This window comes from Hemitrygon akajei, chromosome 15, assembly GCF_048418815.1.
Source record: "Hemitrygon akajei chromosome 15, sHemAka1.3, whole genome shotgun sequence".
In the NCBI taxonomy this organism is placed as follows: domain Eukaryota; kingdom Metazoa; phylum Chordata; class Chondrichthyes; order Myliobatiformes; family Dasyatidae; genus Hemitrygon; species Hemitrygon akajei.
The window spans coordinates 60,916,122-61,060,300 of record NC_133138.1 but is presented as its reverse complement, the minus strand read 5'-3'; the positions used below and the strand labels follow the sequence as shown (position 1 = coordinate 61,060,300).

Genomic DNA, 144,179 nt, shown 5'->3' with positions numbered 1-144,179 from the left:
CCAACAATTGAAATCACCACCCAGTATAAGAGAGTATGAGTTGAAGTCTGGTAGTGATGAGAAAAAACGTTCAAAAAAGTTAACATCATCAAAATTGGGGGCATATAAGTTTGCTAGTACAACTTTAGTATTATATAGTTTACCAGAAACAATAATAAAACGGCCATTTGTATCAGATATCTTATTATGGAGTTCAAAAGGAATATTTGAGTTAATAAGGATGGAGACCCCCCTAGCTTTGGCAGCAAAGGATGAATGAAAATGCTGACCCGCCCACTTTGACAAAAGTCGGAAGTTATCAGAACAACGGATATGAGTTTCTTGAAGGAAAGCAATGTCCGCTTTGAGTTGTTTAATATGTGAGAAGACCTTCCTTCTTTTAACAGGGTGATTCAATCCCTTAACATTCCAGCTCACAAATTTAAGTGTATTAACCATTATCAATTGTTAGTGCGTAGAAGGCAGCAGGCATATAAAAAGTCAAGCATACAATAACAGTCTGGGAGCAAAAATGTAAACATAGATTCGTAGAATCAAAACAGAAACATGTCCTGAGTAACAGAGGAAAGCAAAGGAAACAGTGAGTGGTGTTGGAACTGGAGAACCCACCCCATCCTCACAACCGAAAGCTAGACGGCTAACAAAAAAAGCAGCTAGCTCTACCAAAAAAATTAACCCAAGTATGACTTCCAGTTCTGTGTCGTTAACAACAGTTCCGTATAAATACTATAGCAAATGGTAACTAGTTTATGCACTAGAAAACATAACAAATAGGAACAACTTCAGCAGAAGTGTGAGACTTAATACAAAGTAAATTAAAAAAAAACCAAAACTAACTTACCCGCAAAAAATTATAGAAGATTAAAAGAAAAAAAAGGGGAGGGAGAAAAGAGGGAAATTATAGATTCGAAGAGAGTACTTATCAACCATTTACAGAAAAAAAAAAGCAAAACTTAAACTATGAATCAACCAACAGGGAGGCCTTCAATAGAAACTCCCAACCTCCAAAACAAGTTAAAGTCAATTGTAGATCTCTATAGATAAAGTTATACAAGAATACAATAGATTGCACAAGTACAATCTAAACGTCCGCAGGGAAACATTAAACTCGGATTATCTATTTAGAAAGAATGCACCAAGTCCAGGGAGAGATTGTCTACAGCCCTTAGAGTTTCAATAGATAATGTCTGAATTATTCAAGTACAGTGTGAGTCAGGAAAAAAAATAGCTTTACTACAAGAGGTACTTATCCACCATTTTAGAAGGTCAGACTGGGTTCCTGAGGAGACAGGATAGCCGGAAGACTTCCAACAAATGCCTCAGCATCCTTCACTGATTTAAACCACTTATATTCTCCAGTAGTAAGCGTAATTCGCAGGTCAGCTGGATTTTGAAGGGACGGTCTAAAACCACGATCAAAAAGCACTTTCATTACACCTTTAAACTCAACGCGCATCTTCAGAACCTGGGGGGCAAAATCTTCCACGAAATGAATGACTGTATTTTGAAAAGCAGAAGTACCTCTGCGGCGTGCCTCCATAATCAAACGGTTTTTCACCTGATATTGATGAAAGCACAAAATTACCAGCCGTGGGCGGGAACCCAGAGTTGCACGGGGAACGTAGATCCTGTGTGCCCTTTCAAGCTCAGGTGGAGTCGGAAGAAATTCTTTCCCAAAAATCTCACAGAGAAAATCGGAAAAAAATTTCACGGGAGAGCCCTGTTCGGTGGCCTCTGGCAAACCAAGAATTCGTAGATTACAACGTCTGCTACGGTTTTCGAGATCCACCATTTTGGAAAGAAGTTTAGAATTCTGCTGCTCCAGGCTGGAGCAGAGGGTTTCCAAATATTGGGCACGGCGTTTTAAATCTTCAGAAGTTGAGTCGATGCAAGATAAATGTTCGGCATGTTCGTCCACTCTAGCGATGATCCGATCCAATTTGACATCCAGCTGGTTGAAAGAAGTTCTAAATTCCTTTAAAGTATCTTGTCGATGCTGTTCCAAAGCAGCGAGAATGTCAACTGGCAAAGCCATAGAAATTTCTTTTTTCCCGGTTTTAGTACTTTTGTTAGACATTATAAGATAGATATGTTCGCAGGCAAGTAAGAGAAACCTAATAAAATACCTAACTAAGGTTTAAGAATGGAGACATATAGTGCAAAGGTAGGGAAAAGGACGGAGCAAAAGTTCGGAACAGCTAAACAGTCGCCATCTTACCAGAAGTCCCCTTTTTTCTACCTATGTTGTTGGTACCAATGTGTACCATGACTTCTGGCTGCTCGCCTTCCCTTTTCAGGATATTTGAATGCATTCAGAAACATCACAGACCCTGGCTCTTGGGAGGCAAAGTACCATCTGTTTTCCCTTTTCACATCCACAGAATCAGCTATCTGTCTCCCTGACTATATGGTCCCCTATCACTGCTGCCATCCTCTTCCGTTCCCTACAGGGCCAGATTCAATGCCAGAGGCATGGCCGCTGTTAGGTTATCTACCCCAATAGTACTCAAAAATGGAGTACTTATTGTTGAGAGGAATGATCACGGGGTGCTCTCCACTCTAATGTTCTCCCAGTATCTCTCCTGACAGTCACCCATTTATCTGCGTCCTGTAGCCTTGGGGTGACCACCTCCCTATATCTCCAGTCTATCACTGCTTCACTTCCCCTAACAAGCCAAAGGTCATTGACCTGCAGCTCCAGTTCCCTAACACAGTCACTAAGGAGCTGCATCTCGCTGCACCCAGGTGCAGATGTGGCCGTCAAGGAGACTGGAAGTCTCTTGGAAATCCCACATCTGACACCCAGAGCAGAACACTAGCTCTGTAGATACACCCCCTATTCTCTCATGATTTAAATAAGAAATAAAGAATGAACTTACCTACTTATCTTGCCTCCACCTGTTCTTGCCAAAGCCCTGTTGAGCCAAAGCCTTTCTACTCTGCCTCAGACTACTCTGATGATGACCGCTCCCATGATGACTGCTCCACTAAGCAGTACCTCTCTTTTACGGAGACTGGGTTTTTAAAGGTCTTTACCAGACCTGCATGGGAATTCCTTTGGTGTGCTGAGCAGTACTCCCATCAACTGAATCCCTGCCCTGAAATTCAGCTGAATTTCACCACAGCAGCCATGGTCCTCATCTTCAGTAATAATTCATAAGGTAACTTGCTTTCTTTTTGTTTAAACAAATCACTATATCTTAGTTTATGAAATAAAATACTAGTATTGTGGCGACCCACTTCCCAGCGCACTCGAACCGGCTCACAATGCGGCGTGCGCCAGCATGGAGGCCGGTCCCAAAAAGGGCGCCAAGCCTGCTTCACCATCAAGGGGAAAAGCCCGCGCGCGGGACGGGACTGTGAATACGCGCCCTCTACAGCATTCCCGCCTGGGGAGGGTGGGATGAGGAAGGCTTTAAAGCAAGGCCGCAAAGTTTGAATAAATGTCTTTTGTAACTGCAGCTCACCGGCTCCGTGTCGTTATTGCAGCGCTGCGTGTAGCACACTGATACAGTATCCTAATATTTTCTGTGAGTCTAGTATAATTTCATTGGAATGAAGACACTTACTGTGGGTAACATCATCTGGAAAATATGGAGAATATTTTTCTTGCACAACAGATGCTTAAATGTATAAATCAACCATGAAATGAAAAATTTAAGGCTGCACTTGTGTTAGCATTCTCTCTTCCAGTGTAAAAATTTAAGCTCTGTGTGTGTGTGTGTGTGTGTGGGAAAATATATGGTAAAATTAGGCACTTTCAGGGAAAGTGCTGTCTTGCTGCTGTCCTCAGGGAAGAGATACAACTTCATCAGTAATGTACTGCCACCTGGTGGCTGTAATTTTCTTCCTTAAACACAGGGGTATCCCACAGAGCACCAGTTCATTAATGTTACTGATCTTCCAGTCTGAACTTTCCCTTTTCCTGTCTGTATTTTTAAAAAACACCCACTTAGACTGTCCTATTGCGTTCTGGAACTTGTTGTGAACCATGGGTCTTTTGTGGCAGAGGAACAGTGCAGTACATTAAAAATTCAATAAATTGCAATGTCGTATATTCTCTATATAAAAAAACCTTAAATGAAATAAGCAATGCAATAAGGGAGCAAAACTAATGAGGTAGTGTTCATGGGTTGGCTTAATAATATTGATGATAATAACTCATCAGTTAATAACTCATCGGGGTGATTGATTAGTCGGTGTGGTTGGAAGTCAGAAATAGGAAGGAATCAATCACTGTGCTGGGAGTAGTCTATAGGCCCCCAAATAGCCCTCGGGACACCAAGGAGCAGATAAACAGGCAGATTTTAGAATGGTGCAGGAAATATAGGGTTGTAGTTATGGGTGATTTCAGCTTCCCTCATAATGACTGGCACCTCTTGAGTGCAAGGGAGATAGATGGGGCTGAATTTGTCAGGTGTGTTCAAGAAGGATTCCTGACACAGTATGTGGACTGGCCGACGAGAGGAGAGGCTATACTGGATCTAGTTCTGGGTAATGAACCTGGTCAGGTGACAGACCTCTTGGTGGGGGAGCATTTTGGTGAGAGTGACCACAACTCCCTTAGCTTCAGCATTGCTATGGAAAGGGATAAAAATCAGACGAAATGGTAAAGTGATAACTGGGGAAGGGCTAACTTTGAAGGGATGAGGCAGGAACTAGCGAGAGTAAATTGGAAACAGATGTTTAAAGGGGAAAGCACAGAAGTAATGTGGGAGAAGTTTAGGGACCACTTGAGCTGGGTTCAGGATAGGTTTGTCCCACTGAGGCAAGGAAAAAATGGTAGGAAAAGGGAACCATGGCTGATGAAACATGTGAGGCAACTCATCAAGAGGAAAAAAGAAGCATATGTTAGATATAAGAAGCAGGAAGTAGGAGGGGCTCATGAGAAATATAGGGTATCCAGGAAGGAGCTAAAGAAAGGACTTAGGAGAGCTCAATGGAGGCATGAGAAGGCCTTGGCATGTAGGATTAAGGAGAACCCCAAGGCATTCTATGCGTATGTGAAGAACAGGAGGATGACGAGAACGAAGGTGGAACCGCTAAAGGATAAAGAGGGCAACATGTGCCTGGAGGCGGAGGAGGTTGGGGAGGTCCTAAATGAGTACTTTGCTTCAGTATTCACAAGTGAAAAGGATCTTGATTAGGGTGAGGTTGAAATAGAGCAGGCCTGTGTGCTGGACAATGTGGAGATTAAGGAAGAAGTGCTGGATCTTCGAGATTGATAAATCCTCAGGGCCAGATATGATACACCCCAGGTGATAGTGGGAATTGAGAGAAGAGATCGCTGGAGCATTATCTATGATCTTTGAATCCTCTTTGGCTACAGGGGAAGTGCCAGAGGACTGGAGAATGGCAAATGTAGTTCCCTTGTTTAAAAAAGGTAATAGGGAGAAACCTGGGAACTATAGACCGGTGAGTCTTATGTCGGTGGTCTGCAAACTACTGGAAAGGATTCTTAAGGATGGGATCTACGAGCATTTGGAGAAGTACAGTCTACTCAGGGAGAGTCAACATGGCTTTGTGAAGGGAAGGTCGTGCCTCACGAGCCTGATTGAGATTTTTGAAGAGGTAACAAAAGAAATTGATGAGGGTAGGGCAGTGGATGTAGTCTACATGGACTTTAGCAAGGCATCTGACAAGGTCCCTCACGAGAGACTCATCCAGAAAGTCATGAGGCATGGGAAAAGTGGAACCTTGGCTGTTTGGATAAAAAATTGGTTTAAAGGAAGAAAGCAGAGGGTAGTTGTGGAAGGAAAGTATTCTGCCTGGAGGTCGGTGACTAGTGGAGTGCTGCAGGGATCTGTCCTGGGATCCCTGCTATTTGTGATTTTTATAAATGACCTGGATGTAGAGGTAGAAGGATGGGTGAGTAAGTTTGCAGAAGAATGGAGGAGTTGTGGATGGAGTTGCAAGTTGTCGAAGGTTACAAGAGGATATAGGCAGGCTGCAGAGTTGGACAGAAAAGTGGCAGATGGAGTTCAATCCGGACAAGTGTGAGGTGATGCATTTTGGAAGGACAAACCAGAAGACTGAGTACAGGATTAATGGTCAGTTACTTAAGAGTGTGGATGAACAAAGGGACCTTGGGGTTCAAATCTATACATCCCTCAAGGTTACTGCACAGGTTGATAGAGTAGTTAAGAAGTCCTGTGGGATGCTAGGCTTCATTAACAGGAGGATTGAGTTCAAGAGTAGAGAGGTCATGTTTCAAATCTACAAATCTCTGGTGAGACCACACCTAGAGTATTGTGTTCAATTCTGGTCACCTCATTATAGGAAGGATGTGGAAGCTATGGAGAGGATGCAGAGGAGATTTACCAGGATGTTGCCTGGTTTGGAGAACAAATCATATGAAGCAAGGTTAGCAGAGCTGGGACTTTTCTCTTTGGAGTGTAGAAGAATGAGAGGGGACTTGATAGAGGTCTACAAGATTATGAGAGGCATAGATAGGGTGGATAGTCAGTACCTGTTTCCCAGGGCACCAATAGCAAACACCAGAGGGCATATGTACAAAGTTAAGGGAAGGAAGGAAGTTTAGGGGAGACACCAAGGGTAAGTTGTTTTTTTTTTGTTTGTTTGTTTTTTTTTTTTTACACAAAGGGTTGTGAGTGCCTGGAATGACTTGCCAGGGATGGTGGTGGAGGCTAAAACATTAGGGGTATTTAAAAGCCTCTTGGATAGGCACATGGATGAAAGAAAAATGGAGGGTTATGGTGTAGTGTGGGTTTAGTACTTTTTTTTTTAAGGATTATATAGGTCGGCACAACATGGAGGGCTGAAGGGTCTGTACTGTGTTGTAGTGTTCTATGGTTCATGGCCTAAGGTAGAAGGAGATGAGTTAATAACTTCAAACTTTCTGCATAATCACTCAACGAGTTGAACTACACGTGCATGTAACAAGGGCTGTATAACTCATCTCCTTCTACCTTAGGCCACAAACTTATCAATCACCCATGCAGTGGACACTTTCTGGAGGTCCAAGTTCCGTATGCTCCACGACCACTGGACTAAGTGTGTAAATGTAGGAGGGGACTATGTTGAAAAATAAATGTGCTAGGTTTTCTAAAATTGACTCCTTCTACCTTAGGCCACACACTTATCAATCACCCCTCGTAGTCTACGCCTTTATTCCTTCTACCAAAGTGCATGACCATATACTTTCCTACATTTTATTCCATCTGATACTTCTCTCCACATTATCCTAAGTCCTTCTCCAGACTCCTTGCTTCCTCAACATTAGCTGCCCTCCACTTATCTTTGCATTATCTGCAAACTTGTCCACAAAGCCATCTATTCTATGATGCAATCATTAACATACAACATGGAAAGAAGCAGTCACAATACCAACCCCTACAGGACACCACGAGTCACTGACAGCAAACCAGGAAAGAGCCCCTTTATTCCCACACTTTGCCTCCTTCCAGAGAGCCAATATTCTATCTATGCTAGTATCTTTCCTGTAATACTATAGATTGTTTAGCAGCCTCATGTGTGACACCTTGTCAAAGGCCTCCTGAAAATCCAAGTACACCACATACACTACATCTCCTTTGTCTATCCTGCCTGTTATTTCCTCAGAATTCCAATAGATTTGTCAGGTAAGATTCCTGGAAACGATGCAGACTCTGGCTTATTTTATCATGTGCATCCAGGTCTCATTCAAACTCATCCTTAATAGTGGACTCTTACATCTTCCACTTTTTCATGATTGGCTAGCTTACATTCATATTTCTTCTTTTCTTTTGGCTGAGTAATGTAACAGCAACAACCTCTCACTCAATGTCAATAAGCCCAAGGAACTGATTGTAGACTTCAGGAAAGGGAACCAGATGTCCCTGAGCCAGTTATCATCGGAGGATCAGAGGTGGAGGGGATCAGTAACTTTAAATTCCTGGGTGTCACAATTGCCGAGTGCCTCTACTTCCTCAGGAGTCTGCGGAGGTTTGGCATATCATTGAAAACCTTGGCAAACTTTTATAGGTGTGTGGTGGAAAGTGTGCTGATGTGCTGCATTGCAGCCTGATGTGGGAACACCAATGCCTTTGAGTGGAAAACCCTACAAAAGGTAATGAATTCAGCCCAGTACTTCGTGGGAAAAACCCTCCCAACCATTAAGCACATCTACATGAAACGTTGCCGTGGAAAAGCAGCATCCATCCTCAAAGATCCTCGCCACCCAGGCCACGCTCTTTTCTCGCTGAGGTACAGGTTCCTCAGCACTCGCATCATCAGGTTCAAGAGCAGTTAACATCAGGCTCTTGAAAAAATAGGGATAGCTGCACTCATTTAAGGACCCTGTTATATTGTTATATCATGTTTGTTATTTATTCCTATTTATTTACATCTGCATTTGCAGTTTGTTTACAGTTAACAGTTCCTGATGTTTGCAGTTTCTGGTTACTGTTCTATAGATTTGCTAAGTATGCCTGCAGAAAAAGAATCTCAAGGTTGTATGTGGTGACGTGTATGTACTCTGATAATAAATTTTACTTCGAACATTTTTCCCTCCGTGCTTGCTTAGTTGCCTCTGTTGGTTTTTAAAAGCTTCCCAATCCTCTAACTTCCCACTAATTTTTGCTATATTATATGCCCTCTCTTTTTGTAATGTATGAATCTATTTCTTTTAGTGCAATTATTCCTCTTAGCACTAATTATCAAAGTGAATATACCAGTTAGTCCTGACGAAGGGTCTCGGCCCGAAACGTCGACAGTGCTTCTCCCTATAGATGCTGCCTAGCTTGCTGTGTTCCACCAGCATTTTGTGTGTGTTAAGTGAATATACCAGTTAACTTGGAAGCTCCAAGTGTGTGCCTTTATTTATTTGATATGTAGTTATGCAGTCACAACATTCTTGCTTTTATACTGCATTTGACTTCCCTTCTCAGCCGTAGTTGCCTCATCCTCCCTTTAGAATACTTCTTTGGGATGTATCTATCCTGTGCTTTTGGAAATACTCACAGAAACTCCAGCCTTTGTTGTTTTGCTGTTATCAATGTTGGTGTCCTCTTCTAATCCTGGTAGTGGAGTGGTTTGCACGCTGCTGTTACAGCTTGGATTTCAGAGTTCAATCATGATGTCCTCTGTAAAGACTCTGTAATGTCCTCCCCGTGGAATGCATGGATTTTCTCCAGGTGCTGCGGTTTCCTCCCACAGTCCAAAGCTGTACCAGTTAGTAGGATAATTGGCCATGGTAAACTGCCCCGTGATTATGTTAGGGTTAATTCATGGGCAGTTGAGCGATGCGGCTCAAAGGGCTGAAAGATCCTGTTCTCCGCTGTATCTCTAAATAAATGAAAATAAAATCAACTTTTGCCAGCTCCTCTCTAATGTTTCTGCAATTCCTTTTACTCCACCGCAATCTGATACATCTGATTTTAACGCCCACCGCTCAAACCGCAGGCTGAATGCTATCATATTATGATCACTGTCTCCTAAGTGTTCCTTCACCTTAAGCTTCCTAATCAAATCTGGTTCATTACCCAATCCAGAAATCCCTTTTCCCTCTAAAAAGCCATCTCATTGATATTCTATAAATTCCTTCTTTTGGGAACCAGCACCAACCTGATATTCCCATTCTACACATTGAAAGCTCACATGATTATTGTAACTGTTATGTTTTGTATCTCGGAAACATTCAACTAATTAAAAAATACATGGAGCTGGGATAACTTGCATGAGTTAATTTCATTTCCTGACAAGGAGGGGTGGGGGTCACTCTGCTTGGCAGGTGAGACTTGTGGCTGTGAAATAGGAGGATCTGGGGCCTCCTCCATGGTGGTTGTAGGGGTTGACTCTGGGACTGCAGGAAGTGATTCTGACAGCACTGGACACCTTTCTTCTGGATCCTATCCAGAAGAACTTGCATGCACTGGCATTCTGAACAGTGCATGCAAGCTTCACTGGACAACGTGTGAGTACATTATCTGACATCACCATTTCCTTTATCTTTTGGAAAGCCATCTCACACTGCTTTGTCCATTACTATTTCTTCCCAATCTGTTGTAATCAGTTCAAGGGGTAGAGCACAGTAGCCAAGTTTGGCAGAAACCTTGTATATAACTTGATATTTTAGCTTCTCTTCTGTGTAGTTCACTTATTTTGTCTGCTCAACATGCTCTGTTTATGTGTCCTATTCCATGGTACTTTCTGCAAGTTTCACAGATGGCACTAAATGGCACTTGCAGCCAGAGTTAAGATGGCACTCCTATGCTTGCATCTTCAGACACTGTTCTATTTCCATCTTTAACATCCTTTCAGGGTTCCTTTGAAGAGCCTGACCTGGAGTTACACACAGATTTTGGTTCTTTGCGGGAATGGGACCCATTCTCAGGGTTTCAGGACCGGCCATTGTTGTTGGGCAAGCCAAGCGTTTGGCCTGAGAGTCCAGCTCGAATTCGAAAGCCTACGGTTTTGTGGCTCTGAAGACGAGGGTCAGTGTCATGGCAGGAAACTTGCGTGTCATCGGGGAGGCTAGAAAATCTTTTGCGGTGAGCCTGAAAACCTGAGATCTTTGTGATCTTCAGGCACAGAACTCATAAAGCATCAAAACGGACTTTTTAAACTTCGTAAACCAGAGGGTTGTTGATAGGTCTCCAGCTCGCTATGAAAATGGAGGACACTTCCCTCTCCCTTATTAGGGAGAGAGAACCTGTGGTTTGTCAGATGCCAGATTAAATGTGATAGTCTTTGGGGTAACTGCAAGGTCTGTGTCTTTGCTATCATTTAGCTCACACTTGTGCTTGGTAGCAGTTGCGTTTTCTTTTGCGGGGGGGATTGGTGCTTGCTGCCACTTACATGCAGGAGGGAGGAGAGGGGGTGTCTTCGGGGTTCTCACATTTAACTGTCGTTCATTCTTTGGGGCACCTCTGTTTTCATGGATGTTTATGAAGATGAAGCATTTTTAGGATGTATATTGTATACATCTGACATTAAATTGGACCTTTGAACCTTCGAAACCTCCATTTGTCTGGTGTATATGAGCCCCTACCACAATAGTAAATACAATTTGTTCAGTCAGGCCAGTTTTTATTTAAACATTGTGAAACCCTCTTTTACTGGACATCTCTGGAAATGCAGCTCGTTAGCCTCTCGCTAACAGCCATTGGATTCCAAGTCAAGAAACCCACCTTCCTCAGGCTTCATATGTCCAGACTATAAATGACTTTGGTCCCACCAAATCTGTGAGGTTGGGATGTCTAGCCCACCCAAACCCCGGTTTGTGTGAATACCATGTGATTTACTGCCTCCAGCAATCACCCATTGGCAAGAAATAACAGATTGAACACTGCATACAATTAACAAGTATATTAAAGAATGTTATCCTAAGCAAACAGTTATTAAAGGAAAGAAAGGAAAAAACAAAAAGGGCCCATTATATTTAAACAGTCACATGTGCATGGCAGAGCTCAAATTTTGAACTTGTCTGTAACTCACATGCTGGACCCTCAATCTGCATGAAAGCACACACCGCCTTTCAAATGTCACTCAAAATCCATCTTGAACAATGGGCTATCCCATGGGAATATTGGTCCTTCCTTGTCAAAGCCGTTCATCTGCACAAAGCACCATGTGCAACAGGGACAGCATCCTCCACCATCTTCCTCCTGTCTCTTCCCAGCTCTCCCCAACAAAGACCTTTTCCCCCAGCATTCTCTAGAACCTTCTCCCAATTCTACCAAGCTGATTAGCTGACACCACATTCCTAAACTGATTAACAAAGTCTCTTGTATCAGCTCAAACCCAAACAAGCTGAAAGCAGAACAGACTGCTCTTACAGAATTGCTAAAACAAAATACCTACAGCAGAGCAGTAAAAATCTTCACCCGAATGCAGGGCCGGGACCCTTCCTAGGACACCGGGCCTTGATGCTTACTAGGATGCGGGACCGGGATGTCAGCCGAGGTAAACCACCAAGGAAACTGTTAGGGATTTGGATGGAGAGGGGAAGGGAACAGACCAGCCTCAGGGGAACAGCAAAGACAGCCTGACTTACCCAGCAGAGGTGAGGACAGGAAGGGAGCTCAATCCAGGGTGATCCCGAGTCTTGGAGCAGCCAGCAACCTTGGCTGGCTACAGAAACAGCCAAATCCAAACCCCGATGACTGCTCCAACTAGAGACAACAAGGCTCCATGAAGCAATGCTCCTTCAACCAGGCCTAGAGATCATAAAGGGCTGCTCTAGCCTTCCACCAGCACATTGCTCTACTGACAAGACAAACCCAGCACACACGTGTTCCCAGCAACAAGATGAGAATCAGGTGCTTATGATTGAGCCCAACTGAAACTAGGGGCAGCTGGAAGACCCGTAGTCCGGAGTCCACGGACTGCACCATGAACCGGAATGCAGACATCACGGACCGGACCAGGGCATTACACTTGCAATTTTGTTTATGCTCATTTTCATTCCTGACTGTAACTCAATTGCATCTCTGTCTATTGTTTCCATTGCTACAGCTATTTCAAATGTAAGCTGTTCCTCAGTTAGGAGCCATTTTTGAATGGTTTCTTGTAAGATTCCACAAACTAAAGGAATCTCTTAGTTCCCAACCTTTTTTATGCCATGGATGCTTAGCATTAACTGAAGGGTCCATAGACCCCAGATTGGGAACTTAGTGCAACATTAAACCTATCACTTGTTACGAAAACCCCGTAACCAGGTAACTTACCAGCAAAGATAGATGGATCAGCTGAGTCGGATGCTACTATTTTCAAACGTTTTATTCAACAAGGGCACAAACGTATGGTTAATACAAAACATTCAAATCGTCAAAACTCAATCTAAAACACCGGTGTAACCATAATCAATCAGAAATAAGCTCTACAGTTGTCTAGGGGGGGTAATACTGAGTCCAACGGAAGTCTTAAGAGTCACTCAGAAGTTTGCAGGCTTTTTCCTTTATAATTTAGAAAAGATGCACACTTGCCCGTCGTCTTGGCAGAGCAAATCCTTGGAATCAGGGGAGCAGACTTCCCCGTTGTTATTTTAAAAGCAGTCTTTCGTTGGTTTTAGCCACAGATTCAAAGTCGGAATCTAGCGTACGTGGCTTCCTTCAAAATGGCGTCCCGCTCCCACGGGAATCGATCTCGTATCTGCTGGGTGCATCTGAGGGTCCTCCCCTCAGACCCGCCTTTATACTTCTTCACGGGATCGCAGGTATCAATCAAGTTGCAGGTAATGCGATCTTTCTCTCAACCAGCCCACTTTGCCCGAGGGCTTTTCACGTGGTTTCCATGAGACAATAATCAAAGTCACCGTTATTCTGCTTCTTGAGAGAACGTGGTCTTCCGCACGTCTCTCTCTTTTGGGTCAGTTGACCCCCCTTAACTAGAGTTCTTGCGATTTTCACAAAGGAGGGGGCCAACGGCATAACACACTGAACTGACAATGCTCAGACAATCTCTTCAATTCAGTTCTAAGTATTCCTGTATAACTTTTATGATACAGCAAAACTCATTTCAGCAGGCTTGGTTGGAGCAAACTGTATGCTTTTCCATCCAATGCACTCAGCAAAACTGGCGCTCGTTTCACATAGGCTGTTCCATTTGCTTTAAAATACTGCTTAATACACTCAGCATACATATTCCAATTATCTCTTGTGCAATTGAATGTGTCTGTCTTTCCAATGCAGTCAGCCATTTCTGCTTTTATTAATTTATGACTGTTATCACTCAGTACTCATTGCTTATGAAACCGTGAATTTGTCGATTTTCTGCCTTTCTTTAATTTTACCATCTCACTGTGCTTAATCAGGTAATTAGTCACCTCTGGTTCCTTTAAAATATCATCGTCAGCACTGTAATGTTTTGTAACTCCAAAACATTAAACTAATTAAAAGAAAAACACAGCTCTGGAATAAATCATGTACGTTAATTTGAGACAATCTCATATGATGTGGAGGCATAATGAAGTATGCCATTTATGTACATTTATATATAACCTGCAATGCAACAACAAAGAATACTTAATCAAAACAACCTATTTCTAATATTATTCAACTATTACTGAAATATTAAATAGAAACTTTGCCCTGTGTACATGCCTTTGCTACTTCCCATTGTAATTTGTACCCCACATACTGCTTACTATTCAGAGGCCTGTATATAACTCGCATCAGGATCTTTTTTAGCCTTGCGGTTTCTTAACTCTACCCATAAGGATTCTACAGCTTCTGATGCAATGTCACCTCTATCTAAGGATTTGATTTCATTGTTTACCAACAAAGCCACACCACCCCTTCTGCTTACTTGCAATCAATGTGTATGCTTGGATGTTAAACCCCCAACTACGATCTTCTTTCAGCCAGGACACAGTGATGCCCGCAAAGTCATACCTGCCTATCTCTAACTGTGCTACAAGTTAATCTACGTTATTATGCATACTGCAAGCATTCAAATCTAACACCTTCAGTCCTGCATTCATCACAGTTTTTGATTTTGCCCTGATGTTACACTTCAGCTCATTCCACTGACTGCAACTTTGACCCTTCATCTGCCTGTTCTTCCTCACAATCTCACTACTTACTGTATTCGCTTAAGGAACACACACGAAATGTTGGATGAACTCAGTAGGCCAGGCAGCATCTATGGAAAAGAGAAAACAGTCAATGTTTTGGGCTGAGACTCCCCTCCCCCCACTTCATCAAGACCGGAGAAAAAAGATGAGAAGTCGGAGAAAGAAGGTGGGAGGGGGTGGTGGGAGAAAAAATACAAGGGGTGAAATGTGAAACCGGGAGAGGGGGAGGAATGAAGTAAAGGACTGGGAAGTCTAATTGGTGAAAGTGATAAAAGGCTGGAAAAAGGGGAATCTGACAGGAGAGGACAGAAGGCCATGGAAGAAAGGGAAGAGTGTGGAGCACCAGAGGGAGGTGGAGAGCAGGGAAGGTGTGAGAGAGAAATGGGAATGGGGGCTGGTGAATGGGGGGGGGGGGGTGGTGGATGAGGCCATCTCTAGAAGACCGAGAAATCAATGTTCATGCCGTCAGATTGAAGGCTACCCCGATAGAATATGAGGTGATGGTCCTCCAACCTGAGTGTGGCCTCGGTGTGGCAGTAGAGGAGGCCATGGACTGACATGTCGGAATGGAAAAGGGAAGTGGAATTAGGTGGGTGGTCACTGGAGATCCCACTTTTTCTGACAGGTAGAACATAAGTGCTCGGCGAAGTGGTCTCCCAATCTACGTCAGGTCTCACTGATATACAAGAGGTGATCCCAACAGACTCACAGGTGAAGATTTGTCTCACCTGGAAGGACTGTTTGGGGCCCTGAATGGTAGTGAGGCTGGAGCTGTAGCACTTGTTCCATTTGCAAGGATAAATTCCAGGAAGGAGATCAGAGGGGAGGGATGAATGCACAAGGGAATCATGTAGGGAGCAATCTCTGTGGAAAGCAGAAAGTGGGGGGGGGGGGGGGGGGGAGGGTAAGATGTGGTTGGTGGTGGGATCCTGTTGGAGATGATCCTGTTATGGAGAATTATATGCTGGACGAGCAGGTTGGTGGGGTGGTAGGTAAGGACAAGAGGAACCCTATCCCTGGTAGGGTGGCAGGAGGATGGGGTGAGGGTAGATGTGCACAAAATTGCAGTTGAGGGCAACGTTGGCGGTGAAGGAAAGGAAGCCCCTTTCTTTGAAGAAGGAGGACATCTCCTTCATTCTGGAATGAAAAGCCTCATCCTGAGAGCAGATGTAGTGGAGATAGAGGAACTGAGAGTAGCAGATGTAAGGAGATATAGTCCAGGTAGCTGTGAGAATCAGTGGGTTTATAAAAGATATTAGTGGATAAGCTGTCTCCAGCAATAGAGACAGAGAGATCGAGAAATGGGAGTGAGGTGTCAGAAATGGACCAGGTAAAACTGAGGGCAAGGTGGACATTGGAGGCAAAGTTGTTGAAGTTGACAAGTTCCATATGGGAGCAGGAAGCAGCACCAATGCAGTCATCGGATGTAGAGTAGGAAATGTTAGGGGGTGTAGGCTTGGGACATAGACATTTCCACATAGTCAACAAAAAGGCAGGCATAGCTGGGATCCAGGCGAGGACCCATGTCTACGTCTTTTGTCTGAAGGAAGTGGGAGGAGCCAAAAGAGAAATTATTGGGAGTGAGGACCAGTTTCACCAGACGGAGGAGAGTGGTGGTGGAGGGGATCTGGTTGGGTCTGCTGCCCAGAAAGAAATGGAGAACTTTGAGGACTTCATGATGGTGTATGGAGGTATATAAGGACTGGGCATCCTTAGTGAAAATAAGATGATTGAGGCCAGTGAACTTGAAATCATTGAAAAGATCAAGAGTGTGTGAGGTGTCACTTATGTGGATAGGAAGGGACTGAACGGGGGTGGAGGGGGAGGACAAAGCTGAGTCGAGGTATACATATATAAGTTTGGCGGGGCAGGAACAAACAGAATCTACTTGGACAGGCAGGTTTGTGGATCTTGGGTAGGAAGTAGAAACAGGGTGTGGGGTGAGGGAACAATGAGGGTGGTGGCAGTGAATGGGAGATACCTAAGGTTGGTGATGGTATGAGAGACAATGGTCTGGTGCTCCCAGGTGGGGACCTGTTCGTGGGGTAAGTAAGAGAAGCTGTCTGACAGTTGTAGCCTGGTCTCAGCAAAGTTGCGGTCAGTATGTCAGACTACTACAGCATCCTGCTTACTTGCAGGTTTGTTGTTGAGGTTAGGATTGGTGCAAAGAGAGTGGAGAGCAGTGTGTTCAGAAGGAGTAAGGTTGGAATTGGAGAGGGGAGTGGTGAAGTTGACATGGTTGATGTCTCCGCAGCAGACAGCAATGAAACAAGGTCCTGCTTTTCACCTTTTTACCTTTCTAATTAACTCCCTACTGCATTCCTCTTCTTCCCCAAACCCCATTCCCACAGAGCCTGACTCAGAGCCAGATCATCTCCCTCAAGAGTTTGTTATCCAAGTGGGAATCTATGAAAGAGACAGCAGGAAGCTTCCTGACTATTGTAGTTCATCACAGCTTAACCAGATCTCATTCTTTGCTAGTGTATTTTAAACAGTACCTTTCACTAAATGATCTCTGTGGTTAGATTACTGTTTTCACTTAGCTTGTGGATACTGAGGACAATTGTATAGTCTTTAGTGGAGCCTGAAATATGGCCAAGGCATGTGTCTAGAAAATGGAGTATGCCAGTTTTTGGTGTGCTAAAGTATCATTCATCTAGCACAAATTGAATTTCCCACAAAAAAGCATGAAATTAGCCAAAAATCAATGTGACAGAATGAATGTAGCCTACTCCTGCACCTATTGTCTATTGTCTATAATCCGAACATAGAACAGTACACTGCAGAAGATGTTGTGTCAAATTAAGTAGACTAACAATTAAATGCTAACTAATCTAATTCCTTCTGCCTATACAATGTCCATATCCTTCCATTCTCTGCATATTCATGTGCCAGCATAAGGACTTCGCAAATGCCTCTATCGTACTTACCTCTACTACTACCCATAGCTTTCTGTAAAATAATTTGCCTTGGCCATCTCCTTTGAACTTCCCCTCTAGAATTGTGTGGAATGAGCTTCCAGTAGAGGTAGAGGCAGGTTTGGTATTGTCATTTAAAGTAAAATTGGATAGGTATATGGACAGGAAGGGAATGGAGGGTTATGGGCTAAGTGCGGGCCAGTGGGACTAGGTGAGTGAAAGCATTGGCACGGACTAGAAGGGCTGAGATGGCCTGTTTCCGTGCTGTAATTGTTATATGGTTATATGGTTTATAGTATTAGACACTTGGACCCTGGGAAAAAGATATTGGAACCTTGGCCGTGCCAGTTTACTGGTTCTCTTGATTAAGTAAGGCAAATGTCCTGTGGCAGCCTTGGAGCAGTACACTCTGCCACTGTGGGTAGACTGGCTGTAGGGAAGAAGAAGATGGCTCCCAAGTACCTTAAAACAGATTTGGTCAACAAACATAAAATTGCTGGAGAAGCTCAGCAAGTTAGACAGGATCTATGGAAGGGAATAAACAGTTGACATTTTAGGCAGAGACTCTTCATCAGGATTGGAAAAGAAGGGGGCAAAAGCTAGGATAAGAGGGTGGAGGCAAGGTAATGAGCGCAAGCGGGTAGGTGAAGGGGAACGTGGGTGGGTTGGGGTAGCCAACATGTTTAATGTCATATATATAATCCTATGGGATTAGGGGTTGAAGAGATCCTCTAAGTGAAGAGTTTATCATAAGGAGACTCCCAGAGTCTCCTCATGGAGTGAGAATCCCCATATAACTGACACTTCAACCCAATTGGTCTATGGCAAACAAGATTCCAATTTAAGATAGTTCCACTTGGCCAATGTCCTTCTTAAACCTTTCCTATCCAAGTACCCTTTAAGTGTTATTAATGTACCTTCCTCAACCATTTTTCTTTGCAGCTCATTCTAAATATTGACCACCTTCTGGGTGAAAAATTGTCTTTCAAGTTCCTATTGCATCTCTCCCATCTCACCCTAAACCTTTTTCCTCAAGTTCTTGATACCACACCCCTGGGAAAGAAATAAGATTCTGAGCACACTCACCCTACCTATTGTGGTGAACTACATATACCTGTCTGGACACGCCCCCCCTGCTGACTGCTCCTGTGGCTCCTCCCACAGACCCCGGTATAAAGGCGATTGGAGCCACAGACCCTTCCTCAGTCTCCAGGATGTTGTGTGGTGGTCACTTGCTGCTTGTGCTTTCTTCCAGCCAATAAAAGCCTACCTTAACCCACGTCTCAGAGTTATTGATGGTGCATCACCTATGCCCCTCATGATTTTATACATCTTCATACAAATGCTCCCTATCTTCTTATACTTCAAGGAGAAAGGTCCCAACCTGCTCAGCCTCTCTCTATAACTCTGTGCCTTGAGTCCAAGCAACATCCCTATAAATCTCCTTTGTGCTCTGTCCAGCCTAACGACATCTTTTTATGTGCAATTTATGTCAGAATGGGACTATTAATTTTACGGGTATTAAATGAATAGTCACCATTTGCACTAACAGTTTGCACTGTACTGCCACAAAACAACACATTTTATGTTATGAAAGCCAGTGGTAATAAACCAAATATCTCTGTGTTGGGAAAAGATCAGGAAGTGCACAGAAGTGGCTAGTCTTAACAGTGCACATTGTTAGAGATTGTTTTATCAGGAAGTGATTGCTGTATGATTTTATTCCTGGAAAACAGTGTGAACGGGGAAGGGCTATAGAGCTCCTTGGTCTTCCCATTTGTCCTACAGTATTCCACAATTTTATAGTTGTTGGTCGTTCAAGCATAAAATACAACAAAAAAACTTAAAATATTTCAAATGGACTGCAAAATTCTTTGGCAAAGCATGTGACAGCTTTCATTGTAAATATGACAGCAAATGCGAATTGCATATTTAAAAATTAAGTTCATTACTGTTACCATGTGGAAGAACTTAAGAAAGAAAGATAGTTAATTAATTCGATATATAGCACGGTTAAGGAAAGGAAATGGCTTTTGAGGTCCGATGGATTTGGAATGAAGAATGGACAGATGATGATGTGTGTGTCTTTGATCAGACATGGGTTTGCCAACGGGAAGAAAAAACGAATGACAATCAGTAGGAAAAATCAAAGTGTAGTGTGTGGGCATCGTAGTGTGACAAAACTTCCAGGACAAACATTAAAGGCAACAAAGTGATCATGTGACCTAGCTGTCATGTTATAGCAGCTAAGGTACCATACAGACATACAAATCCGACAGAACAGGAACAGACAGTTCCGATTTCTGCCTCTGATAATATGTTTAATGTTTTGTTGACCAGGAGAGGAAAATTCCAAGAATCAATCTCCTCTCATGGCATAAACTGATGACATATAAAGTTTAATCTGTGATTATTCCTTTTACTGCGGCACCAGAGAAAGTTCAGAAAGACAGGAGAGTACCTAACTGCTGAAGGGACATTACCTGGTATAGTACTTTCATCTAAACACAGTAAATCTGATTATACAGTCACGTTGCTGAGCATTTCTAATACATTTCAAAGGGACAAATTAGATGTATTAGTGGTGCTACTGTGCCATGACGTTGGTGTGTTGTGAACACCTGCCCTCCCTGTTGCTGAAGGTGTTAACATAGAAACATAGAAAACCTACAGCACAATACAGGCCCTTCGGCCCACAAAGTTGTGCCAAACATGTCCCTACCTTGGAAATTACTAGGCTTACCTATAGCCCTCTATTTTTCTAAGCTCCATGTACCCACCGAGGAGTTTCTTAAAAAGATCCTATTGTATCCGCCTCCACCACTGTTGCCGGCAGCCCATTCCACGCACTCACCACTCTTTGCATAAAAACCTTACTCCTGACATCTCCTCTGTGCCTACTCCATAGCACCTAAAACCTGTGTCCTCTTGTGGCAACCATTTCAGTCCTGGGAAAAAGCTTCTGACTGTCCACACGATCAATGCCTCTCATCATCTTGTACACCTCTCATCCTCCGTTGCTTCAAGGAGTAAAGGCCGAGTTCACTCAACCTGTTTTCATAAGGCATGCTCCCCAATCCAGGCAACATCCTTGTAAATCTCCTCTGCACCCTTTCACGTCTGAACTGATGACTTTGCAGGTGATACGAAGATTAGTGAAGGGACAGGTAGTGTTGAGGGAGCAGGGAGGCTGCAAAAACACTTGGACAGATTAAAAGAATGGGCAAAAAAGTGGCAAATGGAATATAGTGTTACGAAGTGTATTGTCATGCACTTTGCTCAAAGGAATAAAAGCATAGAATGTTTTCTAAATAAAGAGAAAATTCAAAAACTCAAAATGCAAAAGGATTTGGGAGTCCTCGTGCAGAATTCTTTAAAGGTTAATTTGCAGATTGACTCAGAGGTGACAAAGGCAAATGCAATGTTAGCACTCATTTTGAGAGGACTAGAATATAAAAGCAAGGATGTAATGCTGAGGCTTTTAAAGCAGTGACATTGTGCTGACATTGGAGGGGGTTCAGAGAATGTATATGAGAATGATTCCAGGAATGAAAGGCTTGCCATATGAAGAGCAACTGGTGACTTTGGGGCTTTACTCGCTGGAATTTAGAAGAATTAAAAACTATCGAATGTTGAAATGCCTAATTAGGGTTGATGTGGAGAGGATGTTTTTTATGTTGGGAGAGTCTAGCAACAGGGGGGACAGCCTCAAAATAGAGGGATGTCCATTTAGAGCAGAGATAAAGAGGAATTTCCTTAGCGAGATGGTGGTAAACCTGAGGAATTTGTTGCTACAGGTGGCTGTAGAGTCCAGGTCATCGGGTGCACCTAAGGCAAAGGTTGATCATGTCTTGATTAATCGGGATGTGAAAGGTTATGGGGAAAAGTCAGAAGAATGGGGTTGAGAGGGAAATGGATCAGCCATGATGAAATGGTGGGGCAGTCTCAATGTACTGAATGACCTAATTCTGCTCTTACATGTTATGATTTTATGGCCTTATAGTATTTTAATTTTCAAGCAATTCAACTTATATTCTAGCTTGTAATAATTTTCTGTATATGAGGAATGTATTGGAGCGATTAACTGGAGACACAGCTGGTATTGAGGAACAAGCCTTAGCCATTACAGGCAAGCTGTTGGCTGAATCCACATTGGTTATTTGCTGCATGTCCAGTGCACTCAGACATTTCTAGATAACATGTCAAACTAATTGAATTTACTGAAGACTGGTTTCTGAGGTGAAGACCTCAAGCAGAGGCCAAGATGAATAATCAAGTCAACAGTGTAACACAAAGATTCAAGATCCAAGATCCAAGATTGTTTAATGCCATTTTCTGCACACAATTATAAGGAGAACTAAATTGTTCCTTCAAATCTGATCCGGCAGAAAAAAACACAAGATAAAGAAGATATAATAACAATAAAACACTCAATAAATATAAACACATAAGAAAACTTATACACATAAAATGATAGTATGTACATATAGTGATGCTAGGCTGTACATCAGGCAAATGATAGGAAATAATGAACTAGTGGTGGAGTTAGTGGGTAGAGCTGTTGATCAGCCTTACTGCTTGGAGAAAAGAACTGTTTTTGAGTCTGGTGGTCCGGGCGTGGATGTTACGTAGCTTCCTCCCTGATAGAGTGGGACAAACAGTCCATGAGCAGGATGTGTGGGATCCTTCATGATTTTACTGGCCCATTTCTGCACCTTTCTATATATAAGTCCTTGATTGCAGGTAGACTGGTGCCAGTGATGCGTCGGGCAGTTCTGACTACCCGTTGCCGAGCCTACTTGCCCTCCGCAGTGCAGTTTCTGCACTAAGCAGTGATGCAACTTGTTAGCATGCTCTCTACAGTGCATCTGTATAACAACGTGAGCGTGGACATTGAAAGTCCAACTCTCTTCAGCCTCCTCAGTAGCAAGAAGCATTGCTTAACTGTGTAGAATGTGTTCTGGGACCACGGGAGGTTGTGTGATGTGCATTCCCAGGAGTTTGAAACTGCTCATACTTTTCACTGCAGCACCACTGATGTAAAAGGTGGGGTGAGTTATGTGAGTTCTCCTCAAGTGGATAACCATCTCCTTAGTCTTGCTGGCATTGAGGAAGAGGTTATTTGCCTAGCACCAGGCCTCAGGCTCTTTCAGCTCCTCTCTATAGCCATCTCATTGTTACTGTTGAGGAGCTTCTCCATTGTTGTGCCATCAGTGAAATTGACAAGGTGATTACTTGGGTGTTTGGCCGTGCAGTCATGTGTGATGCAGAGTGTACAGTGACCATCGATGAGGATGATGGGGAGGGAGGGATGGTTGTGTATCCTGACTATATCTGAGGTCTGTTCGTTAGGAAGTTCAACACCCGTTTGCACAGTGATGTATTTACACCAAGGAGGAGGAATTTATTCACAAAAGCTTCCCCAAGTCAGCTGCTTTTAACAGTAACTCGAACCAGACTGACTAATGTCATACAGTTAATCAATTTCAACAAGACCCAGACAGAAATCACAGATGAGCATTTCAACCTCTGGTATGAAACCGTATCATTAAGAGCTGTTGAAGGTCTTCTTTACCTGCTGCCCACTAGTTAAAACAGAAGAACTGTGCTGCATTGATAGTTATTAAGAGATGTCATTGTTAGGTTGACAGTGTTTTTCGGAAGGTGTATGGTGTGAAGGTCTTCATCAACCATGGGACTGAGTTCAAGAGCCGAGAGGTAATGTTGCAGCTATATAAGACATTTGTCAGACCCCACTTGGAGTACTGTGTTCAGTTCTGTTCATCTCACTACAGGAAGGATGAAGATACTACAGAGAGAGTGCAGAGATTTACAAGGATGTTGCCTGGATTGGGGAGCATGCCTTATGAGACTAGGTTGAGTGAACTTGGTCTTATCTCCTTGGAGTGACGGGGGGATGAGAGGTGACCTGATAGAGGTGTATAAGATGATGAAAGGCATTGATCATGTGGATAGCCAGAGGCTTTTTCCCAGGGCTGAAATAGCTAACATGAGGGGGCATAGTTCTAAGGTGCTTAGAAGTAGGTACAAAGGGGATGTCAGAGGTAAGTTTTTCACACAGAGTGGTGATTGTGTGGAATGCACTGCCAGTGAAGGTGGTAGAGGCGAATACAAATAGGATCTTTTAAGACACTTTTAGATAGGTATATGAAGCTTAGAAAAATAGAGGGCCAAGTGACAGGGAAATTCTAAACAGCTTCTAGATTAGGTTACATGGTCGACACAACATTGGGGGCCAAAGGGCCTGTAATGTGCTGTAGATTTCTATGTTTCTAAATCATGTTATGGTGAAAGAACTTAATAACAGGCAATTTTCCTGAGATATTCAGCGGTCGAGAGTTCTTAGATTTCCATCAATTATGCTCAAAGTGGGGTTAACTTGAAATTGCTTAACTATTTTAATTACCAATGCAGGATCCATTATCTATGTGCACATCACATGTACCCATACAGATCTGTTTCTAGTAGTAAAACTTAATTATTAAAGTTCTGCCATTTAAGTATAAAAATGCAAGATTTAAGTTTTAAAGTAATCCAATATTAATTTTATATTTATAAGTAAAAGTGAGGTTTAATGCATGGAATTAAGGTCATTTTGGTACCTGCCAAACAATTGATCGCAGAAGGTAATGAAATCTCCCGTGTGATCAGGGTTCCAGATGAGTTATGCCTTTTGTATTGTTTGATTTGAATGCAGATTGCTTTACCGGCAGGGGGCGCGGGTGTGCATCAGTGAAGAAGAGTTAAAGTGACAGGGGTAAAATGCACTTAGTCATCTAGAAATCATTGGGAGAACACTGAAACTCTGGGCAGTTGTAGATATCAATAAACATAAGCAGGTCACCATAATAAATACAATCACAAATAACCTGAGCCATTTACAGCTGATTTCAAGTCCCAAGTGATTCACACATAATAAAAATTTACAATTGTGCTGTCATCTCTGTTTCTTTCATTACATGACCGAACATCACATAGAAGTGGGAAATAGTAAAAATAAAGATTTACTTGGCCCTAAGCATTGACTGTTTAGTCCTCTCTGTAGAAACTGCTTGACGCGCTGAGTACCTCCAGCACCTTGAAGGTGTTGCTCAAGATTTCCAGCATCTGCAGAATCTCTTGTGCATATAAAATTACCATTTTTTTTAGTGGTTTTACCTTTATAGATGGAGGTAAAAATCTAGTGTTCTACAATAGGATATGGTATAACTTATATAGAAGACTGTAGAAAGAAATCAGTTTGTAAAATGCCAAAACTCAGTCAGGTAAATGATTATCTGTGCTGTGCAATAGGAATTGTCCTTATGGCTAACAAGCTACAAGCTGGGAGTATTCTGATTTTCAATAAGCAAAAATACTTAAAATGCATATAAAATATTGAAACAAATTAATACCATCTCTTCCTTCCTTTTAAATAATAAATTTATATCAATATTCAATAATAATATTATTTTTATATGAATGGATGTTTGATATCAACTTCTTTTATGAATTTGAGTCCAATTCTCCTTAAGAAGGAAGTAATGGAATCAAATTAGGTTTTTTTCAAAGAACTTGGAAGGGTTGGCATTTTTGGGTTGACCTAAATATGCAATCAGCTGCAAGTGAAATGTTATCACTCATTCTTGGGTTTTCACTGGCAACTTTTCATAACTATGGAGTTGTTCATTATCAAAAAAAGGAGCTTTGATCAGTGGCCAATCCAGACATCAGAAGTTTTGCAAGGAGGAGCACTTCAATCAGGTCCACTGCCCTAATATAGAAGGCAGCAGTGGGTTACCACGGCAATAAAGAGCTTTGACCAGTGGCCAATCCAGATATTGGAAGCTTTGAGAGCAGGGGACTTCAATCAGGTCCACTGCCTGAGTATAAAAGTTTGCAGCCGGTCACAGTGGTTTACGATTGATTAGCAAGAGTAAATCAAAGGAAGGCAGAGGCAGGCCCAGCATCCATCATCTGAGTGGATAGAGTCAGAGTGATGATCTTGAGGCTTTAGCTCTGCAAGGCTTCTGCAAAGAGAGGCTTCAGCCAGAGAAAGCAAAAAAAATAAGAAAACCTCAAGATAAAGTTTTTTTTTCTCCTTTCTTTCTTTACATCTGTCCAGCTAGGAAATTAGAGATGCCAGGCAGGATAGCTGAATGTTCCTCTTGTGGGATGTGGGAGGGCAGAGAGACTTCCAGTTTCCCTGAGGACTACAACTGTGAGAAGTGCATCCAGCTGCAACTTCTAACAAGCCGTGTTAACTCTAGATCAGTAAGGAGGCTGAGAGGTGACAGATAGGACATATGGAGAGGTACAAACGTTTGTAGTTACACCCAAGGTGCAGGACAGAGGAAACTGGGTGACAGTCAGGAAGAAGAAAGGGGTAAAGAAGTCAGTGCAGAGTACCCCTGTGGCCATCCCCTTCAACAACAGGTATATCACTTTGGGTACTATCTGGGGGATGACTTAACAGAGGAAAGTCACAGTGGTTGGGTCTTTGGCACTGTCTGCCTCTGTGAGTCAGATGGGAAGTGGGGGAGAAGAAGCACGCTGTGCAGATAGGGTATTCATTAGTTAGGGGAATGGATAGGAGGTTCTGTGGGCGAGAACAAAATTCCCCGATGGTATGTTGCTTCCCAGGTACAAGGGTCCGGGATACCTCACATCGAGTCCTCAGCACTCTTAAGTGGGAGGGTGAACAGTTAGAAGTTGTGGTCCATGTAGGTATCAATGACATGGGTAGGATGTATGATGAGGTTCTGCCCAAAGAGTTCAGAGAGTTAGGTGATAAGCGAAAGGGCAGGACCTTCAGGGTTCTGATCTCAGAAATGCTACCTGTGCGATGTGCTAGTGAGGCCAGAACTAGGAAGGTTATACAGTTTAATATGTGGCTAAGGAATTGGTGTGGGAAGGAGGGGATAAGATTTTTAGATCATTAGGCTCTCTTCTAGGGAAGGTGGGACCTGTACAAAAGGGATGGCATGCACCTGAACTGGATGGGGACTAATATGCTAGCAGGAAGGTTTGTTAATGCTGCATGGTGGGGTTTAAGCTAGAGTTGCAGGAGCATGTGAACCAGAGTGCCAGAACAGTTAGTGGAGAGATTGTGGAGGCTGATGTTGGTAAGACATCAGACAAAGTTAGGAATCAAAAGCTTGAGCATGGTGCAACTAGTGTTCTGAGCTGCCTGTATTTCAATGCAAAAAGTAACGTAGGCCTTTTCTCCTTGCAGCGATGGAGGATGAGAGGTGACCTGCTAGAGGATAAGATAATGAAAGGTATTGATCATCTGGATAGCCAGAGGCTTTTTCCCAGGGCTAAAATGGTTAACATGAGGGGGCATAGTTTTAAGGTGCTTGGAAGTAGGTACAGAGGGGATGTCGGTTAAGTTTTTCACACAGAGAGTGGGGGGTGTATGGATTGCACTGCCGGTGATGGTGGTGGAGGCAGAAACAATAGGGTCTTTTAAGAGACTCTTAAATAGGGACGCGGAGCTTAAAAAAGTGAGCTATGCAGTAGGGTACAACATTGTGGGCTGAAGGGCCTGTAAGATGCAGTAGATTTATATGTTCTATGCTTTTGAACGGCAGATAATAGTGTTAAAGATGAGGTAGCTGCTTTATAAACAGTGGCAAAGTGATGGAGGCTGTTGATAGGGCAAAAATGTAGACAACAGGATGAGTTGCAATGTAAAGGGTGGACAAAATTAAAAAGGATGAATACAGGACTGAAGATGTTATATTTGAATGCGCGCAGTATACAAAATAAGGTTGATGAACTTGCAGTACAGTTGCAGATTGGTAAGTATGATGTTGTGGGCATCGCTGAATTATGAATGAAAGAAGATGATAGCTGGGAGCTTAATGTCCAAGGATACACATTGTATCAAAAGGATTAGCAGGAAGGCAGAGGTGGTGGCATTGCTCTGTTGGTAAAGTATGGAATTAAATCATTAGTAAGCAGGGACATAGGGTCGAAAGATGTTGAATCATTGCGGATAGAGCTAAGGACTGTAAGGGTAAAGTACCCTGATGGGAGTTCTATATCGACCCCCAAACCGTAGTAAGGATGTGATTCACAATCAGGTTGGTGCTGGATTCCAGGAGGGGGATTTCTAGAGTGCCTATGAGATGGCCAATAGTATGGTGGAATTTCCAGGTGTCAAGGGGCATGAAGTGTGTGAAGGTACCATAGCCAGAGAGAAGGTTCTTAGGAAACTAGAAAGTCTGAAGGTAGATAAATCACCTGGACCAGATGGTGTACACCCCAGGGTTCTCAAAGAGGTGGCTGAAGAGATCATGGAAGCATTAGTAATGATCTTTCAAGGATCATTAGACTCTGGAATGGTTGTGGAAAACTGGAAAATTGCAAATGCCACTCCAAGAAAAGAGAGAGGCAGAAGAAAGGAAACTATAGACTTATCAGTCTGACTTCAGTGGTTGGGAAGATGTTGGAGTTGATTATTAAGGATGATGTCACATGGTACTTGGAGGCACATGATAAAATAGGCTGTGGTCTTATGGTAACTAATAGTTATATGTGCATCATTCTTATAGGGTTCAGAAGCCTGATGGGCTTGTAGAAGCGAGTGATAAGCCTGTTGGAGAATCTGCATGCAGCGCTAAAAGGACTGAGGAATCCACTGCTAATCTTGCACTGAACTTTGGGGGTGGTTTGGACACCACCCCTTCTGCAGTTGAAGTGCAACACACTTGTGGACCTAACATCAGAAGCACCAGATGACTCAGGCTCCACTGGTAAAGCAGAAGCCAAACAGCATCTGGACACTACAGTAAAACATGCCATACTGAATTTTTATATTTCATTAGGAGTTTGAGGAGATTTGACTTGTCAACGAAAACACTCAGAAACTTCTACAAATGTGCCATGGAATTCAAGTTCAGATTTCTCAAATCTGCCTCCAGTTGCCATTGTTCAGAAGTTTTCGCAACAGTGGATTAATTGGATTTCAGCAGCATCATCCTGGGGAAAGGGTATAGATTCTACAGTGGAATTTCACTTTGACCCCACCCCTGCTCCTTTGCAAGTGCCCCTTTTGTTGCCAACCAGCCAGCCAGATGATACTCATGCTGACAGGTTTCAACCAGAAGCTGTATGAAGTTGTCTTCCAAAGCCATCTCCAGTCTCCTTCATTGCAAGTCAGCAATCAAAACCTCCAGTTGCCGTGCTGAAGCAACGGGGAAGGAACACCACCATAGGAAAGGTTTTGGAAGGACAGACACCAGAGGCAAGTGCATGACAGTTGACATTTGTATGATATTTGGCATGAGTTGAAACTCTAATTTGTTTCTGCTTTCTAATTTTCATATTGTGATAATTTTTGCAGTTGGATGGGCATCATCAGATTTTACGATCAGGTCCTTGGAATTGGAACTAAGCTTATTGCTGGTGGTGGCCTGGCTGGAAAATGGCCGTCTGCAGTTGTCCAGTGACTGACTGGTGACAACACAAAGGATTGTATAGCGGACAACAAACCTCTGTGACTTCAGAGCCATTCTGCTAAGTAGAATAAAGTTGAATACTTACTCTCCCTCAACTGAGGGCAGTGGTTGAAGTGAATGCACTGCTTGGCGAGCAATGCAGACCTCCCTAGGATACAGCTTATTATTTCTACATGCAAAGCATTGTGAATTCTCAATATTGTCTAAGGAATACTATGACCAAAGCCACTCCATTCCCTCAGTACTCTAAGAGTGCCAATACATGACATTTAATGCTTGGCATCCAAACAGCACTCTCAAACACCAAACATAACTATCTATTGGAATACGTGTGGCAGTGTAGCATTCATTATATACAACATTCCCATATGAGGGAGTTGCACTCTGGAGTGAAGTGGTTGGTGGATATCTCCTGTCTTACATCAACCCTCCTTTTATTTATTATAGGAGCTCAAATACAGAGTTCTTCCACAGAGGTAAGGCATTAGAACTACCACCTGAATGTCAGATATTAAAACTCCTATGTGGTCACGTTCCAGTAGGACATGGAATGTATTCCATTCACTTGGCAGCTGTAAGCTATTGAAAACCTGTCTCCTGGGGAAGTTTGCTGTCTCCTCAGACCAGGCACTAACTTTGTCCGTTGTCCTTCAGGGAGAATATGTGTTCTACTCCTTTTCTCACATTTCTATGTTGCATAGAAAGGCAGCAACACGGGAAGAACTCCATAGGGCAGGCAGTATTGATGGAGGGAAATGGACAGTCAATGTTCTTGGTCAAGACCCTTTATCAGGACTAGAAAGAAAGAGGGGAGAATGCAGTATGAAAGCATGGCAGGAAGGGGGTGAAGCAAAAGCTGGCAGGTGATAGGTGAATCCCGATGAGGGGCATTGTGTTGAGGTGATGGAGAGAGGTAAATAGCCTGCTGTTTTCTACTTGACTCTCTGTATTCACTTAATGTCACAGCTTTGTTGAGCTCAGTATAAAAGTATTGGTATCAAATCAACATTGTGATCCTCCTGTTCTGCACATTTCCAGTATTTGCATGGCCAAGCTCTTATCTCCCTCTGGTGGTCGGTTTGACACCCACTACGATTACAGAATTTGGATAATCTGGCATCAATTGTTTGGAAATACTGATGATTTTGCATCTAGAACAGGGGTAGGTTTGATGGATGGAGCTAGAGTACAGAATATTTGCAAACTTCCTGCTCCCTTTAAACTTACTGGGATCATTGAAAATGTATTATGCTACTGAGTAACATGTTAAAAAAAAATGAAGTGCCTCAACGACTATCATTCAGTAGCGCTCACATCTACGGTGATGAAATGCTTTGAGAGGTTGGTCATGACTAGAATCAACACCTGTCTCAGGAAGGACCTGCACCCACTGCAATTTGCCAATCCCCATAATAGGTCTACAATAGATGCAACCTCAATGCTCTCCACCTAGCCTTGGATCACCTGGACATTGCAAATACCTATGTCGGAATGCTGTTTATTGACTATAGCAGAGCATTTGATGCCATCATCCCTACAGTCCTGATCGAAAAGCTACAAAACCTAGGCTTCTGTACCTCCCTATGCAACTGGATCCTTAACTTCCTAAACGGAGACCACAATCTGTGTGGACTGGTAATAACATCTCCACCTTGCTGACAATGAACACTGGAACTCCACCTGGATATGTGCTTAGCACACTGCTCTACTCCCTCTACACCTATGACTGTGTGCTTAGGCATAGCTCAAACAGTATCTATAAATTTGCTACAACCATTGTTGGCACAATTTCAGATGGTGACGAAAAGGCGTACAGTTGACTAGTGTTGTAGCCACAACCTTACAAGGTCAGTAGGACCAAAGAGCTGATTGGGAACTTCAGGAAGGATAAGATGAGGGAACATAGAGGGATCAGGAGTGAATAATTTCAAGCTCCTGGGTGTCAATATCTCTGAGGACCTAAACTGGACACAACATATTGACGTAGCTATAAAGAAGGCAAGAAAATGGCTATACTTCATTAGGATATTTCATTTGTCAACGAAAACACTCGAAATCTTCTAAAATGTATCCTCATAGAGGGATCAGAAGTGGCGAGAGTGAGCAATTTCAAGTTTCTGGGTGTCGAGATCTCCTAGGATCTATCCTGGTCCCAATATTTTGATGCAGTTATAAAGAAGGCAAGACAGTGGCTATACTTCATTAGAGTTTGAAAAGATTTGATATGTCAACAAATACACTCAAAAACTTCTATAGATGTACTGTAGAGAGCATTCTGACCGGCTGCATCACTGTTTGGTATGGTGGGGGGGGGGGGGGGGGGGGGAGACTACTGCATAGGATCAAAAGAAGCTGCAGAGGGTTGTAAATCTAGTCAGCTCCATCTTGGGCACTAGCCTACAAAATGCTTAGGACATCTTCAAGGAACGGTGTCTCAGAAAGGCAGCGTCCATTATTAAGGACCTCCAGCACCCAGGGCATTCCCTTTTCTCACTCTTACCATCAGGTAGGAGATACAGAAGCCTGAAGGTACACACTCAGCAATTCAGGAACAGCTTCTTCCTCTCTGCCATCTGATTCCTAAATGGATATTGAACCCTTGGACACTACCACACTCTTTTTTAATATAGAGTATTTCTGTTTTTTTGCATGATTTTTAATCTATTCAATCTACGTATACTATAACTGATTTACTTAGTTAGTTATTATTATTACTATTATATTTTGTTTTTTTCCTTCCAGATTATGTATTGCATTGAACTGCTGCTGCTAAGGTAACAAATTTCGCATCTCATGCCGGTGATAATAAACCTGATCCTGATTCTGAACCATGAAGAGTATTCTGACTGGCTGCATCACCATCTGGTATGAGGGTCCAGGGGAGGGTGGTGGTGGGTGGGTGCTACTGTACAAGATCAAAATAAGTTGCAGAAACTTGTAAAATCTGTCAGTTCTATCATAAGACCATAAGTTAAAGGAGCAGAAGTCGGCCATTCGGCCCATCGAGTCTGCTCCACCATTTCATCATGAGCTGATCCAATCTCCCCTTTAGTCCCATTCCCCCGCCTTCTCACCATAACCTTTGATGCCCTGACTACTCAGATACCTATCAATCTCTGCCTTAAATACACCCAATGACTTGGCCTCCACTGCAGCCCGTGGCAACAAATTCCATAGATTCACCACCCTCTGGCTAAAATTTTTTTTTCTCATCTCTGTTCTGAATGGGCGCCCTGCAATCCTCAAGTCATGTCCTCTCGTACTAGACTCCCCCACCATGGGAAACAACTTTGCCACCTCCACTCTGTCCTTGCCTTTCAACATTCGAAATGTTTCTATGAGGTCCCTCCTCATTCTTCTAAACTCCAAGGAGTACAGTCCAAGAGCGGTCAAACGTTCCTCATATGGTAACCATCTCATTCCCGAAATCATTCTAGTGGATCTTCTCTGAACCCTCTCCAATGTCAGCACATCCTTTCTTAAATAAGGAGCCCAAAACTGCACACAGTATTCCAAGTGAGGTCTTACCAGTGCCTTATAGAGCCTCAACATCACATCCCTGCTCCTATACTCTATTCCTCTAGAAATGAATGCCAACATTGCATTCGCCTTCTTCACCACCAACTCAACCTGGAGGTTAACCTTAAGGGTATCCTGCACGAGGACTCCCAAGTCCAGTTGCGTCTCAGAATTTTGAATTCTCTCCCCATTTAAATAGTAGTCTGTCCATTTATTTCTTTTACCAAAGTGCATGACTGTACACTTTCCGACATTGTAATTCGTTTCGCCACTTCTTTGCCCATTCCCCCAATCTAGCCAAGTCTCTCTGCAGATACTCTGTTTCCTCAGCACTACCAGCCCCTCCACCTATCTTTGTATCATCAGCAAACTTAGCCACAAAGCCATCTATTCCATAATCTAAATCGTTGATATACAACATAAAAAGAAGCGGCCCCAACACGGACCCCTGTGGAACAGCACTAGTAACCGGCAGCCAACCAAAATGGGATCCCTTTATTCCCACTCTCTGTTTCCTGCCAATCAGCCAACGCTCTATCCACGTATGTAACTTTACCGTAATTCCACGGGCTCTTATCTTGTTCAGTAGCCTCATGTGCGGCACTTTGTCAAAGGCCTTCTGAAAATCCAAATACACAACATCCACTGCATCTCCCTTGTCTAGCCTACTTCTAATTTCCTCAAAAAATCATGAGTACTAGTCTCCATAGAATCCAAGACATCTTCAAGGAGCAGTGCCTTAAGAAGTCAGTGTATATCATTATGGATCCCCAGCACCCAGGACATGCCCTCTTCACACTGTTACCATCGGGAAGGAGGTACAGAGGCCTGAAGGCACACTCTCAGTGATTCAGAAACAGCTTTTTCCCCTCTGCCATCTGATTTCTAAATGTACGTTGAACCCACGTCATTGTACTGCTGCGGTAAATTTAACAAATTTCACAATGTATGCTATCAATATTAATTCTGATTCTGGTTCAATTGTTAGTCTGGAATGTGAGCCAAAGGGTCTATAGTGCAAGCAGGCAGTGCAGTTGGAGCCAGCGTTAGTGTCTGGAACATGGGTAGGTTTGAAGCTGGAGCTGGAGTCCAGAGTACTTGCAAACTCCCTGCTCTCTTTAAACTTACTGAGATAATTGAAAATGTATTATGCTACTGAGTGATATGTTAAAAAAAAGTGAAATATGATTGTGTTTGGGAATTAATAGGAGTGATATCCAATTGTCCAGAAATTTGCAAGTTTGGTACCATTAAGATATCAAGCATGCTGGACTATTGAAATTTTATTTTAAATTGCACACTCTTTGGACACTTTATTTGAAACAAATTGTACCAACAGGCAGGAGATGAGGCTTAATCAAAGCCAGTAGCATGAGTTACAGGCAATAGATGCGTGATGCAGTTAAAACAGAAAGCAACAAATACTGGACTGAAAGTATTGTATTTGAATGCACGCAGCATAAGGAATAAAATGGACGATCTTGAAATTCAGCTACAGATAGGCAAATATGACGTTGTGGCCATCTCTGAAACTTGGCTAAAGGATGGCTGCCACTGGGAGCTGAACATCCAAGGATATATCAGAAATATAGGTTAGTAGGCAGAGGGGGTGGTGTGGCTCTGTGTATAAGAAATAATATTAAATCATTGAAAAGAGATGACAAGGGATTTGAAGGTATAGAATCTCTATTGGTTGAGTTAAGAAATGGCAAGGGTAAAAGGACCCTAATGGCAGTTGTATACAGGCCTCCAAATGTCAGTCAGGATGTGAATTACAAATTACAGCAGGAGATAGAAAAGGCATGTCAGGAAGGCAATGTCATAATAATCATTGGGGATTTTAACATGAAAGTGGATTGGGAAAACCGGGTCAGTACTGGACCTCAAGAGAGAGAATTTGTAGAATGTCTAAGGGATGGCTTTTTAGAACAACCCACTAGGGGATCAACTGTGTTGGATTGGGTGTTGTGAAATGATCTGGAGGTAATAAGAGAGCTTAAGGTTAAGGAACCCTTAGCGAAAAGTTAACATAATATGATCGAGTTCACTTTGAAATTTGAGAGGGAAAAAATAAAATCCAATGTGTCGGTATTTCAGTGGAATAAAAGAAATTACAATGACATGAGAGGGGAATTGGCCAAAGTTGACTGGAAAGGGACTTTTGTAGGAAAGACAGCAGAGCAGCAATGGCTGGAGTTTCTGTAAAAAATGAGGGAAGTGCAAGACAGATATATTCCAAATAAGAAGAAATTTCAAAGGGAAGAAGGACACTACTGTGACGGACAAGTGAAGTCAGAGCCAAAGTAAAAGCAAAGGAGAGGCATACAAGGAAGCCAAAGCTAGTGGAAAGACAGAGGATTGGGAAGCTTTTAAAAACTTGCAGAAGGAAACTAAGAAGGTCATTCAGAAGGAAAAGATGAATTATGAGAGGAAGCTGGCGACCAACAACTAAGAAGATACTAACAGCTTTTTAAAATATATAAAGGGTAAAATAGAGTTGAGGGTAGATATAAGACCAATACAAAGTGACGTTGGAGATATTGTAATGAAAGATGCAGAGTTGGCAGAGGAACTGAAAGCGTATTTTGCATCAGTCTTCACAGTGGAAAACATCTGCAGTATACCGGATATTCAAGAGTGTCAGGGAAGTAAAGTTTGTGCAGTGAAAATTACGAATGAGAGGTGCTCAGGAAGCTTAATGGTCTGAGGGTGGATAAATCTCCTGGACCTGATGGAATGCACCCCTGGGTACTGAAGGAAGTAGTTGGAGAGATTGCGGAGGTATCAATGATGATCTTTCAAGAATCGATAGATTCTGGCATTGCACCGGGTGACTGGAAAATTGCAAATAGTACTCCGCTATTTAAAAAGGGTGGGAGGCATCAGAAACAAAACTGTAGACCTGTTAGCCTGACATCAGTGATTGGGAAGTTGTTGGAATCGATTGTTAGGGATGAGATTACAGAGTACCTGGAGGCACATGACAAGATAGGCCAAAGCCAACATGGTTTCCTGAAAGGAAAATCCTGTCTGACAAACCTACTGCAATTCTTTGAGTAAATTACAAGCAGGGTAGACAAAGGAGATGCAGTAGATGTGGTGTACTTGGATTTTCAGAAGGCCTTTGACAAGGTGCTGCACATGAGGCTGCTTAGCAAGATAAGAGCCCATGGAATTATAGGGAAGTTACTAGCATGAGTGGAACATGAGTGGAGCATTGGCTGGTCGGCAAAAAACAGAGAGTGGGAATAAAGGGATCTTATTCTGGCTGGCTGCCGGTTACCAGTGGAGTTCCACAGGGGTCGGTGATGGGACCACTGCTTTTTACAATATATGTCAATGATTTGGACTACGGTATTAATGCATTTGTGGCTAAATTTGTCGATAATACAAAGATAGGTGGAGGAGTGGGTAGTGTTGAGGAAGCAGAGAGCCTGCAGAGAGACTTAGATAGTTTAGAGGAATGGGCAAAGAAGTGGCAAATGAAATACAATGTTGGAAAGTGTATGGTCATGCACTTTGGTGGAAGAAATAAACAAGCAGACTATTATTTAGATGGGGAGAAAATTCAAAATGCAGAGATGCAAAGGAACTTGGGAGTTCTTGTGCAAGGTACCCTAAAGGTTAACCTGCAGGGTGAGTTGGTTGTGAAGAAAGCAAATGCAATGTTGGCATTCATTTCTAGAGGTATAGAATATAAGAGTAGGGATGTGATGTTGAGGGTCTTTAAGGCTCTCATGAGACCACACGGAGTCTTGCATGCAGTTTTGGTCTCATTATTTTAGAAAGGATATACTGACATGGGAGTAGGTTCAGAGAAGATTCACAAGAATAATTCCAGGAATGAAAGGGTTACTGTATGAGGGACATCTGGTAGCTCTTGGGCTCTATTCCCTGGAGTTCAGGAGAATAAGGGGGGATCTCATAGAAGCATTCAGAATGTTAAAAGCTCTGAACAGATTAGAAATGGCACAGTTATTTCCCATGGTAGGGGAGTCTAGGACAAGAGGGCACAACTTCAGGATTGAAGGTCGTCCTTTTAGAACTGAGATGTGGAAAAATTACTTTAGTCGAAGGGTGGTAAATCTGTGGAACTTGTTGCCATGAACAGCTGTGGAGGCCAAGTCATTGGGTGTATTTAAGGCAGAGATAGGTAGGTTCTTGATTAGCCAGGGCATCAAAGGGTACGGGATGAAAGCAGGGGAGTCGTGATGACTGGAAGAAATGAATCAGCCCATGATTGAATGGCGGAGCAGACTAGATGGGCCAAATGGCCTACTTCTGCTCCTATCTATATCTTATGGTCTTAATTTAATTTTACTGTCAGCAATTGTTAATATTTAAAAACCTAGCTATTAAAGGTTGGGGTTTGGCTGCAGATAATGCTCAATTAGGAGGCATTATTTTATACACCTGACAACAGAGGAGCTAAAATTGAGTAAAAAGTGAGCAATATTTCATGTCGAGCAACCACAGTTTACATTTGCTAATTTCAGGCTTAGTCCCTGCTTGAGGGACTGTGAAATTTAGAGAATCTAAAGTAGGTGAAAGAACAATAATTTGTTATGAGTTGGTTAAGATATAACAAACAAACTAAATGCCACAGAATAGGTCTTAAAAAAGACTTTATATGCCTGATCATGTGAGCAACATGGGAAGCATTTGGTCACAGAACAAAGGAATGTTACAATTATGCAACTGTTTACAACAGGAACAAAACTGCATTATTTTTCTTAAGAACCCAGTATACATAGTGAAGCAGTCTACCTTGAAACTGTACAATATGTATTTATTAAGAACCAGAATCAACAAAGTTAATTTCTTTACAAAAAGTATAGGGAACATAATTTCTGATTGTTTTAAAAATTAACACAAAACAACAAAAAGTGATGAGAGAAAGAACTTTTATCTAATATTCCCTTGAGAGACATTTGCATTTCATTTTCAGTTACTTGTTTTCATTCCAGATGAGAGTCAATTTTTAATTTATCAAAATACTTTGAGCAATTTTCATCCTGACATTAGCTTGGTTACTTTTAATTACTGCTCTGTATAAAAATGATATTAATTATAAAACGTCAGGTTTAGCTAGGCAATAGAAATCTGAAATATTGGTACATTATGCTCTTGGTAAAGGGAATATCCATATATTTTGTTCTTTCCTAATTAACAAATACAAACAAGTTAATTGAAACAAAGCATCTTTCTTAGCTCCTATAAAAAGCAATACATTCAGATAATGGGCAGCATTTTAACCTTGAATTTTGGCAACAAGCAAAGTTGTGGGTATACGCATGTCAACTGAGATGTTAAGCTGCTAAATAGCTGCATGTAAATTATTGTTCTGCCTGAACAAATGAAGGATGGTAAATACCCATGACCATACAAACTTGTATCAAAGTATTTTTCCCAAAGCCATATGATTTTTTGAACCATTTTCTCTGTAACTGCAAACAAGTTGTGAACTCACGTTAGAAATGAAATCAAATGTTTCCACAGATAACAGTGTCATATGTTGATATTCAATCATTATGTCATCATGAGGTTAAAACTGGGACCATTATCTATTGAGCCTATATAAGAAAGATGCCAAAACTGCTTACAAATCAACAAATGCTGGTGCCTCGATTTTTCTTTGTAACTAAGTTAAAATATTTCTGAAAACAGATAGAAACCAAGAAGGCGATGCAAATACTGTAATGGAAATCCATATAGAAAATGATCTGATACCTTGAAGATTAAGAACAGAAACATAGTTTAAAAAACTCTAAGAATTGACTCTCAGTTCCTTATACCTTTTTAAAGTTTGCAACAATACCGAACTGTGAAGCACATCCTGTCAAAAGATGACAGCAGCATTACAGAATTAAACACTGTCATCTTTATTACATGGGATACTTGTCCTATTCATGTGGTAACACATTAATCAGAAAAAATGAACACATATGAAAAGTGCAGTTATGTTAAAGAAAAACTAATCATGTACATCAGTGGTGTACAGCCTTTTTATAGGAGGGAGCCTGATTTGCATTCTAAGCCTCTTCCAAAGATCCTCACAAAAAAACTGTTTAATTTAATCAGACACAACTAAATTCTGATATCTTGAGTCAAGCTTAAAGACACAAATGCACTGTTTCCCTCACTGTTCCACCTGTCACATTCCAAAGTTCCTTTCTACCTTACAAATGTCATCAACATTACTGAAAATCACTTTAGAAGGACATGAATTTTATTTGCATAGATGAAGTGTAAAGATTTTTTGAATGGTCCAATCAAAAATCAGACCCTGGGAGATCCTGAGACAGGTGTTATGTTGTGCATTATTGTTTCACAGTAGTGCAGTCTACTTCAGATAGCATCTTATACAAAACCCATTCTTCAACCAATTGAGATTAGTAAGTTAACTCCATGGGCATTAGGACCTAGTAGACAGCAGCAAGTCTCACAAGGGAGAAAATCTCCTGGCTTAGGTCATGTAATGTGGTGGGGCAGCTGGCACATTGAGCATGAGTTGCGTTATAAGACTAAAGCTGACCTCATGGGATTGTGGGGCAGCTAGAGTGCAGAAAGGCCAGATGGATCTATCCTATGAGCTGGATCTGTCCCACAGCCCACATGTGGTATACCAGAGATGTAAGCCTTGATGTGAAAACAATCAATAATTTGTAAAATGTTACAGTTGTGCAGCTGTGTTAATAGGTTCGGAACTGACTAGGTTAAATTTTTGATCAAAAGGCTTGCATTGTATTGACTTTACACTGGTGAATAGAAGTGGGAGCAATGGAGGTGTTAGAATTAGTTTCAGGAACTTGAAACTGCCCACCCTTTCCTCTGCTGATGGCAGTCATATTAAACCTGACTCTGATTCTAATCTGTGTATGCCAAATGGGGATCTGAAAACGAAATTAGAATAGTTTTATACTGGAAGCAGAACATTAATGCAGAAAATGCTGGAAAAAGAAAATATCACTGTCCCTCTGTTCACAGAGGTTGTCTGCTCCATTTCAGCTTTCCATTTGGTTGTATTTTGCTCAGTTCTAGTACTTTTATTGTAATATAACTTGCTTTCTCAGCTCTTACATGTGAAAGATGACCAACAGATAGTACTGTAACTGAACTAAACCGAGAGGGGCCACTGTCTTCAGGAGAAATGAGAGGAAGGAAGAAAAAATTAGATGTAGGCAAAATCTACTGAAAATCTGATGATCAACAACAGATGTGAAAACATAATCTAGAATACAACTTGATGTGTTAAATCTAGGCCCAACCTTCCCCCTCAGATAAAATATCCCATGGCATTATATGAAGGTGAGTAGCTGATTTCTTCTGTGTTGTTTGTTCATAAATATTTATTCTTCAAAAAACAGCAACAGAAACAGGCTATTCAGATACTTATCACAATGAATCTATAGATACAGTGCAGACCAGACCCTTCCACCTTAGCAGGCCGCACCACTTACTTAACCCTAGTCTAATCACAGGGCAATTTACAGTAACTACTAACCGGTACTTCTTTGGACTATGGGAGGAAACTGGAGCACCTGGATGAAATCCACACAATCACCGTACAAACTCCTTACAGACGGTGCTGGAATTGACCTCTGATGCCCTGATTTGTAATAGCATCACACTAACTGCTATGCTACCGTGGCACCCTAATTTGTTGAAGCTTGCTCTGTGTAATTTAATAGATTTCTCCTATTATACATTCTTTATTTCTAACTATTGCACATAGTGAAGCAATATAGCCTGAGATAATGAAAGATTGTTTAAATTCATCTTCTACCTTTACTTCTTTAAATCAAGCAAATCAAAATAATACCTGCAAGCTCTTTCTGGTGCTGGCAGCACTGACACCCTTTTCATCTCTTGGCTTTCTGTCAATATTCATTATTTCCACTAAGTCTACATTTCTAGGGCAGAATATTACTGCATTTACCAAAGATTTCTAACCTTTCATTCAGAAATAGCTCTACCTCTAACTCTCCAATGTTCACTTTCAGACAGATGCAAAAAACACAAATGGCTCACAACTCCTTCGTTTATTGATAATAGTGACACATTAAAACCAAGGATACAGAGAATTATAGCTTTACAACTGAATAACACGTACAAAGAAATAAGCAAGCGTTATAGTGGAAGTAAATATTGAATTGAATTGATCAGCCATGTAAGGTAGTTGTGCACAAAAGTACAGCAACAATGTGCACTTACATGTTGGGAAGGAACTGAGGAATATAAAGTTAGGAGAAAGGGAAACCACATGAAGTTAGCTGTTAATTTCAAGTGATCTTATTTCCAGATTTAAATTCTGATTCCAATTTGAAAAAGTTATTCAAAGACTAATTGTATACCTGTTCATATTTTCCAAAAACAATGTGTTACCATATGTTGTAACCACTATTCGGTTCTCAACAGCAATCTGGTCGGGCCTAGGTAAACAAGATTCTTACATTTTTTCATTCTGTCCTTTACAACTGATCTATTAATCTTACCATTCAAGGTGCTAGCACACACAAACACAACAAGTATTCTATGTTTCTCCACTTTCTATCAGTGTCACACACAGAAAAACAATCTTGGACAACAAAAAAACATTTAAATTAAGTGCAAAAAACCCCCAAATTATAATGCTTTATGCTATATATTGCAGGCAAAATTTGTACAAAGTTTTTGTTGAAGTTTAGGATATGCCATCATCTTCAACACTGAAACAATAAGCTAATGAAACTAGATAATTTTTTGTACAAAGTCAGTAAATTAGGCAAGATATTAAATATATTTGTGTAACATACCATTTTCATTCCATTATCAAAAGGAAAATATTTTTGTGGCTGTCACGTGTGTTCTATAAAACTACTTTGCCTTTAATCAGTGAATCTATAATAGTGGCAGTCAGAGTTCATGGGGAAATCGGAAAAAAGTGCATCACCTTCCAATGTAAGGCACCTGTAGCTTTGAATCATCACAGAAAAAAATCCAGCATTAAACTTCATACCTGTTAAAGTCATGCTAAAGTTGCAATATCCCTTTGGAGGCCTGTTATTTTGAACTCAAATGTACAATTAAATTTAAGCTTCACATATTGGAACAAAGCTCTTCTAGAATGGTTCCCCTTTTAATTTTATTCTGTATTCCTTTTTACACTGACCCATGGATCACTGGGAGGCAGTAAGTAACAAATTGCAAGTCTCAACTCCTTGTTACAGAAACATGTGAAATGTCACTATCTGCTGTTCTAAGAAGAAGGCCCATTTCTAAAACAAAAATTAAATGATTTTGTTATATAAATCAAGGGGCACATCATGGTAATTGTCATTAGTTTCGATAATATCACTGAATCCCATTTATGCCAAAAAGAGGTATTGCAGTTTTAGTCATTAATACGCAACGAAACTCCAACCCTAATTAGTCACTGCCTGTTTAAAACACTTCAACAAAATAAATTTGAGACCCATCATCACTGGCAAGCCATAAATTTTGGCACGCTCGTAACATAAACAACAGAACTGCAATTTTGTATTAATTAATCTGTTAGAGCAGTGTCTCTTCAAATTAATTTCAAAACATACATTGAAGAGATGTTTCAACTGAATTCGACAATTGAATTCTCTTTAAAAATTAATTGCAGGCTGTTGTATATGAATCAAACATGACAAATATTTGTTTTTGCAGGGGAAGTCCCACCTCTAACCTCTAAACCAACAGGTAAATGCTTGTGGTAAATATTCTGCTTATGATTTGTCATTGAGGATATTGCGTTTGGTATGAACAAAACACAGGGTGATAAATATGACAAAATAGATTTCTTTCTCAAATTTATTGGTTTATGTTGATGATTGATATTTTTCTTCTTGTAATCACAGACAAGAAAGCAAATTAAAAGCAAATTGCTCTTAATCTGATTTACTGCATTTTAGTTAAGTCACTTTAAGCTGTGCTCAGTTGAACTGCTTGATAATGCTCAAAATTCTCCATTTAGATTGCAGAACATGTTGGTTAAATATGACGTGGTGTTTCTGCCACTGCTGGGGATGTGTGCAGCCAGCTTGGCTTTCTATATGCAGGTGACCGGCAACAGGAATAGAAAGTATAGAGGAAGAAGAGTATGAGAAAGTGTGAGAAAATTAGTCAGATAAACAGAGCCACACTTTTTGAATGCATATAGATGAAATAAGAGTGAGCATTAGAAGCTTTCCATATCTATAAAAATTTTATGTTAAAAAAAAATTATAGTGCGGAGTATGAAACGGTCCTTATAGGAGCTAATTTTCTCATGGACGGTATATCTTAATGACATCCTTAATTACTCTCCTGCAGATGGGGCAGCAGGCATTGATCTGCTTCTTCAGTTTAAGACCACAGTCGTAGCAGAGACACATATGTCCACAGGTGTAAATCACTGTATCAACTTCACTGTCAAAGCAGACAGCACACTCGCCATTTTTGCTGTCAGGTGGATCAGGCGGGGAGAAAGACGGTGACAGCTGAGGGCTCAACGGAGAGCTGGGCGCAGTAACTGTGAAAACAGGAAAAACAATATCCTAAGCTAGGATACAGCAAAAGCAATTATCAGACTGAGTAAGAACAAAAGAGCACTCACAAAGTAATAAAACCCTCTTGTGATTTTTGGTGTTAAATAGGTGATAATATTAATGTCCAATGTCTAAAGCAAATGTTACACATGACCCTACAGTTCTAAAATTGCCAAGGATCTACCCTTCTAAAAATACAAAATGCTCCATTTTTTTTACATTTCAATTATTTTAAACATCTATAATTTGTTATTAAAAATGTCTTTACATAGTAGCATTAGTAAAGCTACCTTGTTCTGTCGAATAAATATTCTTAATGTCTGGAATGTGCAGTTGGCTCAAAATACCTGGTTACACTCACCATGCCCACTAAATAATGGATGAAAGAGTGGGTGATTTTCTACCCTATTGTCTTATCATATGAATTGAGTAATTTTGCATAATGAAAAACAAGTAAGTGATGGGGACAACAAAGCCAGTGTAAGTGGTTTGGGGCAGCAGATAGTGGGAATGGACAGTCTGTGGGCAGGAGACCATTGTCAAGGGCAAGAGGGATGGTTGGGGAGAATGGCGGGGGGGGGGAAGGAGGCAGAGTTAATGGACGTTGATGGGTGCAAAGGCACGGATAGGTGAGAGGAGAACATAGTGGACGAGGGCATGAAGTGAGCAGTTAACATGGAGTGGAATGGATGGACAAGGTGTGGATTGGAGCAGGGAAGAGGCAGAAGAAAGGAGCAGTGTGAAGTGGATTAGGGTAGTGAAAAATGGCTAAGGAGCAGTGAGGGTGAACAGTGTCAGAGGGTGAATGGAACTGTGGTAAGAGCACAGGATAATGTAAATTCATAAGGGGTAGTGGATATGTAGAGCTTTCATTTGGAAATGATCGGGAAATTATTTCTATGGAAGAGAAAGTGGGATTAGGACTAATTAGACCATTCTGCGAAGAGTCAGGATGGGCTTGAGAGAATGGATTCCCTTCCGTGCTTTCATAATTTATCGAAAGGAACTTGTATCTGAAATATAAATACATAAAAATTGACCTAAATGTTAGTAGATATACCAGTCTTCAAAAATAACTTTACTGCATTCTCCACAGTTTTTCTTTGACCTTGGCAAATTTTATTTATAGTATCATACATTCAGTAGGAATAGAGATAGAAGGTCTGAGATTTGAGTTGGTTTAGTTGTTGAAGAATGGCATCATCACAAATTTATTTTCCCCAAAGTTTTCAGACAATTTGCTCAACATTTGAATATTTTTCTTTCTGTCATTAATTCTGAGCCAAAGCAAGACCTCCATCTCCCCTATCAAAGTCTCATCCAAAAACTATGACTATTCTTCTGTCTCCACTGATGCTGCCTGGCCTACTGAGTTATTCCAGCAGTTCATACCCCCCATCTGAACTCAACAGTCCATACCCCCCCAACTGTCTTTATCCTTGGTGACTAGTTTGGACTACATCTCTGTGTTTTACCTTTCTATTCCTTTTGTATCCTCGTGCAAACTTTTGTGATCTGTAGTCTTTTATTATACCAGAATTGTCCATTCCTTTGCTTTCCTGGTTGGCCTTCCACGTTCTTCCCTCATCTAATTCTCTCCTAGCTGAGTTCTCACTTGTACAAGTCCCATTCACTATTTAATATACCAAAGGTTTTTAGTAACTTGCCCCAAATATCCTTTAGTCACTTTTCATTTATTTGGCAACCCCAGTAAAGTGCCTTGGGATGCATTATTATCTAAAAGGTACAAAGTAAATGAAAATGATGATTACTCAGTCGACTAATCTTCATTAAAAATGAATTACATGCATTTTTCAGGCACTGCAGGGAACTCTGCTTTGCAAGCAATCTATTCGTCCTTTTGTTAGCATTTTGTTTCTGTAATGTCATGCAGCAAGTGGAATGTGATGAAAAATGGACAGGTCACTGAGGTCAGAAAAACTGCTGGTATACTTTATCTTATATGGATGGATCAATTTTAAATGCAAAAGGCTGACTATTCTAAAAATGATAATGTATTATTGTTGAAAGCACAACTAGAAATGTAAGCATTTTGCAGACAGTCCTTTAGATGGCAGTCATGGTTTTCCAATGCATTCAGTGAACTCCTCTTAACCTACTCTCCTCCAGGAAATTCACTTCGGCTTTATCATCATCTATTGCAAAATTCCCATGACATTGAATACATCCGATGGCCCCTATGTCTATTTCTGCTTACATAAAGAATAACCTATGAACTTTATTCATAACACAGTTACTTACAGCAGGACTATACAGTTGTATTAATAAGTTTTATTTCTTTGTTGAATATTGTACAGAAAAAATGAGTTTCCACACCATGCTAATGAGGTCAGTTGCCAATGATAAAAATTTGTGAAACTGAACAGATGTTTATTAAATGTTTTTTATTTACCAATCTCAGATTCTCAACTAATAGTCTGTGGCTCCTTGATTATTCAAGTGATGCCCAATGTAAGCAATAGGAAAGGGTGAGCAAGCTGGGGCTTTTCTCTTTGGAGAAAAGGAAGATAAGTGGGGACTTGATAGAAATGAGGTGCATGGATAGAGTAGATAGCCAGTGCCAGCTTCCCAGGGTGGCAATGTCCGACAACAGAGAACATCCATTCAAGTGACTTGGAGGAAATCTTAGGGGAGATATCAGAGGAAGGCTTTTTAAAAAAAAATAGACTGGTAGGTGCCTGGAATGCACTGCTGGGGTTATGGTAGAGGCTGACACAATAGGAACATTTAAAGACTGTTGGGCAAGCATGTATATGTATGGAAAATAGAGGGCAATGGGTTTTGTAGGAGGGAAGGATTAGATTGATTGTGAAGTAATTTTACAAGGTTTGGTACTACACTGTAGGCTGAAGGGCCTGTAATGTGCGGAAATGTTCTGTGTTGAGGAAAAGTGTTTCATCATCCATTGTGGCACGTTATAGCTTCTTTTCTCAACAGAACTTCAGGTAACCCACTTTGTTTTAGAAGTGCCGCACGTCATCTATGTACAATTTGCAGAATTTATGTTTCACAGTTTTTTTTACATGTTCATTTGTTTTTTCCCTCCCCCCTCACCCCCCCCCCCCCCCCAACTGCCTTCATGGATCTATCAACCAGATGGCTTCATCTACAGCTTATCACCATAGTAACTCTGGCTTCACCCCATCAGAAATCCCTCCCTCACTTCCTTCAAACTAAACATAAAATAACTTGAAACTAACGTTTTTTTTCTTTTCCCTATCCTCCCAGAGAGGCTTTGTCAGTTGTAAGTTCTGCGAACAGCATATCTTCAGGATGTGGTTGACTCAGAGGTGTTGCAAGCAGATTCACTGTCTCACAACTCCAGCAATCCAAGTTCAATCCTGTTAGGAGGATGTACATCTACATCTGGAGTTTGCACTTTGTGATCCTGTAAATTTCTTCTGGATGCTGGGTCTTTCTTCCACATCCCAAAGAGGTATAGGCTGATAGGTTAATCGCTGCAGTAAATTGCATAGGGGAAAGATAGAATTTGGGAGTACTCGATGAGAATGAGGTTAGAAGAAAATTGATTAATGTTGGGTTAGCATTAAAGCAGAGGTTTCCATCCTTTTCTATGCCATGGACCCCTACTATTAACTGAGGGGTCTGCGGATCCCAGGTTGGGAACCCCAGAATAAAAGGGTGATTGACGATCAGCATGGGCTCAGTGGGCTGAAGGGCCTACTTCTGTCCTGTATCTCTCCATGACTGTTTGGCCTCATAATTGTGATCCACAAAACTGTGGTTTTGAGATGGATGGCACGCTCAAAGTTGCTCCAAGTCAGTCCAGGTACAAACAACCCAAGGCCTTTTGACTTCTCAGTTACCAGAGGAGCCACTTGGCAGTAGCTGAGACACTCTGGTTAAAATTGCTGATTTGCTTTAAATTAAATTAAATTTTGAATTGAATGATCTTTATTGCCATTATACATAGGTACAATGAAACTCTGTTTGGCTTCCTCTCAGGCAATCAAACAAATGCCCACTCCTCAGTAACACTGTTGCTCACAAAATAGCCAAACCACAAATTAACTTTAAAAATAGTTTTAATAAATTCTTTAAGCCGACTTGCTTCAGTTCCCCCATTCACTATTAAATAACTTCTTTTAATTTATCAGTCTGATCATTCCTTACCTCAGCAGCAAAACTGTAGTGTTGTAGTTCTGCATGCACAGAAAACTGAATTGAGCACATACTAAAAAAATCTGCACAGGGTCCCTGTAAGTTGAGAAGGAGGAGTTTTACCTCATCTAAGTTGAATTCCATCAAATGGCTAAACAGCACATGCACTCGCAGGTACAATTCTGTATTGCATCATTAATTCAGATACTATATCGGGAAACACAAGTTTCTTATCACATAAAGTAATACACTAAAGGTATGTTTTCTATCCAAATCAGGGAGAGATATTTCCTTACCCAGAGATGATTCAGATGCAGATGAAGATCGATTAACACTAAATGCCATGTCAGAGTCACTGTCATAGTGGGAACCACTTGGAGAACCTGAAGGGGATACATCTACAGGGGTGGACTGGGATGTACCTGTAGAGGGAATGTTAAAGTACAATAGTTCAACTGAGTATAGTTCCATTGTATTGCACATTTTTTGCTATTATTCTCAACATGAGCATTACAAATTCTATTCCAAATATGTATTATGCACACAAGATGCTGGAGGAACTCAGCAGACCAGGCAGCATCTATGGAAAAGAGTACAGTTGACATTTCAGGTCGAGACCCTTCATCAAGACAGACTCTTTCCATAGATGCTGCCTGGCCTGCTGAGTTGCTGCAGCATTTTGTGTGTGTTGCTTGGATTTCCAGCATCTGCAGATATTTTCTTGTTTGTGCATTATACATGTACAGCTTTTAAACAAAAAAATCTACTGTATATTGAACCTTGACCAATTCAAACTGTATTTAATGTTCGTTACTAACACTGACTGGGGCTACAGTAAAAAATAAATCATTGTTCTCATCCTGCGTAAGAAGTCCATTTGGCAAAAAGTGTAATGCCTGATAGCGTCACGGAGCCTCATGGGACCAGCTCCTAACACCCTGTCATGCTGCATCTTGGGGCCCAAGCACAGAATCACACAGAGCTAAACAAAACTAGGAATTTTATTAACAAAAGAGACAGAACAGTAGACCTTCCAAGTCCTTGGATGACCGGAATAACTCAGTCAGAATTTCACGAGGCAAGGATCAGGACCCGAGGTACTGCCTCTTTAACTCCAGAGCACAAAGGAATCAGGGCCCAGCTAATTAAAACCTCAGACTCTCCATAAGCTTACCATTCTAATGGAGACCAATGTCCAAGATACTTAATTGGACATCTGCAAAGTCTCAAGGAGAATTAACTGGAAGTATACTTAAATGTAAACTAGAAAACGCAGAGAATACAAAAAAAGTCAAAAGATTCAGAGCCTCCAGAATACAGTACTCTCTCAAAGACCCGACATTGTGACAGAACCCCCCCCCACAGCTACACCTGACTGCTCAGAACGATCCGGAGATAAACGATGGAATTCTGAAATAACAGGATCCAAAACATCCCTGGAAGGAACCCAACACCATTCCTCCGGTCCACATCCCTCCCTGTCTACCAAGTATTGTAGTTGTCCCCATAGTTTCCGAGAATTAAGCAGTTTACGAACTGTGTAGACCGGTGGAAGGGGGCTGCCGAGGATGCATTGGAATCGGGGCTAAGGAGCTCCAAAATAAAGGTTTCCATTTGGATACATGAAAGGTGGGACGGATTCTCACAGAACAGGGAAGTTGTAATTTGTATGTTATCAGGTTAATCTTTCTACTGACTTTAAAGGGAACAATAAAGCGAGGGTCTAGTTTCCGCGGAAGATGTTTGATCGAAAGGCAGATACGCTGACCAATTTCGAAAGCGATACCCAGCCGCCTCTTTCTGTTGGCCGTGGCCTCTTGCCAGGCCTAACTCTTCCAGGGAGCTTTTGGCCTTGCGCCACCTTTGTTTGCACCTCTGACGCAGTGCTCAGCTGAGGGGACGCCAGCATTTGTCTCCTGCTCAGGGAACGGAGGGAGCTGAAACCCAATTGTTGTATTTATTGAGTGCGAACTCTGCCCATTTAAAATGTCACTCCGTGAGGATAGATTATCCGACATTAGGAACCGAAGTTTCAGAATCAGGTTTATTATCAGAGACATCTGAGTGAAATTTGTTAACTTAGCAGCAGCAGTCCAATGCATTACATAAAATAGAAGAGAAGTAATAATAATAAATAAATAAATCTTATTCCATATACTGTATACAGTATACGTATATTGAATAGATTAAAAATCATGCAAAAACAGAAACACTATATATTTAAAAAAAAGTGAGGTAGTGTCCCAGGGTTCAGTGTCCATTTAGGAATCAGATAGGAACCTCGAGGAAAAACAAGATGTAGCCCCAATCAAACGCTTGCCGGAATTTGGAGGTGAATTGAGGACCCGCGTCCGAAACAATATCATGGGAATCCCATGTATAGGGGAAACCTGGTGCATGAGTAGTTCCGGGGTCTCTCGGGCTGCTGGTAGCTTGGTTAGAGGAACGAATCGGCAAGCCTTGGAAAACCTATCGACCACTACAAAGAGGTAAAGGAATGTAATCGGGACAGATTGGTAACAGAGCCTGGAGAAAGGCGAGTCCAGGGGTGTGACCATGGGTAGAGGTCAAAGGCGACCTTGAGGAGAGGAATTAGGATCTTTGCAACGGGTACAGATGTCACAAATGTGCACGAACGACTTAACGTCCTTATATTTCAATTGAATGAATTCTGGAGTCCGCGACATATTGGGTGAACTGTTACGTTAGAAGTGCGACCCCATTTAAGAACCTCAGATCGCAACTCAGGCGGGGCACATAATCGACCGGGGGACCAGTTCTGGAATGTGGCTATTCCCTTGCAGGGCTTGCCTGACTTGGGAGTTCAGTTTTTTTCGCGTCCTGAATACACCCCGAGATGTTATGGTCCGTCAGACGGTGAATGGTTGCTTAGTCCCCCTCATGCTAATACCGCCACTCAACTAGCGCCAACTTCACCGCCAAGAGTACAATATTCCCGATATAATTCACCTCAGCTGGGATGCAGTTTCAGGTCAGCCGTAGATTTCTGAGATAAAACGGCACCCACTCCAATATCAGGAGGCTTCTACCTCAACAATGAACGCAGGATTGGGAGAGTAACAACATGGTTCCTGGGCTCATTAATAGCTATCTCAGCCTCCGGGTCCAAAGGAAAAAAATAGGATGTCTTATTTAATTAAAAAAAAATTGGTCAGATTAGTAAGAGGAGCGTCTATTGACCTAAAGTTTCTAACGAACCTCCTGTAAAAATTTGCGAACCCCAAAACCGTTGAACAGAAGTAGGTGGAAGCTGGGGTGGCACTGCATGCACCACCCCCTCCAAGAGTCCACGAGAATATTACCTGGGAGATGACAAATCCCAAAGAGAATCTGGGGACGTGTAACTCACTCCTCCAATTTCACCTACAGACGATTCTTTAACAGGCACTGAAGAGCCTGCTTTACACTTGCTACATGCTTCTCACACAGGAGTTCGAACAAAAATCAAAATGTTTTCGAGGTACACAAACAGGAACTTGTAAAGCATTTCCCTCAGAATGTCATTAATAAATGTCTGTAAGACAGCTGGAGCATTGACCAGCCCAAAGGGCATAACCAAGCATTGATAATGACCAGTCGGGGTATTAAAAGCTGTCTTCCACTCGTCCCCTTCACGCATCTGAATTAAATTATAAGCATTCCTCAGGTCCCTTTTTTTATGAAAACAGTTGCCCCTTGCAACATTTCAGACCCACTGTAAATTAGGGGCCAGGGGTAGCGATTTTTAATTGTTATTTTATTTATGCCCCTATAGTCTATGCAATGCCTCAGACTCCCACTTTTTTTTAGGTAAAAAGAATCCTGCTGCCGTCGGAGGAGTGGAGGGACTGATAAACCCTGAGGCAAGTGTCCTTGGAATAAACTCGTCCGTGGCCAACCTTTCGTGTCCTGATCAGGGAAAGTCTTTCTCGTGGTGGATAGCCCCCGGTAATGACTCCATGGCACAATGGGCGGTGCTGTGCTTGCCACCTATTTACTAAAAACCTCCCGGAGGTCGGAATACTTGGGGGTGGGGGCAATTTTTGAGATCAAGGGTCGCAAACTCGGGAATGTCAGAGGCTCGGGAAGCTTATGGGCATGCCGATCTTCAGACAGCTGGAAGCCCAGCTCCCGATACTGCCAATAGACCAGCCTATAACGGGGCCATGTCACGGATACCCGACGATGAGAGAGCTCCTGGGAGAATAGACACGGCGAAATCTGAGCATTTCAGAATGGTTTCTCCGGAAGCGCGGGGATTCTGAAACATGGCTCGAGAGGTCTCCAATCAAGAGCGGTGACTGTCAGGAGATGATCTTACAGAGATTTGGGACTCCCATCTATAGGGCCAGCCCCAGTTCTAAACAAAACTGTGGAGCGGGAGTCTGTAAATTACCGAAGGGCCAGTTCCTTGTCGCCCCAGGTCAATAAAGAGGGCATAGAATTAGGACATGTCTTCGGGGCCGTCACAGACCTCCTTCTGTGGACGGCTCTTGGAGTTTCCCAACCTCTCCGGATAAGTAGGTCGAAAATGCCCTGTTTACCCGTAATAAAGGCACCGTCTCTCTCTCATTCTCCTTCCCCGCTCAGCGGGGGGTGAGGCAAGACCTGCCTGCCCAGCTGCTCAGTTGCGGGTGGGGGCGTTTGAGGTGAGGTACTTGGACGAGTAGAAAATGCGGGTGAAGAACGGGAATAGAAGGAACCAAATCCAGGGAGCTCACCGCGACGTTCAGCCATCCGATTATTGAGTCGAATAGCGAAGTCAGTGAGGTCCTGAACTGGTTTGTCCTGGAGCTTTTCATTCAGACCTCTGTAGAATATGGCAACCAGGGCTTTTCCATTCCACCTACTCTCCAGTGCCAGTGTTCTGAAACCGATTCGGCTACACTCCGTGACCCCTGTTGCATACGCCGAAGTCTGCCAGCCGCCTGTTGCCCCCCGACGGGGTGACGGAAGACCCTTCTCATGGCCCTCACGTACGCGCCAGAACATTCATGAGCATCTCTCTCCCACAGCGCCTTACCTGACTGGAGGGAGATCACGTATGCCACCTTGTTTCGTTCAGTGAGAAAACTGAAAGGCAGCAGCTCGAAGATCAGAGAGCACAGTGTTAGGAGCCGATGGCAAGACTCGGGATTGGGCAGCCTGGGCGCCCTTTCGACGTCGTCTGACCCAGTCGGACTGTCTGGCTGCGTGGGTCTGAAGCATGCGCCCAGCTCTAGCAGCGTTTCTTTGTGCCGACCGTCTACCGCACCTTGCTGTGCCAAAGCTGACCAAATTTCGAACCCTGCTGGATCCAAGCAGTGCTCGGCAGTGCTGTCCCACTGCATCTTCGGACCAAAGCGCAGGATCACACAGAGACTCGGAAGGGTTAATCAAAAGGGATGAAACAGTGGAACTTACAAGGTCTTGGATGACTCGGAATAAGTAGACCAGAACATCATTAGGCAAAGATCAAGACTACCGGGTCTCGAGGAGTTAGCACTGCCACTCCGGGGCATGAAGAAATCGGTGTTCAGCTAATTAAATTCCCAGATTCTTAAGTAACCATTCTGATAAGAAACAAAAGTCCAAGGATAATTAATTGGATGCCTGCAGAGTCTTGAGAATTAATTGGAAGTATCCAAGGACAATTGCAACTTAAATGTAAACTAGAGAAAACCTAACTATAACACAAAACAAATTCAAAGCACAACAATACATTATAATTAATAAAACGCAGAGAATAAAAACAACAGCAAAAAACTCAGAGCCCTCAGAATGATGAGAGAGATTCTGACACATTTGCTCTGTATCAGCTTTGTCCAAGGGTTCCCAACCCGGGGCCCATTAATGGTAGGGGTCTTTGACATAAAAAAAGGTTGAGATTCGCTGGCTTAGTCTGTGTTTATCATTTGTTGTTAAATTGAACTGATTTGTGGCAGAACTAAATAATAAAATGTATGTTATTATGTTCATCGTGTTTGTAACGAATGTATTAGCACCAAGCCTTTATCAGCAATTCCAGACACTTCAGTTATACAAACAACTTTAAATATCTTTTTCCAACTAAACAACTTTTCAGTCACGGCAGTGAAGTACACCTGGGCAAAAGATCCTGCTATAGAAGCAAGTCAGTTGTTTGTTTCTGGTCAGACCTTGCCATGCTACTTCAAGTTAGTATTTTACCTATATTTGCATGATTTGATATGTATTGGCCTAGATGTCCTCTATTCCTGATCAGAACTTGGTGTTTCCTTATAAAAGGGATCAACAGCAAATTTAAGACATTCACAAGGGACACAGATGATAACATGCCAACACAACTTAGGTCACTGGAAAGACATCTTCACAGATATAACAACCTGTACAGTGCCTTGAATAAGTATTCAGCCCCCCACAACTATTTTCACATTTTACTGTCTCATTTTTAAAATTTAGAATACACTGAAGTAGATTTTTTGAGAAAACATTCTGCATTATGTCAAATCAAAACAAAATTCTAAAACCTGTCAACAATTTACTAAAAATTAAAAACCAAAATTGTGAGGCTGAAAAAGTCTCCATCTCCTTTATAATTACTACACCAATTTTCCTGAGGTACAATACTGTACATTACCTTACCAACTCATCAAATTTGGTTATGTAGATAATTGGAAGATCATCTGTTTTCAATGAATTCATTAGAATAAATATGCCCTCTTCCTGTCAGGTCCAACAGTGTGGTACATTTTCAACAGGCCAAACCAAAATGAAGAGAAAGGAGCATTCAAGACAAGCCATGGAAATTATAATGGAGAAGCACAAATCTGGGAAAGGGTACAAGACTATCTCAAAGGGACTGAACTTAACTTGCAGCTCAGTGCAGTCCATCATGACACCACAGCCACACTGCCTAGGTCAGGCTGCCTGCTAAACTTAGTCATCAGGGAAGAATGGCACTTGTAAGAGAGGCTACTGTGATGCCAATAGTCACTCTGAGTGAGTGCAGAAGTCAGTGGCATCAACTAGAGATGAAGTTTATGGCTCCATAATCTCCAAGGCCTTGCACAAAAAGGAAGAGTGGCTAGGAAGAAGCCCTGGCTGAAATAAAAGCTTATCCTTGCCCATCAAGAGTTTGAAAAGCATCATCTACAAGATACTGTAAAACTGTGGTCAGGTTTTTGGAACTTTCTGGCCTCAACATGATGCTGTATGTGTGGTGTAAATTTAATACTGCGTACCAGCCAGGTAACACCATCCATACTGTAAAGGTGGAGGTAGCATCATACCATGGGGACTGGAAATCTGGTCAGAATTGATGTGAAGATAAATGTTGCTAAATACAGAGAGATCCTGGATTTAAAAAAAACTGCTAGCCTCAGCCAGTAAGCTTAAATTGGGGAGGAATTTCATCTTTCAGCAGGACAACGACCCAAAGCACACTGCCAGAGTAACCATGGAGTGGCATCAAATGAAGATAATTGATGTCCTTGGGACACCCAGTCAGAATCCAGATCTTAACCCAATCAACCATCTCTAACAAGACCTCAAGATTGCTTTCATCCACTGCTCCCCAGTTAACCTGACACAGCTTGAGCAATTTTGCAAGGAATGGCCAAATCTTGCTTCATCACACTGTGCAAAGCTAATAGAGATTTAACTAAAAACATACTGGCTGTAATAGCCGTGGAAGGTGGTGCAACTAAGTACTGAGCTAGTGCAGAAATTGCAGGAGCCCTAGCAGAGATTTTTAAAACATCCTTAGCCATAGATGAGGTGCTAGAGGACTGGAATATTGTTAATATTATTCTGTCATTTAAGAAAGGCTCTAAAAATAAGCTAGGAAATTGTAGGACAGCAGTAGTAGCAAAGTTATTAGAAGGTATTCTAAGGGATTGGATATATGTATTTGGATAGACAGGGACTGATGTGGGATAGTCAACATGACCTTGTGCGTGGTAAGTTGTGTCTAGCCAGTCTTATAGAGTGCTTCAAGGAAGTTACTAGGAATGTTGACAAAGGCAAGGCAGTGGATATTGCCTACAAGGACTTTAGCAAGGCCCTGGACAAGGTCCTGCATGAGAAGTTAGTCATGAAGGTTCAGTTGCTTGGCATTCAACATAAGGTAGTAAATTGACTTTGGCTTCACGGAAGAAGCCAGACAGTGGTTGTAGATTGTTTCCTCTCTGAATGGAGGCCTGTGATTAGTGGTCTGCCGCAGGGATCGGTGCTGGGTCCATTACTGTTTGTCGTCTATATCAATGATCTGGATGATAATCTGGTAAACTGGATAAGCAAATTGGTGGATGACACTATGACTGGGAGTGTAGTAAATTGCGAGGAAGACTATCAAAGCTTGCAGTAGGATCTGGACCAGTTGCAGAAAATGGGCTGATAAATGACAGATGAAATTTGATATTGGCAAGTGTGAAGTGTTGCACTTTGGGAGGATCTAACAAGGTAGGTCTTACAAGTGAGAGGCAGGGCACTGAGGAATGTGATAGAACAGAGGGATCCAGGAATAGAGGTCCATAATTTCTTGAAATTGTCATCACAAGTAGATAGGGTTATAAAGAATGCTTTTGGTACTTTGGCCTTCATAAATCAATATATTGAGTACAGGAGTTGGGATGCTATGTAAAAATTGTATAAAACATTGGTGAAGCCTAATTTGGAATATTGTGTACAGTTTTGGTCACCTACTTACAGGAGAAAGATGTAAATTGAAAAAGTGCAGAGAAAATTTACAAGGATGTTGTTAGGACTTGAGGACCTGAGTTATAGGGAAAGATTGAACAGGTTCGGACTTAATTCCCTAGAATATAGAATATTGAGGAGAGATTTGATAGAGGTATGCAAAATTATAAGGGGGTAATTAGGATAAATGTAAACATGATTTTTCCACTGAGGTTGGGTGAGACTAGAACTAGAGGTCACAGGTTAAGGGTGAAAGGTGAAATGTTTAAGAGGAACATGAGGGGTAAGAGTGTGGAATGAGCTGCCAGTGCAGATAGTGGACATGGAGTTGATTTCAATATTTAAGGATAGGTACATGGATGAGAGGGGTAAGGAGGGCTGTGGTCCGGGTGCAGTTCGATGGGAGGGGGCATTTTAATGGTTCAGCTCAGACTAGATGGGCCAAAGGGCCTGCTTCTCTGCTGTAGTGTTCTATGACTCTGTGACATTTCTAGTATGCAGGCCCTAGTATTCATTCATAAACTAACAACTACTGATATTTACAAAAACACACAATGAACATCTTGGACTGAGTTTTGAACTAAAATAATTAAATGCAGGATAAAATGCATTTCATAGTCAAGATTTAAATTTCTGACATTCATTTCTTTGTGCCATGTGTAAATGAGGCTCATATTTTAAATGCTACTAAATATTATGAAAGTGGTATGCGTGATCATGTAACAGATTTGGCATTTAGTAGCAAAATGACTTGAATGACTTGCAATGTCTAATAAAAAAATCAGCTCTACTCAGAATCAACATAATTTATGGTAATAAATTCAAGCAAATTGCATTGATTTTCTAATGGGTTTAATTTATCATTCTAGTTGCTTTACTTTAGATGACCCAAGTCATTTAATGTCTAAAAAATTATGAAAAAGTTAACTTATTTTTCCTGGAATTGTTCACTTTCGTTCATTGCCACAGCTGTTATTTGGAATGTCAGGAAAATAAAATAAAACTGTCCATGAAAATCCACTGAGGGCTAGAAAGAGAAAGCTTCAAGATGATTTAACTAGTGATGTCAAGAATATGAAGGGTAATCTTAGAATTGACATTGTTTAATTGCTTACTAAGGCTAATGCTACATCAAAAATATACAACCAAAATAGAAGAAATTTTGTACAAAACATACTTGTTAAATATGTTTTAAGGATGGCCACAGAAGAAAAAACATAAATGACTTCAAAGAGGCAAATGAGTACTTTTCAGTTAGATAGGAAACAAAACTGGGAGGTTCAGTGGTTTTGAGACTAACTATGATCCATTTGGATTGAATGTTTTTTTCTTGTTCTTGAGATCTTTTGGGTGAAGCAGGAAGTTTAAATGGAAAGTGAAAAAGGAATGTGAAACAAAAACAGCAATGATCTTAAAGCAGAATAACAATAAGAATAACACCAAGGGAATAAACATGGTAGGAACACATTCTTATTGAGCAGTACACTGGCTCAGCTGGTACAGCTGCAGTCTTTCAGTTCCAATGCCCGGGTTTAAACCTGACCTCCAGTGCCATCTCTGTGGAGTTTGTTCTTACCATGACTGTCTGAGTTTCCTTTGGGTGCTGTGGTTTCTTTGCACATGGTAAAAACATGCAAGCTGGTAAGCCAACACCCCCTCCCCGCACTGAAACACAGCCCAAATTACAAAGTGCTTAGAGAAACAATGCAAATTTTCTGTGGATCTTTCTGGGTCAGAAGTGGTCCTGAAGACCACATCACCTTAGACTACAGTTGACCTCCTTTTGCTGCATTTGTATAATCTAGCAATGTCTTCTCCAGCTCTAATTGTTTTCAATGGCTCATTTTGTAGAGTCTAGTTTCCTCGGGCTGCTAATATCCACTGGACCTGACATTTCTTATCAAACTTTGGATGCAAAAGGCTTTAGCCTCATTTCATTGAAGCCCGGGTGTTACAAAGGGCTGGTACTGTGCTGAGGTCTCCACAGAGATTTCCCCTCGTCCCTGCATCCTAGTCTGCTCTGAGCAGCTGTCATTAAAATCAGAAGAACAGATTTCTTGTAATTGTGGCAATTAGTTTTTTAATTTTGAGAGAGTTTATTAATAGAAACAGCCATAGGTAGTATCTGCTGAATGGCAACAGTGGACACAAATCTAAAATAATTATAAATGGAACCGAATGGAAAGTTTGTCAAAAAAACTTGGTACTGAGCATCATTAAAATAACTATTATAATCTATGCTGCAGCCAAATCCTTCCATATCTTTAAATGCAAGCCGATTAAAGATGATTTGAAATAGGATCAAGCCAGGTGATTCATGGCAGAAATGAGCCAGTACATGCTCAACTAGACAAATAGGCTGTCATAATAGTCAATGATTAGACCTCTGTGATTCAGAGATCCTAGCATTTCAATAGTATGTTGACTCTATGGCCCAGACATAGTGAGTTCTGCAGTTGAATTTCTTCAAATGTATGATGGTGAAAGTCACAACCAATTCAAAAGAACAAATTTATATATGCCAATAACATTCAAAGATATTTAAATAACTTTGATGTACAGTTTTATATGTTCCCAGATAAAAATGTATATTTTTACATAAGAATATCTGTATGAAATCTAATAAGAAATTGTGAAAATCAATTAATGATGGTAACTCTTGATATGGATTAACAATTTACATAGTTTGTTCTAATACCTCTTTGGAGAGAAAATTTCCTTATACACTGTGCACATGATCATTTTCTTGTTTGGGAGCCATGCAAGTGAACCACTATAATGGATAATTTAACAGCTAATAGTGAACAGCAGGAATCCTAGCCATGTTTCCTCAACTATCCCTAAGGTTCTTCTGGCTTACATAGTTCAAAATAACATGCAGCTAATTTTACTGAGGAGACATACAAAGGAACTTTAAAAAAAAAATTAAATATTGTAAATACTTCAATATATTTTCTGTTACCTTCTCAGCATATGTAGCACAAAGCAAGTTATATGTGTGCTTACCCAATATCCTCAGCTGGTTGACAACTCCGTGTAAGCTGAAAAACACCCACAGTGACTGTGTGGTGTCGACATAGACCAGCATCCCTATGTTTATTCCATTTACACGATGATGGAGCTCTCCATTTGGCAGAATGGTGAAACTGAAAATATCACCACTGTTGGGCACTGAGAAACCTCTGCAAACTACCCAATATTCCTTACGATCAAGTAGGAAGTCTGGATCCGCTGGGAGCTCATTTGTTCGCAGAGTGCTGGGGTCACATGATGTCACACCAAAGAGAAGAGCGCCATAATATGGTAATCCTAACTGTCCCACCTCTACATACAGGGTTTCACCAGTATGCAAAGGGCGATCAGAGAACACCAGGGTCCTAGTGCTCTCCTTCCAGTTTGTGCACACTCCCATCCTATCCTGAGAAAGGGTGACATCAGGCCCTCGTATGTAGTGAAAGTGAAGGTCAGTGTCAAGAAAAGATGGCAGACCTCGTGAACGAAGCCGTCTGTTGGTACAACATGGTAAATTGTGATTGTCTGGTGCAAGGCTTGGAACTTCACCTAGATTTAGGTTTGTAATTTTTGCCACCACAACACTGTTCTCCAGTTCATTATTATTGAAGTTAGCATTGTCATGACTAGTCTGAGGAAGGCAACTGTTTAGCCGGGCTGTATTGAGTCGTGCTGAAGTGATGGTTTCTGCAAACATACTCTCTGCAACAGGAACAAAGAAATTAGTATCGGTATTATATCTTTAAGCAGAAAAACAGTACATCATAATTCCATGGACAAAAGCAATACACAGCGATGTTCATGAGATGAATTTGCCAAAGCTCCATTTGCTGTAATCAAAACAGCTATATATTTTTACACTGACAATTTGCTCAAATATATTTCATTCAGGCTGCTTTGTTTTCATCTTCCCTTTTCCTCAGAACTAAATGTTTGTTAATAACTATTACAACTATTTTCAGCTCAGATTCACTATACATATTAGGCTGTAAATGGTCTAAGTCCCTGTTTTAATGTTACATTACCAAGTCAAGACTTACGTTTGATTTAAAACCACTGAATCTGACAAGAAAGAAATGGGGTTTCAACAAATAAGTCAGAACCGGTGTGCACAAAAATCTTGTGTTGTTCAATTTTTTACCCAGTGACAACAACATATGCACACTGAATTTTACAGTGGTATTCATTTTAACAGCTAGCAAAACACTGTCAATAAGAACTTTGATCTCCTCTGGGTTTGATCATTTTTTGCTCTCGTTCATCTGCACTCTCACAAAACATACGTAGCAGGCTTGTAGTGGGTAATGAAGGAATTTCTTGCCAGAGTTTTTTCACACAGTCCATATGTGATTTGCTTGCTGAATGATACTTTAAAAAATCAAGTTTCAAAATATCACTCCACTTCTTCCCACTTGCAAATTCTCCTGAATCTTTTGCATTGTGACAATACACATAGGTAACACCAGTTTTGTATTGTACATGAATATTTCTTGTAGCTGCATGTTTCTGCCCTTGGGAGCTTTTGGTGTAGCAGTTTTGACTGTTTTATTAAGCCATTCCACTTTAAATGAAATAGCAGTTCTTTTGCACTTTACACCTTTTGCTTCTTTGGAATTTAACATAGTGAATCAATAATTTTTTTCAAGAAAAACAGTAGAAATAAGCCAGTTCTAAAATCTGCAGACAAGTCATCGGAAACTCCACATGGTCAACACAGTCTGCACCAGAAACCAGAAAAAGAAATGCGACTGTGTACAATAATGAACTGGAATGGGATGATACCTAACATGCCAACGAGGGAGAGGGTGACAACCTTTTTGTGCGCAGTTTAAATTCCTTTGTGTGCTAGTAGCAAAAGATGTGTGTGTGTGTGTGTGTGTGTGTGTGTGTGTGTGTGCACAAATGCACACCTTAGAAGGAATATTATGAAGGTATTACTGGTATATTTGAATGCACTCATATTCAAAGTAAGTTAGATGAACTTACAGTGCAGTTAGAATTTGGCAGGTATGACATTGTGGGCATCACAAAGTCATGGGTGAAAACAGATCACAACTGGGGGCTAAACATCAAAGGATGCACATCCTATGGAAAGAGACAGGTGGGCAGAGGAGGTGCTTGGCTTTATTGGTAAAAGTTGAAATCAAGTCCTTAGAAAGAAGTGACAAGGGATCAGAAGTTTTAGAATCCTTGTGAGTAAAGTTATGAGACAAGGATAAAAGGGACCCTGATGAGAGTTCTATGCAGTCTTCCAAATAGTAGCCAGGATGAGGGGTACGAATTACAATAGGACATAGAAAATGCATGCAAAAAGGACAAAGTTACGACAGTAATTGAGGCTTTCAATATGCAGGTAGACTGGGCAAATCAGGTTGGTGCTGGATCCTAAGAGAAAGAATTTATGGATGCCTACAAATTGTCTTTTTAGAGTACTCCATGGTTGTGCCCACTAGGGAAAAGGCAATTCTGGGTTTGTTGTTGTACAATGAACCAGATTTGATTCGGGAGCTTAAAGTAAAGGTACCTTTGGAAGGCAGATATCATAGTAGATCATAAGACCACAAGAGAAAAGGAGTAGAATTAGGCCATTCAGCCCATCAAATCTGCTCCTCCATTCCATCATGACTGATTTATTATCACTCAACCTCATTCTTCTTCCTTCTCCCTGTAACCTTTGACACCCTGACTAATTAAGAACCTATCAACTTCTGCTTTAAATATATCCAAAGACTTGGGCTCCACAGCCATCTGTGGCAAAGAATTCCACAATTTGCTACACTCTAGCTACAGAAATTCCTCCTTGTCCCAGTTCCAAATGGACATCTCTCTATACTGAGGGTATGCCTTCTGATCCTAGACTCACTCATGATGAAATCCACTCTACAGTTTGAGAGGGAGATTCTAACATCAGATATATTGGCATCACAGTTGAGTAAAGGTAACTTCAGAGAAACGAAAGAGGAGCTGGTCTTGGTTGACTGGAAGGGGCTGATGTGAAAGAGGTAGATGAAGAGATTGTGGAGGTATTAATAGTGATTTTTCAAGAATCAATAGAGGATTGGAAAATCGCAAATGCCACTTCACTGTTTAAGAAGGGAGTGAGGGAAATGACAAGAAATTATGTGCCAGTTAGCCTGACTTTGGTGGTCGGCAGGTGTTAGAAACCATTGTAAAGGATGAGGCTTTTTGAGGATACTTGGAGGTACAAGATGAATAAGGCTGAAGTCAGCATGGTTTGCTTAAGGGGAAATCTTGGATGATAAATCTGTTGGAAGTTTTTGAAGAGATAACAGGTGAGATGGACCCAGGAGAGTTAGTGGATGTTTTTACTTGGATGCTGCACATCAGCTTGCTAAAGAAGATAGGAGACCATGGAATCACAGGAAAGACACCAGCATCACACACAAAATGCTGCAGGAACTCAGCAAGCTAGGCAGCATCTAAGGAAAAGATTAAATAGTTGACATTTTGGGCTGAGACCCTTCTTCAGATCTGGAAAGGAAGGGGAGAATTCAGAGTAAGAAAATGGGTGGAGGGGGTGAAGTAAAAAGCTGGGAAGCTGATTGGTGAAAGAGATACAGCTCTGGAGGAGGAGAAATCTGATAGGAGAGGATAGAAGACTATGGAAGAAACAGAAGGGGGAGGAGCACCAGAGGGAGGTGATGGGCAGTAAGCAGATGAGGTGAGAGAGGGAAACAGGAATGGAGAATGGTGAAAGTAACAGCACGAATGGGTAACTGGCAGAAAGGAAAGAGTGGAATCAAGGAGGCTTCTCTGGTTGGTTGCTGACTAGTTGTGTTCTTCAGGGGTCAGTGTTGGGTCTGCTAACTTTCATGTTATATATTAAGAAATGGATGACACAATTGATGGCTTTGTGACCAAACCTGCAGGTGATAGAAAGATTGGTGGAGGTGTAGTTTTGAGGAAGCAGGGTATATGCAGAAGGACTAGGGTAGATTAGGAGAATGGGCATAGAAGTGGCAGATGGAATACAGTGTAAGGAAGTGTATGTACTTTGGTAGAAGGAACAAAGGGATAGACTATTTTGTAAATGGGGAGCAAATTCAGAAATTAGAGGTGCAAATGAACAGGATTCCATAATGCCTTACAATGCCTTAGTTGTTAGCACTGAAGGCAAATCCAATGATAGCATTAATATAAAAACAAGGATGTAATTCTGGGCTTTATAAGGCATTGGTCTCACTACATTTGTAGTACAGGGAATAGTTTTAGGCCTCATATCTAAGAAAGCATGTGCTGACATTGGAGAGGATCCACTGGAGATTTACAAGAATGACTCCAGGAATGAAAGGGTTAACTTATGAGGAGCATTTGATGGCACTGGGCCTGTACTTGCTGGAAGTTAGAAGAATAGGGGCGACCTCACAGAAAACTATTGAATAATAAAGAGCCCTAGATGAAATGTATGTGGGGAGGATGTTTCCTACAGTGGGAGAGTTTAGGTCCAGAGGGCATGGCCTCTGCACAGCCTATGTATAACACAGAGATTAATAGGTTCTCGATTAGTAACAGTGTCAAAGGTTATGAGGAGAAGGTAGGTAAATTGGGCTGAGAGGGACAATAAATCGGCCATGACTGAATGGTGGAGCAGATTCGATGGGCGGAATGGCCTGACTCTGCTCCCTTGTCTTCTGGTTTTATGATTTTTTGTCTTGTGTGGATTCAGGAAAGAAGAGGAAAATTACATCATTTCTACCTCATGGGTCTTATTAGAGTGTGAGGAAATTCTTGGATAACAAGTTGAAAAGCAGCCAGCAATACAGATCTGCAGGTAAGTGAAAATATAAAAACTTCAGATGTTGGAAATTTAAACTAAAAACTGAAGAAGCTTGAATGCTCATCGGATCAGGCACATCAGTGAAAAAGCAAACAAGGCTAATATGTCTGAAATGGCCTTCTGAGTATTTGAAGCATTTTCTGTGCTTTTTTAAAATTTTAAAATAGGTCTGCACTTGTACATGGGATGGTTTACAAAGAAATTGCATATAAACAATTGACTTTAACAGAGTTTCCATTTGACAATTATCCAGTGTCAATACACGCCCATAAACTAATCTTTACTGCTGCAATATCAATTAAAATAATTTTGTTACGATTGGTGCTGCTCCCCGTATTATTGAGTTACTTTGAAAGTCCATCACTCAGTTAGTTAGTGAAAAGACAGTAAGAACAAAGAATGATTCTGGAGCAAGCCTGAGGAAATACTTATCAGCATAATTTGAATGCTTGTCTGCCATAAAATCATAACGCTTTTTAGAGCTCCTTTCGCAGTTATACATGGTACAATATGCAAGCTTAATAATAGCAAACATACAGAATATATTATAGCTTGCTCGTGGCTGAAATTGAAGTTTGTGGTTTCATTTGGCCTCCTTTCATTAACTCAAAGCATCTGCAAGATTAAGCTGAACAGATGAAGCTGTCTAAGTAGTATATCAACAACCTATGCCATAGGCAAGCTCTTATTCATTTAGAATACCAGACCCTCATTAGTTCATCCACAGAATTACTTGGAATTGAATGCAATATATGATTAACCCTCTTTTTGGAGGAATTAAATCCATGGGCATCAAACACAATCCTTCTGAATGGTTGTGGAAAAGATGTTTCGTAAACTGGGTGAGTATAGGGTCTGAGGGCACAGCCTCAGAAAAGAAGAACAGCCCTTTAGAACAGAGATGAGGAGGATTTCTTTAACTAAAAGGTGGGGTGGTGGGGGAACCTGTGGAATTCATCACCACAGTCAGCAGTGGAGAATAAATCATCGGGTATACTTAAATTGGAGGTTGATGGGTTCTTAATTAGTAGGAATGACAAAGGTTACAAGAAGAAGGAGGTGATTGGGGTTGAGAGGGATAATATATCAGCCAGGATGGAATGGCAGAACAGACTCGATCAGCTGAGTAATTACTCTTCCTATCTCTTACGGTCTCATCTATTACGTTTACATGAAACGTAGTTTAATTGTTCCTGGTTGCTACCAATAGTCTTCTAGAATTGATTTGTTTTCATTTTTAAAGATTAACACTTGGTTAGCATTCACTTGCTATTTATTTTTTGTTTTTCATGTATGAGAGTTAGTCATTGAGCAGAAAGCCCCTTCCTTTAAAACAGTTAAAGATACAGTTAATTATCATTCTGATTTGTCCCCAAGGAGACTTCACGCTGATGTCCGGACATGGAGATGCATTGGGAATGATGTGCTATTTTGGTTCCAGATGTTTCCTCTGCATCATGATGTTAGAAAAGGGAGGATTTTTCCTGCAACTGCCAATCTGTTCTTTCCCTTGTTTTCCACAGTCTAAGATACTCAACACCCATGTGGATTTGAAAAGTTCTTTTTTGTATTATATAAACAATCCATTCCCAACTCCATCATGACAGGTGACATTTTATTTAAGGATCAAAGAACAGTAGGTCAAAGACACAGATTTCCCATGTATCGTCAAGATAATTTAGAATTACTGGCCAGAGTATTTAAAACAAAAACTGCCAAATTGCAATCAATTTTCTCTTTTACTTTTGGAATGATCTGGAAAGATTAATTAAGTCTTTCAAAATGGTACTTGTGTTGGTACTTGTTTAATTCATCTTAACTTCTGCTTTCTCTCATGACACTGGACGGTAAATGGAATGGAATACAAAAAACACAAAGGGGTGCAGTACAAAACCCAGATTGGAGCTTCTGAATCTTAGATATCAGATCCATAGCTGGCATCACCTCCCACATTAAGAAAGCTACGGCTCCAGCAGAAAGATTACAGAGTATAGAAGCCAATGACCTCGAGTTTCTTGTCATATTTCTCAACTGGTTATAAAACCAGTAAGCTAATTAAGCACCAAAATTCTAACATAGGTAGGATGCAACATGTACCAAAGACAAAAAGCATAATGCACTGAGACAGGAAGTTCAGAGAAGAAGGTGTGATGTACATTTATACAAACACAAGAGATTCTGCCCATGCTGGAAATCTGGAGCAACACACACTAAATGACCTCATGAGTCCTGATGAAGGGTCTCAGACCAAACATTGACTGTTTATTCCCCTTGCCTGACTTAAGTGACCTACTCAGGATTTTGTGTGTATGTTAAGCAAAATTAAGGAAGGTTTATGGATGAAGTTTCACCAGCCATAGCAATCAAACTGCTCTGATGCATTGTCTTTTATGCCTTTAATAAACTGTTGCAAAATAAATAATTATTTAACTTTAAATAATGGCTTATAAACAAATGAAGAATATTTTCTGATAATGATAAAACTGTTCAATTGTTATAATCGATTGATTTAAGCTTGATTTATTAAAATATATTTATTTCTCATGATTAAAAGTAAAATCAATGATTTGTGAAATTTTTGGATAATTTGGAGGTCTTTCAATTTTAATTGAATTCAGATTCTACATTGCACTCAGAGTGGCTTCTTTGAAGAGTCAGCTGCCACCTTTTGCTTTCTGAATTTGAAGTGCCCACTTTTTCCACACTGTACACCATTTGGTTTCCAGGCATTTATGAATGCGTGCCACTGACAAGAAGGAGCAAGATTTCTGAATAAAACAGCCAACTTAAGAAAAAAGGCACTGCGACAAAGTAGAATACAATGCTGTAGTGCGATAACAGGATTTTTGGAATGATAATTTTTCCATGTTGTTCAGTAATGCTTATTTAAATCTTTTGACCATGCCGTCAGATAGCTTTCAAGCAAAACATGGCAATTTACTATTATGAAAGGACACAGTTATTTGGTAACAATATTGGATGGTAGTCTTTCCTCTTGCACCCTGTCTACCTCAACTGCAAAAGTTAATGTGTCAGATATTTGGAGTAGCTGAAAGAGAAAACATACAGACATGAAACTTGTAGCACATCCCCGTTACACATTTAAGTGGTCTCCATGTGTAAAATCCAGTCCAAACAAAGACCGAAATGCCAAATATGCAGTTCGACCTACAAATGCTGCCGAGCCCACTGAGTTCCTACAGTCTGTTCTGGATCCAAGTACCTGCAGTCTATTGTTTCTCCATACTGTATATACAATTTCTAGTCTACATTTTAATTCTAAGTCTCATTTTAAACTACGAAAACTCAGTAGAGAGTAACCTAACAGGCTGCATCGCTGCACGGTAAGTGTATTACAGTGGGCAGGAAGGTTCTACAACGGGTAGTCTAAACTGCTGAATGCAGCACCAGCACCAGCCTATTCCCCCATCAAGGACATGTATATGAAGGGTGCCCCCAAAAAAGGCCAGTAATATCGTGAAAATCCCACCGCCCTGGTCCCATTCCCATCAGGGAGGAAGCTATTAGCATCCGTATCAGGACCAGACTCAAAAACAGCTCTCTACTGCACATCTGTAGAAGGATGTGAGTATAGATGTGCATGGTCCAGCACTCTTCAACTTTCTCAGAAAGCAGAGCTGTTGGTGAGCTTTCCTGATTGTGTGGGATGTGGTCTGAGACCATGAGAGGTTGTGCAAGATGTGCCCTCCCAGGGGTTTCCACTACTACTTTCCCCAAGTAGTAAGGCTGATCAGCACCTGTACTCGATAGCCCAGCCCTCCACACCTACACCATAACTACTTTATCATTTCCTGTCACTCACCTTATGTATACTCCTGTGCCTAGCTTGGACATACAATCAACCTATGTATATAAGCTATCTTATGTATTTATATTTATTGTGGTTTTTTTGAGCCTCATCAGTACTGGAGTAGCAATTATTCTGTTCTCCTTTACACTTGTGTACTGGAAATGACATTAAACAATCGGGAATCTTGATCTTCAATCTTATGTTTAATTGGTGGAGTGCTAATAGCAAATTTAGAAATTTGCATGTCTAACGTTTGATGGCTAAAATAAGGTGTTTCAAGCATCACATTCTGCAACAAGCCCCCAACTGTTTTTAACTGAATAATTAAGTTCTTAATTGTTGAGATGTTATTAAATCTAATCAAAATTTACACTGGACCTCTTGAGAGCAGCTCATTTAAAAATTGTGAATTTTGTGCAGTTGCTAACAACCTTTTCCTGAATTATTTCTGACAGCAGAGTTATTTAACATTGCACCATTACTGAGACACATCCTTTGACACGGTAATCTTATGACTGTTTTCTTCATGAAAGTGCATTTTGATTAGGCAGTGATGGAGACTGTAGTCTATTTGTTGATTCTTTTCTGGGACATTCATTACCAAACTACATCATGATTTGTTTTTCCACTTTCCAGATCATGGGTCCCATTCAATAAGTCACAAGCTGCACTCAATGGTTACCATGTAGAAAGGCTTAAGTAATCAGCAACTCTAGTAGCTGCAGTGTTGAAGGACTTAAGTAACTGTCCAGCTAAACTTGTTAAAGAACAGCTATGTTACCATTAGTGTTCTACCAGCTATCAGCTCCTGACTCTTTATTGGTATGATTTTGACTGATGGAATACTCACCAAGCATTTGCACTTCTTGTGTAATTCCATAAATGTCAATCAGCGCCCAGAGTGGTCCTGAAACATTAATGCCACATTGGAAGAGAACAGGGTCTTCATCATTCACAGTATAAAATACTCGTCCATGTCTGTCCACCCAGAAGGCAAGCACGTTGTCTTTCAGAGCAAATCTTTCGGGTAATGCTTTGGCCCAGTAACCAGGCCTGGTTACCAAGTCAGGACATGCATATTTTGGGATGTCTGCAGAGCTCATCAGAGAGGGATCGTGACTTGTAAACCCAAACCGTAAAGCGCCGCTCCATCCGTGAAGGACCACTGATAGTCGTAATCTCACTTTCTCGTATAGGTGGACTGGACGGTGGCTGAAGGTTACACCATTGCAGAAGCTGTTTTTCCGGGAGGCTTTTTTGAAGTGCGAGTCCAAACGAACATTTTTGCCTTTGGCCTGTGAGTGAAACCTTGGGGGCTCGGTAATGTTTGGATGTGTTCTCCGTTCATGGCTGCTAGGTGGAAGTGTGTAATACTGCCGAGCAGATCCTGAGCGGGCATGGTGCGTTGCATCTATGGGATAAAAAAAAAGTGACATATAAAAAGCAGCAGACCTTATGTCAATATGATTAATTACATTCCTTCAAGCAGGAGTACACATATTCAATAACTTCTGCAAAAGTGAACATTATAACTGGTTTATCATGAGCAAAGGTATTTGATACACACGTTTGGTTATTGCCAAAGGAAAGAGGATTTGTTTGTAAAGTTGCTTCCTTAGAATTAGTTGGGTGCAACTTGTAACCTCTTCCTGTGTAAGTTTAGCCTCATAATATTTACACAAATTTTCCTTTAGCAACTTTGTGGGATGATCAATGTACAGGAAAAAAGCTTGAAGAACAGGCAATGTAAATTTCTATTGAAAATATGAAATCTTTGCTGATAACACTGCTTGATCTGGTGCTAAGATTGCAAACAGATGATTTCAGCCAATAGAGACAGTGAGCTCCTAAGAAATCTGCTAACTTTGGCACTCACACTCACCTCCTTCAACTTAACAATCCAAGTCGATGGGTAGCGCTGTTTTAAAAAAAAACAATCTCTTCTGCCAGATGTCTCATAAAGATTGTTTTTGATGAAGACGGACAAGACAAACAAGTCAAGCGTTTACTTGAAATTACGAAACAATGTAGGTTGCTTGAACAGTAAACTGGACCTGTCTAAGCTTGTCCTGGTCCATACTGTGTGTCCATTCCCTTTGTGATCTTTACAGTAGCAACAACCTTTTGTGGCCCCACTGGATCTGTCGTGCTGGAGGCCTCCACCCCATGGCCTTACATCAGGCGGAACAAGCCACATGTGGGTGTTTGTGTGCCTGAGCCTCAGGCAACAGAAGCTGAGACCCATGATAGCTTGTTGCTGTGGAAAATACTTCACTGCTTTTAAAGCTGGCTTTGATATTCAGACCTTTAACATAGCTGAACTTGATTTAAATAAAAAACACTTAAAATGGAAACTGTGTCCCATACTTCTATATTCCGGTACATGGGTTCTGAAGGCAAAGATATGCATCAACACTGAAGGGCAGACCAATTCAGTACCAAATGCAGACACAGGAATCACTGCTGGCCACATTGTAGCTCAACATCTCTCATTACAAAATAATCCAGGCAAAACCTCTCTTATGTAATAGTTCATGACATACTTAATATACTGTTAAAGGTAGGAATATTCAATAATAATCAATGATATTGTTTAATATTTATGCAGTTTTATTTCAATACATCAAGCCTACTTTTGAAAACTCTACAGCAGATAGACTTGAAAGCATTAGAGATTTAAGGATTCTATGATGTGACTGGAAATGCTCGCAATGCTCAAGCTTAATGAAATTGATAGTTAGATAGAGAAGCAAACATGATTTTGTCAACATATTCACATATCTTTCTGATTATTATGTCCTTAGCAAAGCTATATTCTGGCTCTCTGGAGTAGCTCCTTAGTGATTACAACACAGGATATAAGAATCTTTTCAAAATAGGCACTGTCAGTGCTATTTTATTGCTGACCTCCATCGGTGGAGGTCAACCATGGATGGATGTTGTGTCCTAGCTATCCCCGTTCTTGGTGCAGCACCATCTGCGGCTGATGAGATCAATGCCAGAGTAACCATCTCTGTTGCAAAGGTCACATCCGTAAGTGAACTCAGCTCTGCTAGAGTTGCAGTGTTCCTTTCTATGGGCTTGTTTGTCTTCTGTCATTTTCAGGAATTAATCTTCATCTGACTTAATGTGTTGTTTCAGGGTGCTTTGCCATCTGGTACGGTTCAGATGCAAGTTCCTCCCAGGACTCAATGCTGATGTCTAGTGTCTGTATGTCCTGCTTGCAGACATCCCTGTAGCACATTTGTGGATGGCCAGTGGTTCTCTTGCTTGAAGCCAGCTCACCATGGAGCAGGGGTTCCCAACCTGAGGTCCATGCACCCTTCTGTTAATGGTAAGGCTCCATGGCATAAAAAAGGTTGGGAACCCCTGTCATAGAGGCTGTCTTTTTGGATGCGGCCATCCTGCATGCAGCAGACATGGCCCTTACACTGCCTGAGCAGGATATACACGCTAGGGAGGTTGGCACACAAGAGAACCTCAGCATTGGGTCCTCTATCTCTCCAGGAGATGCCCAAGATACGATGAAGGCACCTTAAATGGAAGGTGTTGAGCCTTCTCTCCTGCTTATCATATGTTGGCCAGGTCTTGCTGCAGTGTTCTGGTGCCACAAGTGTTGTACACTGTCACCTTTGTCTTGACTGGGAGTTTGGAGTTCTCCTAGACTTGTGTGGTGAGACAAGCAAGAGCTGTGGCAGCCTTCGTGATGAGCCTGTCATCCAAGGAGAGGTTGTCACTGATAATGAACTCCAAGTATGTGAACTGAAGAACACCATCCAGTTTACAGTTACCAGTGGTAATGACTGGTGGTGTCTCCACGTCTCGTTCCACGATGTTTGTCTTCAGGCTGATAGATAGACTAAATCCCTTGCAGGCCTGGGAGCAGTGATCCATCAGGCTCTGGAGGTGCCGCAGAGTGTGGGTTGCAACAGCGCACCATCAGCAAACAGCATTTCTCTGATCGTACAGTCATGCACTTTGGTTTTGGCTCTTAAGCAGACGAGGTTAAATATCTGCTCTCGTGTGGAGGTAGATCCCTCCTGTTACAATGTCAAATGTGTGGCTCAGAAGAAAGGCAAAGAAGATCCTGAAGAGCGTTGGGGCAAAAACACAGCCTTGTTTAATGACACTGCTTATATGAAAGGGCTCCGAAGAGCTGCTGCTGTACTGCACAGTCCTCTTCATGTTGCTGTGGAAGGAACTGTAGTTTTGGTGAGCAGCCTACCTTAGAGAGGGTCTGAAACATCCCTTTGCTGCTGACCAAGTCAAATGCCTTGGTGAGAACAATAAATGTAAGCTGGAGGGGCTTCTTTTCTTCTCTGCACTATTCCTGGAGTTGGCAGAGAGAAAAAAATCATATCCACAGTTGACCTCCCAGCACGCTAGCCTCTCAGTGACTTTGCATAGATATGGTCACCCAACCATTAGATCAGCCATTAATCTTTGGTATACAGTGGATTCTGGTTAGTTGTGACACATCAGGCCCAGTATATTTTGGCCTACTTAAGCAGCTGCTCCAAGTAGCCAAAGTTTTATGGAAATAGTTAAATAAGGTATGAAATTGACAAACTGCATAATAAATTATGTATTTAAATAAAATACAGAACAAATTAGAGCACTACCAATACTTCTACAGTTCTATAAAACTGTGTATTAGTTCCTAATAGTTATTGATGGAGGAAATCATCCAATGTAAGTTACTGCAGAAGACTGCTGAGAAAATTGGCTCTGAAGAAAGGAGATTGACTGTATTTTAAAATCTCATTTGCATAGAAATCAGACCATTTTGTGGCAAGGAGGAATGTGGAGTTGGTGATGTGGTTAGATTAGTAGACCTATGGATTGCATTGAGGCATTCAAGTTTCAGCATAATGCTGTGGGGCATCTCTGTGGATTGAGTAAAGGGTCTGGAGCAGTACTGGATAAGTAAAGGAGGTCTATTTATGTCAAATTCCTGGCAGGGACCTCCTGAGTCATGACTCCTTTAGGTCATGCTGATACTGGCTCCCGTATGTGTGGTCCATGCACATGGTGCAGACACAGTTCAGAGAAATATGGCCATGCAGTACAATTTCTCAGCAATAACATTTATGTACTTTTCAAGTTATAATGGTAGCAGAAGTCAAAATACTAGGGGTGTAGTAAATAAAATACTAACAAGAAATACAATAAATATACAATAAGCTGGTAGATGCATGGAGATAAAAGAGTAAATCATTTGGCACTTCATGTGTAAGTTGATAAATTAGCCAGAAACATAGAACATAGAGCAGTACAGCACAGGGAAAGGTTACTCAGCCCATGGTGTTGTGCCGAGCTAACTAAACCAGTAATGAAATGTCAATCTAAAGTAGTACTTTCCACCTACACAGTGACCATACCCCTCCATTCTTCGCACATTCATGTGGATATCTAAGAGCCTCTATTGTACTTCACTCCACCCCATCCCTGGCAGCACAGTCAAGGAATCTACCACTCTCTGTGTAACAAACTTATCCCTCTAGATCTCCTTTGAACTTTCCCTTTGGCACCTCAAATAACCTTCTATCAGGTCCATTGAATGTCCACCGCACCAGGAAGAAAAAACATCTCAAGTTTGTCCAACGTCTCTTTATAGCACATCTAATCCCGGCAACATCCTAGTTAACGTCCTCTGCATTCTTTCTAAAGCCTTCACATCCTTCCAACACAGGGTGACCAGAAATGAATAAAATACTCCAGATGCAGTCTAACCAGAGTTTATAAAGTTACATTATTACTTACTGATCTTTGAAATCAATGTCTTGACTAATAAAGGCAAGCATACCAGATGTTTTCTTTACCTCTCTATCAATTTGTGCAGCCGCTTTCAGGAAGTTTTGCATCTGGGCCCCAAGATTGCTTTGTACAGAAACACTGATAAGGATCTTGCCATTAACCCCTGAATTGCAACACTTCAAACTTTGCTGAATTGAACTCCATCTGCTATTTCTCTGCCCATATCTGCAATTGATCTATTTCCAATTGTATACTCTGGTAATCTTCTACACTATCCATACCACCAATCTTTGTACTGTCTGAAAACTTACTAACCCACAAATAGCAGAGGTCTCAATATCGAACACCAGTAGTCACGAATTTCCAACCAGAATAAGTCCCTCAACAACTACGCTCTGTCTTCTATGGGTAAGCCAATTCTGAATCCAAGTCACAATGAATCTCATACAGACCTTGCCAAGTGACCAATCTCGTTAAAGACTTCAAAGTCTTGATGTCAGGTACTGACTGACAAATACAAGAGTAGCAACCATTCTGACCAGAGAAATTAGTACATGGTTTGAATTTGCACATGGAGAGCAGAAGTCCCTAGTGAAATTATGTATTAATATCCTGCCAATGGTCAGATAGACATTCAATATTATCATGGTTGATCTATGCTGGCCTTAATTCCTCTAGGCAAACAAACAACAACGTGGTTGACTATCAAGTTCCCTCTGAAATAAGTAGTCTAGCATCTCGTTCAGTTCTATTCAAACTATGCTGTTAAAGCAGAATAAAAATGAAAACAGAAAACGTTGAGAAGCACAGAGCAACTCGGGAAGTCATGTAGCAACTATGGAGGGAAATAAACAGTTGACGTTTCAGGCCAAAACCTTTCTCCACATATGCAGAATCTCTTATGCCTCTGTAAACCTGTAAGCAACCTGATGTCAAACTGACTATTAAATTCTGATATAAAAAGTGACATGTCTATCGGCAGACTGTATCTAAAGCGGAAGAACTGATACAATGATGGGTCAAACAGAAACTCAGCATATTTGTCCTCATTTATTTAACCTTTCCACGTCTCCAAAGTCTTTCCATATGGCTTTGTACTATCATCAAACTTAGATATATTCAGCATGATCCTCTCATCAGTATCACAGCTATTGCTCATGAACAATTGGCAGTTCAGACTAAATCTCTATAGCACCTCATTGATTATATAGGCATCTGTTAGTCTCGTGAGACCATGGATTTGCGCCTTGGAAAGTTTCCAGGGCGCAGGCCTGGACAGGGTTGTATGGGAGACCGGCAGTTGCCCAAGCTGTAAGCCTTCCCCTCTCCACACCACCGATGTTGTCACAAGCAGCTTGGCACTGGTGTCGTTGCAGAGCAATGTGTGGTTAAGTGCCTTGCTCAAGGACACAACACACTACCTCAGCTGAGGCTCGAACCAGTGACCTTCAGATCACTAGACCGATGCCTTATCCACTAGGACACGCGCCAACACCTCCCCCCCCCCATTGATTAAAGCCTCCTAAACAGTAAATGACATGTCTATTCATACTCTCTACTTGCCCCATTCACACGTTGGCTTATCTCATGAACTTTAACTTTTTGTTAAAATAATTTCTTGTGTAGTTTCTGTAAAAATAACATGAATTGACATTTCCTGCTTAAGTTTTTTCCAACTTAAAAAACAACAGATTTGTCAAATATGAGTTATTTTTCATAAATCCATGTTAATTCTGCCTTTCCTATCATTACCTTTAACATGCCCTGCAGTGACTTCCTTAATTCCTTGAATCATTTATCCAATTGATGATGTTAGATTAACTGGTCTACAGTATCCTTTCTTTCCTTTTTTAAGATAACTTTTAACACCTAACCTCTGTGAACTGTACATTTACCATTTCCAAAGCCACCTCCTACAATTTCATTAATTTCTCCAATGTCTTGTTTTTTTAACATGTAATAATGTCTTATTGTTCTTCATATACTCTAGACTGATAATTCTTTACCATTTCTTGGAAGTTCACCATAGCTTCTTCCATGAAAAACAACAAATAACAGTTTCATTGTATAATTTCTTCTGTCTCTGTACACAAGAGACCCTCATTAAATTCAACTAATCCTTTCTTTTCATTATAATATTGGATGGATTTACAGTTTGTTTTTGCTTCTCCTTCTTTCAACATTTTGTGATGCAGGTAATCAGGTCTTGAAAAACTACTGAATATCAATCTAAAGAGCAAACACGAGGAAATCTGCAGATGCTGGAAATTCAAACAACAACACACACAAAATGCTGGTAATGTTGACAGCGCTTCTCCCTATAGATGCTGCCTGGCCTGCTGTGTTCTACCAGCAATTTGTGTGTGTTATTGTTTGAATATCAATCTCATCAGTTTCTTCAATTCTGTGTTTGCATTCGTGATCATTTCTTTCAGGCCCTTGTTGAACCAAGACTTCTTGTTTTCTACTCTTTCTGGGAGATTTCCTATGCATTCATCTGTGACAACAGATATAGCTATTTTTGAAATATTTGGCATCCATCAGCAGAATAATAAATCAGTTATTAAGTTTTCATGTCATGTTGTAAGAAAATTTCTCTAATCTATTTCATTTTTAAGCATTCAAAATGAGACTGTAACCTGCACTTTTAGAGCAATGGTCGCCATGACCACAAAAACCTGTTTTTAGCCAATGCAATATAACATATATTGAAAAAGATATATAGACTGAACTGAATTTCTAAATTTTTATTAAAACCTGACTTGCAGTTAAATCAGTTTATCTCTCTGAGTTTGGAATAAGAATATTTAATATGATTATCTGTAATATTAATGGTTTTGATATTTTAAATCTGGCTGTACGTAGGAAATGGAAATCAAAACAAAACTAAACCTGTCACATGTACATCTATCAAATACATTACAGGAGAATTTATACATCTATTCATACATAATCAGTCCTTGAGGAAAATGACACAAGTATTTATTTGCTACTAACTACATAATTACTTTAATTTAGTCGACTTTTAATGGGAATAATGAGATTTTTAAAAACTACAGGAAAGCTAAATGACAAATAAATGGCATCCACTGAGCTAGTGCAAGTATCAATAATAACTTATTTAGTACAAAAGATACTAGTGCTTTTAGTGTGTATGTGTTAACATCTGTCGGCAATCTCTGCCACGAGTGGGGTTTCTTTCCCCAGAATTGTTCAACTTGCATTTGCCTTCATTTGCAAAATACAAATATGACATCCATCTACTTCACTGCAAACAAACCAGCCAGTTCAGTAAGGCAGCTGTAGTCCAAACAATTAGGCATATTGTTCTCAACAGAGCTACCAGAATGCACACAAACAGTGCTTTGCCCTCACAAGAGTCCAGCTGAGAATGGACAAGATTTGAGCAGCATTATCTCAGAACGATGAAAATAACTGACCCCCTTCAGTTGGCTAGTCAGTGTACAGAATATATGCTTTGTAATGGAGTTGGGAAGTTAACAGAATCATTGTCTAACAGCATTTTTGTAATTGTTTTGATTCCATTAAAAATTCTACCCAGGGAAAACAAATGGTGACCTATGTGCACTTCATTAGACAGCTCTATGTAAGGAACATAACCTGATTGTTAGTTTTCACTCTGCCATACTTCACCGTAGATTTAAAATAGACCTATTGTCAGAGGTTAGATTGGGTGGGGAGATACTTGCGATTTACAATGATGTATTCACAATACAAGCAGATTTCAGGAGCTCTCAAGAGTTGGTAAATCCTGATAATAATATTTAGCTAGAAGTTTTAAGAGCTGAAACTACTTTGTAAAACAAGTTTTATACAACTGACAGATATTATCTAATTACAAAAATGATTCAGGCCTACAGGAAAAAGTTCTCCATAAATGAATACTTTTCATAATGCATTCATTTGTTGATCTTCCTCCTAGTTGAAGAAAAAACACTTTATTTTCATAAATTATGCTTCACATTCATTTTAATAGTACAGAACTTTTCACTAATGATAAAGAAAGCTTAACTACAATAATAAAAGGGTCAATTTCTTTCACAGTATTGCTCTGGTCACATTATTTTGATCTAACTAATTTTTAATGCTGACATTAATTTCTGCCTGGAAAAATACAATGATATACTTCAAAGTAATGTTTCTGTTTGCAGCCAAGCTTAGGCATGAAGAACATTGCAGCTGTCCCTTCCCATTAACAGGTTCACTCAGTTTTCTTGATAACGCATGGTGCAGTGACGAAAGTGCTAAATTACAACTTCATTTGGAGAGCATTCACTGCATTAAACTGATCTAAGTGAAAAAAGTGATAGACAATCTAATGGATTACCAACTATGATTACATTTAACAATTTAATAGAAAGAACTTATGCACAAAGTTCCAAGCATACTCTGGGCAGAATACTGTAAGATTCTACATTAAATAGCATGGGTTGTGTGTGCACATTTCCTGATATGCTGTGTCTTGGGTAGGAGTGTGGAGGCCGAAAATCTAAGTCACCAATATAGAATCTGCAAGCATAAACAGGAGCACTACTGATTCTGCCGGGGGCTTACTATCCTAAAGCTGTACTGTAACGGAACTAATTTGCAGATCATATAAAATGACTATGACTTTGGTTTGATCTTAAGAAAAATTGCTGTTAATTCATATTGTTTTGTTGGTAAATCAGACAGAGCCAGAGAATGCTGAAGTGTTTAAAAGGAAACATCTGGGTTCTAAACAGTACACACATTGTGCACATATTGTATGAGATGTCTTTGGAGCAAAGTTTTTTTTGCATCCTTAATGTTGTGGTCAATTAATAAAATGCAAAATAGCAAAAATGAATGTTATTGAGTAAAACTGTAAGAGATGGTGTTGTAATATCTCACATGTTTTTTACTTAGTGAAGGCTTCCCTATTGTTACCAACTTGCAAAATGTGAGTCAGGAGACAACAGGTCTGCTCATAAGAAAGATTTTTAGAACTCATTTAAACAATTACTTTTACATCTGAAATAACAGAATCAAAAATATGTAGCTTAACATCCAGGATTATAATGTTTAGCTTATAAAAATGGTAATATATTGCTGCTTTATCTCATAACTTTATAAATAATATTTATTAAAATCTAAATTACTGGAATACAGAGCAGATCCAATAGCATTTATTGAAACCAAGATATTTCAGATCAATTGTTTTTCAAAAGAACATTTTTCTGGAAGTGGACATCACTGACATGACCAGTATTTTGTCCATCCTTCCTGGTCCTAAATAGAAGGACAAAGAACACAAGAGTCAACAACATTTCTGTGGGTTTGTAGAGTAGGAATGGCAGATTTTCTCTCCTGAAGGATTGTGCTGAACCCTATGAGTTTTTCTGACAATCCATTGAGCTTTGTGGTCAACAGTGCCATGACAGATTGTTTCTTTTAATACAAAGAAAGCACTGGAGGAACTCAGCAGGTCAGGCAGCCACTATGGAAAAGATTAAACAGTTGACGTTTCAAGCTGAGACCCATAAACGGGACTTCCCGGTGGCCAAATATTTTAATTCTGATTCCCACTCCCATTCTGGCATGTCGATCTATGGCCTCCTCTTGTGCCGAGGTGAAGCCACCCTCAGGGTGGAGGAATATACCTCCAACTTGGTGGTATGATTATCAATTTTTCCTTCCAGTGAACAGATTCCCCTCCCCCAGTACCCCAACCTTCCTCTATTCTCCACTCTGACCTTTCATTTGTTCTGACTGCCTATTACTTCCACCTGAGTCCCCCACCCCTTTCTCCTGCTGTCCACTCTCCTCTCTTATCAGATTCTTTCTCCTTCAACCCTTGACCTTTCCCACTCACCTGGCTTCACCTATCACCTTCCAGCCAACCTCTTTCCCCTCTCCCCACCTTTTTAATCTGGCATCTTCCCCCTTCCTTCTCAATCCTGAAGAAAGGTCTCAGCCCAAAATGTCGACTGTTTGCTCTTTTCCATAGTTGCTACCTGCTGAGTTCATCCAGCATTCCATGTGTGTTGCTTTGGATTTCCAGCATCTGCAGACTTTCTTGTGTTAGTATTTCTTATAACATTCCAGATCAGTAACAGAATTAAATTCCAAGCTGAATGAGGGCTGGAGTTCCAGTATTAATAGTCTAAGAGCAATGGACTTCTAGGCTGATTATCTAACTACATCACCACCACTGTACCCAAGCCACCAACATCATGGGTGACGAGGGGGATGAAAGTCATTGAGCTCTACTTCCAAATTGTTTTCCCTCACCAGATCTACTGAATGTACCTGGCCACTTCTATTATCATCTCAGATTCTTGGTTTCCTCATTGGTTTGTGAAATCATGCTATTATCTTTGTCATTTGTCTATTTCAAACAATAATGTCATGAAACCATGCATATAAGTGTAGTTCTGTCTGTTCTTGCCTTGACTGAGTAAAATGCATTAAACAGTACAAATAGATAATATATTATAGTAAAAGGTCATAGGAAAGATATGTCTCTATTTATTTAAATACATGAGTATTTTCACAGTTCCATCCTCAACATCTTAAAAAATATAAAATATTTTATGAGAAAAGGCATATTAATCTCTTGTAAATTTGATTATTTGATCGTTCAAGTATTGTCATAAATGTTACCTTAAATGTTCTGTTATCATCCACTCTATAAAGTAATCTAAAAGCCCTACAGTGAAGCAAGATATTGGTTAGAGATCAGACTAATCTCCTATGATTAGTTTAAACACAAGCCTTTGTGTCATATTAAAGCTCTAAGCTATTTACATTTTAATCTGTTTTTCAGTTTCCCTTTACTAAATGAGGACAATGCCAAATTATCCCTTCCAAAATATATAGACAAACATTCATTGTTTTCTGATTTATTTTACTGCTGTATGTTAGCTCGCCTTCCATTGGCTAAGCATCTCAATCTCCATCAACGGGGACTGTACAGCCCAGTTAACAGAGATCTTCAACATCTCTCGGAAACAATCGACTGTTCCCTCAGGCTTTAAGATGGCCAGCATCATTCTGGTGACCAAGAGGGTGACAGTAACCTGCCTCAATGACTGCCATCTAGTGGCACTGACCTCAACAGTAACTGCAGTGCTTTGATCTGCTGGACGTGGATCACATTAGATCCCATTTTTCTGCTACATTAGACCCTTTCCAGTTTGTTTATCCACTCAAATCTGTTCATTTATGATGCCAAAGCCTCTCCACTTACTCTGTCCTGTCCCACCTGAAAAATGGTACTTCATATGCCAGGATGCTGTTACTGACTTCAGCTCCGCATTCAATACATTCACCCCTCAGAAGCTGGTGGGTAAACTGTCCTTCCTCATTGGGTCTCAACACCTCTCTGTGTAACTGGATCCTGGAATTCTTGACAGAAAGGCCACAGTTAGTCCACACTGGCAGAAACATCTCTAGCTCCATCACACTGAGCACTGCTGTTCCCCAAGACTGCATGCTCAGCTTGCTGCTGACGCATGACTGCATTGCTCGATCCAGTTCAAGATGAATCATCAATAGTAGTTGGCTTCATCAACAACGATGATGAGATGGTGTACAGTGAGGTGGTAGAGCAGCAGGTAGAATGGTCACAATAACTTGAGTCTCAATATGGACAAGACCAAAGAGATGATTGTGGACTTTACCAAGGTGCAGGCTGATCACTCATCACTGCATGAACACAACTCCTCCATGGAGAGAGTTATGACATCAAGCTTCTGGGTGTGCACATAATGGACAATTTCAGCTGGTTCCTCAACACCACCTTTTTGATAAAAAAGCGCAGGAGTGTTTCCACATCCCAAGGAGATTGAGGCAAGAAAGGAACACTAACCCCCCCCCCACCCAAACCAACAGGAGCACCGTCAAGAGTATCCTGACCAGCTGCATCACCATCTGGTGCGGTTCCTGAAAGGCATCTGACTGTGTAACTCAACTATGGATTGGGAGGACTGCTGAGAGCAACATCAGGGACTCTCTTTCACCCATTAGAGATACTTTTCAAGAGCGCTGTGCACGCAGGGCCCTTAGCATTGTCAGTGATCTCTCCCATCTGTCCAACAATCTCTTTGAACCCCCTCCCATCAGGTAGGAGGTACCACAGTATTAAGACAAGAACTGTTAGGATGGGAAACAGGCTGTAAGACTACTGAACTCCCTGCCACCACACAGGGCTCAATACATATGTGTTGTGTTGGCACGTGGCCAAATGGTTAAGGTGTTCGTCTAGTGACCTGAAGGTCGCTAGTTTGAGCCTTGGCTGAGCTGCATGTGTGTCCTTGAGCAAGGCACTTAACCACACATTGCTCTGCGACGACACCGGTGCCAAGTTGTATGGGTCCTAATGCCCTTTTCTTGGACAACATCGGTGGCGTAGAGAGGGGAGACTTGCAGTGTGGGCAACTGCCCTGGAAACTTTCCAAGGCACAAATCCATGGTCTATCGAGACTAACGTAGGCCTACACACAATACATATGACATGCCAGTACTGTTATTCTGTTTACTTTTTAACTTGTATCATATATGCACCTTGTTATTTGTTAATTTATTTGTGGTAAAATTACTTTATGTGTTACCTGTGTGAGTTATAAGCACTGTGTTGTGTAACTTGGTCCACAGGAACATTGTCTTGTTTGGTAGTATACATGCGATGGAAAGAACAACCAGAAGACAGCAGAAGAGAGCCAGGAGAAATGCAGCCATGGTTGCCATCACTACCACCACTGCCACATATACATGTCCCACATGCATTAGAGCTTGTGGGTCCAGGATAGGAGTGTACAATCATCAAAGATCTCACCGTTAAAGTAGTGGACATTGTCATCGGATTACGATGGACAACCGAAGGTGAAGATATGTATGGTTGAATGACAATAAACTTGAACTTGAACTTACTGACCTTAGTCACAGCATTGAAATGAAAAACAAAAGCTACCCTACATAATACGTTTTACTAAGTTGACATTCTCTGCCTTTATCATAAAGTTTAAAATCAGAATCAGGTTTAGTATCACTGGCATGTCATGAAGCATATTGTTTTGCAGCAGGAATACATTGCAATATGTAATAAAAAACTATAAATTACAATAAGAAATTACAATAAAATTAAATTTAAATGTCATAAAACTTTAAAGCTTAGCATGTTAAGCTTAACAAGTCTATCACACAGTTCCCCACCACCACTTGGTGCTCCCCAAGCTCCAGTCCTTAGTCCAGCAAAAAACATTATTGCTGGAGTTTCAATTTGTACTGTGGTGACAAACAGAATACTATGTGCCACTTTACCATTCAGCTTCAACAGTTCCCCTGAGAGTTAAAAATAATTCTGAACTGTTTGCATGGCAGCAAAAACAAAAACAGAGAAAGAAAGTAATTGGGGAGAAAAAAGAATAGATCAAACAGAACAAAACCAGAAGTCCTCCAGGGCATTAAGTATTTACATTGGAAGTTAGCACTGAAGGGCTCAGTCCATGTTCACAAATAGAGGTTTTTATACTTGAGGATATCAAATGTTACAGGAATTTTCCTTTTAAACTTCACATGAACTTTCATGAACTCTTTTCACTAATTTTTTACAGGCATTAGAAGTACACAAGTTTCTTTGGATTTCGTATTGGGGCACTTAAAATGTCACTATTACTGAACATACTTTACAACATCATATATTTGTACCCCATTTCTTTTAATTAATTGGTCCAATTTCTTTCTCAGCCAATTACTTAATTATCAGTTCTATAAAGCAAACAGCCCTTAACTTAAAGTAAAACCCAAAATGAAAATATACCAGGAAGATATCCAAGTTCTGCAGCATTTTAAAATTCTGAGCAATTATGGGAAGAAAGTAAACATTATACTAAACTTCAAAAATAAACTGCTTGTTCAGTTCCATTTATTTATATGTTATCAAGTTTACTTAATTGTTATAAGACGTAACTGTAATGTACAGTTACAAAAGTTTAACCATTCTGGATCTTGCTTATTTGTTGAAATTACTCTCTGTGAATATCTAAATACTCATTTTTTCTTTGAAGAAAATCACATAGAAAAGTAAACAAACATATTAGAAAACTGTCAGCTCAAACTGTGGGGATTTAAAACTAAGAACATGCTGAGCAGAGATTCCATGTTCCAAAGAAACTTTGACTTCCTTAAACCTATAATCTACAATGATATAAAAACAGATTTCTATTAAAACACAATTTTTGAATAGTCCCAAAGATAAATACATGAATCATTAGATTACTGATCTAGTAAAAATGGCATTGTAATAAATATTGATTCAGATCAAAGCTGTTAACAACGGAACAAATTTTCCAAATTGTTCCAACTCTATATTCGTAATTATACCATTACTAAGAAGTTGTGAAATTCATTTTAATATGATTTTATTGGCACTGCCTGATCAAAGTATATGTTTTGATGAGATTAATTTTCAGGGGAAAAAACAATTTCTGAAAATATCTGTCTTTATATTGGCCACTATTTTACACACAAAGCAAGAGTATTATGACAACCAGGAGGTATTTACACTAAGTTTCACTGTTACATTCAGTTGTGAAATTCAGACACTGAATATATTTAGTAAAACCAGCTACACTTGCAGTAATTCTAACCTAGAAATTTGTTTAAATGAACTTTCAACCATCATAAAACATCAATTATTTTCTACATGAGCTAAATGCTGGAAATAGCTTTACAGTACTGGATTATTGCTGATTTCACTTTAAGAATAAGGCTGAATCATTTTTGGATTAAACATATGCCTACCAAAAATCTACAAAACTTGAAGGTTTTTCTTCCGTATTCTGAATTAAACAGGTTTAATTCATGATACATTAATATAACAATATTTAAAAAGGCTATGTAAATAATAACAATTATTTGAACAAATTGCAAGTTGCTAGTAATTTCAAAGCAGAGAAAGAACATACACAATTGTGAACTTAAAAGCTCCGTAACATCAAAGAATCTTGAATGAACTAGTAAGGTTTAAATAAGCATCAATGTTTTCGTTACTCCAGTCTTTCTTCACCATATCATGAAGGATTACATTGAGGAATTTATGCTGCTTATGAACAACCAATGTATTAAGTCAATATAGGCAATTGCATCACATTGAGATGACCACTGAACAAAGATTCTGCTTTAACTACGTACTAAGTTTCACCTTTATTGCCCAGTATCTATACAGCGTGTGAAACAAGAAGTCCTACTTGTTATCTGAACTAACACTATGTCATTGCCAATGCACAGATTTCTACAATCTCAATGCAAGGGAATGAAGTGCAAAAGTTGAAAAATTTTGTTGTAGCTTTACAAGATTATATTGACCCCAAACCTAGTGTACTAGGTGCAGTTTAGAATCAGAATCAGGTAGATTAGTACTGATATACGTCATGAAATTTCTTATTGTAAGACGGTAGTGCAGTGCAAGATTCAAAAGTTATTATAAATAACAAAAATAAACAAATAGTGTATAATAGGAATAATAAGGTAGTATTCATAGGTCCAATGGCCATTCTGAAAGCAGATGGCAGAGAGAAAGAAGCTGTTTGGAAAATGTGTATGTTATGTATTTAATATGTTGGTAATATTTGAGTAATATTGTAAATAAGTTATTGATTAAGCATTTGTTACTTGCTTACATAATTCATTGTGAGTTATAAGTAAACATATGTAAATTGCAAACATCTTTACATCACCACATTATAAGTGCATGTGCATGCCTCACTTAAAGCAAAACATGATGCAAGACACTCATTTTGGACTTCCGTGTCTTCATTTTAATTAGTTTAATGTTTTGGAGTTACAAACTATAACAGTGGTGATGAAGTATTTTTAAATGAACCCGACACAACTATTTACCTATGGAAGCATAGCAAGATGCTCGAGTTTTAAAAAAAGCAATGCAGCATAGAGGGAAGACATGATCAAGTTAAAAAAAAAGTCAGGAAACAAAATAATTCACAGGTTCATAAACAGTGAGTACCGGGTGATAATAATCATAAAAAAAAGCAGAAATGTCTGGCTACAAAGATTGACATATTTGACTATACAACAGATACCTGGATCTTATATATTGAATGGATTGAGCAAAATTTTAAAGCAAATGGAATAACCAATGAGAAACGAGTGCCAATTTTGGATTTAGAGGCCCACAGCCTGCTTATAAGTTTGGCTGCTCCAACCAAACCAGCTGAAATGAACTTTGCTGATATTGTGAAAGTAATGCAAGAATATTTAGGACCAAAACCATTTCAGAGCACTTTAAGTTTCATAAGTGGAATCAAAAGGAAGGGAAGTCCATTTAAGCTTATGTGGCTGAATTGAAGAGATTGGCTGATAATTGTCAGTACAGTAATGGGCTTAATGATGCACTGAGAGATCATTTAGAAAGCATTCAAAAACAGCTCCTAACTGAAGAACTACTTACATTTACAAGAGTAGTTGAAATTACTCTATCTGAGGAAGATCTGTACCAGCAAGGCGGCTGGACCGGATGGAGTTTCCCCACGATTACTGAGGGCCTGTGCAACTGAACTGGGAGAACCACTACAGCGCATCTTCAACATGAGTCTAGATCAGAGAAGAGTACCCAGACAGTGGAAAACATCTTGTATTGTCCCGGTACCGAAGAAACCACAACCAAAGGAGTTGAATGACTTCAGACCTGTTGCCTTGACGTCGCACGTGATGAAGACCATGGAGCGGCTGATAATACAGAATCTGAGGCCACAAACCAGGCACGCCCGGGATCCGCTTCAGTTTGCGTATAAGGAGAAGGTGGGAGTGGAGGATGCTATCACGTATTTGCTGCACAAATCACTCTCTCACCTAGATGGGGTCAGTTGTGCTGTGAGGATTACATTCCTTGACTTCTCTAGTGCCTTTAACACCATCCAGCCCAAGATCTTAAAGCACAAACTAACGGAGATGGGAGTAGACTCTCACATGGTGGATTGGATAGTGGACTACTTGACAGATAGACCTCAGTATGTGCGGTTGGGAGACTGTAGGTCTGACACAGTGGTCAGCAGCACAGGAGCGCCACAGGGAACCGTACTCTCTCCGGTCCTGTTCACCCTGTACACATCAGACTTCCAATATAACTCGGAGTCCTGCCATGTGCAGAAGTTCGCTGATGACACGGCCACAGTGGGGTGTGTCAGGAATGGACAGGAGGAGGAGTATAGGAAACTGATACAGGACTTTGTGATATGGTGCAACTCAAACTACCTGCGTCTCAATGTCACCAAGACCAAGGAGATGGTGGTGGACTTTAGGAGATCTAGGCCTCATATGGAGCCAGTGATCATTAATGGAGAATGTGTGGAGCAGGTTAAGACCTACAAGTATCTGGGAGTACAGTTGGATGAGAAGCTAGACTGGACTGCCAACACAGATGCCTTGTGCAGGAAGGCACAGAGTCGACTGTACTTCCTTAGAAGGTTGGCGTCATTCAATGTCTGCAGTGAGATGCTGATGATGTTCTATAGGTCAGTTGTTGAGAGCGCCCTCTTCTTTGTGGTGGCGTGTTGGGGAGGAAGCATTAAGAAGAAGGACGCCTCACGTCTTAATAAGCTGATAAGGAAGGCGGGCTCTGTCGTGGGCAAAGTACTGGAGAGTTTAACATCGGTAGCTGAGCGAAGGGCGCTGAGTAGGCTACGGTCAATTATGGAAAACCCTGAACATCCTCTACATAGCACCATCCAGAGACAGAGAAGCAGTTTCAGCGACAGGTTACTGTCGATGCAATGCTCCTCAGACAGGATGAAGAGGTCAATACTCCCCAATGCCATTAGGCTTTACAATTCAACTGCCAGGACTTAAGAACTTTTTTTTTTTTTTTTAAAGCTATTATTAATGCTTTTTGAGTTAGTGATTTAGATGCATATCATATTATTACTGAGTTAAGTATTGTATGTAAGGAGTTTTTGCTACAACAAGTGTATGGGACATTGGAAAAAATGTTGAATTTCCCCATGGGGATGAATAAAGTATCTATCTATCTATCTATCTAACAGAAAGAGCAGACAGAGGTGCAATTGAGTTGCAGTCAGGAATGAAAGTGAGCATGAACAAAATTGCAAAGTTTGAACAGAAACTGGCCTGGCCAACCAAATTGTGTTACTATTGGGGCAGGGGCTCACATACAGCAGACCAATAAAGGTTTAAATGTGAAATTTGCAGAACATACCACAAATAAAAAGACACATACAAAGAACAAGTTAGGCAGATAAAAATAAATGGACTGCACTGGGAAGAGATAAAGTTGAAAGCCAAGTTGCAGTTTCAATAAAAGCATGATCTGCAGGCTGTAGATGAAAAAAATCTGATAATGGTGAAAGTTATGCAGGACTGGGTAGCCTTGAGATTTACAATGTGAAAACTAACAAGAGACAAACAACATGGCTTACACCAGAAGTGAATGGCAAGTTAATTAAAATGGAATTGGACACCAACTCAGCTGTTATAGTCATTCCACAAAAAGAGTTTGAATGGCATTTCAATGATACTGAACTGAAATCTACAGATATCCAACCAAGAACTTATACTGGAGAAAAGATAACTCCTGTGGAATGAAATTCATAACAGTGAAATACAATAATCATCAAGACACATTGGGCTTGCATGTGGTAAAAACAGGAGGGCTAGCATTGTGGGCATGGAATTAGCTGAAACAACTACAACTTGATTGGAGATCCATCTACAAGTTGCATGGCACATCCCCTGTAAGGGAGTCAACTCAAAATGAATTAAGAAAGGTTCTGGATGATGCCACAACTGTCTCCATGCTGTACACCATGAATTGTTACCTAATAGAGGGCAAGTGGGTGTTGGTGCCAACCTTTCTGTCTCTGGTTGGAAAGTGCTTTGGACCAAGGAAGGACATTCCAAAGGAACCGTGTAAGTGATGAAAATAGTGGTTTGACTAAAATAGTTTTTGAAGACAACATATCTGAGAAAGCTTCTAATATGTTAATCAGGCCGTTAATTGCAAAATGTGGCTTCATTTTAAGCTGGACGAGTGTTCATGGAACTTCAGGAAAGTTGTAAGCTTTCGACTTCTGAGAGTATAAAGACCCAGAATCTATTCCGTGTGCATCAAGGTTATTGCATGATCTTCAAGTGGAAGACATAAACCTGCTTGTAAAAGTAGATGCAAAGACAGGATGAATGGAAGGCCAAGACAGAGGATTCATCCGATGATGTTGTGAATGAGGAAAACAAAAGGAGACATCAGATCATAAGGTGAGCAAGTATAAGGATTAATAAGAGAATACTCCAGTGAACTATATACACTTTCCCAAGCTCAAGGTGCACAAAGTAGAAAGAAGAAAAAGGAAAAAAAAAGGAGGATGATATAAATGCTATGGAAATGGAAAAGGATAAACAAGATTAAATTTCTCAAGAAATTAGCAAATTCAGAGATACTCACAAGAAACAAAAAGAAAAAGGAATAGAAGGAAAGAAAGAAAAGTAGAAGAAAGAAGCAGAGCCTGCACTTTCAGGTTCTTTCACAGTCTCAGCTGACAAGAGAGTGCATCTCCCCATTGTCAGGAAAGACGTTATTTAACAAGAGTCAGAATGCCTCCACAGTGAGTCCTGAATGAGACAACCTAAAGTTTACTATGCTGTGGATGTCTGTATATAGTAATTGTATTTTCTAATAGAGCGTGTATACAGTTGAGATACATTCTATATTGAGTTGGAATTTATTGCTAAGCAGGGAGGAGTGTTGTGTATTTAATATTTCAGTAATATTTGAGTAATATTGTAAATATGTTGTTGATTGAGCATTCTTTATTGGTTTAAATACAGGTTATATGTAAAAATACGTGAATTGCTTACATCATCTTGCCAGCACGTGATATGTGTGTGTCTTGCTTGAAGTAAAACACTAAGTTAGACTCTCATTTTGGACTCCCGTGTCTTCCTTTTAATTAGTTTGATGTTTTGGATTTACAAAACATAAGAATGGAGCATGTGTCTTCAGGTTTCTGTATCTCCTCCCCAATGGTAGTATTCAGAAGAGACCATATTCCCAATAGTGAGAGACTGAGTGGGAATGCGAATTCAACACGGAAAGGGTAGCCCTCCGCAAGATCCCGGCTGTTGCAGCAGACGGAGCAAAAACGTTCACTAAAGCAGTTCCCCAGCCTGCGTTGGGTCTCACCAAAGTAGAGGGGACCACACTAGGAACATGATTTACAATAAATGACCCTGCCAGACTTGCGGTGAAGGGCTGCCTCACCTGGAAGAGGTGGTACGGATTGGGCGACCGCTTTGTCGAGAACCTTCACTCTGTCCCCTGCAGCAGCCAGCATCTTCCGGTACCCACCCACACCAATTCATTTCCATTGCAAACACCGAAATGTCCGTCCATGTCCTTCTCTGCTGCCACAGTGAAGCTAATGTTTGGAGGAGTAACACCTCATATCCTGTCTGGGTAACATCCAACCTTGTGCCAAACTGTATCGGTCTCTGCCATTCATCAGCCGCATGCAGAGGGGAAGCCTGCTGCATGGGGACAGCATGCTCTTCATGTCATACTGCCCTAGATTGTGTATTGGCTTTCATATTGATTGAAAGCAGGCAACAAGTACGCAACATCGGTTGTCAACCCTGACCAACGGAGGACCTCAACTTACAACCTGATGGCATGAAAATCGATTTCTATCACCTCCAGTAGCCATTCCCCACCGTTTCTCTTATCTCTTTTAGTTTTCCCCAATTCTGGTGGCCTCTCAGCCCTTCTCTTCTTTCCCCCCGCCCGTCCTGCCCATCACCTCCCTCTGGTTCCCTACCTCCATTCCTTTAATCCATGTTCCACTGTTCTCTCCTATCAGATTCCTTCTTTTTCCCCTTACACCTATAATCACACTTTGTCACCCTCCCCCACCACCCTCCTTCCTCACCTGGTCTCACCTACCACCTGCAAACTTATACTCCTCCTCCTCCTCCTTCCCCCCCCCCCCTCACCTTCTTATTCTGGCTTCTGCCCTTTTCTTTTCCAAACCTGATCATTCAGGCATCAGTCTGAAACATCTACTGCTTATTTCCCTCCATAGATGCTGCCTGACCTGCTGAGTTCCTCCAGCATATGGGTGTATTCCTCAATATTTCCAGCATCTGCAGAACCTCTTGTTACCTATTTGGGATGGGGGAAGTAGTGCTGGGTTGGGAGGAGAACAACCAGCAAATGGGACACACAAGGCTGATTGGGACAGCAGCCAAATTAACTAGCCATAATCCTCCCACAACGTGAATTCTGACCAGTTCGATGTAATGAACACAACAATAGCACCATGTCCCCAGTGAATGGTCAATGGGAAGACTGAAGCAAGATAAGAAACTTCGCATTGTCTCAGGTTGTTATGTAGATTCCTTTCAATGGATATTCCATTAACATTCCAAGATTTCCTTTGTCTCAGCAAATCCAGCATTGCTCTTTGTTAAAACAACAAAGAGGTGGCTGTATTATAAACTCCAGAGCATGATTTCATTTCATAAACATCTTACAGCTTTAAACAAAAATCCCCTCTAAATGAAATAGTTTATGATGCCTTATTCAGATAGGGCTATTTAGATTTTTTTGTTTTAATTTTCAAGAAAGGATAATCTATTTAATAATTAGGAAATAATTTAACAATTGTGAAACAAGAAAAATAACAAATAAAAATCAATGGTAGGTTTCTAATGTTCTGGTGAAACCAAAACAATGTACTATATTTTGAACATTGCTATTCAAAGTACTCAAACTCTGCTGCCAAGTCATGTTATGCCTTTAAAGTAATTTACAGTTTGGTGCATGTGAAGGCATGCCCATGACATTCACCTCATAAACTCAAGGCATTGTTGGGCTGTCCACAAGGCAACAATAAGTAACAAACTCAGCAAGGAGGAACTAAATGACTTGTGGTCAAGACAGTTAACGTTAGGGCAGCAGGTCAAATGAAAAAGGTACGTGTCTATGTCACTAGCAAAATGTTATGAAGTTCAGTTTTATTTTCCCATTGAAAAGGTGTAAATATATCATATATTGCAAAAATGGTCTTCCATCAGAATGTGCCGTATACGTTTCACTACACGCCTCTGTGTTATAATGCTTGGCAACAGCAGCTGATAGTTTTATGTTCTGCCCTTATCCTGATCAATATCTGTAAACACTCCAGCTTTATTTTCACATAGAATATTGGAAGAAACTATTTAAATTTAAAACATCATTAACATTTAACTTCAAACAGCCACAGTGACGTGGAAAGCTATCAATATTTATGCTGTGATTGTGTTAGTACCTATTAAGTTTTCAGATAATAGTGATCTGTTCTCAACTGACTACATTTTTATTAAGTATGCTCAAGGCTTCATTTTACATTTCAACAGGGTGTACAGCAACATCTTCAACAAATTATTATGCTAAAAATGCTTAAGTACATCTCTCCATTACAGTCTTAAAGCTTGGGTAGAAATATGGCATTTATTATTCTTTTCATCTGTCCAGTTCATGGTCCTGGTGTGATGCTTGTAGCCTCTTCCCTGATGCGAGTGGACAAACAGACCCTGCTCATGAACAGTTTGTCACATCCCCATCAGGGAGGAGGCTACGCAGCATTCATGCCAGGACCACCAGACGGACAAACAGTTACTTACCCCAAAGCCATCAGGCTGATGAACACCCCACCACCACTACTTTATTATTTCCTGTCAGCTAGCTCATGTACAAATACTCCTGCACCTAGCATCTCTTTATGTATACACAATCAGTTTCTGCATTTAAGCAAATCTTATGTATTTATATGTATTGTGTTCTTTATGCTTATTATGATTTTATGCTGTATCAGATCCGGAGTAACAATCATTTCAAGACGAAGGGTCTCGGCTCTAAACGTCGACAGCGCTTTTCCCTATAGATGCTGCCTGGCCTGTTGCGTTCCACCAGCATTTTGTGTGTGTTGCTAACAATCACTTTGTTCTCTTTTACACTTGCGTATTAATGAATGACAATAATCAATCTTGAATCCTGAATATTGAAGAAAAATGTCTGCCTATTTGGTTAGGAGTTGAAGCATTATGATGCACAAGTTTCAAAGTTCAAAGTAGCAATAGCATAACATAACAGTTAGCGCAATGCTATTCCAGCTCAGGGCATCATAGTTCAGAATTCAGTTCGATGCCATCTGTAAGTAGTTTGTACATTCCTTCCTGTGAACACGTGTGTTTCCTCCAGGTGCTCCAGTTTCCTCCCACATTGCAAAGACGTACCGGTTAGTGGGTTAGTTGGCCATTGTAAATTGCCCTGAGATTAGGCAAGAGTTATATAGGTGGGTTGCTGGTTGTTGCAGCTCACTGAGCCCGAAGGGCCTGTTCCATGCTGTATCTCTAAAATCAATGAGAAAAAACTAGCCGAATGTTTATTTTGCAGTGCCTATAACAGACAGCTTCATATCCTCTCAATACTTTGTTGTCACTTTGATCAAGAGATTAGCTGCAAACTATGCATTCATATACGTATTTTAAATGTCTGCCGTCAGCCAGTTGGTAGATTTCTAACCTCTTCAGTCAGAAGGCTATGATATAATCCCACTCCAGAGTCCCGAGTACAAAAATCTAAAATGATGTTCCAGTGCAAAACTGAGGGTAAGCAAAGCAGATATTAGTGTGATTGTTTTGAACAAGACATTAACCTCCCCCCAGGTGATACAAAAGACTGCCATTTTGAAGGTGAGGTGTGAAATTATCCCCAGTGTTGATCCAATACTTGTCAGTGATCATCATTACAGAAACAAATGATCATGATTACAAAAACAAATGATAACAAATGTGAGCTTGCTAGCTGGCATTGTGTGCTGCATTTCCTACAGAACAAAATGTTGACATTTCAGAAGACAGTTAATTGGCTTTGAAGCATTTTGGAACAACTTGAGGCGACGATAAGTGCTATATTGATTACATACTTCTTTTTATATAACATTATAATGCACAACACCACATACCATACCTTAGTCCACTTGCTGCCTAGACCAATACCCAAGCCATTTGCCTATCCCAATAATCAGAATCAGGTTTATTATCACTGTCTTATAAGATGTGACACTTGTTTGCAGCAGCAGTATAAGTGAAAAGGCAAAAATTGCTTTAAATTACAAAATATTAGTACAAAAAAGGAATAATGAGGTAGTGTTCATGGGTTCATGGACCATTCAGGAATCTGATGTTGGAGAGGAAGAAGCTGTTTCTGCATCATTGTGTGTGGGTCTTCAGGCTTCTGTATCTCCTGCCTGATGGTAGTAACTAGAAGAGGGTAGGTCCCAAATTGTGAGGGTCCTTAAGCATTTATGTCTCCTTCTTAAAATATCCTCAATAGTCGGGAGGGCTATGCCCATGATGGAGCTGGCTGAGTCTACAACCCTCTGCACTGCTTACGATCATGTGCATTGGCACCTCCATATTAGGTTGTGATGCAACCAGTCAGAAAGCTCTCCACAAACTTAGGCTGAAATTTGCAGGAGTCTTTGGTGACATACCAGTTCTCCTCAAATTCCTAATGAAGTAGAGCCACTGGTGTGCCTTTTATGGGACTGCGCCAATGTGATGGACCCAAGACAGATTCTCTGAGATGCTGACACCAAGGAGCTTGATTTACCACCACCAGCCCCTCAATGTGGATTGGTGTGTGCTCTCCTGACTTCCCCTTCCGGAAGTCCACAATTAATTCCTTAGTCTTGTGTTGTTCTTGTTGCAACACTACTCAACCAGCTGATCCATCTCACCCCTGCAGTAAACATCTCCTCGTCATTATCTAAGATTTTACCAACAACAGTAGTGGCATTTGCATATTTATACATGGGGTTTGAACTGTGCTTACCCACACAGTCATGAGTGTAAAGAGAGTACAGAAGTGAGCTAGGTATAATCTGTATCAATCGATAGTGAAGAGAAGATGTTATCACAGATCCATACTGACTGTGTGCTCCTGATGAAGAAGTTGAGGATCCAACTGCAGAAGGTGGCACACGGGTCCTGGTTTAGTAGCTTGGTAATTGATAGTCAGGGAGGATGGAACTGTAATTGATAAACAGAAGCCTGGCATATATTTTGCTGTTGTCCAGGTGCTCCAAACTAGAGTGGAGAGCCAGTGAGATTGTGTCTATTGTAGACCTGTTGTGGCAATAGGTGAAGTGCAATGGGTCCAAGCACTCATTAGACAGGAGTAAATTCTAGTCTGGCTACAGCTAACCTCTCGAAGCACTTCATTATTGTAGATGTGAGTTGTGTTGGGATATAGTTATTGAAGCAGCTCACCTTGCACATTTGGCCACCAGTATGATTCCGACCATTCACAGGAAATATTGGAAGATCTCTGGATCAAGGATTATCGTAGGCAGTGCCGAATTCTGAAGTCAATGATCAGCCATGAACTTGATGAATGGCAGAGAATATGGAAAGAGCATTTAGGTTTACTCTTACTCGTATTTCTTACTTGTTAGTCTTCTAATGACATTTACCTCAATTGATCTAAACAGTGATATTTAGCTTCTTCACTAAGCAGAAAACAATGAATGACACCCCATATCAGAGATGGCTGGGCTGGTGGTGAAGATGTAAGGGCAGCTGATATTCCAGCATTAGGAACATTTCTATGCCATCTTCTCATTACTTATCTGAGTAAAGAACTTCATAATTTTACAGATACCATTAAACAACCCTCATAGAACAGTTACTCGATTGGAATAATTCTCTCTACGTCAACATCATTGACTACAAGAAAGCCTCCAATAGCTTAGACAGAAACACCCTATGGAAACTTATGAAACACTATGGAATACCAATGTCATCAGGAACCCCTACACAACATGTCATGCAAAGTCATACATGTGGGAAAACTGTCAGAAAGCTTCAATGTCAACACTGGGGTGAAGCAGGGATGTTTGATGTCTCCTTTCCAGTTCCTGTTAGCAATAGACAGGTTTATGAAGCATACAACAAGTGAAAAATGAAATGGAAACCAGTGCACTATGTGGTAGCAACTCGATGTCCCAGAGTTTGCAATGACTTCACCCTCCTGTGTAGCCCCAACCAACAGATGCAAGAGAAATCAGCACTCTTGACTGCTAATTCCACCATGCTGGGTCTAAGACCAAATGTAGATAAAAGAAAAGTGATGAGGATAAACTGCATCAGCAATAGATCCACAGAGATGAGAGATACAAGAAGAGACTTGCATTGTCTGCCTTGGAAGCATTGTGAATATATATGGTGGAACAGATGAGGATGTCAAAGCCAAGATCAGCAAGGTCACAGTAGTTTTGAACATCTTGAAGGAAGTCATAACAAGGAAAACCAAAATCAAAATCTTCATCAAAAATGTTAAAACAGTGCTCCTATATGGCGCTGAAACCAGGAGAACAACAAAGACACTACAAAAACTGCAGGCTTTCATCAACCAGTGCCTGAGAAGGATCCTAAACATCAAATGGATGTTTAGTAACCAGCTAGACACTGTGGAAAACAGCAACCAGGAATACAGAGATACAAATAAGCAAAAGGAAATGCAGGTGGATTGGCTGCACCTTGAAGAGGTCAACCAACAACATCACAAGGCAGACATTAAAATGGAATCCCCAAGGAAAGAGAAAAATAATGCCCAAAGAACATGCAGAGGAGAGACATCAAGGCTGAAATTAGACAATGGGACACTCCTTGCCCACCCTCAAGAAACTGGCTCAGAACAGAGAATAATGGAGATGGGAGGACATCAATGGCCTATGGTCCACTGGGAGCTAAAGGCCCAAGAAAAAGATTAAGCAAACCCAAAGATATATGTAAGTTAAGTGTTAATCCTGTTGGTCCTCGAATTTTATTTGTGGGCATTCTTGGCATTTGTGCTATTTTTTTAAGATTTAGGCTTGTTCTTCTGTTGAGTTATTATTGCTGAAATTAAATTTTTCAATAGAATTTTTAAGGCGGTGCATTTACTTTTATTCTCTTGAAACTGAATATATCTGAGGATATAATCTTATGATGGGTGGATGTGAATCTGTTGCCAGACATTACAAAATAAAAGATGAGGAAACATATAAAAACACTTCAAAATATTTTTAATAACATTTAAAAAAATAATATATATTTTGCTCATTTTATAAACTTCATGGTTATTTTCACTATTTTAAAAAGGATATTGAAGCCATGGAAAGTATCTGAATAAGATTTACAAATAAGAGTTAAGAGGTTTTTGTATGAGTGACCAGAAAACTGGGGCACTTCCCATTAGTACAAAAACATTGCCAGGAATTTATATAATGTTCATAGCAATGGAAGTTCCAGTAAAGGCAAACATAATCAAAATTTCCACAGGTCATTGGGTAGACAAGTGAAGGGCAGCAATCAACTACTGAAGAGAATATATACTGTAGGTAAATTTGTTTTCTCCACCAGCCATCTTTAGATAGGGAATAAGGCATAATAAGACTAATTTTTAAATAAAATACTGTCTTTTTGTTCCAGGAGCCCCCTTCATTGCCACATTCTCATCCAGCATTCTAAATAAATAAATTCAGAGACCTCAATGTCAATTCATCATTCTAGCCCGGAGTTAAAACGCCTTCTTATTATCCCTGATCATGACTCCAAATCAGCCATATAAATGTCCCCTAAAGTGAGCAGCTGAGGCCACAATTAAATTAAGTTTGGATAAGATTTTTTTGCAAACTAAGCAGGGTTTGTCTGACTAGCCTGGGCCTCCGATTTTGCCATTCAGTTCCACTCTGCAAACAGACCATTGTATTATCCATTACTCTCATCATTTCCATTCTGTTGAGGCCATCAGGTTCCAGTTGTACTGAACTCCGCCCACTACCTGTTCAATGTTGTGCAGGTTGTGCCTACCATTCCCCTAATACCACTTCCAAGGAGGAGCTACTTAAATTACTGATTGTAATAATGGGTTGTTGGTTTTTATTATCTGAAATAGTGTTGGAAGCATGTCAAAATAATCCATATTGCTGCGTCAAAATATTCTACTGAATGTTTGGTCTATATGGAGTTTCACTTTCCAACTAAAAAAAATTGAAATGTAACTGACACTCGGAAGGCTATAAAATACAGGTAGTCACTTTCTTACAAGGGTTAAATTCAAAATTTAAGCTGCCTTCACACACATTTGCGTTTGTGGTACATTCCGTTAAACCGTTTGCTTTATGATTCAAAACATAATTAAAGGCGCACACACACACAACAATTTCGAACAATGCAACACAACAACAGCGGTTCTAAACCCCCAGCGCCAGAAGCTCCTATGGAGCACGTGTTGACTGTATCATCCCCTTAAATAGAAACAACGTTCGACATCCTCTAGGGCACGTCCTCGCCATATCACTGTTTAACTCCAATGAACAGCTTTAAAGACAGCATACACAAATATTCAATTTGATGTCTTTCGAGAGTGTAGTTCTTGAATTAAAAGGCATGTCGTGCCTTTTTTTTTCTCCCAAACACTGCAAACGAATACTCTATGGAATGGTTGACATACCATACCTCACACATTACTGCATTCAACATGAACGTGACAGCTTCTAATACTATTGTTTCCTACATCTGTACATTAGGAGATGCAGGCAGTGGTTTCTGCGTTGATATTTAACGCTTAGACTTTGACAAAAAAAGAAGAAACCTCATGCCATTCTTGCACAGGGAGCATTGCGAATGGAAGTGATGGTAACCAGGAGCAACTGTCACATTGTTCCTTCACCTGTTGGGAACTTTTAAAGCTCAATTCAATGAAACGCCCATTAACTGAAAGACATACTCTCCTCGGACAGCTGAAGGGCGGATGCAGCAGTTGGTTGTAACTAAAGATAGTAGATCTTTAACGGTCACACGGAGCTTAGTCCACAGGCAGCGCTAAATCTATTTTTTTTCGAAAGCATTTGACAGCTCTGGGAACTGGATTCTCGCATCCTATTTCTTCCGCCGCGCGCTGCTTTTAATACAAAAATCGCTCTAGTAAGACCACATATCTTTATATTTATAACTGGTTAAACCAGGAAGAGTCTTCTAGGTCAATTTATAATTGCTTACTGTGACATAGGATCGGATGCGACAATCCGAAAGAGATTTGAATATCTAGTGTGCAGTCATTGATCTAATAAGGTCACTGCCTTTATGAGAATCAGGACTCAAATCGCGGTCAGACTAATAAGGTACATTTGAGAGCCCTAGGTTATTGTGCCTATAAATCACTATGTTGTTATGATCAACCGCTCCACCGAACGCAAATAATTTCCCACCCAACACCCAAAGGGCGCAAGTGGTTCGGAGCTGACTGCCCGTGGAGATCGCGATAAGAACCAATGTTAACCAGCTCTGAAGCCCAAGGGGCGACGGTGGGGGGAGGGAGGGGGGGGGGGGACGGGGACAGTGAGAACCCAAGCAGCGGAGCTTCCACCAATCTTGGGCACACAGAACGCATCGAAATTGGGGCTTGCTTTGGAAGACCATCTCCCCTACCCACCCACTCCAATCCTCGTCAAAGACAAAAAAGAAACCTTGTCCGCCAGCCTCGGCACTGTAAACTGAGACTCGGAAATCCACACGTTTGGTGAAAGCTGCACAACCCGCTGAAATAACCAGGCTGAACCGGCACCAAACACAAAAATCCAAAATGCACTTTATTGACAAGGGAAACGTGATTTAGATCAGAAGCCATGTAGCCGTTCTCAGCTTGCTTTCGGGAGAAGCTGTAAAAATCCATAGTGTACAGGAAAGAGAGAGAGAGAGAGAGAGAGAAGAAGGCGGCGGAGAGAGAGCGAGCGAGAGATTCCTACCTGCATGTGTTTTCTGAGCACTGTTACCCATCACTTCCTTTCATTTAAAGCAAGGCAGAGCGGAGGGCTTTCTGTCTGAATGTAACTGGGCTTGTTATCTCTACCCTTGGCTTCAAAAGGTCCATCTACTCGTGAAAGCGAGTTGACTGTGGCTTTGGAAGAACAGAGAAGCAGGAAGGTTTGAGACTCGGAGGGGAATTTCCAAAGCACCGCCTGCCGTGCACACAAAGGAAATCTGGACACTTGGAAGCTGGTCGTGTGTGCTGCTCCTGATCTGGCAGCACCAACCCAGGCTGATCTCTGGAAGCGCGCACAGTGGAAATGGCCACGCTGAGACACACACAGGCGTCGCCTCGCCAACCCACTGCTCCCCGACTTATTAAAAGTCAACTACTTCCGATTGCAATCTATAATGATCCTGGCAACGGCGCTGCCCATCTCCCGTCATCGGTTCCCACCGCACTGAAGCGATCAGACCCGTGCAGTCAGTTCCGCAATAACTCCCAATCCTACGAGCGCATCGCTTCGAGAGCCCAACCACTGTACAAGCCTGCTGTTCATCTATCTACAGCTGCAGAACCCACATCGCTGTTGCTTCTGTCAAAGGGAACTTCCCGCCTTACAAACACACATACATTTGTTCCGTAATCATAAAGCTGAATCTGTGGCAGGTTTAGCGCAAAGACTACATCATTCCCTCGGAATGATTCATAAAACCGTTTCAATCGAGTAAGTCTCTGGGACACATTCGGCATGGGTTATAGAACATGCAACGAAAACAAAAGACGGCGGAAAGGCTCAGCAGGTCAAGCAGCATCTGTGGAAAGAAATCAATGGCAACTTTTCCGGTCGGAGACCCTTCATCAAAACGGGGAGAATGAGGAAACAAATTAGATTTAAGGTGGGTTTGAGTGCTGGGGTGGGGGAGTCAGGGGGTAATGGATAGGACAAGGAGAATATTTCTGAGAGGGTGAGGCTAGGGGAAACTGAGTTTACTCAACAATTTGTGGGAGACAAGACAGAAAACAGATAAGATTATTAAGGGATTGGACACACTGGAGGCAGGAAGCATGTTCCCGCTGATGGGCGAGTCCAGAACTAGAGGCCACAGTTTAAGAATAAGGGGTAGGCCATTTAGAACAGAGATGTGGAAAAACTTTTTCAACCAGAGAGTGGTGGATATGTGGAATGCTCTGCCCCAGAAGGCAGTGGAGGCCAAGTCTCTGGATGCATTCAAGAGAGAGTTAGATAGAGCTCTTATAGATAGCGGGGTCAAGGGATATAGGGAGAGGGCAGGAATGGGATACTGATTGTGTACAATCAGCCATGATCACAGTGAATGGCGGTGCTGGCTAGAAGGGCCGAACGGCCTACTCCTGCAGCTACTGTCTATTGTCTATTAAAACAGAAACCACTCATCGTGCATATGGCAAAAGAGTGAGGAGCCGAGTTTCCCCCATATTTGGCATTCCCCTGACACTGAGTTCAGCAATATAGAACGCATGTTGTGTCACAGAACTGCAGATGAAACTTATTTGAATTTAATAAATAAAGTGAACTGAATTCCTACAGATTTAATAAAATGTTAACATTGTGCCTCCACAGATACTGCCTGACTTGACACATATTTCCAGCATTTTGTGTTTGCAAAAGATCTATGTGCTATGTCTAAGATACTATGTCTATAGTATGACTCAGGTTACTTTACAGGACCATAAATAGAGGAATTTTACATTCAGCCATATAAGAATATATATAGCATTTGACCAAAAAATTAGTCAAATGGTAGATTTTGGAGAGGGAAAAATGAAGTCAGTTTTGAGAGTGGGAGAAATTCCGGAATTTAAGATCTTGGCAGCTAAGGCTCTGTTACTGGAGGTAATTCAAATCAGAAACAAGCTAAGGCCTAGAAATAGATGATTGATGTTGACTGAAAGTCAATAATACTAAAATCAATAATTTAAAATACTGGTTTTGCATAAAGCACAATCATGCTATATATAAAGAGAATGAATCATATTATATTGGAATAAAGCAATCCTTAAGCACTGCAGCCTGGTCAAGCAGTTAACAAACATAAGAGCATCAAGAAGTCACTGTAGTCTCACTGAAAGTGATGAATTCAATGTTATACATTGTAAAGTAGTTTATTGATATCTTGTAATTGTGTAGTTGATCCTGAGGTGTGCATACAAATACTTTAATTCAATTAAACTGACTTCCTTAATACATTGTGTGGAACCAGATTCTTTGAATACCTTTAAGGTAGAGTGAAATAGTCTTAATAAGCAAGTGGTGAAAGGAGTTGGAGTTATAATCAAAGTTGGGATTCTATTAATGGTAGGGCAGGTCTGAGAAGACAAGTGGCTTATTCCTGCTTTAATTCATTTGAAGAAAATGAACCTTTGTGTAGTGTAAAATCCCAGCAGTGACATTTCAGATCTCCAAACAATACCAACATTGGGGAAAGGAAATGAAAATGGTTACTTGACCCAGCAAAATGTGATATATGTTTTACCAGGATTATTTGTTATCATAAACTGATATTGGTTAAGAACAAAAATACAAATAATACAATTATTTAATTAAATTGAAAGAATATTTAAGACAAATTAGTTTACATGGCTTTTGTTTTACTTTGGGCTGATTATGATACCATGATTATTCTAAAGTAGGAAAGCAATATTTTAGGGTTCTGCTTTGGATTTTGAGTAATGGGCAGTAGTGAAGATTTAGTGAATTGGCAACCAGATCAATAATTGAATTAATTTCTTGGTCAAATATAAAATGAGCAGACAATGCACTCTTTCCTCTTTAACAATGTAGCAAAATCAAGATCCTCCTCCAATACTTTAAAACTGAATCAAAACCAATGTCTTAACGTGTGCTTAAGGAACATTATCTTGTCAGAGATCGTATTCAGCGGATAATACTATTTGAGAAATAGGGTAGTGCTTGATGAATCAAAGTCATGGGAAACTAATCTCATTAGTTACTCACCTTTGCTTCTTTATATGATTGGGTTGTCTCCAAAATGACTACTGTCATCGAGTCACAGAATTGTATAGCACAGAAATAGGCCCTTTGGCCCATGCATCTATGCCAATCGTCATGTCTATTTGCATTAATCTCAATTGCCTGCATTAATGTAATTTCTGCTTATTTAAATACTTGACCAGGTACCTCCTAGATGTTACTATTCCTGCCTTCATCATCTCCTTTGGCAACTCATTCCAGATACCAAATACTCCATGTGTGAAAAATGTATCCCTCAGATCCCCTTCAAACCTGCTCCCTCTTCCTTAAACATTTGCTCTGTAGTTTTAGACATCTCTACCATGGGAAACAGACACTGCTCTTCCACGTTATCTATGCCTATCATAATTTTATATAACTCTGTCATATCACCCTTCAGCCTTCATGTCTGGTTGCATTTGATGTCATGATAATGACATTTCTGTCAACGTCAGCAAATCAAAAGGGCTGGTCATTGACTTCAAAAAGGAAGACAGTGCACAAGTTACTGTTTACTTCAACAGTGCTGATATCAAGAGGGTTGAAAGCTTCATGCTCTGAGGAGTGAATATCACCAATAGCTTGTCGTAGTTCAACCAAGTAGATGCCATGGCCAAGGAAGCTTACCTGCACCTCTACTTCCTTAGGAGTATAAAGAAATTTGGCATGACGATTTGGCCCTCATTAATTTTAATTACTGCACCAGAGAAAACATCCTATCCAGATTCATCTTGGCTTTATATAGCTACTGACCCCTCCCATCTTGGGCAGAAGATATAAAATCCTGAAAGCATGTACCATCAGGCTCAAGAATAGTTGCTACTCCATTGTTATAAGAATATTGAATGGTTCCCATTCAATGTAGGATAGCATGGACTCTTAGTCTATGGCTATACTTTATTAGGAGTTTGAAGAGATTGGTATGTCAACAAATACACTCAAAAACTTCTATAGTTGTACTGTGGAATGTACTGTATTACTTTCTGGTATGGAGGGGCTACTGCACAGGGCCGAAAGAAGCTGCAGAAGGTTGTAAATCTAGTCAGCTCCATCTTGAGTACTAGCCTACAAAGCATACAGGACATCTTCAGGCAGCTCCCATTATTTAGGACCTCCAGCACCCAGGGCATGCCCTTTTCTCACTGTTACCATCAGGTAGGAGGTACAGAAGCTGGAATGCACACACTCAGTGATTCAGAAGCAGTTTCTTCCCCTCTGCCATCCGATTCCTAAATGGACATTGAATCTTTGGATGCTACCTCACTTTTTTTTAAATATACAATATTTCTGCTTTTGTACATTAAAAAAAATCTATTCAATATACTTATACCATAATTTATTTACTTATTAATTATTATTTTTTAATTTGATTTATTATTATTATTATTATTATTATTATCTTTTCTTCTCTGCTAGGTTATGAATTGCATTGAACTGCTGCTGCTAAGTTAACACATTTCACGTCACATACCGGTGATAATAAACCTGATTCTTATTTCACAGTCTTCCTCATTATGGCCTTAATGTCTACTTGCACTGCACTTTCTCTGTAAGTGTAACACTTCATTCTACATTTAGTTATTGTTTTCAATAGTGCAACCTCAATACACTGTTGTATTGAAATGACATGTATGGAGAGCACGCAGGACAAGTTTTCGTATATGTGACGATGATAAACCAATTTATCAAATTAACTGTAGTTCATTGTACATGAAGCACTGTGAAATATGGAAAAGGCTATTTATTTGATGTTGTTTCCAAGTGAGAAATAAAATCAGACCTCTATATTTATTGAATTAAATTTCTTGATGTAACTGGGCCAGCTCATTTTGTATTCAGCTTCTGCAATGTGGCATAGAACAAACAGTAATGGTACATTAAGAGTTAATTTTACATAAGAAATCATTTGATCACTATTATATTAACAGATAAAGACCGATACAAGGTCTGAGAATTAATGGCATTTATAAACATCAGATCCTCATTCTTTACTCTTTCATTTCTAGCACCATCTCTTTCTCTTTCTTAAGATATCTACTCCATTTTCATTTTTTTTCTAACCTTTTTATCTTTTCGTTTTCATTTTAGTTGCCATATTTGCCATCTTTTAAAATTCTCTCAAAAAACATACTTGGACATGGAAGCAAAGTTCAAAAATATTCCTGGTATTCATATTCAGAAAGATAGTTTCAGTGATCAGTCATTGATCAAATTGAAAAAATTGAAATAATTACAAGAAGGGTTGCAGTTGATCATTGTATCATGGAACTCTAATGATGAGGAAATATGTAGAGGCTCTCATCTAAGTGGAAATGTGGCATGCTGGGGAATTATCATTTGCCTCATTCCTTAATAACTGTTCATAGATTCTTCAGGGTTCAGCTCTGAGTGATTAAGTCAGATGTTCAAGTAGAAGGGAGCCTAACAGCTCAAATTTTAACATTGCGTGGGCTCAGAGGAGCAGGAGTTTTCCTCCCATCATTACAAAATGCTCTATGGTAGTTCCCCTGACAAGTTATCAGTAACAGATTTCTTCCCTTGATTTTCTAAAGTATTTTGCTTACCATGAAATATATGAATTTAACAACCATTCTGAATGAAGTAAAACGTTTTGGTCAAGAGGATGTGAAGGAAAAGTATCGATCCTTCAAACATCATCAGTTGAAAAACATTCCAATTAGTATTTCCCTCATATTACCAGGAGAGGGTCAGGAAAGCATACCTACTTATCCTTCCTAATTCAAATGACCCTGACCAAGGTTCCTTGAATGGTGTTCTTTATTCGGGAGTGACACCTCTCCTCGTGAGACTCTGCATTAAAAGTAAACTTGACATTTCCAAACGTGACAATGAAACTGGGGTTGAAACTGGAAACACAGAAGTGTGAATGCCCTGAAGATCAGCACATTGTTGAATCAATGGCTAAAAATCATTGGAGCTGGAGAGCCCCCTAAATTTAAAGGTGGGTTCGGGGAACTCCTGACTGCTAGCTACAGATGCATCCTGAGATCATTAAGACCGATCTGTCCAATGCAACAGGACAATGAATGACTGCCATGGAAGTCCATATAGGAGAAAAGATTCAATAAGAGGCCAACTTACCGCAGTTTTCTCCCTTACTGTTATTTGTGCCAAAGTTTTCAAAGTGGCATGACTAAAGGCAGTGTTGTGAGTTGTACTATTACTCACTCACTCCATCACTGATGCACAGTAGCATCAGCTTGTACTAACTGCAGAATGCATTGCAGCAGCTCCCCAAAACTCCGACACAGCACCTTCCACACCTATGTTCTCTGTGAGCTAAAAGGACAAGGGTAGCAACAGGATGGGAATACCACCACCAGGAAGTTGCTGTCCAAGCTGCACATAATCTTGACTTGGAAATATATCACCATTCCTTGATCACCAATAATTCAAGATCCTGGACCTCGCTCCCTTACAACTTTTTTTGGTGAAGCCACACCTCAAGGACTGCAGAAGTTCAGGAAGGACTTCTCAAGGGCAACCAGAGGTGAGCAATTCAATGCATTTGATACACACAGCCCTGGACTGAATATAAAGCAAAATCATTTCCCAGTTTGAAGTTTAATTCTGAGTAAAATTTCTGAGATATTGCTAATTCAATAACTTTGCCAGCTGCGCAGTGCTGCACTGTCACAATTCCCTGAATATAATAAACTGCTCAGGTTTGAATCTTTGAAACTTTTATGAAAGTAACAAGCCAAAGTTTGTGCAAATTGGAAATGTTCTATGTTGCTATTCTGAGTTAAGGCATTTATGCTACTGAATGAACAATCAAATTACAAACCTGCTCAATTTCCTGTTTTTGTACTGAGAAAATAAAGGTTACAAATAGTTAACATTTGGACTTGTCCCAACAAAACAAAGATGAGTTTCATACATTAAAAAAACATGAAATCTTTCTTTGTATTTATAATAAAGTTAACAGAACAAACAATCCTTTTAAAAAATCTGTGGTAATGTATAACCTGAAGCTTTCATCAGCACATTGAGTCTGGTAATTAAAAATATTTTTGTGTGTGTTTTAATCTAAAGTTTTGCAGGAAATCAATTTAATGTTTTTACAGTGGAAAAATTGATGGAACACTTGATACAAGAGGCTGTATACTACATAATTTCTTATTTTACATTCAATCATCACAAGAAATGAATATTCGTGTTGGCAGGAGGAGATGTGCAATTAACCATCTGTTGTACATTACTTCAATCAGAAACAGGTGTGGTCTATAATGTGTAATAGAATATGATAAAATATAAAACAAACATTGAGGTAGTTAAACTGCAATATAACTTTTAATACTAGTTTTTCAAATTACTGTAGATTTTGCGGCAAGGAATTAGGATAGCACTGTTCAGGTTTTTAAAAGCTTATTTTTCCTAAAGGATCCATTAGATTTAATATGTTTCTGCAAACCATAAAATTTACATTCTTCAATTTATGTATTATGCATCTGATTTTTACGTGTTTCAAAAATATGCTTACTGTTGACCATTGCAATAACCACACTTTAAAATCCTCACACAAAGGAAAATTCAGAGGCACAATTGCATTTTAAAAGCAAAAATTATGTTGGTGTCATAACCAATGATGAAATCTGGACCCACAACCTATTAAGTAAAGGCTCAGTTTGTGTGACTGTGGTTGTTTATGCCATTCTACATTAAACAAGGGAGCTGAATTACATCTTCTTTACCGAACTGAATCTCATCTAGTGAGCAGGACAGTGACAGCTAATCTATTATCCAGCTTTGCTACCTCCTCAAATGAATATCAAAATCCCTTTTTCAAATCTGTGCTTCTTCATAGTGCATGCACCATTCTAAGTTACTTATTCTGGCAATGGTGTTTTTGGCATAAAATCCCAACAATTTCATGTGCAATGATGTATGGTCAAAAGTAAACTGTTATAATTATCAGAACTAATTAAGAAAGGTTTTAAAGAAAAAGCTAAACAACTTTTAACTAAATCAGTGAAAATAAATGAATTAAATTGCAGATGCTAGATATGTAAAAAATAAAATAGAAAGTGCTAGAAACACTGAACAGGCCAGGCTGCATCTGTAAAAAGAGAAAAAAAAATCAAAGTTAATATTTCAGGCTGAATATCATGTTAGAAGTGGGAAAGTCCAGAAGGGTATTTGAGATTAAATGCTAACTTTGTTCTTTTTCAATAAATGTTGCCTGACAAGCTGCATATTTCCAGCATTTTCTGTCACTGTTTTCTATAAATATCACTGTCAGCTTCATAAATATTGAACACTGAGCTGAGGGACTGGTGAATTTAAGATCAGAAATTGTGGACTTAAATATATTAAAATGGGCAAGAATATCAACATAGTTACAATTAAAAATGAATGACAGGGAGGAAAGTGCAATGAGAACGCAAGTCCTATGTAGTGTATTTCAATGTCTTCATAGCATATTTGCAACACACTAGCAAACACGTTTAATTTGAATGACATCATCACTATATTAAATTTAGAAAGGTGCAGCTTTAAGTATTTCAATGATATGAAAACTATCAGAAATGGCAAAGGCTAATGGCAAATACATTTATCAAAAATGCTACATCTAGAACTATGATTGATTGTAATGAGAATATTAACATCAATGAGTAATGGATTTCAGTGTAATTACCATGTTTTTTATTAGTTTTTGCAAAAGATTGTTAGGTAAAATCTTGATAAAGTCTTTTATTAATTGGATTAAGCTAAATTTTTAAATGAATCATTTGTGAATTGGACATTTATTATTAAGAATTATTAATGAAAATGCCAGTACAATCAGCCAGGAAGGGCAGTCAATAACTAAAAGACTTATGCTCTCCAAAATTTCAGTATAAGTACCGATTAGCTATGTTTAAAAAGAATCTAATGTAAAAATCCAAATTATTTTTAATACTCATTTATGAATGCAAATAATAGACACCTGATGCACCATCAATAACTCACTCTGAGACGTAAGAAGCGAGATATCGGCTTTAATTGACTGGAAGAATGAACAACACTACATCCTGGAGAATGAGGCCGGGCATCAGGCCTCAATCGCCTTTATACAGGGTCTGTGGGAGGAGCCACAGAAGCAGTCAGCAGGGGTCTGTGGGAGGAGCCACAGGAGCAGTCCAGACAGGTATATGTAGTTCACCACAACACCAAAATCTGAAAAGGCTTTACAATCCCTTAATGAATAAAGTGCATGAAGTGAAATGCATTACTAAAAGTATTTTCAGTTGGTGACTTGATTCTACAACAGAAGCACACCTTGTCTTTTGAGTATTGAGTGTGCAATGCGAATGATAAAGCCATTCAGAAGATGAGAGTTTTATAGCTTGTAGATCTGAGGTTTCACATGGAGGCTACAAGTTCAGAAGTTACAATTTCAACTGACATTCAGAACTTCCCATGTGCCAATCTTAACAGTTCTTAAGTCAACCACAAGATGGGGTGCTTAGCAGAGCTGCTGATATCATTGGATCTACTGTGGAATCACATCCATGGCCAATCATTCCTAAACCACTCCAGATACCAATACATCAGTAAAAAAAGACAAAGTGCATCACTGCACTAAGTAGAAATTTGTATTATTTTCTCTCATTATCTATTAGAAGCTAATTAGACTTCTTCTCATCCCACTTCCAAGAAATTTAATCAATAACAATAATAGGCAAAACGTCCAAGACAATGATAGAATGTTGGAATGGGGGGAGCTCATAATTACTCCCTTTGCCTAATTATTTTGAGACCAACCAACCATATCCATGGCTTTCTTTCATTTACCTTCGAGTTTCAGCATGTAATTCATAATTCAATAATATACATTAGCATTCCTTCCCATCTTTCTCCCAGGGCTGAAATGGCTAGCATGAGAGTACACAGTTTTAAAGTGCTTGGAAGTAGGTACAGAAGAGATGTCAGGGGTAAGTTTTTTATGCAGAGAATGGTGAGTGTGTGGAATGGCTGCTGTTAGTGGTGGTGGAGGCAAATACGATAGGTCTTTTAAGAGACTCCTGGATAGGTACATGGAGCTTAGAAACATAGAGGGGTATGGGTAACCTGAGGTAATTTCTAAGGTAAGGACATATTCGGTACAGCTTTGTGGGCCGAAGGACCTGTATTGTGCTGTAGGTTTTCTATGTTTCCATGTTTCTATCTACCTTGATTTTCTTCATGTTGGTTTAGTTATTACTCAAGTATAACCCTTTTGGCTGAACTTTGCCACTTGTTGAAGAGAACAGGAACAAAGAAGGGCAATATATTACACTTTCTAAGAGTATATGTGTCACTGTAAGCAGCAACTTGTTTTTCACATGACTAAAGAAAATGTTTCCATGGTTTTATAATTTTGTATTTCTTACTACACAGCAGCACTTTTAGCCTATTACTAGTCCTCGGGAAGTATATCTGGTTGGTTGGCAGAGTTTTCCTGTTTTTATATCAACTCTATTTTCAACAGGTTAAGGTGCCTATAATTGCTTCATGCCTGAAATTTACTTCCATCAGAAACATGCCATCTCTTTCAGAGCTGTCCTAAGTTACTGGTGACAGTTACACGATTTACAGCAATACAGGAAAATATTGAGTAAGTTATTAAACATAAAGTAAAAATCATTCACAAGAACCAAATATTAAATATTGCATTTCATCATTATCTGAATTTCCTTTCTTGTCTCTTTTGCAATAACATCCTGACTGATCTCCCAATCAAATAATAAGACTGAAGTAGGGCTTGGTGATATCACAATGAATTTCACTTAATCCATAATCACTGGATACAGACAGACAGACATATTTTATTGATCCCGAAGGAAATTGGGTTTTGTTACAGCCGCACCAACCAAGAATAGTGTAGAAATATAGCAATATAAAACCATAAATAATTAAATAATAATGTTATTCATGCCAAGTAGAAATAAGTCCAGGACCAGACTATTGGCTCAGGGTGTCTGACACTCTGAGGGAGGAGTTGTAAAGTTTGATGGCCACAGGCAGGAATGACTTCCTATCTTCTTAATTGCACTTTACTGCAATTCCTTAACGCAAGAATTGGAAAAGGGGTAACGGCTCTTTGGTTTATCACAGTGAAAAACTTTGTTTTGCTTGCCATCCATATAGGTCATTTCAAAGCATCAGTACATTGAGGTATTACAAAGGGAAGAGCATTAACAAAATGCAAAATATACTGCTACACTTAAAGTTACAGGAAAAGTACAGTGCAGATGGAAAATAAAGAATTTGAGATCAAGAGTTTATTGTTATTGTACAAAAGATCCATTTAAGAGTCCTATAATGTCGGGATAGAAACTGTCTCTGACTCTAGTGGGTTGTGTTTTGAAGCTTTCATATCTTCTGCCTCATGGAAGAAGGGGAGAAGAGAGAATGACTAATTATACTCACTGCTTTCGCAAGGCAGCAGGAAATGTAAATAGAGTCCATCGCGGGGAGGCTAGCTTTTGTGATGCACTGAGCTGTGTCCATAAGTTACTGTAATTTCTTGCAGTCTTGGGCAGTACAGTTGCCATATTAAGCTGTACCAAAGGTAGTGCCAAGGGTAGTAGCAAGTGATGGGAATACTGTTTCAATGGTTAAACTTAGGCTGGAAGTTTGTCCTGTTGATATGGAGATGATAGTTCAAATCCTATTGTGACAGATCAGTTAATAGCAGTTAATTAAATAGTTTGTGGAATGTCTGATTTCCACCTACCAGCACTTACCTTCCTTTTACCTTGGTAGCGATTGATTTATGAAAGTGATAGTGGCCGAGCCACTAATTCAGTTTCCCTTCAATCCCATACTGGGAGTGAAGTGAAGTGTACTCTGATTATGTGTTAGCAGCTGACTTCTTCGTGCTGTGTTTTAGCCATCGCCAAGACCTTTTCATTCACGTGGACTGCAGAGCAACATGAGGAATCTCTGAGTGAGCCCTCAAGAAGGAATGAGATCATTGGCTTAGTAAAGAATGGGATAATGACACTACAAGGCTTAATATATTAAATCATATGACTAAAAACCAGACAGTCAATGTCAATCTTACCTCGAAAAATATAGGTTAAAAAAGAAATGAAACTACTGCCTTTCTGACATTCAAAACTAATCACTTTCAAGGCAAAGAGAGGATTACTTTCATGCTAGTTCTGAAATGGAGATTAAATTTCCCTTAATAAAAGCAATTGGTCTCCAAAGGACCTCAGTATATATCCAAATATAGCTTTCCTCCATAGGGAGAAAGTCGGCAGGCAGAAATCAGATTTCAGCTCTAGTCCAGTTAAAGCAGCTTCACAAACAGAGGAACAGTTTCCTGCTTCTCAGATAGCTTCCACAAATTTCTGTCTGTTTCAATGGAGATATAATTATATGAGATGATTAAATATATCTACTGTGGTGATCCAATATTACAATTTCAGAAATAATGAATTGCAGTTCAGGGGTTTCACATGACATGAGCATTAGCATTGAGCTGCATAGTTTATAAAGGAAGACCGGTGAAGAGAAGATTGTGGAGCAGAGAAGAAGAGGGCTGTTAGGGAAGGAGAGCACAGAAGGTTGCAGAGGGGCAGGGATTTAGAGATAGCATCAGGTGAGGTGGCTGTGCAGAGATGGTTATGACACAGCCAGATCTTTGGACAGATGATGGAAATAAGGTTCCATATTTATTCAGTAGGAAGAGGTTAAAAATAATTACCATTCTGATTACTAATCTGAGATATATAAAGGTAACAAGCCTGTGACACTGAATGAAATGATGGTAAGGTGGGTTTTAATCCATGCTCAGGCCTCTTCATCCTAAATTCCAACTCGTGCTTTAGCGACACCCAAGCAGAGCTATAGCACACCAAAGTCTGCCTCACTGAGTTATTTGTTTATTTCAAAGATTAGTTGTGCAAGCAATCCTCTCAGATAATCCTGAGGTTATAGAAATGGATCCTTTGTCCATACCAATATTTTTCTTACGCATTTTCACTAATCCCATTTTCCCACATTATCTGTATCCTTCTATGCATCGCCTACTTAAATGCCTGTCTAACGTCTATTAAATATAGTGATTGTCCTGACTCCACCACTTCTCTTTGCCGCACTTCCTGGATATCAGCCAATCTCTGTATTCTCTCCACATTCACCTTCCTCTCACCTTAAGCCTGTACCTTTTTGTTTTTGATACACCTACCATGGGAAAAAAAGACGCTGAGCGTCTACCCTATCTCTTATAATTTCATATGCCTTTATCAGATTAACTCAGACAAACTCAGCCTATCCAATCTCTCCCCATAACTAAAATCTCCAATCCTGGTGAAGCTCCTCTAAACTCTCCAGTTGAAACACATCCTTCCAATAGTATGTTGACCAGAACTGCATATAACTAGTATGATCCAATGAGTGTTTTTATAACGATGCAATATAACACCCTAAGTTTTATTTTCTATGAATGGAAACATACTATTTGTCTTCTTTACCACCCTTTCTATCTGTGCTGGTATGTTCTGGGAACCGTAGGCTTGAATCCCAGCGTCCCACTGTTCATCAGATTTCCTTAGGAAAACAACCATTTACTGTTTATGCTCAATCCCAATATGACTTTCCAAAATTCATCAGCTTGCACTTTCCGGGATTGAATTCTATTTGCATATGGTCTGTCCAAAATTTCATCTTATCTAAATTTTGAAAGCATTAGAAAATCTTTGCTATCCGCAATGCCACCAACTTTGTGCCATTTGCAAATTCTCTTATTATTCTGCCTATATACCTCCTGTTGGGATTTTAATTTGCATTTCCAAAAGAGTTTACAGTAAATGGGAATTGTATACTTGACACATTCTGCAATTGAATGATTCCTTTGTCCATCGTCCCTCCCAACTGATCTCCTTCCTAGCACTGATCCCTACAAGCAGGACAAGTACTATACCAGTCCTACACCTTCTCTCTCACCACCATTCAGGCTGCCAAATAGTCCTTTCAGATGAGGCAATGATTCACCTGTGAGTCTTTTGGGAGTTCTACCCCTCCTCCCTCACCACCATTCAGGCTCCCAAGCAGTCCTTTCAGATGCAGTGAGACTTCACTTGTGAATCTGCTGGGGTCATCTAGTGTATCCCGTACTCCTGGTTGGGCCTCCTCTATATCGAGGAGATCCAATTTAGATCAGGGGACCAGTTTGTTAAGCACCTTTGTTCTGTTTGCCACATAAAGCAGAATTTCCCGATTTCCATCCATATTAATTCTACTTTCCATCCCATTCTGTAATGTAAGTCCACGGCCTCTTCTACGGTCATGATGAGGCCACGCTCGAGTTGGAGGAGCAACACCTCGTATTTCTTCTGTAGCCTCCAACTTGATAGTGTCTAACTTCCAGTAATTTCTAACCCCTCCCCTTTTCCTCTTTTTCCATTCCACATTCTGGCTCCCCTTTTACCGCTTCCAATCTCCTCACCAACCCATCGCCTCCCTCTGGTGCCCCTCCTCCTTACATTTCTCTCATGGTCCATTCTCCTCTCCTATCAGATCCCTTCTTCTTTGGCCCTTTGCCGCTTCCACCTATCACCTCCCAGCTTCTCATTTCATTCCGCCACCCATCCACCCACTTCCCGCTCACCTGGTTTCACCCATCACCTGTCAGCTTGTATACCTTTCTCCCTCCCTACCTTCTTATTTGCTTATTTCCCCCTTCCTTTCCAGTCCCAATGAAGGGTCTTGACCCAAAACGTTGACTCTTTATTCCTCTCGATAGATGCTGCCTGATCTGCTGAGTTCCTCCAGGCATTTTGTGTGTGTTGCTCTGGATTTTAAGTATTTGCAGAATCCATTGTGTTCTATAATTGGAGTAAGGTAGTGGGATGGTGCATTGCTGTTATGAGGATGGGTTAGAGAGGATAGGTCTGTTTTTCCCATAGCAGAGGAAATTAAAGAAGGGATGGGATTGAGCTGTCTAGAATTATGAGAATTATAGATAGGGTGGCCTGTTGGTAACTTTTCTCTTTAACAGAGATGAAAAGAACTAGATAGAACTTTACTGTAAAGAGTAAGAGACTTAGAGGCAATCTGAGCAGGAGCTTTTATCTGGTATGTACAGCCAGAGGGAGTGGTAGAAGCAGGGTCATTGACGGTGTTACAGAAATGAAGATAAGCACTTGTACTGAAGATTTAGAAGGCTATAGGGCAAGTGCTAAAAGACATGGTTAAAATAAGACCATAAGACATAGGAGCAGAATTAGGCCATTCTGCCCATCAAAATGGAGGGGTGCCCTCTGATTGGTGTGGACATGATTGAGATGTGCTGCTAGCTTTCAATGACAGGGATATTGTTTTAATTCCTAAATGTCTTTCAAATGCGATTTGAAGTTGTGATTCCAAAACTCAAGAGTTTAAACAAAAACTCTTGTCCTTCTTAATTTTGATATAATTTTTATTCCCACTTTCATTAATACGAAACAGAATCCAGGTATAAGGTTTTGTCCGTCAAGTTTTTGGAAGCGTGGTGTCATCAGAGCTTGTGAGCTTTGGTCATATGAACTCTAGTAAGCACAATGAGGCCAGTGTGTGAAGAGTCATTGGAAGGAGAGGAGTTTGGCAGGGATACCTAGCATCAGATCAGATGGTCTGGCCAAATATGTAATTTACAAAGTACTGGTCACTGTAATGGTTACTATAAAATACCAGAAGTCTGCAAAAGTGCATCTTGTGCTCTATGACTTTTCAGGACTCCTATCCATTCTGGCTGTAGTTTACTACAAATCTATAGCACTGTGGTTGATTTTGACCAAGCAGACATATCAACTGCTTCAAAATTGCTATGTTCAAGTATGATAAGACAAAACTTCTTGAAATATCTAACATTGATGGAAGCATTGAGTTCAGATACAGCAAAGTCACTCCCAGACCTTCAGACGCAAAGTCCTCCAGAAAAAAAACCATCTGTGGACAGCTGTTCCACAGAGTAATCAAGCAATAGACTGATGTAGCCAAATCATAACTTTAGAGCAAGATTCCCGGTTGTAATTGTTGACCCTGGTGAGACGAGCCACCTGGGGTGGTGACATGATATACAGTTAGGAAAGAGTGATCCTGGAAGTCTCCAGCTTTGACTGCAGACACCATGGATCAATCACAAGTAAAGAAATCACCTTCTGTTTGTCATCTCCTCCTCTCTTCCCTCTAAATAAATCAGTCCTTCTTCAAGATGAACAACACTTGGAAGAAGTACAAAATGCCTCATGCACCCAGAATACACTCTGGGTAAATCACTTCAAAATCTATGACATTGAGGAAATTAATGGGCATATTAAGGTCCAAGTAATGAATGATATGGACAGCAGAATGAATAGGCATGGATCTACTTATTGCCATCTTTGTAGTCTTCTTATTTCAGTTGTAGTTGTCTATAACTATATTGGAAAGAGTGACCTGATAGAGAAAATGTCCTATCTTCATTCTACAGAATACACTTGTTGGAGGATATTGAATGCAATGAAGGCTATGGGAACAGATAACATCCCAGCTATAGTAACATAAAACTTGCAATGCCTGTAGTCAAGTGTTCCAGTGCATTCACAAGCATTGCTATGACTTATTCATTAATACTGGACAAATCCAGTCTGGTTAACCAGATTGTTCCCAGTCCTTCCTTCTAGTATCACACCATCTTGATTAGGAAATGTATTAATACACTTTCGTCAACAGGAGTCAAAATTCCATGACATGCAATCCAAAATGACTTTGGGAAAACATATACAAAAAAGCATATTGTAGTTCAGTTAGCTAGTTTATGATTACATTCTCAAGGGTAAGAATGCATGGGTGATAAATACTGGCCTTGCCAATGCTATGAACAAAAATAAATTACTGAGGGCTGTTATTTCACTCCTCATCACCACAGACAAACTCAGCTAACATGATTTTGAAAAATACAATATTAACCAAAGAAAAAAAGGATTAAAGATGAATTTAAAAACATAATGGATATTTGCAAAAAGCATAATTGCTGCTAACCGTTGATTAGGATTATTGAAATTAGCTTTAAAAAGTTGGACGATTATGAATGAACCAACTCTGCCTGCAACCAGCTATATAGCCCGTTTTGTCATCCCTGCTTAAGACCATAATATACAACATTCAGATGGGGAATTTATATTCAAAATAAAGACATTCATTAGCTGCACTTGCTGAACAGCACAGTTTTTGGTGTCTTCTTCTTAAAAAATTCTGTGTGTCCCAATTATAATTAATTTAAAAATCAAATATTTTGGTGAAAAGTATGAATATAATAAGATATTACGTGATATCGAGATCCAAAATTTATGCATTACTTTGTGGAAGCCAATTCCTTGGCAGAGCTATCTTTCTTAAATATTATAGCATCATCTGTAGTGGAACTAGCAGAATGTCCAGTTTTATTAAACAGAGCCCAGAACACCAGTGTTAACATTCACTCTGAATGATGCAAGTTATGACAATTTATTGCTATCAAATACAAGCAATTGCTTGGAAAGCTGAAGTTGGAAATGTCTTTCAGCCAAATCTTGTTCATTTGCTTCTACACTCGAATTATTCCAGTTCTCCAAGAATTAAAGATAAGGTCTATTCAGGAAGTACTTTCAAATACAAATATACTTCAGATTAAGTAAATTGTGTCATTTTCTACAGGAATTATTGGGTAATCATAATAAACCATAAAACCATAAGACATAGGAGCAGAATTGGGCCATTTGGCCCATCAAGTCTGCTCCACCATTCACTCGTGGCTGATCCTTCTCAGCTCCACTCCCCGGCCTTCTCCCCATAACCTTTAACGCCATGGTCAATCAAGAACCTATTGATCTCCCCCCTAAATACAGCCAACAACCTGGCTTCCAGACCCGGCCTGTGGTAACAAATTCCACAAATTCACCACTTTCTGGCTGAAGAAATTTATCCGCATCCCTGTTTCAAATGGAGGCCCCTCTATCCCGAGGATGTGCCCTCTTCTGCTAGACTTCCCCATCATGGAAAACATCCTTTCCACATCTACTCTGTCTAGGCCTTTCAACATTCGAAAAGTTTCAATGAGATCCCTCTTCATCCTTCTAAATTCCTGGGGATACAGGCCCAGAGCCATCAAACATTCCTCATATGATAACCCTTTCATTCCCAGAATCACCCTTGTGAACCTCTTCTGAACCTTCTTCAATGTCAGCACATCTTTTCTTAGATAAAGAGCCTAAAACTGTTCACAATACTCAAGGTAAAGCCTCACCAGTGCCTTATAAAGTCTCAGCATCACATAATAGGAAGGCTGAATAAAATAATTGGGGTGCCAAAGTGGTGCAGCGTGACTAATTGATCCTCTTAGCTCATGTGACTTGAGTTCAATCCTAACCTTGAGAGCTGTCAGTGTGGAGTTTGCATGTTCTCTCTGTGAGTGTAAGAGTGTCCTCTGGGTGCGACTGAATGTTCAATGAATAAAGCTTTCACAAATACATGATGTGAAAGTGATAATTTTCCTTTCATGGTTTGCACAACGCTTTACAGTATGGGTGACCTGGATTCAATTCACACCACTGCCTGTAAGGAGTTTGTACATTCTCCCATGACCACACCGGTTTCCTCTGGGTGCTCCAGTTTGCTCACACAGTTTAAAGACATGCCGTTTGGTAGGTTAATTGGCGATTGTAAATTGTCCTGTATTAGGCTAGGAAGAGATCAGGGGATTGACGTTCGGCATGGCTTGAAGGGCTGGATGGGCCTATTCCGCACTATCAGTAAGTAAATAATTTTAAACAGATTCCTTTTTTATGAAAAACCATAAATACTATATTATGAGTACTGTGTGCAGTTGCACAGAATAAGATAGTCACTGGAAACAGAAAATAAAATAAGAACAGAATATCTTGGTAACACTCAAAAGGTCATAGAGAAGTACAGCACTGAAACAGGCCCTTCGGCCCTTCTAGTGCATGCTGAAACAACTTAAACTGCCTACTCCCATTGACCAGTACCGGAACCATAGCCCTCCATATCCCTACTATCCATGTAACTATCCAAACTTCTCTTCAACGTGATATCAAGCTTGCATGAACCACTTGTGCTGGCAACTCATTCCACACTCTCATGACACTCTTAGTGAAGAAGATTTCCCTCATGTTCTTCTTAAACTTCTCACCTTTCACCCTTAACCAATGACCTTTCATTCTCATCTCACCCAACCTCAGTGGAAAAAGCCTGCTTGCATTTACTCTATCTATACCCATCATAGTTTTGTATACCTCTATCAAATCTCCTCTCAATCTTCTACGTTCTAAAGAATACAGTCCTAATCTACCCAATATATCCTTATACCTCAGGTCCTCCAGACCCGGCAACATCTTTGTAGATTTTCTCTGTACTCTTTCAACCTTGTTTACATGCTTCCTGTAGGTAGGTGACCAAAGCTGCAAACAATATTCCAGAATAGGCCTCACCAATGTCTTCAACATTACATTCCACCTTCTGTACTCAATAGATTGATTCATGAAGGCCAATGTGCCAAAATCTTTCTTTACAATCATATTTACCCATGACGCTGCTTTCAAAAAAATTATGTACTAGTATTCCCAGATCACTTTGTCCTGCCATACTCCTCAGTGCCCTAATATTCACTGTGTAAGACCTACCCTGGTTGGTCCTCTTGACGTGCAAAACCTCACATTTGTCTGCATTAAATTCCATCTGCCATTATTCAGCCCATTCTTCCAGCTGATGCAGATGCTCTGCAAGCCATGATAGCCTTCCCCACTGTCAACTGCAAATTTGCTGATCCATTTAACCACATTATCATCCAGATCATTGATATACATGACAAACAACAAAGGATCCAGCACCGATCTCTGCAGCACTCCAGTAATCACAGGCTCCAGTCAGAGAGAAAACATTCTACTACCACTCTCTGGCTTCTCCCACAAAGTCAATGTCTAATATAACTTATTACCTCATCCTGAATGCCAAGTGACTGAACATTCAGTCGCTCAGCATTCTCTCCCCATCTGTCTTGGCTCCACACATGGAGTGCCGAGCGACTGAACCTTCTTGACCAGCCTCCCATGCAGGACCTTGTCAAATGCCTTGCTAAAGTCCACTGCTTTGCCTGCATCCTCTTTCCTTTTAACTTCCTCAAGACTCTCTATTGGCAGGACATGACCAACCATGGATGAAACTATGCTGACTCTCCTTAGTCAATCCATGTCTCTCCAAGTACTTATATATCTGGTCCCTTAGAATACCTTCCAATAGCTTTCCCACAACTGATGTCAGACTCTCCAGCCTATAATTTCCTGGTTTTTGTTTAGAGCCTTTTTTTTTCAAACAGCGTAACAACATTGGCTATCTTCTAATCCTCGGGTACTTTTCATGTCACTAAGGATGTTTTAAACATCTCTGTGAGAACCCTGGCAATATCTGTGTTTGGCTCCTGTAGGGTCCGAGGGAACATCTTGTCAGGCCCTGAGGATTTATCTGCCCTGATATGACACAGGGTAGCAAACACCTCCTCATCTGTAGTCTGTGCACAGTCCATGAAGTTGATGCCACTTTCCCTCACTTCTATAGACTCTGTAGCCATCTCCGAGTAAATACAAATGTAAAGAATGCATTTAAGATCTCCCCCACCTGTTTTGGCTCAACACATGGATTACCATTTTGGTCTTCAAGAGGACCAATTTTGTCTCTAAGCACAATCCTTTGTGCTTTACATACCTGTAGAATCCCTTAGGATTTTGCTTTACCTTGTCTACTAGAACAACTTCATGCTTTCGTTTAGCCTTCCTGATTTCTTTCTTAAGTGTACTCTTGCATTTCTTGTACTCCATAAGCACCTCATTTGTTCTTAACTGCTTATACCTGCTATGTAACTCCTTTTCTCTCTTAACCAGGGCCTCAATATCTCTTGAAAACCAAGGTTCCCTACACGTGTTATCTTTACCTTTTATTCTGACAGGCACATATAAGCTGTGTACTCTCAACATTTTATTTTTTATTGTCTCACACTTTCCGAGTACACCTTTGCTGGAAACAACCTGTCTCAATCCACACTTGCCAGATCATATCTGATACCATCAAAATTGGCCTTTCTCCAATTTAGAATCTCAACCCTCAGACCAAACCTATCTTTTTGCATATTTACTTTGAAACTATTGGCATTATGATCACTGGATGCAAAGTGTTCCCCTACACAAACTTCTGTACGTATCTTTTCTCATTCCCTAAGGCAGATTCAGTATCCACTCTCTCACTGGGACTTCTATGCAGTGATGAAGGAAACCTTCCTGAACACATTTGACAAACTCTATCCCATCTGTCCTTTCACAGTATGGGATTCCCAGTCAATATGTGGGAAATTAAAATCAAGTACAAAACAATCTTATGGTTCTTGCTGCAGTCTGCAATCCCTTTACAAATTTGTTCCTCTAAATCCCTTGGACTTTTGGGTGGTCCCCATTAACATGGTCATAGCTTTCTCATTTCTCAGTTCCACCCATAATGCCTCACTAGTCCAGTTCTCCAGTCTGGCCTGATGGAGCACTGCCATGACATTTTCCCTGACTAGTACCATCACCCCTCCTCCTTTAATCCCTCCTGCTCTGTCACATCTGAAACAATAGAACCCCAGAATAACCCCCGTCCTGCAAACAAGTCTCACTAATGGCTACATCATAGTTCCAGGTGTTGAAACATTTCCTGAGCTCATCTGCCTTTCCTACAATACATTGTGCATTGAAATATATGCAACTCAGGCACTAGTTGCACCATACTTAATCTTTTGATTCCTGACATTGTTTGAGATCTTACCTACATCTACCTCCACAACCTCTTCACTAACTGTTCTGGCACTCTGGTTCCCATCCTCTTGCAGCTCTGGTACAAACCTCACCGTGCAGCATTAACAAACCTTCCCGCTAGGATATTAGTCCCCCTCCAGTTCAGGTGCAACCATCCCTTCTGTACAGGTCCCAGCTTCCCTGGAAGAGAGCTTCCTGCCTTCCCACATCTCGCAAAAGGAGCATTCAACTATCCGGCCTGGCATCTCTTCTGTACTAGCTCAGCAGATTTAAAGAAGGGAAGGGGAAAAAAAATAAACTAACCTAGTGCTTTTCTTTTCTTTGCTTTCTCTGACTGAAGCCTCTCTTCGTTGATACCTCAAAGAGTTAAAGCCTCAAGGTCACCTCTCCGACTCTGTCCACTCAGATGACGGCCACTGCGCTTGTGCCTGCCTTCTTTTAATCTGCTCTTGCTAATCAGACTGGTCGCTGGTCAAAGCTCTACTACACTGCCATGACTCGTTGATCTCTTTTTCTACTCGGGATGCATACCTGAGTGAAATCACCTCCTCTTAAACTCCTGTTGTCAGGATTAGTCGCTGGTCAAAGTTCTATCACATCAAGAGTCTGGTAGCAATCATAACAGAAGAAATAGAGTTAACTTTGGTGAAAGGTCATTCAACTAAAAATATAATTCTCTCTCCTCTTCTGTGACATTGTTGCTAACCTCATTTTTTAGATTGTCAACGTCTATAGTTTTACTATTGCAGAAACAACAGAACAAGCAACTAACAGAATAAAGCAAGATCATCTGAAATAGTTCACTGGGCTTTAGATCTCACACATTATGGTTGATCACTAGAGTTGAGTTGACTGTTGGTAACATCTTTTTGTTCATGGATGAAGCAATACCGAAAGTTATTTACTGAAAATTAAATGAAAATGCAAGTTGAACTGATCTGACACAGTGTTAAGGAGACTACTGAATCAATTTGATTGATACCAAAAGATGTCATGTCATGTTAGAATTAGATGAAGCTGTGGGTAAAGCGGGGGTGGGGGGGGAGGGGGGGGGGGGTTAAGCCAATAATAACCTATAGAAACAATTTTTTCTATGAGCACTTGTTAACCTCATAATTGGAAGAGGGGAAACTGCTAGTTCATTAGAGTAGATATGATTTGTCAACAGTTCAGGATACATTAGTAATCTGAGACATGAAATGTGGCATGGATAGTATGATTACTAAGGACAAACCTGCTCGTATTTACTCCCATATTAATCCTATCTGTGATAGATGTCATTCCGAAGTAGCCTCTTTGACTCGGTCTTGCCCTCTTTCGGAGAAATATTGGAAAGATATTTTTGGTATTCTTTCAACAGTTTTGAGTATTAATTTACACCCTCATCCTATTACTGCAATTTTTGTCTTACCAATGGTGGATAAAAGTCATTTACCCCCATCGGCTCGTCGGATAATTGCACTTGCTACATTAATGGCCAGAAGATCCATTTTATTGAACTGGAAAGAGATTAATCCTCCAACGACATTCCAATGGTTTTCCCAAACTCTATCTTGTTTAAATTTAGAGAGGATCAGAAGTGTTATTTTTAACCCTTCAATTAAATTTGAAGAAACCTGGAGACCATTTATTCAACACTTTCATATGAGCTAAATTAGCCTTTCCCGAGCCTCTTTTGTTACCTTTAATTATTTGGATAGAGGAGTGGAGTTATTGACACTATTGTTTATATCTGTTGTAATATAATAGCCCAGTTGTTTTTTTTTCTCAGTTTATTTTCAAGTTAGTTAGTTGCTTTTTCAATATATTTTTTTAATTTGGGGGTTTTTCTTTTCATTATAAATACAGGATGAGTTTGGGAGATTTGGCACATTATTAATATTTGATATTTGCATGTACTGCTCTATTAACTTTGTATTCCAAATCTCTCTGTATTTCTACTGTTATTATGCTTTGTTTGAAAATCAATAAAAAGATTTAAAAAGAAAGAAAGATAGTGTGATTAAGGGAGAAAGAGTAGCCTCAGTTGTGTGGCCACGCTGGCTCTCTGTGACTCCATTACCAGGAGATTTTTCAGCATGCTTTGGCAGACTGGAAGCTGATTGTTAAAAACTGCCCAAATTAGTCTATGAACTCTGAAGCATTGAATGATTAGAATAGTGAGAGGCAAATTAAATAGTGGTCAGTTCCATCATTCATTCAGGAACTCCTGCCTTGATCTCTAAAACAAGTAAAACATTTTTAAGAAAACAAAATAAAGGATTTGAATCTTTTTCTGAAATGTGGCTAATTCTGGAGAAATGAGTGCTCCTTTTTTTTTATTCCAAATGGAATCTTCTGTTGTTATGAGTATCAGAAATAAATTTTTATTTCCTGATTCTATCTTCTTGCATTTAAAATGATTGAATAACATACTTTGCACCAACTATTCACATCGCTGCTGACATGGTTATAACCTTTCTCATTGGAAATAATCTCCATATTTCACAGATATTGACAGAAAGCTGAAATGTCTAAAACAAATAATTTTAAATGTATTGAAAATAAAACATACATATCGAACAATGCAAATGACGAGGAATAAATTTTAAAAATCCTCTGATTTTTAAACATACTGGTTTAATTTGTAATTATTCCTATCATTGTGACAGCATTTTTCTTTTCATTGCACATTTAAAATAAGAAAAGATCACAATACTTTCTAGCAACAGATACAGTATGTTTATTTCATTAGAATGGTTCAATGCAAATCAATTGATTTCACAGTCAGACCTAGTGAACAGTAAGAAAGGAGATAGAAAATAGTGGGACAATGACCAGTAAATTGGGCCAGTATAAATTACTGCATGTTCTGAGAAAATTGGTGCAAAATGTACTTAAACACTGCTTTGTGTATTGAAAAGCAAAAATATAAGAACAATTGCAAGCTTCCTTCCCCCTTCCCATCTGCATTTGAATATGTTGAATTAGCTAGGTGGAGATCACATCCAATTCCTTAATGAAAAATCTACAAGGCAAATACAATGCAGCCCATGCCTGCAAAGGGCAAGTTGCAAATGTTATGCTAAGCTTGTAATTCAATGGTTCATTGATTCTGTCTAATATTGGGAGAATGTACACAACATACAACCTGAAATTCTTACTCTACTCAGGCATTCTCAAAACAGAAGAAAACCCCCAAAGAATGAATGACAGTAAAAAAGTAAGAACCCCAAAGCCCCCTGCCCCCTCCCACTCACAAGCAGTGGCAAGCAGCATCGACACCCAGTTGCCCCACTTATTCTGGCAGGAAGTATGAGCATTCCCACCACCCACCATGCAAGCAACAATAAAGCCCCAAAGGCCTGAGAGACCATGGTCTACTGTCCATCAAGAACTACTGTTCATCCCAACAGTCTGACATCCCCCAGGTGCGCGATCTCTCTCTCTCTCACTAACACGGGAGAGAGAGATATCACTATTTCCACAGTAAGAGAGGAGACTGTCGCTGTTTCGATGTCATGGTCTGTCTGTAGTACCACTTCTATTTTGAGTTACCCTGACTCAAGAATTGGTGACAAACTCGCTCTCACCATCATTGCTACATGTGGTTGATTTATAAATCTTAATAGAGTGTTGAGACAAACTATGAAGACCACCAAGGTCTTAATATCAGGATTCCAATATTTTTCTGTTATAATGTGAATGTAAGTTACACAGAAATCCTTGAAAAATCTTGTAAAATTGCTAATGCTGTTTTCGTAGGTCTCTTACAATGGGAGATCTTTGCAGCAACTAACACGCTGACTCCCTCCAGTACAAATCATTCAGCAATTTAATTTCGAGATGCAGCACTGTAACAGACAAATTAACTATACAACCAATTATCTGACTGACTCACTCATCTTAGGAATGTGGGAGGAATTCGGAGCACCTGGAGGAAAACTATGCCATCAAGGGGGAATGTATATGTGAAACATTTTTTCAATTCAGCTTGTGACAGGACAACATAAAATAATTTCAGCAGTGGTGGTGGGGAACATACAGATTTTTTCATGGATAGATTGACTGTCATTCTTAAATCATAGCTGCCAAATTAGCCTTTCACTAAAATCATACTATTGTTTTATATGACCACAATATATGAAGCTCCGTTGTGGACCATCATGAGGTGTAATTTGTTCCATCAGCAACTATTCAATGGAATAATGGTATTGCTTCTCCTGTCATGTCTTGTAGCAGGGTATTACTTCATATGGCCCTTACTGAGAATGGTTGTCAGCTTTATGATGCTTTGCATTCTGTGTCTCAAGTAACTACAAACTAAGTAAAAACAAGGTATAAATCAAAGTCATTGTGTACACACACACGCACACACACACACACACACACACACACACACACACACACACACACACACACACACACACACACACACACACACACACACACACACACACACACACACAAAATGGGGACATACACTTTTATATGTTGCAAGCACACTTCACTAGTGATATCTCACCATTTACTTTACAACAACCTCCAGCATAATGGAGTTCATCCAAGCAGAGTAATAATTTTAAATGTCAGGGTAGTTTACTGCCACTTGAACTACATTCTCTTGGTTGACTTGGTTTCAATATAAGTTACTGACATTCTATATTTGGACATTAAAGTTGCTAAAGGGTGCACCAATGATTTTAAAATTACTATTGATACATGAATAACCAGCAAGCCCACCCAAAGTAGCTCTCACAGCAGATCTCTCTTGTTATATCTGCATGTACCAGCGGGATATAATCCACACATCAAAGGCTTCTGCTCTGTTATCCTTTTAGAACACACAACTCTGCTTTCTTGTTGCATGTTAGTATGTTGCCAGGCATACATCAGTTACTTCAGGACAGTATTATAGCATGCTATCCTATCCTCTAACCTTGCAGAATGGAAATATACTATGTAACAATGCAAACAAGTCTCTTTGTTCATTTTGTTTAGGGCACAAGGGCGTTTTTTTACTTCAGACTGCATTCCTCTTTGCATTTCCTTTGTAGGTATCCCATCTGTGGCCTCCTGTGATATTTTAAGAAATGCCAATTGAGCATTCCAAGGTCAGGAATTGAGCTGCAATTATGTGTGGAGTGAGAATGTCTATGGCCACGTTTTACACTGCTCCTCATTTAGTGAGCAGCAGATAACATTTTCTAGTATTGTCCAAGATCTTCTGTTTGAGGAAGATCAGAAACTTAGTTGGAAAAGGTGAGATGAGGTGGACACTAGAGGGAAAGGACATAGGGATAGGCAAAATGACAATGGACCATTAAATTATCCATTCAATCACAGTATGTCTCAATATGCTTGATGCACCATCAATAACTCACTCTGAGACGTAAGAAGCGAGGTATCGGCTTTTATTGACTGGAAGAATGAACAACACTACATCCTGGGGAATGAGGCTGGGCACCAGGCCTCAATCGCCTTTATACAGGGGTCTGTGGGACCCACAGGAGCAGTCAGCAGGGGTCTGTGGGAGAAGCCACAGGAGCAGTCCAGACAGGTATATGTAGTTCACCACAATGCTACACTGCAGTAAACTCCTCAAACTATATTCCACACTTGCAATAGCTTTGGACATACTGACTAATTTCAAAGTGACTGTTATAAAAGGCATTGAGCTCATATGGGAGCGAAACTTTGCTGTCACCCATGTTGTTTGGTTTCACTTTGTAGGAGCTGTTAGTATTCAAACCCTGCCACAGCTGTCAAGCATCCTTCAGTGATTCAAGTTTGGTCCGGAATTGTTACTTCGCGTATGAGATGGCTTTCCTGAGATTGTACCTGGAATTCATGTATTTTACTTGGTCACAAGACCTAAATACCTCTGATCTGGCTGTCAGCAGGTTGTGGACATCTTAGTTCATTTAGAGCTTTTGGTTGGGGAAGGCTCTGAATGATTTTGTGGGGACACACTTGCCTATGACTGTTTTTATAAAGTGCATGACAATTGTGGGATATTCATTCAGATCCTCTGAAGACTCTTTGAATAAAGCCCAGTCCAATGATTCGAAGCAATATTTGGGTCACTCCTCTGCCTCCCTGACCACTGCTTCATTGCTCCTACTTTTGGGGCCTTGCTCTCTAGCCTCTGCCTGTATGCAGGTAGGAGGACAGCTGAACGATCAGATTTCTCAAAATGTGGTCTAGTGATTGAACAGTAAGCTTTCCTTTCTGTAGTATAACTGTGGCCGAGTATGTTAGGACCCCTGGTGCGGCAGGTGTTATGTTGATGATAATTGGGCAGAGATTTCTTCAAATAAGCCTGAATGAAGTCTCCGATAATGATTTGAAAGGCATGGGGTTGGTTGTTTCTTGTTTGCTAATGCTGACACTAGGTACCTCAAGTTCCTGTTGAACATCAGCCTTTGGCGGTATATAAACTGTGGTCAGTATCACAGAGGAGAACTCTCTTGGTAAGTAGAACGGTTAGCCCTTTTTCATTAGACGTTCAGGGTTGGAGAACAAGAGAGCGACAAGACTATGACGTCTGAGTACTACAGAGTTTATCATGAAACATGGACCCCCACCTTTTACCTTCTCTGAATCAGCAATCTGGTCCAACTGGTGTATTCAGAAACCCTCAAGGCAGATTGCCAAACCCCACGTGTCTTGAGTTAGCCATGTTCTGTGAAACACAGAATGCAGCAATCCTTCATTTCTCTCTGATACAACAAGCTTGACCTTAGGTTCCTAATCTTGTTATCCAGAGATTGTACAATTTTTAGCAAGATACTGGGTAGAGGAAGTTTCATATGCTGACATTTCAATCTGGCTTGGAGCCTTCCCCTCCTCCCTATCTTCCATCCGAGGCAATATGCCTTCATTTGGATAAAGGTGCTGTACCTGCATCATTGAGAGTTAAGTCCATTGAGTCCTTCAGAAGACTGAAAAATCACGAGTTCATTATCCCAGTTTAAAAGTACATTACTTAAAGGGAAAATACAGACTGCGGGTCTCAGTGATCGTAGTTCAAAAGAAGTATATCTTGAAATTTTCTGTGCAGCCCACAAAATATCACTGAGTGTTGTAGTGCCATCATGGATGGCTGCTTATTCTGCTATACATATTTCTATCATTTATACCAGAAAAAGGTTCTTAAAATATTCATTTCCTGATTTATTTTGTCATTTTAGAAAAGTACTGAGTTGTCACTGATGAATTATACTCAAAGGTACTTCTTGGACCCCTTGCAAGTAGGTATTCAGGTAAGAAGTCATTACTTAGTTTATTGTGTTTGACATAACTGTTACTCTTTAATTAAATGGAGTAATTTTATGTAACCATGAAATTATAATTACGTTCCACTAAGAGCAAATTAGTTAAAAGATACTGCTTGGAAAATGTCAAGTTTGAGTACGTTACATTTTTCCATAACAAGTAAAAGAAACGTTAACTGATCAGTTGATATAATTGGTGATGTCTGAATTCCTATTTACACAGCAATGTTTTTCTGTGCCCTGTCCGTTACATTGGTTAATGGATGACTTGAATGTTTCAGTAAATCAGAAAATGAATACCAATATCTCACATCCTTGTAAAGATAAATTACAAAGTTAAAGCCTTCACAAACAATCTTTTGATTTTTGTCATTCTTCTGAGTTACATATCAAGTGGATTGTCAGGTACATTACAGTGTCAGCTGCAGATGAATGCCCAACACCGTCACTGTCATACTAGTACATTGAATGATATGACTAAAAGTTCTCCTTAAATTCATCTCCCCATTCCCACACCAACCTGTCTGTCCTCAGCTTGCTCCACTGGCCAGGGTAAAGACAAATACAAAGAACAGTGTCCCATATTCAGCCATTTTAATCTACAGTCTGATTATATGAACAATGAATTACCCAATTTCAGGTAACCTCCTCCCGTTCTGACCCTTTCTCCATCTTTCTAATTTACCATTACGCAGCTTTTTCCCCCTACCCCACCCCTACCCCTTTCCCTGACACCCACATCCTTTTCTCACAAAATGCACTTTTCTCTCCGCTATCTGCTAACACCCTTCAGCTGCCTGTTTTTAAAAAATCAGATTTCATAATATAGAGCCTTTAGTTGTCTCCGCTTATCACCCCCAGCCTCTATTGCTATGCCATCTGAATTGATCTGCCAGTGAACCCTCTTTCACTTGGAATCACCTATGCTTACCATTTCTTGTCCCATCCCTTCCCCTCACCTCTTTATATTGGCTAATTCTCCTCTACATATTCAGTCCAGATAAAAGATCACAATCTAAAAATTCAGCTGCCCATTTTCGCCCAGCTGCTCATTTTCAGCTGCAATTTGAGGAGTATGAGACCTTTAAATACAATTTTGAATCAGCGAGTTATCTATTTTCACTGATGGGCATAAAATATATCACGTTTACTAAATACAAGAAAAGCCGGGGCAGTCTCTCCAGGATCCAAACAGTATTACCCTCCAACACGTATCTCAAGAAAAGAGGATGGTTAATATGACATTGTTATTTGTGGGAACTTGCCGTGCATAAATTGACTGCCACTCTTTCTACACCACCACCTCTACAGTATGTCATTAGCTGTTCTGAAAATTGCTCTGGAGTGGAAGTCTGTCTTCATTTCATTGTGGAGTTTCCAGTTAGAGAGCCAGCAGTTACAAAGTTAGTGCTGCTTGTCTCAATGAAGCCACATGAGCACCTCATTTTTGATTAGTGAGTTTAGTATTCATTAATACATTTAATGGAGAAGATATCACAGCTTCCTGTCTGGTGAAGGTAATGGGAAGAAGAACTAGGGTTACAGGAGGCTCAGCTTGTTATATGAGATTTTCTTCTGTGGGGTCAGGAGATGAGGATGCGTCATTGCAGTTCATTTGTGTAAGGAAATTTAAGCCCACCTACTTTCACAAATCCTCAAATCTGACGTATGTATTTGTCCTTTATGCTCTGTGAATCTTTTGTTTCTGATGCTATTATTTAATCTTGATAAACCAGACACAAATTCTGCTTGTAGATTTTCTGCATTTTATACCAAATGATACTTATACCAATACTTGGAGAATTATGGACAGTTTCTTGTGATACAATTCTAAATATATATTTCAATTAAAAGCAGAGGTGTTTTTAAACTCTGCTGCAACTATTAATGAGTACAACTCTATTTGCCATTACTGCTACAATGGATTTAACTTGGGAAGCTGCAGTTCGCACTCCTGATAGATTAAATTTCACACGAGGGCTTGCATCATTTCAACCCGAGATGATTACCACTGTCATTCCTAATTTCCATGCACAAAATGGGTAAGATTTTAATCTGTTCAGAGTATGATGGAAATATTAGGTTGCAAAGGATTACTATACATTTGGTGATGATTAAATTAAATCCAAATGTAGGTGTACAATAGGTTTATCATTTTACCATTATTACACTCATGTTTTCATGAAAATATATCCAGGAACACGATCTCCATTTAACTTCAGTGGGCAAATTCACTTAACAATGAGACAAATGAGAACATCTGGAGCTTAGTCAAGATCTAGTGTTATTTAGATACACCTGTTGATAAATTGCTTTTTATCTATTTAGCAGCAAATATGTATTGCCATTCAGTTTTCCTCAAGGAAAACTGAAGTTCAGAGATTCTTATGAATTTGCATCTGAACCTAATCAAATCAAAGGAATAAGTGCAAAGTATGGGTATCCATTAGTGGATTGCTTAATTCTAGAATTAAATGGCATTAGTTAATACAGAAACAGGAATAATGTTTCCATTGCAGGTGGAGAATACTCAGTGAATAATCAGTGCTATTCAGCATGCTGTTCCAGAACTCCTACATAGTATGTTCTCATGCCAACACACATTGTGGCTCCCAAAACTCTGCTTCCCATTCATTTCAAAGATAATCAATGTGCAATTTTTATAAAATACTACGATTAATGCTTCTCATCTTCTTTGCTCTGAAAGTTATTAAAAAAACACCATCGGTGCACTTTTTAATCCACTTCTTGCTGAAATAAATGTCAAGTGATACCTTCATGACCTTCATGAGCCTGAGGCCATAATAACAATGTACACATTTGGTCAGCAAGACTTAAATTTAATGCCATCTATATTGAATGTTGGCTGAAGTCAAGTTATAGAGTCATTAGGTGATCTTTATCATCATTATGTGGTATGTTGTATGATGTGGGCAATAATGGTCTTCACCACGGTTGTTCTTGGCAAATTTTTCTGCAGAAGTGGTTTGCCATTGCCTTCTTCTTGGTAGTGTCTTTACAGGATGGGTGCCTCAGCTATTATTGATACTCTGCAGAGATTGTCTGCTTGGTGTCAATGGTTGCATAATGTGAACTTGTGATATGCACCAGCTGCTCCCATGGTTTCACTTGACCCTGATCTGGGGGCTAAGCAGGTGCTACACCTTGCCCAAGGGTGATCTTCAGGCTAGTGGAGGGAAGGAGTGCCTTACAAATCCTTTGGTAGAAACAAATCTCTACCCCACCATCCACATTAGGTCATACAGTATAGAAAAATGCCTTTTAACCCAGGTACATGCCAACCATCAAGAACTTATCAACACTAATCTCATTTACCAGCTGTTGGTCTGTAGTCTACAATACCATAGAACCATAGAACACTACAGCACAGAAAACAGGCCATTTGGCCCTTCTAGTCTGTGCCAAGACTTTATTCCACTAGTCCCATTGACCTGCACCCAGTCCATAACCCTCCAGACCTCTCCCATCCATGTATCTATCCAATTTATTCTTAAAACTTAAGAGTGAGCCTGCATTTACCACGTCAGATGGCAGCTCGTTCCACACTCCCACCACTCTCTGAGTGAAGAACTTCCTCCTAATGTTCCCCCTGAACCTTTCCCCTTTCACCCTAAAGCCATGTCCTCTTGTATTTATCTCTCCTAATCTAAGTGGAGTCTACTCGCATTAACTCTTTCTATACCCCTCATAATTTTGTAAACCTCTATCAAATCCCCCCTCATTCTTCTACACTCCAAGGAATAAAGTCCTAACCTGTTCAATTTTTCCCTGTAACTCAACTCCTGAAGACCCGGCAACATGCCTTGTTAATTTAATTGCTTATCCCACATATACAGTGCACTGCTCCTCGAAGCGATCTCACAATTATTAATGATAACTTACAGGTTGTTTACATCTATGCACTGCATAGTCAAATATACACCTGCATTACTTTCCGACAACATTTTCTCCACCAAGCTTTTTTTCCAAATGTCCTGAAGGAAATGATTTATCCTGGAGTAATCTTGAACATTGCCTAATTTCAGAACGTATGAGCTTATATTTTCTATTAATGGGAATCAGATTAAGGGAGGAAAAGCCACTACATCTAATATTGGAACTAATTACTTGGATTATACCACTCCCTAACTAAAAAAATTACAAAAAATATATATAATACAGCGAAAAGCAGGGATGACCAAGGTGAGTTTCTCAATCAATTCATAAATTTCAGTCAATTAAAATCTTGCTTCTACAAGCGTGAGATATTTCTGAACACACAGAGTTGGCCGTGGAAACCTGTGGTGAATTATGTACCAGATTACTGTTGAGTAGACATATACCTGTCCTTCATGACCCAGCTGCAGCACATGGCCACGGAGATCTTCGGCAATAAACTCAGAGCATATCACAGTACCACCGCTATGACAACACAGTGGCAGAGTAGTTGATGCTGCTCCATTGACGGCTTGACGGCTCCAAGATCATTTCTGACCTTGGGTAGATGGTACCATCTACGTGACGTTTGCACATTTTCCCTCTGAATTATTGGGTCTCATCCAAGTGCTCTGTTTACTCCCCACACAATCTGGATTAATTCAATATCCACTTTGTGCAAATAAGTGTCAAAAAGAAGGTTGATGGGAAGCTAAAGGGAGAATAGGTTAGTGAGCAACAGAGGAATAAGACATGGAAGAAATAGATTGATAGAAATGTCCTAGGGAGAAAGTAACTGCTGTTGGAGAATTCGAGGAGGGGGGATGGTGAAATTCTGTAACTTATTATCGCAAAAATAGAGGATATTTCTTACCAGGCTTACAGGTGGATAAATTCCAGGCTACTATGGATGCAGGGAGGGTGAGTACCAAATGATTAGAGTGCAATTAATGTTTTACATTTATTTAAGAGGACTATAAGGATAAAACAAGTACGGTAATTTTTGGCCTGCGAGTCTAACATCAATGGTAGGGAAGTCTACAGGGATAAAATCTGAGAGACAGATTTACAACTGGAAATCTAATCTACAACTGGAGAGGCAGAGATTAATCAAGGATAATCAGCATACCTTTGTTGGGGATGTGCCCTCTAACTAATTAGATTAAATTTTTCACAGAGGTAACAAAATGTACTGTTTAGATGACACAAGAAGAAATAACTCAAGAGAATATGGACAGAAGTTTCTACTCGGCCATCAAGTCTGCCCCACAGTTCAACACCTTAATGGCTGATCAATGTTGGCCTCAACTCCTCTTCAGTGACAGTTCCCTATAGCCCTCAATTTCTCAGTTTGTCAAATGCCTATCTGCTTCCACCTTAAACACATCTAATGATCTTGGAGTCAACTTCAACCACTAACACGAGCAGAAGAAACGTCAGCATTGTTCTTATAGTCTACATGGTCCTCATCCAATAAGAAATTAGCCCAAAGGTTTAGAACCCTATGAAACTGTGGTGAACTACATATACCTGTCTGGACACCCCTGCTGACTGCTCCTGTGGTTCCTCCCACAGACCCCTGTATAAAGGCGATTGGAGGCACTGCTCCTCCCTCAGTCTCCAGGATGTCGTATGGTGATCTCTTGCTGCTGACTGTTCTCTTCCAGCGAATAAAAGCCTATATCTCGCCTCACGGTTCCGAGAGTTATTGATGGTGCATCAGAAACCTAAGGCAAGTCAGTAAATTGGATCCTAAATTAGAAGCAGACACTGATGATGGAGGGCTATTATTGCAACCTGAAGCCTGTGACCATGGCTTTTATTGTTTGTTATACTCATTAATGAGTTGGATATGAGCGATTAGTAAGTTTTCAGGTATCTCAAAACATTGGCGATATTTTTGGCCGTGAGGATGATTGCCAGGAGTGTTTGTTGTTCGGCATGGACATGATGTTTTGAAGGGTCTGTTTCAGTGTGACTCTCTGCTCCTGCAATGGGCCAAATGCCCTCATTCTCTATCATCATGACTGTCCGTAAGATATGCAGGACCTTAGTGTGAACTCAAACTTTGGTTCTCATTGCATCCAAGCTTAAGATCTCAGCATTAATGACAGGAAAATGGCTATATTACTCACACGCTCCATCTGTCCAAAGAGAGAGCTGACCTATCAACAGCACCAAAAAATCTCTCTCTCTCCCCTGGTTTGTAAAGAAGAACATTATTTCCACAACTCTCCTGAATGGAACATATGTGGCAATATCTTCTGCCTCAGAGATAAGCTTGCTACATGGAAGAATTCAATTGGAAAGAAATTGAAATAAATACTACAAACATTGACAAAACTCAACAGGTCAGGCAGCATCTGTAGAAAGAGTTAATGATTCAGATGTCATTAAAAACAGACAAGAAATTGAAGGCAGCTTTCCTGTGGAAAACAAGTTGCAGTTTTTCATCTAGAAGTTGACAGTTCTCTTCAATATTGAGAAAAACGTAGCCTGAAGTGTCAAGTCTAAGTATGACCTTCTTGGCCTATGAACACAATGAGGGAGGGGGCAATGAAAATGTAGGGAGAAGATCTGTGATGCCTGTCTAAATGTTCATAATGGCAAATAGTATTAAGGGTTTAATCATTCACCTCTCCCAAACTATTTAAATGATTAAAGACAACTGCAGCTCTTCCACTAAAGGTGCAGATTTTTACCAGTGAATTTGAGATTGTGTTCTCTAAATCTCATTTCAGTGATTTCTATTCATTGCCACTAATACAGTCAACAATCCAACCCACATGCAAAGACTTAAAACCATCAATGAAATTATCAAATACTGGAGCAAACCTATTTTTCTATATTTTCGTTTCCATGGACATATATGTTAATCAGTAACCAAGATTACGGATTCAGTTAGTTGACAAGCCAAGTGTTCTCAGCAGATTAAAAAAACACCTCTTACAGGCCTCAAGTCTGCAAAGGGTGGGTTTACTTTCCTAAACAAAAGCATTCCCTGAGAATGGCTGACCTTTTAGGTACAAGATCATTAGTTTAGCTAATTTTAGAAGCTGTCAAGATGAAAAACATTACTTCTATCACCACCACTTCAGAAATATACACAGCCAACTATTAAAACAATGGCGTGAAAAAAAAGACTGTTCTTTATTCACTACAAGTTACACAAGCCTTTTTTTTTTGTCAGAGCTGGTTTTTACCTGTGTGATTTGGTAAATTAGCTGCTAACATTATCAATCCATTTCTGATCACCAGCTATGACAATTTTTTTAACAAAAGAACAGATTGTGGAAAAATACACAATTCATATTGCAGAGATTAAATTCTAATTATATTACATTTTTAAAAACTGGTCTAATTTTCTAATTTAACCAAGTGGGTCATTTTACACAGCAGTTAATGCTGTAGATATTTAACCAAAGCATAATTAAAAAAGAAAATACTGTACCCACACTATAACTGATGTATGATTTTATGTGATCTGTGACAACCCCTTATTCTGCACTGGAAAACATTTCTAATAGTAACAAAAAATGGAATTAGATAAAGTACAACACAGCTTTACTGTTCCAATAATTCTGGAAAGAAACTGAAGACTCATTGTTCCATTATGTTTCCAAACACACCATATGGTGCTGGCAAAAAAACAGAACAGAGGGAGAGACTTTGTGAGGGTTCTCTACTAAACCCTTATCAGAAGCAGAGCACAAACATGGAAAATCATCAGCTTTCCAGAGGTTGCGGCAGAGAAATTGGCAAACACCCATACTTTCCATAGTTTGGAACAGGAAGTTATGAAGCAGACTGGAGGTGAACAAACACCAATACAGGCCTGCTAGGCCAATTGGGCTATTTCTGTGCTGCCCAGTTTATGTGTTGGGGAAGGTAAGTCAATGTCAGCATCATGCAGTGATTTTAAAAAAGCGAAGTCCAGGTGCAGCAAAAGCTGAAAGTGTGAAATGAAGCTGTAAATATCAAAAACAAGATTTTGCCCAGGGGTACCAAAAATAACATGAGGCTTGTGGATGTGGTGGTCAGAGATCGCTAGGAGTGGGAGAACTTCGAGATCCTGGGATGCATGAAATACTGCAGATCACAAGCATGATGCTGGGTTGGAAATTGTTGAGAATGGGGGCCTTTTAAGATTAATTATGTCATACTGAAGCTACAGGTCACGTTAACAGATATTAAGGCAGATCAAAGAGTGAGGAATATTGAGAAGGGTTGAGTTGTAGAAAATTACGGTCATATTAGAAGAAAACAAGGTAAACCCATTTCCCTCATATGCCCTGATATTCTTGACTCTTTTTATCTGTTGGGATCCTGAGCTTTGGGAAACCAGGGATTAAACATTAATACATGTTAATATAGATGACTTCAACCTCCTTAACAAATTTTACTATTTGGCCCATGTCCAAAGGGCAGGTTGTCTGGTATCCACCATTCCCACTTCTAATAAGTGGAAATGGAAATTTGGAGGTCTATTGGGTTTAGAACTGGGATTGAAATTCATTACCTTTTTGGCTCACACCAGCTGTATAGCTTTCCTATTCCTTGGGGCTAAAATTTAAAAGCTGGGAAGCTTTTATTGGAAGTTTTATTAGTATGTGTTCAAGAGGAACATCTTTTAAGCAAATGCTAAGCCAGATGGGAAAGAACAGAAGGAAGAGGAGAGTGACAGGATGATTGTCGAGTGCGTCAAAAGGAAATGACAATAGGGCAAAAACAAAAAAAGGGATAAGCCTGGAGGATATGAAACTTGTTGCGATAGTTCAGTACAGAAAGGAACAACAAGGACAGGTCATGGAAAAACTTAAGTTATCTCTCCATACCAGGTGTCCATTCACACATAGAATTCTCTATATTAGTAATTCACAGGATTCCACATGGAACATCACAGTCCATACCCCATGACCGAACCCAACTCACTTCAGCTGTTGTTCGTACAAATGTTCAGGTCAAAATCACTCACAAATATTGAGTTTCCTACAGAAAGCCGGATTACAATCACTGCTGATGTGTGATCATTTTCTTCTTATTCCCATTTACAATGATCCAGATTGTGAAAACATCTTTTCTATGGAAAATAAACTTCTCTGTTTGAAACTCAAACCTCCAAATGCTTTGAATTAGTCACGGGGTTTGATTTCTTTCAGAATCTTATTTTCTGCAAATTTATACATACTGGTGTATGCACATGAAAGGAAGTCAAATATGTTAAGATTACCAGTTGTATACGTGTATTTATAGAAACTGTCACTGCACATGGGAAATAGTCATGCAATTATGTACTAATGAATATCTTCGTTCTAAAGAAAATAACAGGATATGGCCATTAAGTCCATTACTCATATTCTGTTCCAAATTCTAATCATTTGCTGATTTTTTAAATTTAAAAATATGATGCATGGCACTACGTACTAATAGTCTGAGATCTTGGAAGCATTAGGTATAATTTAAAGCATTTCTTTCTGATACAGACAAGCAGATGCATGCTAACTTGTTGTGAAATCTTGGAAGAAAACCCAAAGGAAGTTAATTCCAGTGGGGACTCTACCCATCAGTTGCTGCAAAATAGCCATGGAAACCAATAAAACCAAAGAAAATGTAGTCTTTCAGGTTTTGTACAGCTGCAGTTTTTCAGATGAGCAGGAGACTTTATACAAACATTATTTTTTTCACAGGCTTCAAGTATTCTTATCCAAATATTTTCTGGACAGTCTGTACAAAAAAGTTCTCCAATTTGATTCATTTTCCAAAGATTTATTCAGTAATTACAGCATCACATTATTACAATACTTTCCACCTCAGGTCCCCAAAGTAGAGGACTCCTGCATAAAGAGACCCTGATGGCAAAAACAAACACTTCTCTCTTTTTTTTAAATGTCCTGTACAGAACTAATTAGGAAAAACATCTAGTAGCAAACAGAGTATGAAAATCCAGGTGTTGCACATACAGTACTATAAAATAGGGTTACACTTGGGCAGATCCCACACCATGAATGCCTCTGCTGATTAGAATTCAACAGAGAATCACTAGTAGGTAGGTCATCAATTATTTTTGCCTCTGACTAAATTGAACACCATTGTGTCTCACATGGTTGTGTATTGACATACCACTGCAAATGTTACTGGTGTTGGCCTACATTCACAGAAAGACTGCACATTGTTGACCATCTATCTGATAAACATTTAAGATCAGTTCTTGGGTTCGTTGCCTGAACAGACTGAAAGGCTCAAAATTCTCCAGACTTCTCTCATAATTTGTACTCTGAGATTAGTACTGAATTCAGGGCTTAATTGTGTACGGAACATCATGGACATGATGCTCAAAGTTTGGTCTGACCTTGTGTACTATTCGGATGATTCACAAGTTTCTTTGAGTTAATTCCATGGTGTTAGTTATGTATTACGACACTCAAATCATTGCTGTTTGTTGTGTTTCAAATGTACTTTAATCTTGCTTAGTTATTACCTCTGCTCTGTCAGCATTTTACATTTGCAACTATATTTTTCTTGGCTTCTCTTAATGAATTTTCCATTCAATAGTCTTCTAACAGTGGAATGGAAGCTGCCCTTCAGCCTTAGTGGTAGATGTGTTCAGGCTTTTTTAAAATCTTCTGTTCAATGGGAAAGGGGAGAAGAGATAATATTTACAATTTGATTTGATTATTTTAATTTTATCTGGAATTATTTTTGTTAAGTCTTATTTAGATCACATGTTGATTAAGCCATAATAGAGCACTAATACCCAAAATGTGAAGCTAGTTTTTAAGATTAGGAGTTGGTCGTTGAATGTTTAGAAACCCGCCAGCAATAGCTAAAGTGTAGTTCATCGTCTGTTTTTTGTGCCAGCAATTGCTAGTAGATTTGAATTTCCAGTGCTTGTGGAGGTGACTAGAACTTCTTTGGGAAGTCTGGTAGCAGAATGTCATGGAATCATATAATATCGAAATAGGCCTTTAGCTCACAGCCACCATGGACCATCAAACAGAAATTTATACTTTTCTGACACTGATCTCATTTTATTCTCTTCACACTCTTCTAAAACTCCTCCTCTATTGTGTCTTCACTTACAGCAGCCAAATAACTGACTCACTCTGCATCTTTGGAATATGGGGAGAAATCAGAGCTCTTGGGCGAAACCAATGTAGTCACAAGGAGAATGTGTGAACTACAGCACTTGTGCTTAAACTGAATAGTACACAACTTCAGACTAAACTTTGAGCACCATGTCCATTTCTGGTTCTGTAGCTCTAGGTATGTAGTTGAGCACTGAATTCAATGCAGAATAAAGTCACAAAACTGATCCCTCATCTCAGAGCATAAACTATAAGAGAAGGCCAACAACATCTGAACTTTTCAGTCTTTTGCTTTATTGGTTTATTATTGTCACATGTACTGAGGTAAGTGAAAACTTGTCTGTGTACCATCCATACAGATCAAATCAAAAGTGAATTGAAATAGTGCAAGGTAAAACAAAAACAGAATGCAGAGTAAAGTATTACATTTATTTTAATAATATAATTGGTGAGAGTCAAAGGGGGCACTAGGAAGTGGGGGTACTGGAGAGCATCCATGTCTGCGGTGTCAACTTGGCCAAGAAAGTGGGCTATTGGCGATGTTTACTCATTAAAGACTTGAATCTGTCAACACTCTGGACCTTAGCACTGTTGATGTAAACAGGAGCATGTGCACCTATTTAACTTCTCCTCTGTGTCAAAATGAAGAGTTCACAAGCAACACTGTCAAATGGCCATGAGGGTTCATGGTGATGATGCCCAGATCCACAATAGGTGTTTAACGTTACCTTGCACAACAGAATCAGAATCAGGTTTAATATCACCAGCATATGTCATGAAATTTGTTAACTTAGCAGCAACAGTACAATGCAATAGATGAGCATATAGAAAAAAATAAGTGAATCAATTACAGTAAATATATATGTATATTATACAGTTAAATTAAAAATAGTGCAAAAACAGAAATAATATTTAAAAAAGGGAGGTAGTGTTCATGGGTTCAATGTCCATTTAGAATTTGGATGGGAGAGGGGAAGATATTTTTCCTGAATCACTGAGGCTTTTGTACCACCTTCCTGGTGGTAACAATGAGTAGAGAGCATGTCCTGGGTAATGAGGACCCTTAACAATGGATGCCATCTTTCTGAGGCACCGCTTACTTAAAGATGTCTTGGATACTATGGAGGTTAGTACACAGGATGGAGCTGACTAATTTTATAACTTTCTGTAGCTTCTTTTGATCCTGTGCAGCAGCACCTGCCTCCTCCCATACCAGACAGTGATGTAGCCTGTCAGAATGCTCTCCATGGTACATCTGTGGATCTTTTCAAGTGTTTTAAATGACAAACCAAGTCTCCTCAAATTCCCAATGAAATATTGCCGCTGTCTGTCTTGCCTTCTTTATAGTTGCATTGATATGTTGGGACCAGGTTAGATCCTCAGAGAACTTGACATCCAGGAACTTGAAATTGCTCACTCTCTCCACTTCTGATGCCTCTATGAGGATTGGTTTGTTTTCCCTTGTCTTAACCTTCCTTAAGTCCACAATTAGCTCTTTGGTCTTACTGATGTTGAGTGCAAGATTTTTGCAGCAACACCACTCAGCTACCTGGTATATTTTGCTCCTGTACACCCTGTCGTCTCCATCTGAGATTCTGCCAACAATGGTTGTATCATCTGCAAATTTAAAGGTGGCATTTAAGCTATACCTAGCCACACAGTCACTCGTATAGAGAGAGTAGAGCAGTGGGCTAAGCACACGTCCCTGAGGTGTACCAGTTTTGATCATCAGCGAGGAGAAGATATTATTACTGATTCACACAGATTGTGGTCTTCCAGTTAGGAAGTCAAGAATCCAATTGGAGAGGGAGGTACAGAGGGAGGTTCTGTAGCTTATCGATCAGGACTGTGGGAATGATGGTTTTAAACATTGAGTTATAGTCAACAACAAAATCCTGATATACATAGGTCTTTGTATTGTCCAGGTGATCCTGGGCCGTGTGAAGAGCTATTGAGATTGCATCTGCTGTAGATCTGTTGAGACGATAGGCAAATTGCAGTGGGTCCAGGTGCTTGATGAGGCCAGCGTTGATTCTAGCCATGGCCAACCTTTCAAAGCATTTCATCACCGTAGATATGATATTAAAGTAGCTCACACTGCTATTCTTGGGCACTGGTATAATTGTTGTCCTTTTGAAGCAGGTGGGAACTTCTGACCATAGCTGTGAAAAGTTGAAAATATTCTTGAATACTCTTGCCAGTTGGTTGGCACAAGTTTTCATAGCTTTGCCAGGTACTCCACAATGAACAAAGTTAGTTCATTCAACTACCTTCACAATCATTGCCACCAGCATGAATGTTTCTCAGCAACTAGTGAAGGTCTGAGAAATTGCAGCATTCATGATAGCAGAGAGAATGTGAGGTGCACAGAGAATGCAACTTGGAGGCCCTCCCTCAATCGATACAGCTCTGCTGGGGAGAGTTTTTGATTGCTTTGAAGAGAGGGTTAGGTTGACAAGGCCAAATCTTGCTTGATCCAATCCGCTGACTGCATTTAGCTCCTGGACTAATCCCAGATCAGTACTTACTTGATAAGGTGGTTGTAGTGGGGTTAGTTCTGGAAACCTCCACTCCAGGGTACATCTATGAGGCACAGAGGGTTCCAAGTGGCAACCAGGTTTCAGGTATATAAACTATTTAACAAATAATCTGTAAGTTATTTAATAAATGAAAAGCAAACCTACTTGAGTGAAATTCAACATTAAAAAATTCTAGTTAAAAAAGAGACATCGCAGATTGCACATTCTGTAACACAAAATTACCTAGTTAAAGATACCATTTCAAGGTTGATTATCCTATATCTTTGTTGAACTTTGGAACTGCTACTGGGCTGAATTGCCATGCCTCTGTAAAAAGTTGCAGAAGTTTTCATCACAGTGAACAGTGGAGGGCAGATGGTGGTGAATCCCAGTAGAGCCAATGGCCTCCATGGAGCCAACAAATTGCATCCATTCAGAAGAGATTACCAACAGGGTAGAGTAAAAGATTCAAGGATCTTTGGAAAGCCTCCTTGGAGAAATGCCGTGATTCCACTAATGCTAGGAATCTCTGAGCTATGACTGCTCCAAGTGGAGTAGGAGAAATCAGTATGGTATTGAGAACTTCAAGCCCATGTCTTGTGTAAAGAATAGAGGTGCAAGCCACCACCTGACCCATCTGTAGAAGAAATGGTGGTTCGCACAACGGTCTCAATAGCTGCCACAAACCAGAGTGGAAATAGGTTTTCTCCTGAGACAGTCTTGAGAAAGAATGATCTGTCCCAGAGGCAACAGGAACCTTAGCACAGATTCAGAAGGGAAAGAGGCAAAGCCAAAGGGAAGTGAGTTTGTAAGGTAGAGCAACAAATGGTGCAGATTGAGCACATCTACATGAAACACCGTTGTATCAAAGCAGCATCCATCATCAAAGATCACCACCCAGGTCATGCTCTTTTCTCGCTCATACTATCAGGTAGAAGGTACAAGAATCTCAGGATTCACACCACCAGGTTCAAGAACAGTTACTACCCCTCAACCATCAGGCTCTTGAACAAAAGGGGATATCTGCACTCACTTGCCCATCCATTGAAATGTTCCCACAACCAATGATCTCACTTTAAAGACTCTTTTCTTGTTATTTCATGTTCTCATTATTTATTGCTATTTATTTATATTTGCAGTTTGTTGTCTTCTCCACTCTACATGATCTTTCATTTTACCTGTTACAGTTACTATTCAATAGATACGTTGAGTATGCACACTGCAAAATGAATCTCAGGGTTGTATGTGGCAACATATATGTACTTTGATAATAAAATTTCCTTTGAGCTAGAAGAGAGCTCACTCACAGCTCCATAGACTTGGGTTCAGTCCTGACCTCTAGGGTTGTCACTTCCACCCTATAATCACATGGCTTTTTCTGGTGCTCTGGTTACCTTCCGCATCCCAAAGATATGTGGGTTATTGGAATAGAAATGTTAGCTTTGGTTGGAAGGAAATTGCAGTAACAAAACATTGCAATGCACTTTGTCTATATGCTTCTGAAGAACTGCTGGCATTACACTTTAATTTACAAATTAGGAAGACAATAGATCAAATTGTTGCTGGCTGGGACACTGAGCCATTTATTAACTGTCAATAGAAGAGACAAATTAATATAAGACTACCAGCATGAAGTGGAGAAGGGAAGATCATCCCTGTGATTATACTTGATGAGGGTGATGCATTTAATTTGGCCTACAACGATTTTAACAAGGGCTTTGACATAATCTCATTAGATCAAGTAGTTAGCAATGGAAAAGCCAAATGGGACTGAAGAGAAGGTGGAAGGTGTTTCCAAAAGTGTTTCAGCAGCAATAAGTAAAGAAGGCAAACAAGACTAGAGAATTCACAATAAATGTTATTATATTGAGAAATTAATATTGAGGATCTTGTAATGTTTTCCCATGTATCTCTGAGGCAGAAAGGTATGTGGTTAAAGTATCTAAGGAGACACGGATGATACAGTCGGCCCTCCTTATCCGTGGGGGATTGGTTCCAGGACCCCCCACGGATACCAAAAAATGCAGAAGCTCAAGTCCCTCATATAAAATGGCATAGTATTTGCATATAACCTACATATATTCTCCCATATACCTTAAATAATCTCTAGATTACATAATACCTAATACTATGTAAATGCTATGCAAATAGTTGTTATACTGTATTGTTTAGGGAATAATGACAAGAAAAAAAAGTCTGTACGTGTTCAGTACAGTCACAACCATCGTAGCTCTTCTGGGAATGCTGATGCTGCCTCAGCATCAGCCAATCCCGATTCTCCTGTGATCTTTAAGTTCTTGAGGCTTTACATAGTAGTGCTTTACATAGCTCGCCAGCCATCCCTTACTAGCTTTAAACTCCTTCCTCTTGCTCACAACACAAGTAGCGAACGAACGAGATGCGAGCCGAACAGTGCTCAACAATGAATGCTGGACAGAGAACTTCCAGGTTTTCCCAATCCGCTGTTGGTTGAATCCGTGCATGCGGAACCCATGGATAAGGAGGGCCGACTGTATATAAAAGTAGTTGTAAAAAACATTACCCTAAACACATTTTCGCAATAATGTGATTCTTCTAGTAAGAGTACAAAGGAGGT

The 144,179-nt window shown here is 40.2% G+C and overlaps 1 protein-coding gene across 1 annotated transcript; it reads right to left on the bottom strand.

Moving 5' to 3' along the window:
• Nucleotides 1–37,189: 37,189 nt before the first annotated feature.
• Nucleotides 37,190–99,728, bottom strand: neurl1b (neuralized E3 ubiquitin protein ligase 1B). Its single transcript, XM_073067662.1, has 5 exons — nt 98,976–99,728; nt 68,225–68,785; nt 58,760–59,467; nt 47,392–47,517; nt 37,190–42,936 (listed from the first exon to the last, which is right to left on the bottom strand). The coding sequence occupies exons 1-5, from the start codon at nt 99,004–99,006 to the stop codon at nt 42,692–42,694; spliced, it is 1,671 nt and encodes a 556-aa protein (XP_072923763.1). The 5' UTR covers nt 99,007–99,728; the 3' UTR covers nt 37,190–42,691.
• Nucleotides 99,729–144,179: the final 44,451 nt, after the last annotated feature.

Coding starts and splice junctions, on each gene's coding strand:
- neurl1b (XM_073067662.1), bottom strand. CDS start 99,006: ATGGGTAACAGTGCTCAGAAAACACATGCAG. Junction 68,786..98,975: donor TGCTCAGAAAACACATGCAG/GTAGGAATCTCT, acceptor TTTATCCCATAG/ATGCAACGCACCATGCCCGC. Junction 42,937..47,391: donor TGCATCTGAATCATCTCTGG/GTAAGGAAATAT, acceptor CTGTTTTCACAG/TTACTGCGCCCAGCTCTCCG.